Below are 144,179 nucleotides of genomic sequence, written 5' to 3'. Positions count from 1 at the left end.
CCTTTCAGCTAGGTCTAACTGCTATTAAGTTATCCATTGCAATCATTACATATTTCTCTATTTGACAGGCTTTATTTTAACTTTCCTGGTCATTTTGTACATATCTTGGTCCTCTTCATTTCTTAATACTTCTAAATATTTCTTTATGTCCATTAAACATATTTATTCTTTTCTATCTAGGCTCAAATTCTTCATTTTGTTGAGTCGGCACTCTTGATTTGGTGATTTATTTCTTTTTTCTTCAGTGTTTTTTAATTTGAGCTCATCTTTCCTGATCATTCTCTGTAAGAATTTCTTGTTTCTGAGTTTCCCTGCTTACAGTGGAGGACTGCGTTTATCATGCTTGTGACACTGATAAATGTCATCTTGTGCATTTAGTACTCACCTCTGCCCTGCCTCTCAGTTCTTTCAGGGCACATCCATTCCTTGGAAGTATGTGGGCTGGTCATAGCGTCTGGGAGAGGACTTCTTTGGACATGGCTCCTCCTTAGGGATGGAAGCCTCAAAATTCAGGGAACAAAGGGAATTAATAATTGTTAAGTGACAGATAATCATATAATTATGATAAGATCCAAACTAGATTAATTTTTAATTGCTGAGGATCAGACCCAGGGCCTTTCACATGCTTGGCAAATGCTCTACCACTTAACAACACCTCCAACCCCAAACTAGATCTTTTATAATTAATCTGTCTTCTAATCTGGAGAGGACTTATCGTTATCTCTTGTCTTGAAGAATTCTAGAACTCTACACATCTACCACTTGCTAAGTGAATCAAGTATCTAGGGAAGCCTGGAGCTAGTTAGTCTTCTTAATATACTAGACCTCTTAGACAACACCTTGTCATTTACTCACAATTTTATAGTGAATTCCAACACTAATTTAGCCTCTAAATTTATGACCTCTAGGGTCATAAATCTAGGCTTTTCCAAGACCCATGCATATTTGAATATCACATCCTCTGGCAAGATGTACCAAGTGGTCTGGCAACAATGGTTCCAACTGTGCTATACAACACAGGTTAATTTTATTCTTGTGACAGTTCCAAAAGCTGGCTGCACAGCCTTAGAGACTGTTTGCCTACAGTAATTAAATGGCTATGCACATTTCAGAGAAATTTCCTCCCTCTATTTCACAGCCCTCCTAATGTGGCTGGGTCAATCATCTTGGTTACAAAGCATCAATATTTCCATAGGACAGTTTCCATATGGTTCATCCCCATGTCAACATATCAAAACCGTATATAAGATGAAATATTTAGCCCACATGGGGAGGCATTTAAAACAAAGGCCAGCTGTTGTGTTTCTATACTTGGTGAAGAAACAGCTGGAATTGATAGAACTTTTGAACACATAGCTAAAGATGTGCTTGGAATAAGGAATGTGCTCTTGGGGGAAAAGAACCTTTGCATTCATGTACAACTGAAGTGGAAAAGAAAAAAAATCTTAAAATCCAGAGATTAACCTCAGCTACGTGACAGATGTGAAAAGTGAAAGCTTGGAGAGTTATTAATTATATGAAAGCCACGATAAACTGCAAAGTTTTAATTAAGTCTGGCACAGTGGCAGTGAGGGCCAGTACCAACCTTGTCCTAAATTTTAGGAACCAAGAATTAGCAGAGCCTCAAACAGCATCTTATTGGCCTGCATGTTAGATCTGTGTTGCCTATTGTGGCAGCACTAGCCAAATGTGGCTATCTAAATGTAAATTAACTGAAGTTAAATATAGTATAAATTCACTTCCTCAGTTTCACTCTCCACATTGTAAATGCTCAAAGGTTACATGCGGCTAGAGGATACTGTATTGGATGGCACAGATATGGAATATTTCTATGTCTACAGAAAGTTACTTTGGACAGCACTGTAGTAGATGTTCAAAAAGTACATGTTGAATAAATGAACAAATGAATATATCTGTTATGGTTCAGAAATGAGATGTTCCCCCAAAAGCTCCTGTGTGAGATAATGAAAGAAAGTTTAGGGGTAAAATTATTGGGTTATGAGAGTCTTAACCTAATCAGTGCATTAATTCACTGACAGGGATTAACCATGTGGTAACTGAAGGTAAGCAGTGTATAACTGAGGAGGTAGGTCAATGGAGGTGTGACTTTGGGGTTTATATTTTATCCCTGGTGAGTGGAGTCTCTCCCTGGTACCCGGTGCCATGTCTTGAGCTGCTTTCCTCCACCACACTTCTCCACCAGGACGTTCTGTCTCACCTTGGACCCAGAGCAATGCACTCAGCTGTCTATGGATTGAGATCTCTGGAACCATGATCACCAAATAAAATTTTTATCCTCCAATTATTCTTGTTGGGACTTTTGATTAGAGCAGGAAAAAGCTGACTAACACAATACCTAACATTCAAAAGGGCAGAAAAGGTACCACTTTTGTAAAAACTTAGATCAGTTCTCTTAAAGAAGATATATTCTTTATTTGTTGGAAAAAAAGGGGAAAAAAAGCCAGCAGTGAAGTGATAGAAGGACATTTTAAGAAGCGCGACATCACAGTTCTACTAGACATTGCTTGGGTTTCTGTGACAAATCTTCCACTCAATTTCTCAGTAAGGTCAATTTTGCTCAAGAAGACTTGTGTGGGTGGGGGTGTACTTGGGGGGACTCAGTTAAGGAGATGTTTTTCCTAGCAGGATCCACAAATTACAGGAAAGTTTCTGACATAAGGAAGAAGGTAAGGGAAGCCACAAGAGCCTATGTCTACCCTAAACAGGAAACTTAGGAACAGCTTTGAAATTCCACAGGTAGAACTGGACTCAAGCCAGTTTTGCTTCTAATTAAAGTACCTTGGTTTATATCTAGGCTCTCCTTTAATAAATATACTATATAAAGTGTTGGCAAACTATAGTCAGCAGGACAAATCTGGCTGTCCACCTGCATTTGTAAAGCCTGTAAGCTGAGAATGATTTTTTACATCTTTAAATGATTGTAAAAGAAGCTAGAGGGAGTGTTTTATGAAACATATATAATTCAAATTTCAAAGTTCATAAAAGTTTTGTTGGAACACAGCCACATCACTTATTTATGTATTGTGCTTTGCTGATTTGACACTACAATTACAGGAGTTATTATGAGTGGTTATGATAGAGACCGCAGGGCCTGAAAAGCTTAAAATGTATACACTCTGGTTCTTCATAGAAGAAATCTGTCCAACTTTATGCTATATCAGCAGCAGCGAGAGAAGGGATTTGCATCATGAAACATCAAGGCTAGGAATGGATTACACTAAGGTACAGCTGCTTCATGGGAAGCCAGAACAAAATGGAAGTTTTAATGGAAAAATGATGGAAGGAGAAGAGTATTACTTAGCAGAAATAAAACCTGTCTATCAAATGAAAATTGTTAAGGTTTCTACTGATGATAGCACGAAATTAGATAAAAACACCAAAAAAACTGTATGTACTATGACCGTCATCCATCCTTTCTGAGGATCAGTTATATCATGTGCTCCTTATATTTCATAAGATTATTTTGAAGTTCAAATGCAATTGCATATATATATATATATATATATATATATATGCATATGTATATACATATATATATATATATATATCAAAAACACATTATAAGCACTTTGTCATACAAGTATGTGGTATAATTCCTACTGATAATAAGTATGGTTAAAAATTAAACACATAATGGAGACAGATAGAATGATGAACAATATTGCACAGGGGAATTAGTAGACAAAGTGTTCTAAAACACCTAATGAGAGTGTCAGGGAGCTAAAGCCAGGGCCAGGTGACCTCCCCACAGCAAGCAAATTCCAAGTATGCCAAGCATTCAACTGAATGGGCAATGTGTACTCACATGCTGTCTCACCCCCTTCAGCTGGGGGAAAAAAAGGACAAGCTGTTTTATTGGACAACAGGCAAGTGTCCATATTTGATATAGAATAGTTCACCAACAGATGTTGCAGGTCATTTGTTCAAGAATGGTGCCTTCCATGGGAAAACTCTCTGCTAAAATCAATGGGAGAAAAGGATGGAAAGTCAAAATTACAGATCATATTCTTCAATATCTGTAATCTTCATGGATAGATAAGAAAATTAGGCTAGGTTGACGATTATGAGACAAAAGAAAAATTTTGGAAGCAAATTACAGTATCATTCAGAAAATGATACTCAGCCTAAGTAGTCAGGAAAGGGCCTATAAAGAAGAAAGTACACATGGCTGGAGTTGTAGTTCAGTGGTGGAGCGCTTGCCTCACTGGGTTTGATTCTCAACACTTCATATAAATAAATGAATAAAATAAAGTTAATTAACAATTTAAAAAAGAAGAAGAAGAAGAAGAAGAAGAAGAAGAAGAAGAAGAAGAAGAAGAAGAAGAAGAAGAAGAAGAATTGGACTGATGGGAGCAAGGAGAGGGGTGAAAAGCCATCCCTGATGGGGAATCAGACAAGCTTGGCACAGGGTAAGAAAAAGACACACTCCAAAAAAGAAGAACCCAACCAGGCGGAAGCAGATGGGTATCATGGGAAGCTGGAAATGAAGATGGATAGGGCAGGAATGGAGGTTTTGGAAGGTTTTTTCAAGGCAAGATGAAGGATATTTTTCATTTGACAATGGAGAAACTCAATGTTTATGCAAAAAGGAGATGTAAGAACTTGGTATTCATCAAGGCAATATAACACAGGGGAAAGCTATTTAAGCAGAAAGGAAACAGAAAATTATAATGATTCTACTCAGAGAAATATGAGCAGCAAGACAGAATATACCTTAGTTCTTACAAGATAGGAAGGAAATAGTTCTAATAAACACATCATATAGAACTCCTGAAGATAAAATAAAGCAAGGCTCTAAGAACAAAAGTGGAAGCTGCACCTGGTGCTATGAAATCCAGCGCATCATGGGATAACCAACTGCAGGCCGCACAGCCCGTGGCTTCATGTACACGTCAAAACTGACGAACCTCTTTGAAAAGATGAGAAGAAGCATTGGAATATACTCACTTCTAATAAAATCATCCTAATCAACTGGAGAACCACAGATATCCCTTACCCTACTGGACAAAGGATTAGAATTGAAGGAGTGAGATTCAAAAGAGGCTATTGATATGATCTGAATGCTTGTGACCCTGAAAGTGCACATGTTGAAAATTTAACTCCATGGTGAGAGTATAGGAGTGGGGACTTTGGGGGCATAATAGATCATGAAGGTGAAGCCCTCGTGAAGGGGATTGGTGCCTTTAAAAAGAGGCTCCTTGGAGCAGCTTTGCCTATTCCACTGTGTAGGGAAATGGGCCCTACAAGGCACTTGCCAGAAACCAAATCTGCCAGTGCCTTGTGATCCTGGACTTTAGGGCCTCCAGAACTGTGAGAAATAATCTCCTTTGTTATAAGACACCAGTCTGAGTTATGTTTTATAGAGGTGTAAATAGAGTAAGTTGCAAACCCTAAATGCCAGAGGAGGAGTCATTCTGAATGGAACTATGGGCAACTTTCTTGACATAGACTTTTCAGAACTTCTCTCCAAATTCCTGGAGAGGGGAGTGAGAGAAGTGTCAAGTTTCAGAGTGAAGCAGACACAATAGTTTACTGTGAAAGAAGCTGATGAATCCCCTCCCCCACACTTCTTTACTGACATAAGGAGGCATTTCTCATCTCAGTTTGGCAACAATTAGAATGAAGGAATGGCAAAAACACTGACCTCAGAGGCTGGTCAGTGACCATATCCCCACTGGTAATATTGAAAATCAGTAATCAGAGCCATGAAGCTAGAAGACAATTATAAGAGATGCTTGGAGCACAAAAATATATGAAAGTCCATGACCACCTATCCAAGATGATAAGGAGTCTAGGAACTGCCATTTCAGGAAGTTCACTAAAATGGTTAATAGCAGATATTAATGTTGTATGCTGTCTTTGAGATCCAAGAGTTTTTTCTATTCAGGTTAGTGGCCAACCCTAAAAATTTTGTTCATACAGGGCCGGGATTGTGGCTCGGTGGTAGAGCGATAGTCTCATACATGCGTGAGACCCTGGGTTCGATTCTCAGCACCACATAAAAATAAATAAGTGAAATAAATGCCTTGTGTCCAACTACAACTAAAAAATAAAATATTGAAAAAATTTGGTTCATACGATAAAGCAAAATTATCTTTTAAATAAATCAAAGAAGAAAACTGTTGTTAGTTTGCCAATATGTTTAGCATTGGGTATGCTTTTTTTTTTTTTTTTTAAGAATCATTGAGTCCCAGAGATAATCCTCTCAGGGTATGCTGCAGGGACTCCAATCCTGCCTCATTCTTTGAAATGTCAGTGGAAGTCTTTAAGACGCCACAACTCTTGCATTCTGTGTGCCTACAAAATCAGCATTATGTGGACAATGCCAAGGTCTCAAACCAGCTTGAGTAGTAGTGGCCTCTGATTGCATGGATGACTGAATATGGGGAAATGAATCCTGGGGAAATAATTCCCCAGACAGTTCTGTGCAACTGCATGCCATGGGGCTCACTTCTTGAACTAAGGTCTTTGAGCCTAAAGTGGGAATGTCTTGCTGATTCCTGAGCTGCCCCAAGACATCTTTCTTAATGTCCCAGTGCAAAGTACTTGGCTTTTAAAAGGCATTGATCTCTTTAACAAGCATACCCTCCTTGCATGTGACTTTAAACACAATCTTTCTCTGGAAAAACTGCAAGTTTTTCAAATCTTTCCGCTCTGCTTTTTGTTTTTGATTCTCACTATAAGTCTGGCTAAAGATGGCCAGTAATACCCATAGTGCCTGAATGCTGTACTGCATTGAAATGTACTCCACCAGACTAATTACCTTTAACCTCAGCCTAGTGCAAAGTCTCAGGGCATGCACGGAATGGAGACAAGTTCTTTGCCAGAATGTAACAAAAGGGCCTGTAGTCTAATTCCCAACACACTCCTAATTTCCATCTGAAACCTTATGAAAAACAGCCTTTCCTATCAGCATTCCTGTTAGTATTCTGGTCTTCTGAGCTCATTCATTAAGCTCCACTCAGCATTCTAAGAATTTTCTAGTCTGTTTCTCTAAGCTTTTCCGAATTCCTCCTGCAAGCCAATTCCAAAGACTTCTGAACCACATTGTCAGGTAAAGTCACAGCAATGACCCTACTTCTTAGAACTAATTTTCCATATTAGTCAGCATTTCATCACTGTAAGCAAAATACCTGAGAAAATTAACATAAAAGGAGGAAAAAATTATTTTTGTTCATGGTTCTCATCCATCATCATCTGGCACCATCACTTTGGGCCTGTGTCAAGGTAAACATTGTGCACTTGGAGCACGTGATGGACCAAAGCTACTCACTCCATGGTGGCTAGGAAGCAAAGAAAAACTTGCTTCTATAACAAAGTCCCTTCCCCCAAACCCATTAAGCCATAAATCCATACATGGATTAATCCACTTATGAGGTCAGTGCCCTCATGGTTGAATCACCTTCCAAAGGCCCCACCTCTGAACACTGCTGCATTGGTGACTAAGCCTTCAACACATAAGACTTTAGGGGACACTGTGGATCCAAACTAAAACACCAAGAAATAGTAGCTTAAGTTGTTTTGTGCATGTGTGTCTACACATGTCTGCATGTGTGTATGTGTGTAGTGCTGGAGATTGAACCTAGGGCCTCATGCACATTAAACACATAAGTCCACTTTGAAGTTTTCTTATGTGTGGTAATGGGATTGAACCTAGGGCCTTTTGCATACTAAGCAAGTACTCTACCACTGAGTTACATCATCAGCCCTGGTGTAAAATGCTTATTGACTTATTTTTTCATAACAAAGCTGTTTCCCTAATCATGCAAGATCCACCTATCAATTGATTATCTTCTATTTCATACTTACAGGAGCCTTCTTAATCATGCAAAAAAAAATTTTAGCAGTTATATTGTTCTCATATGAACAATAAATATATTTATGGTCAGTGTTGACAGGAACTTTCATGTAAGATAAAGATGGCTTTTGGACCATTCATTCCAAACCAGTATGACTTATTCAAATCAGGGATCACTGATGGGGCAGGTTAGTCTTCCAGGCCATCATAGCCTTGATTCAAGTAGACCTGACTACTGCTGATGGAAGACCTTGGCCCTGTTCACATGATGCTGGTTTTGTACGAATGAAGAATGCAAGAGTTGTGAGGCCTTAGAGAACTTTCACCAACATTTTAAGGCAGTATTGGAGTCCCTGCAAGCATCCTCTGAGAAGATGATGCAGACAGCCATGAAAGTGAAGTTGAAGCTTCGGTGGGGATCTCAGGAAGATTTAGTCCATGAATAGAGCCAACCCAAAAGAGAGGCAATAGGCTTCAGCTGGCAAGGCAATAGAAGCAGGGATGCTCAAGTCCTTTGGAGTGTACATTAGGCAACCAGGTGCTTAGGTGCTGAACATGGAGCTATACGATGATTGCCCTGCTGGGTTTTGGACTTGCTTTGGTCTGATCCTTCCTTTCTTTGCCTCATTCCTCCCTTTTTAGAATGGGAATATTTACTCTGTACCTTTGTATCTTGGAAGTATAAAATTATTTGTTGTTGTTTTATGTGCTCTCACAGGTAGAAGTTTGCCTTGAAGATCATAAGAGACTTTGGACTTTGAGCAATTGTGGAACCATTTACACTATGGGAACTCTCAGAAATGAACTGAATGCAGTATGCATTGTGAGAGGGACATGAGTCTTTTGGGGGCCGGAGGTGGAAAGCTATAGTTTGAATTTTAAATGTCCTCTAAGAGCTCATGTGTTGAAAGCCTGGTTGCCAGTGCAGCTGTGTTCAGAGATGGGAGTCTTTGGAAGGTGATTGGATCACAGGGGCGCTGACCCCATGATCGGATTAATCCACTTATGGATTCAAGCTTAATAGGTTTGGGGAGAGGAGTTCTTTCTTTCTTTCTTTCTTTCTTTCTTTCTTTCTTTCTTTCTTTCTTTCTTTCTTTCTTTCTTCTTTCTTTCTAAAAGCAAGCTTATTCTTTTGCTTTTCAGAAGCCATGAGTTGAGAATTTTGCTCCACCATATGCTCCCTGCCATTATGTTTTGCCTTGCCACAGGCCTAAAAGCACTGGAGTTGACAGACTATGGATTGAAATTTCTGAAACTGTGAAAAATAAGTCTTTTCTCCTTTTAAGTTGTTTATTTCAGGTATTTTGTCCAGTGATGGAAAGATGACTAAGACACTTGCTAAACAGAATTCATTTTCATTATATTCTTGTGTAAGATTTAGTGTGAATGGTGAGTAAACACGAACTTAATGTTTAAGAAGATGGTCAAAACATTTAATCTTGTTCATCAATTCACAACCACATGAGTAACTTGAATAATAGATATTGACAGCACTAAAACTGAAACATGGTTCTAGACTAATTTCTATAGAATACAGATGAACTAAATTCTATGGAGAAAGAAAGTGTGCTATGATCTACTAGCACATGACTTATTGTGTCAACAGAGAGGGAAAAATGTTTAAATATAATAAAGTATACTGGGTTGTCAGAGAAACTATATTTAAAAGCTTTTCCATTTAAAACTAAAACTTCTAGGTTAAATACTTCCTATTACACTGGAATAATTGTTTAGGAAATTAGAATTAGATTATAAGAATTCTAGAAAATGCTTCCAAAAGTAAAGATGAACTTTCAAAGACAAACATTATCTTGGAAAAATTTATATGTGCATATTTCACTGAAAATAAAACACATTTTAATGTTCAGGTATTTAAGAAGATTATTTTATCACGAGGTTCAGGTCAGTTCTTGCAGTGAATACTAATAAATTGTGAATAGCTATTCAGGTACTTTCTCCAACACCATAAATTCAACAATGGTACAATGTGAAAATAAAGGAATATATTTACTCATCTTTTGGGAACTCTATTTCCTGAATTCTAATTAGAGAGGAATGAATAAAACATTTCTTTTGTTAACCAACCTATTTGCGGTTGGGATATGGTCCAGGGAATATGTCCTCAAATGAAGAGGAAAATATATTTTGGGTAATTGTTATTCTTGATTATTAAACATCTCTCTCTTCTTAAAATTGAATTTCTCTGAGAAAAATGTTTATTTTAAAGCAGTAAGTTGGGGAAGTGAAGTAAGTATAGCAAAACTCACAGTTATGAGATAAAGATATGCTAATAGGTGAAATTTAAACTTGAACGTATTTACTATTGCCTCGAAAAAAAATGAAGAACTATCTCTTTTCAATTAACAATTGTATTGAACATAAACTATAAGTTCAGAGGCAGAAGTCAGAACGTATGCCATAGTGTGTGCCCAACAAAACTTATTTCAGGGTGGAGCGTATGGCTCTCTGTCCAACAGGTGCAGGCCACTGAGATAGCTCACAGTGCACTTGGCTTAGGGGGTCTCTGCTCACTCTGAGAGAATATGAAATTCAACAGGGATTAGAACTCTTCTTATTGGATACTAGAATAATTCCTAAAATAATAAAATTATCCCTTCTAATAGCAGAGCATCTCAAGACACACTTGCCCTGCAGCCTGGGAGTCCATGTTGTATGGCTCTGAGAAAAATATCTGCAGGCTCATTAAGTGCCATCTTTGAATGCCAGCATCACAGTTATACACCAGAATATAAAGTCTTGCTCTTTTGAAAAAACAGACTATTTTTATTTAGCTGAACTGATCAAGATCTTCTAGAGTTCAGGATGAATTCAAATTTTATGAAATTTGGAGATTATCCAAAATTAAAATACAAAATTATACTTATAAGTACTTATACTTAAAATTATACTTAAAGTACTTATGAGAAGATGTCACATCAATTATGCATTTAAAAACTAATAACAATATTACCAAATTCAAAAAAGTAACATTTCTTATCATTAAATATCTAGCACATCTCTGTAATACTGTTTCCTACATTTTTATTACATATTCTTTGATCACCTCTTTATATGAAAATTATTTTGTAATCCAAATTGTAGAAAAAATTGAATTCATTTTCTACTCTAGCATATTTGATTAAACTTTAAAAAATATTGATAGTATTGGAAATTTCCCAAATCCATTATTGGGAATGGTATGTATATTTTTAGGAAATATCTATAACATTTCTTATATATAGGTGTTATAAAATTTCAGAACATTTAAAGTTTTCTTATGCAGTAACTAATCGTAAGTATCCTGTGAATTCCATTTCGTGGGTCACTGTGTCTGGAACCACCAGACTGTGTCAGGGCAGGCTGTGTCAGGATTGCTAAGATCAATGCAATGTGTTGTGATGCATAAAATAGGTGACATCACATACACACTCACTGATCTGCTATAGATTTGTGATTCCAAACAGAAATTACAATGGATTTTATTGGAATTCTGTACAATTTCCATAAAACAAAATAGAAGTGCATATTGCTTTTATAATTATGTATGTCATTTATATCTTATATTCCGGACCAGTGAGGACTTTGTTTTTGAAAAAGCAGCAGGAAAAATCGCTCTACACACTGATTAATGAAAGGATCTTCCACAGACTAGCTTATGGCTCTGTACATTATAAACCTTAATTTTTTCTATGCCTATTTTCTTCAATGGCAGCTGCTGCTGGACAGGATTATGGTATGAGTCTACCCTTGGCCCTTTGTCATTGTACCATGGTGCCATGAATCAGTACAGTGGGCAAGGGGAAGATTCCTGGAGCTCATGCCACATCTGGCAATAAATTCCCCATATAAAACGTGACTGCAGACCACAGCAATATTTCTCAAACTTAATGTATCCTCAATTCAACCCCCCTTTGATTCATTCAATCCAATACACTGACTCAAGAGAAGTGGTGACAGGGTATGTCCAAAGGGATAATCTTACCTGGTTTTATGGATGATTTTGCACAAATATATGATCATGTGAGCACATTCTGTAGTCTTGGAAGGCAAGTGCAAGTCAGGGGCCCTGAAGCTTAATAATTATGACTAAATTCACCTCTTTCAGTTATCAATTCAACCATAGACTTCTTGATTTTTCCAGAAAGAGACTTATTATTTGATCTTTTGTCAAGCTTGAGGTAGTGAAATTGAGACTAGATATTATAACTAAATGTGAGGCGCTTCCCCCAAGGCATTCTGAGCTGATATCAATCACTTATACTAAGAATCAGTGTGGGCAACTCTGAAACAGTTAAACATCATTTTAGTCATTTGAAATAGTGTTCCAATTTGAAGGCAGTAAAGTTATATGATTACTATGTTGGAAAAAGCGTATTCTTATTTAAAATGGAAAAGGTCTTGGCACTTTATGCTGTTTCTGATCAGTTACTTCTCACCATACGTTTAGTTTTTTATGTGACAGACAAGTAAACTTCCACGGTGTTTAATCCATTGTAACTGGGCTTCGACTATTCATTGCAACTCACTGACATTAACAGAGAGGGTGGTATCAGGATTCCGTGGGGAGCTCTGCTGAGTTCTTTCCTCCTCCATCCTGCTGCACTCCAAAGCACGGAGGCCCAGAGCTCTGTGCTACTGCTAGAAGGAGGGGTAAGAGGAGGGAACACCTGGCTGATGTGGTGTTCAGTTATTTGTTGCATTTAAACAAATGACCCTAAAACTCATTATTTCTTATGGCTGGGCAGTTCTACTCCACATGATGCCATTTGAGAATTCACATGTGGCTGTGTTCAGTCTGGCTCAGCATGGGGCTGATCGTCTGACCACATGGTCTGTCATTATTGGGTAGTTGAGTTCGAGCTTCCTTATGTGGTAGCAAGAGCTCAAGAGAGTGAAAGCAAAAGCTATGCAAAACAGAAGTTTAAAATTAGTAGTGTCACTTTTACCACATTCTACTGGCCAAGGTAAGTCACCAGGCCAGGCTAGATTCACAAGAATGGGAGATGGACACCCTCTTGAGGGCGGTGTGGTCTGTGGGTTCAGGGATGGGAAAGTGCGTAGGTAATCATCTTCCGACAATCTACATATAAAGCAATGGACAGAGAAGTTAAAGGACTCCTGAAAAGACAAAAAGGTAGTGGTGGAGTGGACTCAGGTTTTCACTCTTTTGGGACCAAAACCTCACTGTCTCCGTCTGCCAGACTCCAGCCCCTCCCCATCTCTATTCAGTTGCTTGCCCCTGTAGAAAACTGAAAAGGCTGGCTTCAAAGGCAAGCCTAGACTGGGCCACCCAGGGGGAATAAACTGGGATAGCCAGGTTCTACAGTCTAGCCTTCAATGGTACAGGCCTCCAAAAGAAATTTTTCAGTACAAGCCAAGCTAATCTGATTCATTTAGAAACAACAACAACAACAACAACACACACACACACACACACACACACACACACATACACACACACACGTTGTGATAATTTGGTGATTTATTAAGTTTGAAATTAGAAACTACTACTGAGTAATCCAGAATACCTATGTTTTCTGGTCAGCACATTCTTTCTTAGATAGTCTACAGTAGATTATTTCTAGAGGTTGCTAAAGAAAAAAAGAACTAGAATAAGAACAGAGGAATTAGATTATCTTAATGAGGTCTGCTTTTCTGTAAGGCTTGAAAGAAGTGCCTGCCAAGTGGACAATCAGCTAGGGTACCAACCCACACACTAAATCAAGCCTGTTTTTGTGCAAGCTAAGAGTGATTATATATTTTTAAAGAATTATTTTAAAAAACAAAAAGGAGTATGTGATAGAGAACATATGTGGCCCACAAAGCCTAAAATATTTACTAACTGGTGTCTCTTATAGAAAAAGCATACCAAGCCCTAAGCTGAAAAATAAATGATTTGAAGGGAGATACTCTGTCTTGACTAGAACAGTGTTGATGGGCTGCCCAGAGAAGAGCACTGGTGTGGGAGCTGGGGGAGGCTTAAGAAAGTAGGATTCAACACCACGTGAATTCTATTGCACACACTATGCAGCAGGAAAGGAAGAGCGTAACTGGGAGTGATGACAGTAAGCAAAAAGTGTTAAAGAAATGAAGATCACATATGGGAGGGCTCCCTGCAGGGCCAGGAACTCAACTCAACTAATTAATAGGCAATTTAAAAATCTTTCAGATTCATTATGGTTTATTTAGAGGAAATTATTATATATATTGACTGAGTAAAAATAAATATTCCAACAAGTATAGCAATTAATCTCTCATTTTTAGTTCTAATTACTTAAAAAAAAAGAACACAAAAATAATGGGAACCAAAAGGTCATCATCATATCAAAGTTTGGTGCATTATTCTAGAATGGCCAAAGGTAGAGGAAAGACACAACTAGATACCCAAGTGTCTGTATGGGCGTGCTACTTATCAACATGGAGGCCGTCCTAGGCTTTGCCTCCTGGGTAGAACTGATGCCTGGAAGGAAGAATGCTTTTTTCCAAGATACTAAAAAAATTAAATAAGATAAATAAATAAATTATAAATAATTATAAATTATAAATAAATATAAATTATAAATAAATATAAATTATAAATAAATCCTATACAAATTATAAAAATTATAAATCATAAATATAAATAAATCATAAATAAGACAAATATTAAAAATAAATGATTAAAAGCTTGCTGTAGACCAGATAATAAGTTGAATTAAGACAGCACTTAAATTAAGAATATGTTGCAGCCCACCCAGTTTCTCATGCACTCAGAATTACACACAGGAGTGACATGCCAAGAGGAATCCTGGGGCTGGGGATGTGGCTCAAGCGGTAGCACGCTCGCCTCGCATGCGTGCGGCCCGGGTTCGATCCTCAGCACCACATACCAACAAAGATGTTGTGTCTGCCGAGAACTAAAAAAAAAATAAATATTAAAAATTCTCTCTCTCTCTCCTCTCTCACTCTCTCTAAAAAAAAAAAAAAAAAAAAAAAGAGGAATCCTAATACAGAGAGTTTCCAACATACTATGTAGTGTGACCAGCCAACTGAGAAGCTATTATTTAGGTTAGACAATAGGAAGGCTTATCCTTCCTGCTATTAATGAGACAGGGCAATACTTTAAATACTCTTAATGACCACAGTTTAAAATGGAGAATTGCCTCCCGCCCCATTACATATTTTTAACTTCTTTCTCTGATTTATTTCTGTAAAAATCCTCACAGAGCCATTAGCATCTCTGATCTCCATTTTCTCCGTCTTCACCTTTGTTTCTGGGCTCCCAATGTTGCATTGGCTCCCCTAAGATTTTATTAAAGCATCTTCCTTTTTTAATGCTTGCCTGCTTCCAGGAGAGTCCTTAACAACCAAACTGCTACTAGAATTTTCTTGCACCAACTTAAGTTTTTTTTCTTTAGTAATTTTCTAAAGGCATCGCTGGCTTTATTCCATTTCCTTTCACTATTGCTCCATTTCAGCAACCATTCTGTATTTTTTTTTTTTGGCATAAATAATTAAGGATTTCTTCCAAAACTCAGATCCCAAACCAAATCCAAAGGATGTGCCCTAGTGTTTGTTTGACATCACTTTTGTTTGAGATCCTTCTCTCTCTTAGCTTTTCAGAAAATACTTTCTATTGTTTTTCTCACTTTTGGGGGTGACACTTCTTTTCTGTTCTCCAGGTCTTCCTAAACTATCTCATAACTGTCACTATGCTAAATGATGGTAAACTTCTTGGACACTTTAATGGTTTAGATATGAGATGTCCTCCAAAAGTTCATGTATGAGACAATGCAAAAAGGTTTGGAGGTAAAATGATTAGATTATGAGAGCTGTAACTAATCCACTGATATGGATTAACTAGGTGGAAACTGTAAGTAGGTAGGGTTGGCTGGAGGAAGTAGATCACTGGGGGCATGATTTTAAGGTTTATATATTGTCCCTGGTGAGCAGCGCTCTCTCTGTTTCCTGGTTTCCATGTTCTGAGCTGCTTTCGTCTTCTGCCATGGTGTTCTGCCTCATCTCTGGCCCATAGCTATGGAGTCGGTTGACCATGGGCTGAACCTCTGAAACTGTGAGCCAAAATACTTTTCCTCTTTTGAATGATTCTTATCAGTTCTTTTGGTCACAGTGACACAAAGCTGACTAAAACAGATACACGTACTTTAAATTCTTCAATGGTTTTTGTCTATAGCAGAATTTCTCAAATACAGTTGTGACTCTGAACCACCTGAGGATCTTGTTAAAATAAGATTTCTAACTGGAGTAGCATCTAATAAGCTCCACATGATGCTGCTGGTCCTTGGACCACACTTTGAGTAGCAAAAGTTTATAATGTCTGAATCTCGTAGCATGGAATACTAGGCTAGTCCATACACCTCAATCATTCCAAACCTTTATTCTATCTCTGTACCCTCAGACATGCTACTACCTCTGACTGAGGCTCTCTCCCTCCAAGTTCCTTCCTCAGGAAATTCTTTTCTATTGATTGATCATTCATTTACTTACGATTTCATCTTTAAAAATGATCTCCTCTAACAAGAACTTTCTGGCATACTCTCCAAGACAGAATTAGTTAAAGTGACCTTCCACTATATGTTAGTGACACTTCCAATGTGGTTATCTTTCAAGTAAATCATCTAACACATATAATGCCTGATCTGTATGTATGTGTGTATATATATATATATATATATCTGTTTACCTTTGGCATGTAGCTGGGCTGTGGTTCCCTGAGGGGAACTTTTATTTCTTGCAGGTCTGGTACAAAGTATGTTTGCAGCTCCTTGTTAATCTTCATGCTCTCCTTACTAAAACCTTCTTGTCCACAAGCTTTCCAGGCAAAGGATCTGCATAGGTCTGGAGACTCAATTCAGTGGCCCTCAAGGTCTTTAAACACACTTCTCATATCTGTTGTCAGTCAGTGAAATAGGCGCCAGCTGGGGATTAGTCCATATTCAAAAGATAAAAATCAAATAAAATTTCCATAATAGCATGGAAATAGATGTTTTACAAGATCTTTGGTGTAAAATGGTTCAATAATATCACATTTGTTTCACATTTTTTAACAATTCACCTTTGGGTCTTTACCATGGAGATCTTTTTCTTCTTAATGAAAATCTCACTAAAATTTTCATGAGGCTAGTGGTGAGAGAACAAAACTATATTAAAGTCTTATGAAAAATATATTATACATCCTTCTCTAGAAATTGTCTTTTAATATTTTCATTGGATCGTCAACTACTTATCATCATTCCAGCATTATAGCTTCTTTTTTTTTTATCAGTAGAAGTGGCGAATAAAAAAAGTAGATTAAAATACATTCGGCTGTTTGACAGGAGCTGGACACAATTTCCTACACCATGAACAACCAGGAAGCAATGTTTATGTGATAGATCTACCTCCTTTCTTTTCTTTTACTTTTTTTAAAAAAAAAAGCAGAATAGATATTATTGTAGGAAGAAGGAGGATCCCTCTTAACATAGCTAAGCCATTTCCTGCCACTTTCAGCAATACAACTCAACATCTTATTAATCATATGAGCTATTTTATACATTTCTGGGCCTTTATATAAACTATTTACTCTGTTTAAAATTTCCTGTCTTACCCATCTGGCTAACTCTTCCTGATTGGTCAGAGCTAGGTCAAATGTCACTTGCCTAGACACCAGAACTGATTACTTCATTGGAGCTAGGTCGTTACTAAGTTGCCTATAATTACAATCTTGCCCTGTTATTAAATCTGACCTATCTGCATCATTACAAGCTCACCCCATTAGAGGTAGGGACTTTATATATCCTGTGCCTGGTTGACAAGGTTGGCTAATATGTTGCTGTGGTAAGCAAATAATGTCCTCTCCTCCCAAGACATCCATGTCCTAATCCTTGGCACCCAGAAATACATCTGCCTCACATCCACAAAGGTGAGTTTGCAGGTGGATTCTAAAGATGGAGTTTATCCCGGATTATTACATTGGTGGGTCCAATGTAATAATCACAAGTCTTTCCAAGAGGAAGATAGAAGTGCCTCAGTCAGAGAAGGGGATGTGAGATGTAAGTAGCAGTGCAAGTGATGTGACTTGAGCTACGGAAGGCAGGCAGTTTCCAGAAGCTGGAAAAGGCAAGAAAGTGAATTCTCTTCTGAAGCCTATTGAAAGGAGAGCATCCTACCAGCATCTTGATTGTAGCCTATGAGATCCACCTTGAACTTCTGATCTTCTGAATTCTATGATGTATTTGTGTTGTTTTTAAGCCATTGAGTTTGGTTAATTTCTTGCAGCAGCAACAGGAATCTAGTACATTGCTGAATTAATGTTATTGTACAGAATGTATGAATAGAAAGGTACCCCAGGTTCTTCTTCTATGCCCTTTATTTGCTCTATCTCCTCTCTTCCTGAGCAGCAAGGGAAGCTATAGATGAAGCCTCTGGGGCCTGACCAAGGTCTCTTTTGCACCCACAGATATTCAGCCCCAGCATTCTGATGGCCCCACAGCAGAGTGCCTCACACTTCACCAAACACAAAGTCATGCTTATTTAAATATTTTCTAATGCCCACTGATGCAAGACCCTATGGCTGGTGCTGTGAGAAATCTTACTTGGTCTATGCTTTTAGTGTTAAAATCTCTAGAATTCCTTAAGAATGAGCACTGCAATAAAGCACATTGGAGCATAATGCTTCTGGCCTCTCCCCGCCCCCCACCTAATCCCTCCCACCCCCCCACCCACCCCACCCCCGCAAGAGGATAGGCACAGACACCTCCCTCCAGAAACAGGTAACTTTCTGAAACATTGAAAAACTTCTCCTTCCCTGACCCTTCATTCTCAATTTAATTTAATTAAACATTATATACTAAACACTTTTTGAAAGGTAGGTTTCATTTTCCCAGCTATGTGTGCATGTCTTTTTGTTTGCCTTGGCTAACAGTGAAAATTTAACACAAAGCTCAGCTTCTAACTTGTACTCAGCTATTAGGCCTCTAGGTGTCGCCACCACCCAAGTCCTGACACCAAAGGGCACCTGGCTCTGTACCTATGCGGCATGTTTACTCTTTTTTTCAAAATGTTATTATCCAGTAAATGTACCTATATATATATTCATCATAGAACATGGCCATTTTCCTCTGTTCCATCCTTTTAGATCCAGTTGTCTGTGTAAAATTCAAACTAAGAAAATAAATGATGTGGCTGGTTACTTATGTTTTATTCTTTTGTTCTGTTTTGTCCATATTAGCACCAGAACATCCAGATTTTCTTTTTTTTAAAATCTGAGTATTGATTAAAAGTGCATCTAGTTCTGTGGACACAAAAAAGTTGTTTTGTTTATTCAACACTGTTTTAGTACTTTTCCTTCCATTATATTTGTTTGCGTTTTTGGAATCACTTTTAAGTCACTGTGGTCTTCAAGGCAGCAAGCAGTGAAGAACAGATGAATTAAGAATGCTGGAAATAAACTCTGAAAGCTCACTCCTCAGTCGCTAACACTTGCTCCTTTCTCATTCTCAAATTTTACAACTTACTAAGTATAAACTAAGTATGCTAGGTGGGAGAATTTAGATGGATTTATAGAAAAGTGAAAAACCTACCTCCCAATCTGACCCTTTTCTGATTTTATGAAGAGTTATTCTCAACATTGCCAAATTCAGAAGACTTGCCTCTCTTGATTTTAAAATGTGACTCTTTTTTTTGGGGGGGGGTGGTAAAAGTTGTTGGCTCATTTTTCCTTTTTATGCTAGAATTGCCTCTTTTGTTCTTGTGTCCTTATTTATTCCATGGTATTGATAACTACTTCTGCAATTCTACCTGCCATTCCCTCCCAATGATTCTTCTTGTTACTGACTTTGTACTTGCTGCATTTTACATATGATAGTTGCTATAGGTCACATTTCATAACCAAGGCTAAGACTTAAAAGTTGAATAACTGGAAGAATATTCTGTTTAACAATATTTTCTCTCACTCTCTCCCTCTCCCTCTTTGAGATTTAGTAGAGATAAATATTGAGACAAATGTCCACTTATATATATGTACACATATATACACATATGTGCACACACATCAGAAAATGAGAGCTTTCTCAATCTTACTTTTAATATTTATGCAGTCATTCTCCAACAGCTTTAAATATAGCCACAGTTTTTGTTAGGCAAAGAATTTCACCTATAAGCAAGGTTATTGTAAGACAAGAGAACATGGCTGTTTTTATCATCCACCCACTTGCTCTACTCAAGAAAAACACTGAACAGCAGTTAGCTCATATTAAGGACTATAACTAGTAACTGCTAAACTATCAGACTTCTGTCAGGCTTCTATAAGCAGTTTGTATTGATATTTGACATTAGAGCTAAAATTAATAAGTAGCCCAACAAGGGCAGGATTTCTTCTCAATCAGTGAAATAATCCAAAGGTGAGTAAATTGACTGTGCTAGTTCAGGGTTTAGAAAAATGTGCATGCACATAAAACAATATCAATCAAACTGAAAAAGTGGATAGTTACACAATAAGATGAAAACAAATATCTGGTTTGGGTCTGTTTTCACTGTAAGTCAGTAGTGACCCTTCCATTTGGAGAAATTAGTTAACTAATACTTTGGCAAAACAATAAATAGTCTCAGATCTCCCTATTTGTCCCTTGTTTGCATATTAATGCTTGAAAAATTCTGGGCTTATGGGATGAGAATAATTGACATCTGGAACTAACACCACTGTTAGTCTCTGACTTGGAGACATCTGTAAAATCCATTCCACAGACTGAGAATTAAAAGACTCCAAGAGGCATCCAGGGCCATCTCCTCACCAACACAGCATCTTTTCTACAGGTGGTCTTGACCACACCACACTGATGTCAAGACTGCGTGACAAGCTCCTAGTATGACAAAGCCACACTGGAAGTTACTTTCATATTCCTAACAAGGTCTAGAATGGTACTGGTACTCTATCATCTATTCCTGACTTGGCAAACACAAGCCCCCAAGGTATTGATGAGAAAAATCAAAACAAAAAATAGGCGCTGCAGGGTTCAAGTGTGAAGGCAAGAGCTGCACTGATAAGGAATGGCATGTTCTTCCGGGACCAGCCTTCTTTTGAAGCCAGTTATTTTTCCAATAAGACAAATGTTTCTTTGACTTCAGTCTTGTTCAAAGTTAATAAATGGTATAGAGCAAGATCCCCTATCTACCACTAAGTGCTAGCGTCCCTGGACTGAGTCTGGGCATGCACACTATTGGATTTAGCTGGATCTGGCACCTACCCAATAGTCAGTCCTCTGCTTTGTTTTCTATGCCAGGTAATATCTTTCAGGGTGAATGAATGGGTCATATGTTGCAGAGAATTTTCTCAATTTCCCATTTGCCACAGGAAAAAATTTAAAAGAGAGCCAATAGCTATGTCCTTTATAGAATGATCAGGCACTTCATATTTATTATTTTTGAATTACAGAGGGATTACGGGGCTGGGCTAAGAACACTGTTTTAAAAGTAGGTTAGTACATTATCACTGAATAACTGATCACAGGAGGAGTCATGTTTATAAATTGTAAAAAAGACTTCAGCGCTGTGCTTTTTCCTTGAAATTAAATTTCAACAGGCTTATGAAACTGGGTTGAGAAAAAGTAAGGAAGACTAGAAGATTTGTAATCTGACTTTGTGTCTTCCTGGAACATCTGTGTTTGTGACAAGACACTCATCAGCTTAGTCACTGAGTCACTTGCTTCCCATAGCAAGCCTCTGGATACTTGGTAGCAAGGCATCAGTATTGCCTGTAGTGGAAATCTTTGCTTAAATTACCTATGCTTTACGAAATGCTGACAATCCTTTTACTCTTAATGAATGAGACTAATTCCAGATGAGAAGTCTCTAAGACAATCCTTTTACAGAATCTTTTATGACACTTGCTAGTCATCAACTTATGGCATCTTCGTTCCAAATCTACTCTTCAAGCATGGCTCTGTGGTAGTGGGCAGAGTGCTCTTCCACAGTGAGCACGATGTTTACTTTCTCAGAAGTGTGTTGGAGGGATACCAGAAGAGGAAGGAGTTCCTCTGAAGGTTCTGACTGCTGCACAGTGGGACAGTGGTGTGAGTAGCTCTGCTCAGCTCAAGGTCCTTAAGGATCTTGCAGCCTTGGCCTGGCCTTGATGATAATCTCCCACAGTCCTTGCAACATGGACACGTGTGCTCCAGACCTGTCTGCACTACAACCCCTCCCTGAGCACAAGTGCTTGGCCACCGACTATGGCTCACCTATCCCTGCCTGTGCTCAGAGAACCTCCCTCCATCCAGGGGACTGCAACTATGACTTCTCCAAGGAGGTCTGAAGGACAGCTTCCCTTCAAGTCTGTCCTTCTTTGGGCATCCTCCTTCAATCAGAGTTTAGCAGTTCCTTATGTTTGACTTCCCTGTTTAAATCCCTATGTGATGTTTATTTCCTGATTGGTCTTAAACATGTCTGAAACAACATGTTTTAAACTTACTAACTGGTAATTGTCAGCAGGAAAGAAGGTATACGGAATCAAAGTTCTAATGATACAATTAGAAAAACCTGGGGGGCTGGGGATATAACTCAGTTGGTAGAGTGCTTGCCTCCCATGCACAAGGCCCTGGGTTCAATCCCCAGCATTGCCCCCCCCCCAAAAAAAAAAAAGAAAAGAAAAAACTAGACTTTTCAGTACCTGGCCACATGTTTAAACATCAAATAGACTGTTGAACACATATAACAAACCATGTATTTCATTTGACTACAGAGTCAGCTTTTATGACAAGTTTATTGTATAACAGTAAAAAGAGGACATACAAGGAATTGCTCTCTTAGGACAAAGTGTCCAAACCAAATAAAATGAAATAAACTGCCCACCAAAAATTATTTTCTGAAATAATAAACAATAAACATTCACACAGTTGAGTTACAAATACCACACTTTCTTCAGAGATATTAGGTAAATACAAATACAATACTTTGTATCAAAAAAATTCTCATAGTAAGACTATGAGGCAAGAGAGAACAAATCAGTTTTTTATAATAATATATTTGGATTTAACTAGTGACTGGCAATTATGCCCTTACTCAAACAGCAAGGGGTTTATTTCCGACTCCCTTCAGATATTCACCAAGTAAAAGACACAAGACAGGTACAAATTACCATGCAATGCTAATTCAATCACTAAAAAAGTAGAATATAAATTATACTATACTGAAAATACTACCCGATAAAGGGTCATTTATTTGCATAAGCATGATCAATAAACAGTTTTCAGCAATGGGGAGAATAATGGAGAAAACTGATCTCCACCAACACCTAAAATCCATGTTTGGTTAAAATGGCACACTCAAAAACAGCTAGCTATCTCTGGAACTAGACACTTCCCACCCCCTGTTCATTTTGCTTGCATCCGATTCCAACAAGATCTCTGTCTATCCTCAATGAAGAAATAACCATTTACATGTTTGGGGTTCTGGTAAAGCTGCCCATAGAGAACTGGTTCACTCTGGAGTGCCTTCCCTAGGAGACAGCCAGGTGCCCTCAAGGAGTCATGATTTGGAAGGGATTTCTTGTGTTATATAGAAGCTATCTCCCAGTCTGAATGCTGTACTCACTTTAGCTGTGAAATACAATTGCTAAAATTCTGTTTGCAGAGCCACCTTATAATGGCTAGAAAATATGTCTGAATTCCATTCTTCATTTTTTATTGGAATATCCCAGTATAATAATAAATATTTATTAGGCATGCAAAATGATATGCAGTAAGGGAAGCTGCAGCAGAGTCATCCTTTTGATTCCCAGTTTTGGAGAGGGGTGTGTGTGAAAAGACTGTTGTCATCATTTCTGTTACACTTACTATTTAGTTAGGACATGGCTTGGAGCACATCATTTAAGTGGTTTACCACAAAGACAAGAAGAGAGGGAGGAAAGGTTAGGACTGGGCTAAGGTAACAGTCAGTGCTGAATTGCTGGTTATTGATCTCAGTCCTTGAGCCAAGCTGTGGGCCCTCCAAGACCCTAAATCTGTTTTCATACCTAGTGATGTATTAGTACATGATATGCACTAGATTGGCAAGGATAAAAATGAGAGAACTTAAATGGGATAATACCAAAAAACTAAATCAAATTAGCATGAAGACTATTTGTCTGCATTTATCTTGGACAAGTTATTCAATACCATCCCCAAAAGCTTAATCCTTCATAGGTGTGGTAATTCATTAGAATAACTAATAATGAAGCCTAAAGCAACAGCATTACTAGCTACACAAAACACAGTGGTTGGCATCTCTTGGATTTCAAGGGCTATATTTCAATCACTCTCTTTATTTCAGGGAAAAATTCCAAACAAAATCATACCAGAAAAAAGAAAAAAAAATCCTCCCCTTAATGAATATTGCCACTTATTTTAATTACAAAAATACAGGTCCCCTCCTCCAAAAAATATTTTTTTCTAATAGCATAGCCCAAAAGAAAAATGTTAAAAACTTGGGCAGAGAAAGAAATAATATTTCTTTAATACTATTCTGTTTTAATACTTGGCAATGAGACCAGAAAGAAACTTTTTCAAGACAGATTATCCATATATTCTTATGAGCTCAAATGAGTTTAGATACAGAGAAATCTAGGACTAAATCCTATTAATATTCATCACTGTTCTGCTGATTAAAGATGATATCTGTGTGGTTCATTAAATTCCCTTTTCACAAAAAAGAAGAAAAATACAAAAAATAACACTGTGACTTAGTGCAGATATAATCCAATTCAACAGGAAGCATCAGCTTTATGAAATGGCAGAGTAACAAGAGACTGGACAGAGAGATGTCACATGTTATGATGACCCATAACATAACTGTCAACTGTTATTCCAGGAAAAAAACAACAACAAAAAAATCTACAAAACACAATACAAATTTTAAAAAAATATATCACTTTTTCTTTTGCCAAAAAATGCTTCAAGCTAGAGGGGCTAAAAGCAAAATGAGAAAAGCCTTTATCTTGACAGCATTGTTAGAAAATTATGTACCCAAAGATATCCACACATCCTTTCACTATTACAAATGGAGACATTTTGCCAAAACCTAAAAAACATTTTTTAGACATTTTATTTCTCTATTGTCATTTGGGGTAAAAAGGTTGGTATAGAACAGTGCAGTCCTGGAGAAATCCAATGAAAGCCATATATGTAAATTAAAAGCTTCTAGCGACTACCTTTTATTTTTTTTATTTTTTTTAAAGAGAGAGTGAGAGAGGAGAGAGAGTGAGAGAGAGAGAATTTTTTTTTAATATTTATTTTTTAGTTCTCGGCAGACACAACATCTTTGTTGGTATGTGGTGCTGAGGATCGAACCCGGGCCGCACGCATGCCAGGCGAGCGCGCTACCGCTTGAGCCACATCCCCAGCCCCTAGTGACTACCTTTTAAAAGAGGAAAAAGGTAAAACTTATCTTTAACATTTAACTAAATATATTCAAGAATTATCATTTCAATATGTATCAATATAAAACTAATGTGTTATTTTATTCTTTCATATTGTCTACAAAACCTGAAATACATTTATACTCAATGTGTCACAAATTCAACTAGGCATATTTTTTAAATTTGTTCTTTTTAGATATACATGACAGTAGAATGTATTTTGGCACATTATACATACATGGAGTATAAGTTCCCATTCTTGTGGTTGTGCATGATGTGGAGTTACACTGGTCACGTATTCATGTGAACATAGGAAAGTTACGTCCAATTCATTCTACTGTCTTTCCTATTCTCATTCCCCATCCCTTTCTTTCATTCCCCTTTGTCTAATCCATTGAACTTCTATTTTTCCCTCCCCTGTCCCTTATTATGTGTTAGCATTGGCTTTTGGTTTTCTGGGATTGGCTTATTTCACTTAGAATAATAGCCTCCAGCTCCACCCATTTACCTGCAAATATCATAATTTCATTCTTCTTTATGGCTGAGTAATATTCTGTGTTTGGTTTTTGTGTGTGTGTGTATGTATGTGTGTGTGTGTGTATATGTGTGTGTGTGTGTATATATATATATATATACACACACATAGACACATAGACAGAGACTTTCCAAACAGCTTTTTAGTATATATATATATATATATCACATTTTCTTAATCCATTAATCTGTTGAAGGGCACCTAGATTGGTCCCATAGGTTAGCTGTTGCAAATTGAGCTGCTATAAACATTGATGTCTCCACACCACATCAGTATAATATGCTGATTTTAAGTCCTTTGGAAATATGCCAAGTGGGATAACTGGGTCAAATGGTGGTTCCATTCCAAGTTTTCTGAGGAATCTCCATACTACTTTCCAGAGTGGTTGCACCAATCTGTATCCCACCAGCAATGTATGTCTGTACCTTTTCCCCCACATCCTCACCAATATTTAATGTTACTTGTATTCTTGATATTTGCCATTCTGACTGGAGTGAAATGAAATCTCAGTGTAGTTTTAATTTGCATTTCTGTAATTGCTAGAGAAATGTTAAACAATTTCCCATATATTTGTTGACCAATTGTATTTCTTCTGTGAAGTACAACTAAGCACATTTTTAGTGCTTGACAGCTTATGTGATTTGTTGGTACCATACTGGACAGCACTGGTCTGTATTCTAGAACTTTCATTTCTGTAACATAGTATAGACAGAGACTTTCCAAACAGCTTTTTAGTGAAAACTTTGGTTATAGTGAATTTTATTATTACAGGGCCCCAAATGATATATCTTACAACACTATAGTACTATTATATAAAAAGGTCTAATGTTCTATTCATTATAAAAATACTAAGTTTTCAGTTCATACATTTTCAAATTCCAGTATCCTTAGGCTATTAAATATATCCCAAGTTAGCAGGTACCTTAGAAGGTAAGACTGCACTCAAGTCTTTTGTTCCTGTCTGCCAATCAGTCCCTGTACATGTGAACATGCTGCCAGCACAGTACATAGGGTTATATTCAGCATGACATTGATCCATCTTACTCAGCTTAAATCTTCACTGATAATAAGCAGAGGTTCAATACAGTCTCCTATGACTTAGAGTAATAATTTTAATGTTTTTAAGTATAACATCATTGTGACTTATTGCTACAGGCACATTACATTTTGACAAACTAAGGAAACAAGTATATACAAACATCAAGTCTATATAAAGATTTCCTTTTGGTAAAGTCCTGTATCAGAAAAACTAAACCATAACATTAATCATGTTAATTTCCTGCCAAATAACTGGAGCTAATAAGCTTTAAAATAGCTTTAGAGAAAGAACCCTCCTAGAGCAGAGAAAAGTACCCAAAGTATATTTCTTGGCTGACATGCTGACACACTGAAAATCAATATGCAAGAAGCATATAATATATGCACTCAACTTTATTTTCTGCAAATAGAATATAGATTCACATGCTTTTCATATTTCTGGAAATTGCTTCAGAAGATTTTTCTATTTTTAATCTGTTTGTCTTCCCTTTAATGTTTAAATCACGGCTGGAGGTACAGCTCAGTAGTAGAATGTTTGCCTAGAATATGCAAGGTCCGGCATCACAAATAAAAACAAAAAGATAAATCAGTATTGACCAATAAAAGCAAAGTATAAAGAAAAATTTAAAATTAATAGCAAAAATACAACTGAAGAAGAAATAAAGGTAAAAGACATTAACAGGGATTTCTTCGAAGAAGAAATAGAAATTTCTATATTAAACACATTCAAATTAGTAATAGGAAAAAATATGCCGAGTGAGACCACAATGAGATACCATTTTATGATACCCAACTTGGCAAAAATTTGACTATTCCAAATGTAGGCCAGGATCTACAATCCTGGAAATTCTGGCATTCTGGTGGGAACATTAAATTGGTACCATTACTTTGAAAAGCAATTTGACCTTATCAATTACAGCTGATGATGTGTTTTTATTGTACAATCCAGCAATTCTATTCAAGGTATATTGTCCACTCTTAGGTATGTGCACCACAAATCACAAACAAAAGAATGTTCATAGCAACATTTCCTTTTCTATTTATATTTATATGGGATATTTTCATACAATGCAATATTTAGTAGTAAAAACTCCTATTGCAATAAATGTAAAAAGGAAATGACAGAAGATATATCCAGCTTAATTCCATTTATTATTCTTTAAGGATACATACATGAAAACAAAATGATAAAGAACAGGAAGGCTGTGATCAGCATGAAAGCAGGACAGGGCTCCTTTTATCGGACAAGGAGGAGGATAGGTTGGGGGAACAACACACAGTGCTTCACAAAAAGGCAGTAAGGTAGGTGGCAGGCACACAAGGATTTGTTTATTATTATGCTTTATCTTTAATATATATTATATGTGTATGTAGGTGTCTATGTGTATTCCACTACAAGTATGAAATTTTGAAAGTTGAAATGGTTTTAAAAAAGAAAAAGATTACATGTAATTTTTCAGATGAACCACAGATTGGAGTGCTAAGAACTTACTCAACTCTATCATTTACCACTGGACATAACTGCTGCTTTTATTTCTGCTTCATCTTTGAGGGTGGAGACTACTGTCCTGCTTGGATAGGATCCATCACATTTTAAGGGCTCAATATATGCTGATAGAAAGGACAGCCAATCATGCATTTCTAGAAGTAGGAAAACTTTGCAGATCTGAGACACAAGGCGGCAGTGGTCATTTTGCTTATTTGGTTTCATGATTTAGCACATTTCTGCAAATTTACAGCTTGTTCCCTTTGATCCCTCCCTCCATCCTCCCTCTATCCTGGTGTTCTAGGGTTTGACATAGTTTAGTGATAAAAGCAACCTCAGCTACTGCCTTCAGCAAAGTTTTCTTCTGCTTTCAGAGGTGATTGGCTGCCTCAAAGGGACCCTGACAGAATAAGCAGTGGTTAACCTGTCCTTGTATTCTGCAGCCAACAGGGGACCATATCCATCAACTGTGGCTTCAGTTGAGACCACAAAGGGAACTGAACCAAGGCAGTGGCTGAATGATTAACTCTGTCCTTGGTCACTATCACTGGCCACTGTATGAGATGACTCTGTGTTCCCCTCCCAACACAGGCAGGACCACCTGCATGGTTCCTCAAATGATCACATGATATATCTGCATTGTTTCTTTTTTTACAACCAAATCTGCAGCTTTCATGCACAGGTTTGTGGAGAGGAGTAAAAACAAATCTTCCCAACTAAACAGAAAGGATTCAGCCAAACCCAGAACTAAAATTAGAAAATGTGATAAATGGGAGGAAACAAAACTCCGTCTTAGAACACTTGTTTTCTGGAATTCATTTTTCTTTAATGCTGAGTATAAATATCAATGCCTTAAGAGACAAACACATACAAACTGATATCTAAAAAACAACAATTATATAGATTGAAGTGGATCCCGACACTTAAGAAGAGCTGTTAAATGAAAAGCATTTCTAGGAAAAAGCAAAGTCCCACAATAAAATCAGACAAATGAAACAAAACAGAAAGAAACTTTGGTACCTTTCCATAACAAAAAGATGAAAATAAGTTCAGTTCATTATTAAATTCATGTGCTACAAAAACATCTATGCATAAGTGTTGAATTAATGAATAAAACAGAAAAAATCTCAAATATATTAGAGTCTGAGGGCAAGATACCTTCCTTTTCTCTTCTTTGATTTTAATAAAACATCAGAATTTGGAAAAACAAGTTATTTCCCCAAGTAAATTTTCTTCTGGTCTGCATACACCTTGCAAGATGGTACTCTATATTTTATATAATTTTAAAATGGCATATTTGATTTTTAGCAACCTAAGAAACCTATTATAGGAAACTAAAATTCTGTCTTGAAATATCCTTGTTATTACATCTATGCCTGCAAATCCACTTCTTTCCTGGGTTTTAAAGACTGGGATTATCAAAATCAAAGGCAGCTAGTTAAAGGAATTAAGAACACCATTACTTTATGCTTGGAATTCAGCTGGTAGGAGTACGATTAAGGACACTATATTCTCTGTAAACAGGGTGGTCCTCGAGGGCAATACTTCAGTACTCTGTGGAGCCTGGATACTGTGATAGATTCCATACACTGTGCTTCTAGTCTATCCTAGCAAGGGCCCTGCCACCTGAGGGTGTTCTCTTGTACTTTTTTATAGCCCCCTCCCAAAATCATAGTAAGATGGTTTGTATTTGTTAGTAGTTTAGCACTATGTTTAATATAATCATACTAAGCATATTATAGTTAATTTGAAAGTTATCAGACAAATTTGGGTGGCTTTCTCTGGTTAGCAATCATGGTATTGACACTACAATCTTAGAATTTGCAAAGCCTCAACCTTATTAAGTTGGTTCTCAGCACTCACTTGTAAGAGCAGACTAAATGTAAACTGAATAATTACAACATGACAACTTTAAAAATTGCTGTATCTTAAAAAGAAATTACACCACTGGATGGTGTAATCCCAGTGTCTCCAGAGGCTGAGGCAGGAGGATGGAAAGTTTGAAGCTTGCCTGAGCAATTTAGTAAGACTTCGTCTCAAAATAAAGAGAGATAGAGATAGAGATAGAGATAGAGATAGAGATAGAGAGAGAGAGAGAGAGAGAAAGAGAGAGAGAGAGATGCAGCTGAGTGGTAAAAGCACCCCTGGGTTCATACAAAAAAAACAAAACAAAAAAACTTATAAGTCTTAGCAGAAGATTCACATACTAACATACTCAAATACAATATCCAGTTATAAATAAACATTCCTGGATAGTCCCTGGGATATATCAAATGGAATATGACCTGGATCTTGTTTAATATCAACTAACCAGTAATACCCATGATTTGACAACAGCTTTCCTTGGAGAGAAAACTGCAGATCATATATTTTCCAGTCAAGAAGATCTCTGTCATGCTTTCCGTCTGACTGTAGTCCTGAACTGCAAATATCAGGCTGGGATTTCAGCTTCAGCATTCAAAAAGTGCTTTACAATAGTCCACATTTATCAAGGTATGGGGACAGGGTATGTGATGCTTTAATTCATTTGCTCTTTCAATTTCTTACACATATCCTTCTCAGTATCATAATAAAAGGTCTAGTATTAGGATGCTAGGAATAATTGAATATTTTGATCATCCCTCTTAGAGTTTATCATATTCAAGGCTGTTCCATGTTTGGCAATTCAAAACCCTTAAAAATATAAGAATATGGAAAAGACACCTCTGCCCTAATAAAGTAACATATTCAGTGTTTATCAGTGTCCACTTCAATGGGAGCAGATCTGCTTGCCAAATACAATTCAGAGTTACTCTTTAGACAGCCCCCTTCTCATATATGTTGCTCTGAAAACTCACTTGTGCTTATATATGAAGTAAGAATGTGTATCGATTTTACTCTGAAAAGTATAAGACTGTGGCTAGATGAGAAAAATAGTAGAACAATGAAAAGTAACATAAGAAAAAAATTAATTCTATAGTAATATTGGTATCTTTTAATATGCATCATCAAGGGTCCACAAAATATATCTAACTGAGATCTTCCTTTCTCGAAAAAATATAATCCTTTCACAAAATAGAATAAGCAGCTGTTGGGGAGCTTAATTTAAAAAATATATGTGCACTTATGTATATATAAATTGCTAAAGCTGAAATGCCTTCAGATACGAATCAGACAATTTCCCTATAAACTGACTATCTAATTAGTGCACCTCTTAAAATGTATCTTTCAAGCAGTCTTGTGCATTTAGGTGAAACTTTCCCCTTGCAATAGTAATTATCTTCATCCCTGTAACTTGGTTGTGATCATGCAATATTGCAACAGTAATTTCTGGAAACATCTGTAGGAGCTTAGAGGATTTGTGAGGGTTAAGAGTTTCCATTACAAAAAGGAATCTAGAACATCTGACATTTTCAACAGGTGTTATTACAAAGCACTGGAGCAGTGATGTTTATGATTCTGTAGCAAAAATCTTCAATGCCCTTTTGTCAATCAGCATTGCTTTTTTCTTTTTTATTCAAAGATTCTAATAAGCCTGGCAGACTAATTTCAAGGATGCAATCCAAGCAGCTTAAAGAGAAGTAGGTTTATGCAATACTGGCATCTACTATATCCTAGGGCAGACCCAACATTTTCTCTCTAATGGTGCCACCCACTTGTCTATCAGTTATTAAGGAAGCACACCCGTAACAGAAGACAGTACTTTCAGGTGAGTGAGGCAACTGCAGGCAAATTGGGAAGAAAAAATCCACCACAGTCCTGATTTGGTTTAAAGCAATCATGCAATCCCCATTATACCCACATCTTCCAAAAACACCCTTTTCGTGGCAAGTAAAGTTACTGATGCATGTGGCTTTTGTCACAGTGATGCATTAGGTAAGCAGGTGTGCGCCGAGTACCAATGGGTGCTCCAAAATGCATCTCCGTCACCTTCCACTTTGCCTCACTAAGGTTCTGCCTGTTAAAAAAAAAACAAACAAAAACACCAGTTACAGCACTGCATTACATTGACAAGAAAATTTGCTCTTGGCAGTATTTTTTTTTTAAATGTCAAGAACAGAGATGTTGGAAATACATTACCCCCAAGTGATTGTTAAGAGCAAATCCTGGGTTTCGGGATCAGAGCCCAGATTTAAATCACATTCATCTGATCTGCCAAATATAAAAAGTAGAAAGCAACATCCCACTGAGTCTCCTCTTAAAGGTACCGTTCTACTAGCTCATGGATGGGTGAGCATTATCTCACCCAGGGGGCTTGCAGAGGCACTGGTTTATGCTGACCCTATGTGAAGAACAGCATTGGTATGGCCATAACTGCTAGTAAATAGTCGCTGCTCCAATCACCCAAGTGCCCCTCCACTCCTCTCCAGCCATGATCCAACTGCTAAACAGCTGTCACCTGGCACAGGAGGCCTCCATAGCCTCCAACTCTGGCAGCATTTCCCTTCTGTTAAGTATTCTAAATATCACCCCTGAATGGCAAAGATCAGGAAGGAAAAACTTCTATAACAGGCTCTGATTAGTCTATTAAAATAACAAACTTGATGAGTTTCAACATAAAATTATTAGCAAGAAGGCCTCCTTTTCTTGTGCTTATGTAAGTACCATGGTGGGCCAGCCCCTGCTGGCTCCAGCCACTCATAGGGGAAAGTGTTCCCTTTTCCTGAGTTTCTACACCTCCCAACTTCAAGAAAAGCATAAAAATCTGTATTTTAAATATTAGCAACTTATGTGATTACATGACCAATGTAATTCTACATCATATACAACCAGAAGGATGAGAATTTATACTCCACATATGTATAATATGTCAAAACACATTCTACTATTGCGTATAACAAATAAGAACAAATTAAAAAATTAAATAAATATTAGCAACCCATTTACTTTTGACTTTCAAAAATTCTGCACTGAACAGATAACATATCCACAGCTAACGTGGCCTGCAAGACACCATTTGGTGATTTCCAGGCTTCCTCTGCTCCGTTTACTTCTGGGAGCAGCTTACTTGGAATCTACACTGCACCTGTGCCTGTGGGGCGCATGAATGCTCTTTTCCCATTTGTGGAGCAATTATAGATGCTAACGGCATCCTTATGTTTCCTGGATGGCTTTCCTATCTTATCTTTCATGTGTGCAATACTGCATCGGGAGTAGGAAAGGAGATACGAAAAGGGGGGTTCATCTTTTGGTACATCAAATCTGTGAACACGCTGTCAAAGCCTTAATCTGTAGACCATATAATGGATTATTACCAAAGTGAATAATAAGTCACTAAAATGGGGAGAAAAGGCTAAATTTTTCCTATAGTTTCCCTTCTCTCATATAAAGATGTAGTCTAAGCTGCTCTTAACCTCTAAGCCCCTGAATATTTGTGAGAGCAAGCAACACAGACACTGCACTATAGACATCTGCTCTGATCCCAAGTGCTCCTGCCCTGGTAGTTCTCATTCATGGAACTGAAGATGGCTGGCTGAATGGGTGGGGCTGCCCAAGGCCCTTAGTGCTTTTGAACTTGGTCCACTCAAATCAAGTCAGCTGCAATAGCACCAAGATCAACATTAACATTGTGGCCACAAGCCATGTGAGAATGTGTATTTTATAGATAATAGATTTCTTAAGAAGTTCTAGACAGAATAAATTTTGTTTTCTACTTTGGGGACATGGTGCCAGTGATGGGCATGGAACCCAGGTCTTCATGCAGGCTAGGCAAGCACTCTACCACTGAGTTACACCCCCAGGCCTAAACGGCTTAAAGAATTAAAAAGTCAGACTGCAGAGTGTCTAAGGAACCTACATCTTTGGGGAAAATGAGAACAAAGATGGCAAGTACACAGTGTTTTTTAAAAGGCTTTTACATAGACCATGGTATCCCCTGGGTTTATACATTCATTAGATTTTCCCTACCCCAGTTTTTCTAGTTCTTTGAAGATAAATCTATACTGTTTAATATGTTTGGATGAAACATGTTATAAAAATACTCTAATTTTTTAACAAGTATTCAAATGTTACATCTTCATAAAAATAGTTTTTAAGAACCTGTAAATACTTTATGTGTGGGTTTTGCCTCTACTTAAAACTCGTACATGGAAACCACCCACAACCATCTGTTGACTTGCGGATGTTAAAACAAAGCAAGATTTCACATTGGCTATGCACTGCAGGTACTGGTGTATAATTTACATTATTGATGTCTCTGCCTTCCTCCCACAGGTGTTCCAGAAATCGTAGAGATCCTGGGTAGTCTCAAAAGACCTATTACTTATAGACAATAAAACTCCCAGTAATGTACTTCCATTTCAATTGTGTGAAAAACACACATACACACACAATTTAGAATTCAGTCTCTATTGTAAATATAGTCAAAACCTCAGCTACTATATATATATATATATATATATATATATATATATATATATATATATATATAAAGATTGCAAGGAAACACACAAAAATGTCAATGTGAATAGCTTGGTTTTTATGGTGAATAGTGATTTTGGTGAATAGTGATTTTTATGTTCTACTTTATACTTTCTTCATATTTTTCCAAATTTTCTAAATGAGTCTAGGTTATTTTTATAATAAGAAATAAGTACTATTTATAAAAGTCAAATAATCAAAATATTATCTGACTTAATACCTTTTTAATCTTGAAAGTAATGTGTTAAATACATATTAATTAAGCTATGAAAAAAATTAAAATTTTTAGGTCTAAATATGATACAACCTGGGTCCTTTAGGTTTTCCAAAAGACATATGGCTTAATAAAGGGGCTTTAAAAATATTTTGACTGGCTTAGGAATTGCAGTATTTTTTCCAAGGCTGACCACTTATCATAGAACACCCTTCCTTCAATGTAAAAAAGCTAAATGTGCAAAAGAATTTTCAAATATGGCCTTGATTGTGCTATCACAAAAATTTTAAAGTACAGTTGTCCCTAGGTATCTGTGAGGGATTGGTTTTAAGATCCCACCCCCTTGAATCTGCAGATACTCAAGTTCCTTAGAGAAAATATCTGCATATAATGTAGGCACACCTACCTATATACTTCAGATCAGCCTTAGATTACTTATAATACCTAACATGAGGTAAACAGGTGTTATACTGTGTTACTTAGGAAATAATGACAAGAAGAAATAACTGTACATGTTCAGTGCAGAGGCAGTTTTCTTTTCAAATATTCTTTTTGGGGTCAGGGTACCAGGGATTGAACTCAGGGACATTCGACCACTGACCTACATCCCTAGCGCTATTTTGTATTTTTATTTAGAGACAGGGTCTCACTGAGTTGCTTAGCACCTTGCTTTTGGTGAGGCTGGGTTTGAACTCACGAGCCTCCTGAGCCGCTGGGACTATAGGCTGTGCCAGCACATCGGCTTATATTCTTGACCCGTGTTTTAATCCACCAATACAGAGAGTGAACTGTGATAAAAATTGCAATTTAAAATGGAAAGCAGCTACTACTTTTTGCTACCTTAAGTCTTCTTGGAAGAATGAGGTCTAAATTATAAGTAAATCAATGTCCTAATTTATGGCAATGACTGACAATGGAAACAGAAAAACCTAGGCATCTTTGTGTGTCTTAATACTAGATAGTCTATAATTATGAATAGAGACTAACTGTGCATCTCTTTAACACTTTCAACCTCTATCCCTAAGAACAATTCAAGAAAGATGAATTTTAAAGCAAAAAGGAGAAAAAAATAACCTACCTTTGATGCCAATCGTGGTTTCAGGCCTAAGAATGAAAAGACAGTGTTGCTTTCCTTCGATTCAAAAAAACTGTCATAATCCTAGAAAAAAGAAGAGGAAAGTAAAATCAATAAACAAACAAACAAAAAAACCAGTATGGTTGGTGCTTCTGACAAATTCTTTTTTTTTTTTTTTTTTGTATCAGGGATGGAAACCAGGGGTGCTAAGCCACTGGGCCACGTCCCCATACCTTTTAAATATTTTATTTAGAGACAGGGTTTTGCTGAGTTGCCGAGGCTGGCTTTGAACTCTGGATTCTCCAGTCTTAGCCTCCCAAGTCGCTGAGATTACACCCCCAGCTGACAAATCCTTTATGGAAGTAAAAAAATGTATCATTGCTCTGTCCAGGCCAAAGAATGGCACATAGCTACTAGATTTAATCTGTTAGGGCCTAAAAATTTTCCTTGAGTATGATGATCAATGTAACAAGTTTTTAATCCAAAACCTGTGACAGGATTAAAATGTAAAACGTTTGACAACAGAAATGAAATAGGGACACATACCTCACGAAAATAGGAAGACCTCATGTGCCAAAGTAACACCTGTCTGTGTGAGTCACACTGACCTAAGGTTTTACTCTAGGCTTCAACATGGAAGGCTGCCTCCCAATTTCACTCTTGACATTTTGCTATCTATGGCTTAAAAAAAAAATCAGTAGGTAAACATAAAGCCACAAAGGTCTCCATGTATCAATGCCAGTGTTTCTATTCTGCTTTTGAAGTTTTCCTCATTCTTTGAGACTATGTCTTCAGAGAGAATAAAAAGATCAAATAAAGACTAAAAGAAACTATATTCTCTCTAACATTTATCTTTGCTTCAGACACAGAATCATTTTTCTCTTGCTACTTTCACAAGAGAAGCCAGGGAGAAATTCTAGTCAGTGTGTGAATTCTTTCCAAAGTTTACGTGTATCATACTACCTAGTTTCTAAGTTGATGTAAATCACTTTTAAAAATGGCAAATTTTTCCTAAGGATAAATTCTGTCAGTAGACAATGATTAGAATCGTTTGCAGGCCTTCCTTTTTTTTCTAGGGGCCTTAAAATCATTACATCATTTATTCTTCACCACAGTCCATGAGATTAGAGACTGGCTCCAAGAGAAGCAATATATTGCCCAAGTTTGACCACCAAGTGGGAGAGCTGAGATTTGGGGCCTTGTTTAACTAGTGCTGAAATTCACACTCTTTCTTTCATCCTGCCCAACAAGAAACCAGGCACGGGGTCCCCTGTATGCTGCTCTCACTGAGCCCTAAGGAATCCACTGCTGAGCTGGGCCAATGGCATTATAAGTACTTTTGAAATTAGTCTAGAAATCTAAATGAGTCAGTAACTTGTACAGTAGAGGTTTGCTTCTTGAAAAGCATGCCTCTTTTGAACTGCATGGGTTTTCTCTCGTCCAGTGAGGGGGTCCATGGAATAGGGTGGAGGAGAGTGTGGCTGTGGAGTTGCTATTTAAGACCTCCAGAGACCGAGCAGAAAGCAGGTCTGATTTTATTGTGCAGTTACCATGTATATATACTCAGGCAGTTGCTAAGCAGATTATAGGCATCCAACAATACAATTTTTGGCCAATTGTCCTTGCAGCAACCAATCAAGGGGCAGGACGTGGAGCAAACACAGGGACTATAACACATGGCCTCACACCCAGGGCATGCCATGTACTCCATGCACCTGTCCCCACAGAACTGTTTGGCTCTGTGGACAGATTCTCTTGTCCAAAATCTTTATCAACCAATCTCATGATTTTGAAGTTAAGTAATTTTAATTCATGGTCATCTGAGCTTTAGGCTTTGCACTGGTTGCTCTGTCATTTAGGATCAGCCCTAAAGAGAAGACTGTGTTGACAAACCAAGAAGAAGAAACATCTGAAAAGAAAGGCTCAGCATTTAAGTTGAAATATAAAGATGTAGAATTAGCACAGAACGTGTTGGGACAGGGTCATCCAGGGCAGGGGAAAGCACAGTAAAGGGCAAGGTTGACTGGGATCCACATGTGCTGGACTTTGTAAAACAGAAAAAAAAAGTTTTAGTTTAAGTATTAAAGGAAATAATGTAAGGGTTTTAAGCAAGGGAGCACACTGATTCACCTACCTTTAAGAAAATACCTAAGTACCTATACGAAGAATGCTCAGAGAGGGGGCAGCAAGAAGGAAACCAGAGAGAAAATTGAAGAGAGCACCATGGTAATTCAGGTAAGAGATGTCAGTGACAGCTTGGAGCAGAATGATGGCCACGTATATGGTGACCTAGACAGGCCAGAGAACTATTTCAGAAGCAGAATTGATATTTGGTTGTGGATCAGATGTGAAGATTTGGAAGAAGTAAGAATAAAGGGGTTCTGAGCTTTCTGACTTGATAGAAAAAGATTTGAGAAAAGATTTAAGGGAAAGCTGGAGTTCAACATGTTAAGTTTCAGAAATTATACTATAAAACACTCAAGTAAAGAAAATAATGAGGCAGTAGAAGGTTGCTTTGGATACAAAATATTTCATGGAATTTGTAAGAACATTTGTAATTTTCTTTTTCTTTTCTTTTTTTTTAAAAAGAGAGAGAGAGAATTTTAATATTTATTTTTTTTATTTTTTAGTTTTCAGCAGACATAACATCTTTGTTGGTATGTGGTGCTGAGGATCAAACCCGGGCCGCACTCATGCCAGGCGAGCGTGCTACTGCTTGAGCCACATCCCCAGCCCCAGAACATTTGTAATTTTCTAAGATAAAATATGATTATAATGATAGCAAGTTCGGTGTATAATGAAGACAAAATTCCATAAACTAAAAATGTTACATTATTGTCACAAAGCCATTTTCAAAAAGCTTAGTGACATTTCACTGATCTAGGTTCAAGAAATAATACTGTTCCATACACATTCTCTTTAACAATTTTTTTGCTTAGAGTTGTATCCAAATGCTTAGAGTAAGATATGATAAGAGGAGGAAGACAGTTAAATTATGGACTATATTTATTCTATCCTTTTAGATATCCACTATATAAATTCAGTGTGCTTGTTCTTCTTTATAGCCTATTCTGTTTCTCTTGGGTCTAAATTCTTTTCCTAGGAAATCCATTCTAATTAAATGTTCTAGATCTGAACTCTCCCTTGAGGTCAAGTTCTACATGAGCAAAAAACTATTATAGACTCTTAAAACAAGTCTAAACCATAATTCATGATCTTCCACTCCACAATAAGGACCTCTCATAAAATGGCACCTTATTATCTCACTGGTCATATAATGTGGACTAAAATCTTTGATATGGTGTAAAAGGCCCTATATAGTCTGGTTCTGCCTAACTCATCAGTTTTGAGGAGAAGACCACTGCACCAACAATTATCTGCTTCACAAATCCCATTTCTGGGAAACTGGGTTGGGTATATGCTCATGTATCAGCATCTATGGTTTTAATGCCCATCAATGTACCATGTGAGTTATACAATTTTATCATTTCACCTCCTCAGACTTTCTTCCCAGCTGTGTCAGATACTATAGAGGCCCTCGGACTCCAGATTTTATTGGTAACCTGATAGATAATTCCAGACTTCTCAGAAATAATGCAGCATCCAGTAGAGCTGCTCTTTAGTGCTGAGGGCCATTACCAAGTAGGAATGACGCATGGATTTCCTTGCCAGCGTACCCCATGTTAAATTTGCTGTGACCTTGCATGTGTGTTTGAGAAAGATGACCCTACTCAAGGACGAGGGTGGATCCAGGATTAGGGTGTATCCTGCAGTTTGAGGAAGTATAGTATCCCGGTCCTTGGGTTTAGGGCGTTCCCAGTTTAAGACCTTGGGTTTTAGGGAAGTTCCATGTTGAGGATTATTGCTGCTGGAAATAGGGCGTTCCTGCTACCTGAGCTCCCGTTGAGCTCTCGTGAGATTCAGAGAGCATTTTGGGAAAAAAGACTCGTGTAGTAGGTGAATTGGGTGGCAGCAGAACTGGGATTGCCCCAGAACGTGTGTGGAGGCCGGTGTGAGTTCGGGAATAAAGAATTGCTGTTTGAATCTACAGAGCTGTGTGGTGGCTCGTGATTCTGTGCCCAGCCAAGACTGCGGCACTTTAGTGGACTGTAAGGTGTAGCCAAATGCAAAATCCAGCATAGATATTCTTGTTTCTAGGGATATCAATTTGAAAATTTGTTCCTCTCCTGTTTGACTGAATAGATAAGATCAAGGGCCAGTAGATATCAAAATTCTGTTTCTGCCCTTGAGTTTAATAGGCTTCTCTTTCTTCTATTTAACTAAAAATCTCTGATGTCAGTGTGAAATTCAGCAATATAACAAAATGAGAAACGATGACTCAATCTCTATAAATGTAGTGTGATTTTACTTTCAAAGACTGTGGCAATAACATGAAAATATTGTATATATAAATGAATAAAAGGCAAGTTGCAATGAGACAATAATTATACTTCAGGTTTCAGTGTTTATATTTAAAATATCAAAATGATCACAATTCTCCAAATCACAAAACGGGAAATCAGGTAAACTCGCATATAAGTTTCAAACACATAAAAACAACATCTAAAAATATGTACATATATGCAAATAGAGAAAATATGTAACATGATCAACAAACCATTTATCCACACTAAACTGCTCTTATTTTTCATCACTAGCAAGTCAGATATTTAAAAATCTAAAAATGACATTTCTAATTTATAAAAATAAAATTTTCTCTTAAACAGTATTTGTCATAAAAATTGTAAATCTTATTGTTACTTTATGAACTTTTAACTTAATACCATATCACTAAGGCTGGGGGGCTTCTTGCCTGAATACTGAATTGGATCCACTGAAAGTTTAGAAAATTTCATTTAAGGTATGAAAGTAACAAGTACAAAATTTGCTAATTAGCTTTAAAAAAAAATAATTCATAGAAAATTATTTTTAAAAATCAAACAGACTAGTACATAACATATATTGGGTTACTAACACAATCTGTGTCAAAAGAACAGATGAGTTGTTTGTTAATAAATGACCAATGTGTCATGCATTAGGTAATATCATGCTAGTAATATAGTTTGAGTAAATCCTATTTTTACTCTATTGTTTACCAGTTTTTTAAAATAGCATGAAAATTTAACTTTCTAACATTCAAAGCTTTTGAGTGTTTTGATAAATCCTAAAGTGTGCAAGAAATTAAATTATTTCCTTTGTCATACTAGGGCAAAGAATAGATGATTGATAATTTAAAATCTAAAGCCTCTTAATAGTTAATGCCTTCTTTCAGAATTAAATTGTATGATGTGAAATCCTTTAGGAAGAACACAGTCTTAGGAATTTAAATATCACTTGCTATTACATTATAATATGAATATAGTATTCTTATATTATGGCCTTGGGCTATAATACTTTCTAATAAAAAAATTCTACTTTGTAATCAAATTGTTTCACTTGTCAAGCTGATATATATTTTTAAATATTAGAGTTTCTACTACAAAGGTTAAAAGCATTAGAGTTTAAAAACTCACATAAGGTTTCTAAATAGACTTGCTGAATTTCATACAAAGGCACTTTCCCTGAAGTGTTTGTAAATATGTGTCTGCAGATTGCAATTTTCAGGACAATCAACTAACTATAGGATCTAAAAATCAGTTAAGAATGACTTTGCAGAAGGATACACACACATTACATGCAATATCAGAGCAGCCAGTTTCAGAAGCCAGTGTATTTTCATTACATTTAAGACAAAGGATGAAAACTATTTCTAATGCTAATTGCTTAGAAAAATAAAAAATTTTGAACTGTATAGATAATAGCATAACTCAGCATTCCTATTCACTATGGTTAACATTTATTTAAAAGCTATAATTTTAAGAAGGAAAAAAGCAAGCTGAAGAGCTGTTTTAAAAAAACCAAAAAAAAAAAAAAAAAAAGAAAGAAAAAAGAAGAGTCTCCCCTCACCTATACTTGTTTAGGTTCAAGTGAAAACCAATGTGTGAGACATTTTGAAGCTCAAGATAAAATCTACAACAGGTAGGGTTAACAATAGTCTCATTCTTCCACAAGCTCACATAAGGACATTATCTGCACACCCCAATTAGACCATTATGGACTAAGCAAGCATTTGAGACAAAGATCTTAAAGTTCTTTGCCCTTTCAGTGTTCCCTAAGAGAACAGTTAGGAAAGCCCACAGCAGTCATTCTGAAAAGCTGTATTGCTTCCCACGGCTCAATGACAATTAAGTGACAGAACCATAATATTTCTACATGCCAGGGGCACAAGCAAACAGGAGGCTGCAGGGAACAAAAACAACATGGGGCCAACAAGGAAATGGTGACAGCAATCAGTATACATGAGTCAAAAGGAAATCTGGCCTACCCAAAAGAAAATTTAAAGAGAATTTTTTTTAAGACTATAACAGAGTTGCTACCATGGCTGCTGCTGCTGTTTTAAAATGGGGAGAGAGACTCCTTCTGCTTGAATTCTTTCAGGCCTAAAAAATAGCCTCTGAGCAAATTTCTTGATTTAGTGAATAAGGATCTTTAATGATATACTCTATGCTATGAAATCTTGACGTAGAAAGAAAAAGTAGTTGGCAGTTCCAGTCCTAGTACAATGGGTGAGATGTAGTTATCTAACAAGGCTTCATTCAGCAATTTCTATGCCAAACACCAAAATAAGCACAAGCTCAAAGCTGAGGCTTTCAAATTCTTAATTCATGTTTAACACTGGTGACCACAATGGTGCAAGATGGCAGGTAAGCACATGCATCCATTTCTTCTCTTATCCGAGTGCTACTGAAGTTGGAGGGATCCAGCAATATGATTTTCTTCTCTTTGTGGGTGTGTGTGGTGCTGGATTGAACCCAGAGCCTTGTGCATGCAAAGCAAGCACTCTACCAACTGAGCTATATCCCCAACCCTCCAGCAATACAATTTTAAGAAATGCCTAGAATATATAATGCAAATACAACTGGAATGGTAGAGTAAACAGGAAAGGAAACCATGGTTCAATGACAATTAAGTGACAGAACCAAAACAACAGAAAAGCAATCCTTCCCAAGGAACTCCCACAGAAACTGCATGTCCGAGACAATGACTACAATGATCTGGAGACTGTGATGGGCAAACACTAAAGCACAAAGAAGTGTGTGTATTATGGCAGAGGCAATCTTTTGCATCTTGTAGTCAGAGCTCTCAAGAAGTGCTCTCAGGACAAAACTGTGAACTGCTGAGCAAACTCTTGAGTCTGTGGTCAGTCTGGGCTCCAAATCAGGCACAGAAAGCAATGGAACGGAGGTGTGTCTTGGAAGAACAGCATCCTCCACTGCCTTTGTAACGCTCTCTTTCATTAGCATTGGAGGGGTTCATCCTGTTTCTCTGTTGCCACCCAGCCTTATACACAGTCTTAGTCCTCCTACCACAGGGAAAAGACATGTGCAAGTCTGGGGAGAAGTCACGCCAGCTTCTAAGAAAGACAAAGGCCAGAAACCAGAAGTAATGCTGGAGAACATAGAGATAGCTCAGAGAACACAAGAAACCAAGAAAAATGCTGCTAACCAATGTTCTTGGAGTAATTAAAGAAAATACTACAACAACAAACAAGAACAAGCCAATATTTTTAAAGGAATAATAAGACAACAGCAACAAAAGGGCTTCTGGAAATGAAATTTGATTGCTAAAAAAATTGATAAATACATTAAATAATAGAATGATACAGGACTAAAAACCAAGCTAGTGATCTAGAAAATAAAATTTGAGAATGCCTCTTAGAATGCATAGCATCAAGATCAAGAGAAGGAAATTATTAAACAGGTGAAGAGCACTGCTGGTATGAAGGGCCAAAGGTCCCCAAAACAATAAATCCCGCAGGGGAAGAAGAAAGACAACGGAAGAGAGGAGAAAGTCAAACAAACAGAACTTTTCCAAAGTGAAATAAATTTCCAGATTGAAACTTCCAATAGTGCAGAATAAATTTAAAAAATCACATTCCAGAACTCAAACACACACATGCTAAAAATCTTCCAGAGAGAGAAATCAAACAATTTACCTCTAAAAATCTGATCCAGCAGACATGAAGTCTTCCAGTCAATACCATGAATACAGAATAAGAAGTAATGCTTCCTCAGGGAACATGATTTTAATTCTAGAACTTTAGACCCAACAACATGATCCATTAAGAATGAGAATCAAATGAAGATCTTTTAAAAAAATCAGAAAGCTTACCAGGTAGAAATGCCAAGTTAACAAAGTGTTTTTTTTCAGAAGGTAGTCCAAGCAAACAAAAAGCCACAAGAAAAGGTATCTTTTCATGTCTTTCCAGACAAGTGTGTGCTGGAGGAGTAAACTGCTGAACTCTGTGAAGGGAATCCTTTGGATACTGGTGTTTGTGCCCTTCTCCTCTAAGCCCGGGACTGAATAGGTTGTATACCCTCTGTGGCTGCTCACACTACTGAACAAGTCTGTAGGAAGCAGTATTTACAGAATTACACCAATATAAGATATTTATGTAAATAATTATCACAATTACAGAAGAGAGAAGAAATAAACATCAATACTATGTATATATGTGCACTTGATCAAAATGAGAGAGAAATGACAGAAGCTACCTCCCTTTATGTATCAAAGAAAAGCGTAAACACTGTGCTAATTTTAAGATCAAGGAATAGAGACATTAATAAATGAATCACAGAAGGAAAGTAACTTAGAACACAACAAGGCAGGATTTAAATGAAGAGGGTCCATTTTGGGAAAATGGAAGGGATCACCTATAAAGAAGGCAAAGGAAGCCCGCTTTTGATTCCTGCCTTTCTGAAAACAGCCTTTCTGAACTGACATTGGTATCAACATGTCCTTACTGTTTTAACTGTTTTGCTCTTGATTCATTATCTTTAATTATATAAGACTAAGAAAAAAAAAAAGAAAACTGCTAACAGAAAGAAATCCAACAGTTTGAATATTAGTTCAGATGTACTAAACATGCACCTGGGGTGGCCTCAGAGTGTCTGGATGGAAAGCTTCCAATATTCACAGCACAAGTCATCATTTTTATGAAAGTCACGTCCCAGGGATTCATCACTGTAGAATATCGAGGCAAACATCTCGGTAAGGTGAAAATGGAAGATTAAACATTTATAGACAGAAGAATAAAAATTATAGTTATATGAAAGAGATAGAACTGCAAAGAATATCTAACTCAACTATCATGCTTCTGGGCATACAGCTGATCAGTAATCAGCGACAAAGAATTTTTGTCACCTGTTCCCCACTACTTGAGTTTCCCCTTCCTAGTATCTGAGATGATGCCACATAAAAATATTTACAGATGATAGAGAAGATTCTCCTTGATTAAATAACTGATCTTTTAGACAGAAGGGCTTAGAGTACAGATTTCCAATTTCAGAAAAAAAGATTTCCTAAGAAAATTCTATCTGTAGAATAGATGAGCTTTTAATAGAGGTGGTTTCCCAAACAAAAAGATTTCATTGTATTCACTGGATTTGCTTTTGACAAATTTGGCTTATTTTATTTAGCATGATATTATCCAGTTCCATCCATTTACCAGCAAATGCAATATTTTGATTCTTCTTTCAGTCTGAGTAATATTCAACCATATATATATATATATATATATATATATATATATATATATATATATATATATATATCACATTTTCTTTGTCCATTCATCTATTGAAGGACATCTAGGTGGTTCCATAGTTTAGCTAGTGTGAATTGAGCTGCTATAAATATTGATGTGGCTGTGTCACTGTAGTATCCTGATTTTCAGTCCTTTGGGTATGAACTGAGCAATGGGATAGCTGGGTAAAATGGTGCTTCCATTCCAAGTTTTCTGAGATCTCCATACTGCTTTCCATAATGGTTGCGCCAATTTGCAGTCCCACCAGCAACATATTAGCATACCTTTTCCACCCACATCCTTGCCAACATTTATTGTTGTTTGTATTTTTGATAATTGCCATTCTTACTGGAGTGAGTTGAAATCCTAGAATAGTTTTGATTTGCATTTTTCTAATTGTTAGAGTTGTTAGTATTTTTTCATATGTTTTTTGACCATCTGTATTTCTTCTTCTTTTTTTTTTTATTGATTATTTATCGCATTACATAGTTCATGATATATCATCTTTCATACATTACACTCAAATTGTGCTTTGAACTCCCATTTTCACCCCAAATACAGATTGCAGAATCACAACTGTTACATATTCGCATTTTTACATAATGGCATATTTGACCTTTATTAATAAAATGGAATGCTGCAGAGAATGTGTTTTCTAAAATAGCTTTCAATTTACTAACGGACTTCAAATCACCCACAGCAAAGGCTCAGTCCTTCATGAGCAGAACCAAACAGAAGGTCTGATCTTTGTTAAGTATGTCCCATGTTCCTAGCATTTTGAGTACCAGTTCTAAGGTAAGAAGGTCACAGAACATGCTGAAGGTAAATGGGCACAAGGAGCTTGGGGACCAACTGAAGGCAAAGATGTCAAGAACATTTTATGAGATAAAAGTCAATAGCAGTAAAAAGTCTACACCTGCTGGTAATGGGGGAGGAGGAGTAATAAGCAAAGTCCCAGTTAATTAGCAGTGTAATAACAAGTACATCTGTTGAGTTTTGAGAGAGAAATAGGTCAGAATTATTGGGATTGGTACTCTGGATGTATGAAGTGAAAAACAAAAGGGGTGTGGGGGATTTTAGGGCTCTACTCTAAGTATCATGTGGATGATGCACCATTAATTTTTCAATAATATCTATATTGTACAGCATAGCCTCCTGGGGATGAGGATGAAAATTTAGGACTTCAGGGTTTTTCCCAGCCTACTAACTCTTAAAATAGAATTCTGTTAGCACATAATTACTAAAGACAAGCTATGAAACAGGTAAAAATTTCTTCCCCTCATTATGTTCTATTCTACTCCACTGTCAGAAGATATACTTAACTGCCATGAGAGGACTTGGGAAACTGCCAATTCAGTGTTTCTCAAATGTGACCAATGAAGAACTCTGGGAGCCTGAGGGAAATGTGAATGGATCAAGCTGAGTAGGGGTGAACTACAGAAGGTATATCGTGAGCGCTGAATAGTGTTAACATTTTTTAAAGGGTTGGAAAACAAAATAAAACAACCAGACAAAAATCAAAATGAAATAAGACCATAATATGCAGAAAATTACGTGGCTCTCAAAACCTAAAATATTTATTGATTGCCTGATCCCTGATCTAGAGGACTGGAAGATAATTCTGAAGCAGTCCCTGTAAATGTGAAATTCCTGTGAAGCTTTGCTTAATCTTAAAAGTTCATGAAAATGGGATATCCTGCCCTATAAATTGTGTTTATTTTGCTATGCAAAAAATATGTTTTACAATGTGCTCAATCACCAAGTCAAATGGATGTTTTGGGAAGACAGACTTTATTCTCTTGGGCATCTCTGGACAACAAGGAACTTGACTTTGGTTATGCCATCAATGCGTACAATAATCATCTAGTTTTAAATTTTCTTACTTACATTTCATCAAATGTCTTTTTCTTGATCTTGAAGCCAGATTCTAGAACTAATAACAATAACTCCACTCATCGGTAACCATATGTCACAAATCATTGCTGTTGACTGACTGAGACTTTGAGGGCAAGAAGGATCGAATAGCCCAGCTGGGTGTGTTGGTATATGCCTGTATTCCCAGTGACTCAGAAGGCTGAGGCAGGAGGATCCAAGTATTAGGCCAGCCTCAGCAACTTAGTAAGGCCCTGTCTTGAACGATAAAGAACTGAGAATGGAATGGAATAGCCTAAAACGAGAATGTGTTTTCTAAAATAGCTTTCAATTTACTGTACTTCAGAACAGCTTTTTAGTAATGGACTGTCATTTCAAGTGACTGGAAACAAACTAACTAGCTCACCATAGGGGAATGAGTAGGTTAATTATAATAATCCACCCAAAGGAACTTCTAAAAAATAAGTTTATAAGGACATAGGAACTGTTTTTGTTAAAGAATAAAGCAAGGCACAAAATGACATATGTTCAACAGTGTGATTTTTAAAGTTGAAGACTATTTTAAGAAAAGAGAAAGTACATAGAACAGAGATTTGCAGTCTTATTTGAAAGGTAAAACTGACTGCTGCCCCTTCTTTTCCATTCTCATTTTTCAAATTATCTCTATTTGAATATTAATTTTAGTGCTGAAAAAGTGAGAAACACCAACAATAATAATGCTAGATAACCAATTACTTCAATGTGTAAACCTTTTAAATATCTGTTTCCAACCACTTCTTGTAAGACCTTGGTTGAAGATCATTTCTCATGTTTACATTTGGGGATTTAAAAATTCACACACATACACACACACACACACACACACACACACAAAACACACACAGAGAATAGCATAAAGACTTTTCAAAATTAAATCTCATGTCCAAATCACAAATTTGTAAAACATAATTATAGGAATAGGTTGTTCATAATTCAAAAATAAGTTGCCAAATATACTTAAAATATATGATCCCAAGACAATCTTCTCCAAAGTCTCACATAAACACTGTACCTGGGACAACTGCAGATAGACACACTTCAGTATGCTTGGGGTGAGGTCCTAAGCTTCTGCCAATGGTTTGTAGAGGCTAGCACGTCTCCTTGTCTCTCTTCATGGGAGAGGTAAAGGAATGACATAAAAACCTACTGCTGGTCGTCATTCACTCTTTCTGCTCCTCCTGAAAATTAGTTTAACCCTTCTCTAGCCTACTTTCAAGCCTCAATTCAGGTAGCATGTGGTAAGGCAGGCATAGTTAGCCCCAAACCGCTATTTAAATACAACTAGCCAACAGCTTTATTATCCTCCAACTTGGTTTACATCCCATGATTAGCCACAAATTTAACATTCTGAATTCATTTAAATACCACTTAAGAGTGTAAAAAAAAAGTACTGGCAATAATTTTTAAATATTCTTAAAAGATGCCTAATGGAAATGGTCAAAGGTTATCTTTCTATAAAATTGTCCATTTGTCTTTCAGATAAACTGTCCTTTCTCATTATAAGACAGGATTTTACAAAACGAACTCTAACTACATCTAAACCCGCTCTATTTCCCTTCACCTTTGCCCTATGTCTGACTGAGCACTGGCATCCTCAGCTAAACCTACACTGACCTGTCTATCTGTACAGCCACCGCTTTTTCCTCCTTGATGGTTAATCCATGAATCAGTGTTTCCCAGCCAGATCAAACTTGACTGGATTTCCATTTCTAAGTACCACCTTTAAAAAAAAAAAAGAAGAAAGAAAGAAAGAATTAAAACACAAATTCAGCAAAGCTATGGGACACAAAGAAGACAAGGCAAAAACAACCCCTCAGCTGACCAAAGCTGCACACCACTTCATCCCAGCATCCAGTGCCAGCATCCTGGCACTGCCACCATACCCAGGAGAAAGGCTGAAGAGGAGGCTAAAGAGATAAAGCCAAGGTGAAGGATGAATCACAGAGAAGATCTGCAAGGTTGTCTGATGAACCTGCTCCTCCAAAGCCAGAGCCCAAGCCTCAAAGTGCCCCTGCAAGAAGGGAGAGACCGTACCTAACAGGAAAAAGGAGAAATCCGACACTGACAAGGATGTGAAGAACCCTGAGGAAATGAAGATGCCCAAACTGGCCAGGCATAGAAGGCTGAAGGTGCTACAGATGCCAAGGGAAGTGTTTTATAACTGTGTATGTAATAGTTTCAATATTAGGTATCCCCAAAAGCTCATGTGTGAGACAATGCACAGTTTAGAGGTGAAATGTTTGTATTATGAGAGCCTTGACACAATCAGTGAATTATTCCCCTGATGGGATGAACTGGCTGGTGACTGCAGGCAGTCAGGTGTGATTGGAGGAGGCAGGTTCCTGGGGGAGTACCTCTGGGGTATATATTTCATTCCTGGGGAGTGGAGTCAGTGTGTCTCCCCCACCCCCTTTCTCTCCTTCCCTTATGGTGTCCTGAGTTGCTTTCCACCCACTCTTCTGCTATGACGTTCCCTCCTTATCTGGAGCTCTGAGGAATGGAGTCAGCTTTCTATGGACTGAGACCTCTGAAACTGTGAGCTCCTAAATAAACTTTTCCTCCTCTGAAATTGTTAGGTCTTTTCACAGCAGTGAAAAGGATGACTAAAACAGTGTATATCTGGTGACTGTATGGTTTGAAATACTATTTTTTATCAAGTTTTATAAAAATGAAGATTTTTTTTAAGATATGTTGTTAGCACACAGAACACTTCATTGTTGTTTTGGGGGATAGGAGCATATATCAGCAGTAGAATATCTCCAAAGCTGGACTGCTGTCGGGGAAACACCTTTCCCTGCTCTTTTTGAGAGACTTCCTCTTGGCTCCCAGAAGGAGGGATTAACTGATGGCACACACAGCCACCTTAGGACAAAAGTCCTGTGGTGTAGAAAAATTAAATTCATCTTTATGTCCTCCTGTCCATCTCTGCCATGGGCATAGACTTAACTCTCCTAAACCCCGAGACCTGTTAAGATCTGACTCCCAACAATAGGTTTTATAATATGTCAAGGAATCTGGAGATAGTGTCCCTCAAAAGAGGAGCAGTTACTTTTCTCAACTGTGGATCTTTAGACTGATCATTCTGACATTTTCATTTCATTTCCTGAAAGTCAGGGTTGGCTCATGAAAAGCTGTTAAACATGTTAAATGTGAAATGTCAATTGTGTCTCTAAACCTGCCCTACTCAGAGCATCACATGAAGACTTCATTGGGTTTATAGTGGCTTTCTGATTTTGGTAGTCTACCCAAAAAGGGAGTTTGGAAGTTGTAGTACTGTCAGCTCATGTCCTGCCTGAAATACATGATTGTTTATGAAAACTGTTTTTAATAAAGCTGAATACAGTGTGGCTTGGGAGAAAAAAGCTACAGGACACAAAATGAACTAAAAACATTAATTGTGTTTCTATACATTAATAGTGAATGACTAGAAAAGGAAATTTTAAAAAATTATTTATAATAACATCAAAAGAATAAATCATTTAGGAATAAACCTAATTAGATTTATATACCAAAAACTACAAATCATGCTAAAAGAAATTAAGGAAGACATAATAAATGGATACCCACGTTAATGGACTGAAAAACTTAATGCTTTGGAGGGTTTTTGTTTGTTTATTTGCATTTGAGATGTCATCTCGCTATGACAGCCCAGACTGGTTTCCAACTCATGAGCTCAAGTGATCCTCCCACATCAGCCTCCCAAATAACTGTGAATATAGCCATCACACCCAATGAAGCATTCAACACTGTTAAAATGTCAATAGCACCCATAGCAATCTACTGATTTGATGTAATCCCTATTAAAATCCCAAGAGCATTTATTTGCAGAAATGAAACAAAGTCCTGAAATTCTTATAGACTGTCAAGGAACTCCAAATGGCCAAACATCTGGAAAAAGTACAAAGTTGAAGAACTCATACTTCCTTCCTGACATTGAAATATATTACACTGCTTCGTAATCAAAATAGTGTGATATTGACAAAAAGACAAAAAATATAAACTAATAGTATAGAGAGGCTCAAAAAAAAACCTTTGTGTATATGGTCTAATGATAGACAAGCATGCCGAGACCACTCAATGGGAAAAGGACAAGTTTCTTAAATGATATTGGAAAACTGGATATTCGCACACAAAAGAATGAAACTGGACTCAAAATGTGTTAAAGACCTAAACCTATGACCTGAAACTTCAAAACTTTTAGAAGACAACACATGGGAAAAGCTTATCATGGATTTGGCATATGACAACAAAAGCACAGGCAACAAAAGCAAAAATAGATAAATGGAGTATATCAAACTTGAAAAAACTTTTGTTCATCAAAGGATACAGTCAACAAAGTAAAAACACAAGAACAGGAGAAAATATCTGCAAGTCAAATACCTGAAAAGGGATTACTATCTAATGAGAATATAAAAAAGAATCACTATAGCCTAGCAACAAAAAAGTCAAATAACTGGACTAAAATAAGGGAACAGGACTTGAAAAGAGATTTTCCCACAGATAAAATCTAAATGACTGCCAAGCACAGTTATGCACACCTGTAATTCCAGCTTGGGAGGCTGAGGGAGAGGATCACTGGTTCAAAGCCAGCCTCAGCAAAAGCAAGGTGCTAAGCAACTCATTGAGATCCTGTCTCTAAATAAAATACAAAATAGGGCTGGGGATGTGGTTCAGTGGTCGAGTGTCCCTGAGTTCAATCCCTGGGACCAAAATAAATAAATAAATAAATATGACTAACAAACATATTAAAAAGATATTCAATATCACTAATCATCAGAGATATGCAAATAAAAAACACAATGAGATACCATTTCACACACAATAGACTACCACAAGAACTTAACCAAACAAAGCAGAAAATATCAGGTGTGAGTGAGGATGGAGAAGTTGGAACTTCAGTGCACTGCTGGTGAGACTATAAAATATTGCAAGAGCCATGGAAAATGGTTTGGCTGTTCCTTAAAAAATTAAAAGTAGAACTACCCGTATGACCTAGGAACCCTGCTCTGACATATAGATCAAACGGAATTTAAAATCTGCACACCCATGTTCATAGCAGCACTATTCACAACAGCCAGGAGGTGGAAGCAACCCAAATGACTACTGATGGATGAATGGATGAAACAGTACACAGCCTTAAAAGGAAGTCTTGTCAAAGCCATGACATGGATAAACCTTGAGAATATCATGCTAAGTGAAAGAAGACAGTCATGAAGAGTCAAACACTGTGGAATTCCACTTATATGAATGAGGTATCTAGAGTAGTCAAATTCTTAGAAATAGAAAGGATGGTGGTGGCCAGGGGCTGGGAAGGATGCTGAGGGGAGTTGTTTAATGGATACAGAGTTTCAATTCTGTAAGATAAAAAGTTCTGGGGGTTTGTTTCACACCCATGTGAATTAAATTTAATACTACTGAACTGTACATTTAAAATGGCTAAGATTTTTACGATACATGTTTTTTACTACAATAAAGGTTTCTAATAATAAAAAAAAGAAAAATATATTTAAAAATCCAAATCATTTGCTTGCTAAACAGAAAGGAAAAAAAGGGATAAAAGGAGAATAAATATTTTCCCTTGGTATATATGGATTTCATTTCTAGTACATTCCACACATGCCAGTTCTATAGAAAGAAAAAAGAATTAAAACCTTGAACATGACGACCCAAGCTTTCTAAAATCTAAACCACACACTAAAACTCATCAGAAAGCCTAGGGGTTGGGACGTTTATCTTTAGAACCCATCTCCAGATTTACAGAGAAAAATCCTGCTCACAGCAGAACATTCCTGGGAATCAGCAATAACAACATGGTGGTGCCAGTTCGGGTTCTTGAATGCAAATGAACTAGAAAGGTCACTGGCAACTTAAGGGGAAAGGAATCCATGGAGGCATAGTGAGGAGAGGACAGAACCCACATTAAAGCTGGAGAACCAGTTTAGGAAACAGGAAGGATTTGTTGTTTTGAGTAGCCAAGAACAAACTCGGGCCACACCCAATTTCAGCTGTGTAAGGTCACCAGACACAGCAATGGCCTGGCCCCATCACCCCTGGATACTCACTGCCACAAACAGATTCCTACTGAACCTGTTTGTTCATCTTCCTCTCAGTGTTCAAAATCTGGGTAAGAAGAACTGAGAGTCAGCCAGGGAACTTCCATTCAGCTTAAATTCCTCCCAACAGAAAGGATATTCTAATGCTAAATGTGAGAGGGAAGTCCACTGACCACATTGGCCACCCTTACTCCATGTACCGTATGCTTAGTTAATTCAGTATGAAATAAAGTAATAAATTCCTGGTCAATTCAGGGTATAGAAGAATGGGCAGACTCTCTGGATCCTGTCACTTGGGATGTGATAGGTTTCTAGAGGTTAACCAACCACATGAGACCACTCATAAACCATCCTTGGGTAAAGCAAGGTGCACAGGAGCAGGTGGATAAATGAGGTCTCGTGCTGGTTGCCCTCTAATGCTTTGTCAGGGTCATATTTACTTGATGTGGATAAAAGCAGACATTGTCTTCAACAGGCCTGCCAGAACAGAGTATGATGACAGGACACACTCCAGCAGTTGCTGTCGTCACTACCCTGGGAGCAAAACCACTGGAGCAGAGAAGATGCCATTTATCTTGCACAGTTTAATCAATATGATAACCTCTAGCCGGCTCCCAGGCAGTCTACCTGAAACAACCTCCCCAGACTCCACAGGGAAAGACACAGAGAGATTCAGAAGTCATAAAGAACTAAAAATAAGGAGAATGAAGTTAACATGACTTCACAACATTATACTCTTTTATTCATTCAATACATTCCCCTGTTCAAGGGGCTCTGAAGACTTTGCTTTTAATGATAGAGCAAGGATGTCAAGGCCTCCTTTCTCTCAAACAGTCAACATAACAAAAGATTTAAAAAACAGAAACTTCATTATTTGGATAAAGTTGGAGACATCTACAGCCCTGAACCATGACATACATGGGCAGTGGGTGGACATAAAAAATGGCTAGGAATACAAATCATGTCTTGATAACAACCTTGAGTGTTAATAGCCTAAACTCACCAATCAAAAGACATAGGCTAGCTGATTGGGTCAAAAAATAAGACCCAACAATATGCTGCCTCCGAGAGACTCATCTCATAGAAAAAGACATTCACAGATTGAAGGTGAAGGGTTGGGAAAAATCATACCACTCACATGGACTGCAGAAACAAGCAAGGATTTCCATCCTCATATCAAATAAAGTAGACTTCAAACTAAAGTCAATCAAAAAGGATAAAGAAGGATACTACATACTGCTCAAGGGAATCATACACCAACAAGACTTAACAATTATAAATATATATCCCCCAAACAATGGAGCATCTATGCTCATCAAACAATCTCCTCGCAAGTTCAAGAGTCAAACTGACCACAACACAACAATTCTGGATGACTTTAACACACCTCTTTCACCACTGGATAGATCTTCCAAATAAAAGCTGAACAAAGAAACTATAGAACTCAATAAGACATATAGAATATTTCATCCTTCAACAAGTGAATACACTTTCTTCTCAGCAGCACATGGATCCTTCTCTAAAATAGACCATATATTATGCCACAAAGCAAATCTTCACAAATAAAAAAGGAGTAGAGATACTACCCTGCATTTTATCAGATCACAATGGAATGAAATTAGAAATCAACAATAAAATAAAAAGTAAAAACTATCCCAACACCTGGAGACTAAATAATTTGCTACTGAATGAACACTGGGTTGCAAAAGACAAGGAGGAGACTAAAAAAATTCTTAGAGGTAAATGAGAACATTGACACAACATATTGAAATCTCTGGGACATTATGAAGGCAGTACTAAGAGGAAAGTACACTGCATGGAGTTCATTCCTTAAAAGAAGAAAAAGTCAACAAAGAAATGACATAACACTACATCTCAAAGCCCTAGAAAAAGAAGAACAAATCAAAAAGCAGTAGGACACAGGAAACAATTAAAATCAGAGCTGAAATCAATGAAATTGAAACAAAAAAATCAATTGAAAAAATTGACAAAACAAAAAGTTCTTCGAAAAATAAATAAAATTGACAAACCCTTAGCCATGCTAACAAAGAGAAGCAGAGGGAAAACTCAAATCACTAACATATGGGATGAAAAAGGAAATATCACATCAGACACTACAGAAATACATAAGATAATTAGAAATTATTTTGAAAACTTGTATTCTAATAAAATAGAGAATATGGAAGGCATTGACATTTCTAGAGGCATATGAGTTGTCCAAATTGAATCAGGATGATATACACATTTGAACAGATCAATTTCAAGCAAGAAAATAGAAGATGCCATCAGAAGCCTACCAACGAAGAAAAGCTCAGGACCAGATGGATACACAGCTGAGTTCTACAAGGCCTATAAAGAAGAACTAATACCTACATTTTACAAATTATTTTGTGAAATAGAAAAAGAGGGAGCACTTGCAAACTCATTCTATGAGGCCAATATCACCCTGATTCCAAAACCAGGCAAAAACACATAAAAGAAAGAAAACTTCAGACCAATATCTCTAATGAACATAGATGCAAAAATTTCTCAATAAAATTCTGGCAATTGAATACAAAAACATATAAAAAAGATAGTGCACCACAATCAAGTGGGGTTCATCCCAGGAATACAAGGTTGGTTCAACACATGAAAATCAATAAATGTAATTCATCAAATCAATATACTTAAAGATAAGAATCAAATGATCATCTTAATTGACGCAGAAAAAGCATTTGACAAAATACAATACCCATACATTTTCAAAACACTTGAAAAACTAGGGATAACAGAAATGTATCTCAACATTATAAAAGATATCTATGCTAAGCCCCAGGCCAACATCATTCTAAAAGAGAAAAATCGAAAGCATTCCCTCTAAAAACTGGAACAAGACAGGGATGTCCTCTTTCACCATTTCTATTTAACATAGTTCTTGAAACACTCACTGGCCAGAGCAATTAGACAGATGAAAGAAATTAAAGGGATACGAATAGATAAAGAAGAACTCAAATTATTTGCTATACCTAGAAGACCCAAAAAATTCCACCAGAAAACTTCGAGAACTAGTAAATAAGTTCACCAAAGTAGCAAGATACAAAATCAACACTCACAAATCAAAGGCAGTTCTGTATATCAGTAACAAATCCTCTGAAAAGGAAATGAGGAAAACTACCCCATTTACAATAGCCTCAAATTAAAAAAAAAAATACTTGGGAATCAACCTAACAAAAAAGGTGAAAGACATCTGCAATGAAAACTACAGAATGTTAAATAAAGAAATTAAAGAAAGCTCTCCCTTGTTCTTGGATAGGCAGAATTAATATTGTCAAAATGACCATACCACCAAAAGCAGTATACAGATTTAATGCAATCCTAATTAAAATCTCAATGACATTACTCATAGAAGTAGAAAAAGCAATCATGAAATTCATCTGGAAAAATAAGAGATCCAGAATAGCTAAAGCAATCCTTAGCAGGAAGAGTGAAGCAGGTGGCATCACTATACCAGACCTTACACTATACTACAGAGCAATAGTAACAAAAACAGCATGGTATTGGCACCAAAATAGACTGGTAGATCAGTGGACAGAATAAAGGACACAGAGACTAACCCACAAAACTACAGTTATCTTATATTAGACAAAGATGCCAAAAACACACATTAGAGAAAAGACAGTCTCTGCAACAAATGGTGCTGGGAAATCTAGAAATCCATATTCAACAAAATGAAATTAAGTCTCTATCCCTCACCATGCACAAAACTCAACTCAAAGTGGATCAAAGCCCAGGAATTAAACCAGAGACACTGCGCCTATCAGAAGAAAAAATAAACCCAAATCTCTATCATGTCAGATTAGGCCCCAACTTCATTAATAAGACTCCTATAGCACAAGAATTAAAATCAAGAATCAATAAATGGATGGATTCAAACTAAAAAGCTACTTCGTGGCAAAAGAAACAATCTGTGCGGTGAATAGAGAGGCTACATCTTAGGAACAAATTTTTACCACTCACACATCAGATAGAGCACTAATCTCCAGGGTATATAAAGAACTCAAAAGCTAAACATACACATGCACACACACACACACAAAAAAATAAAAATAAAAAAATAAATGAGCCAAATAACTGAAATGCAAATCAAAACTACTCTGCGATTTCATATTATTCTAGTAAGAATGGCAGCTATTAAGAACATAGACATGGGCTGGGGATGTGGCTCAAGCAGTAGTGCGCTCTCCTGGCATGCGTGAGGCCCAGGTTCGATCCTCAGCACCACATAAAAATAAAGATGTTGTGTCTGATGAAAAACTAAAAAATAAATATTTTTTAAAAAAAAGAATACAGACAACAATAAATGTTGGTGAGGATGTGGGGAGAAAGGCACACTCATATATTGCTGATGGGACTGCAAATTAGTGCAGCCAATATGGAAAGCAGTATGGAGATTCCTTGGAAATCTGGGAATGGAACCACCATTTGACCCAGGTATCCCTTTCCTCGGTCTATACCCAAACGACTTAAAACAGCATACTACAAGGAAACAGCCACATCAATGTTTATAGCAGCACAATTCACAATAGCTAAACTGTGGAACCAACCTAGATGCCCTTCAATAGATGAATGGCTAAAAAAAATGTGACACATACACAATGGAATATTACTCAGCAATAAAAGAGAATAAAATCATGGCATTTGCAGGTAAATGGATAAAGTTACAGAAATAATGCTAAGTGAAGTTAGCCAATCCCAAAAAACCAAATGCTGAATGTTTTCTTTGATATAAAGAGGCTGATTCATAGTGGGATAAGGAGAAGGAGCATGGGAGGAATAGACGAACTCTAGATAGGGCAGAGGGGTAGGAGGGGAAGAAAGGGGGCATGGAGTTATAATTGATGATGGAATGTGATGATCATTATTATCCAAAGTACATGTATGAAGACACGAATTGATGTGAATACCAGAGATATGAAAAATTGTGCTCTATATGTGTAATAAGAACTGTAATGCATTCTGCTGTCATATATAAATAAAAAAAGTATTAGTTGTTAAAAAAATAAAATAAAGTAAAAAAAAATAAAAATAAACAAATGAGTGAAAGGAAGACCAGTAGAGGAAAGAGAATAGTGGGAGGGAGGAGGGAAAGGAAAGAAGAGGCACTGAGGACTGAAATGGAGTAAATTAAAACTATACATGTATGATTTTGTCAAAATGAACCCAACTATTATGTATAACGTAATGCACTAATAAAAGAAAAAAAAGACTAAAAAACAAGGGGGGCAGGGAATGACATAAAAACTAAATGAAAGAATTAAGAGTTAAAGAAGGAGCAAAAAAATCAAAGAGGGAGATAATAGGGAAAAACAGATTAGAAAATTATATGAAAAATCTAACGCCTAAATTAAAAGGCACTCAAGACATAGGCAACAGGGAAAAACTAGGAAGAAGTGTTTCAGAGAAAACAATACAAGAACATATTTAATAATACAATCATACAATTTCTTGATTATAAAGGCACAATGAGCAGTCACCACAATGAATGCAAAATAGTGTACACAACAGTAATTTACCAAAAAATTTTGAGTACATACCTGAATAAGAGACCTTAAAACTTTACATGGAAGAGACTAACACAAACAACATATAAATAAAGATCAAGGAAAACAGCATTAGACATTTCACTTGCAGCTCTGGAAAGCAGATGATAATGAAGCAACAGCATTTAAATTCTTTCAACCTAGAATTCTACACTCAGAAAGTACCCCCACACTACAAAAGGCACAGAGGTATTTTCGTACCTGTCCTAGGGAGAAAAAATTGCTGGATTTTTGTTTTAAGCTTTCTAGCGCTACTTGATTTTTAGTTTTATTTTCAACTGTTTCCTCACTTTGGTCTACAAGCATAATAGTACGCTCTATTCTCTGCAGTCATGCATGAATAGTACACACCTTGGTTATAATACACTTCACCCAGTAAAATATGTGATATTAAAAAACCCACAAAATAATAACCTTTACTTTCATATTATAATGTATTATAAGAAGGACTTTAGAAACAGTGACAAGACATCCTTGGAGGTAAGACAGATACTACTTTCCTTTGCTTAAAGATGAGAAACAGGCTTAAAAAGATAAGTAAATTTCCAAAGGTATCTTGGCCAATGTAAGGCAGTACCAGGACCAGTTATGCCTAGTCCACATTCAGGATTCTCCTCACACATCTACAGCTAAGAAAGCTGTGCAGTCTATTCATGGCTTTACTTTCCAACTTCTTATTCTGTGTGAGCCCTGGGGAAAGGCAACTGCTCCCTCTGAAGTCACTAAAGCACACTAGCATCCCTTACTCCACCCTAAAGACAACCCCGCTATTTATGGTCTCAAGTACCTCAGCACTGCAGCTCCTTCTCCTTCTCCTTCTCCAGGCTTCATCAAAAGAACTATGGTCGCAAAATAAACACTGACCTATGTACTTAAAGCTACAGCAAAAGGCAAATCCTAACCTACTCGTTAGAAAGAAGTTCACCAAATGTTTTTTTTAACAAAAGGACTAAGAAGGTAGGTAGATAATTAGACAAAATTATCTTCACCTTCTTAAATGGTACTTATAGCAGAAAGACACCTAATAGGTTTTAGAAGTTCATAGGAATCCCTCTGGTTCATAATCATAAAAAATGGAACTTTGAGTTATAATCAGTTTTCAGTAGTTATTTATACCACAGAGGGATAAAGATTCAAAAATAATTCCCTCTTCTACTCTGCCCCACCAAATGTATTAATTGAAAGATAAGCTTCATTTAGAACGTAACAAGTACACATACACACATTTTCCCTTCCCATCCCCTCTTTCAAAGCAGAGAGAAACAGGAAGACAGACACAGACTCACACCCAAGACACCACACAACCACTCACATGCACACACTGAATGTGATGCTGGATTCATATGCCCTCCAGCTTTCCCTCATTGGATTATGGCCCTGAGTGAAGAGGTCACAGTCTTCACTGTATTAAAAAAAAAAAAAAAAAAAAAAAAAAACAGCTACACTCTAGCTGATGTGCTATGAGTAAGAAAATGAAATGGTGTGGTAACAGTCCAGCCACTTACTCCACAGTAATGGTCGCCATTAAATATCTGAGGTGGCAGCGGGTTGCCCTGAGCAGGCTTCTTCTCTGGGGGGATGTTTTTGTACATCCATTGCCTCTGTTCTTCTGACATTGTGATATCCACCTCCTCAAACTCTATCTTGTTGGCTTCCAGAAATCTAACCACATCCTGCTGCTTCTTCTTTATCTAGAGAGAAGACAAACAAAAGAAGAGAAATGCTCATCTGAAACAATAAATATATTTCCAAACTGAAACATGATAATGAGATTCGATTTCTCATTGTCAGAGGTAACCGATGCAAAAAAGAGGTGGTTGACAGAGGTGTCCTGCACTGTCTGCACGCTGGACATCCAATGCAGGACTACGCAGGTCCTGCCGTAGAGACTTCTCTACCTGGACTTCCCAGAACGCTTCCCAGGCTCCATCAGATTGCCCAGAAGGAACAGACGTGAGGGGAGAGAGTGACAGCTCTCCACTGACCATGACCTCTTCCCACCTGACCCCCACCCCACAAGTAGTTGACATTTACAGTCACTAAAGCTCCTGCTGCCCCAAACCATTTGAAAACCGTGGGTACCACATCTGAGAAGCCAATATTTCGTTGATTGATGAGAGCAGCATTTCTATTCCCCTCAGCAGCCTCTTTCAGACATTTCACAGCTATAACCACTGCCATGAGAGAATCCATTCATCAGTTCACAAGAGGAAAATGTTCTCCGCTTCCAAGGTGAGAGGAAACCAGGAGCATCATCTTCCTGTGAACCCTCTCATTCCTCTTATCCTTCACTTTTCCTTCTTTGGTCACTAGGGGTCAGGTGTGCTCCTGAGGAGCTGTGGACACATCTACAGATATGCCAAATGTTAATCCACCTTCTAAAGAAGCTAAGGATCTGTATTAGCTAACACAGATGGAATGACAATATTCAGCGTCTTAAACAGGCATGTAAAACATAATAAAACAAGATTGCCTTTTCTAAGTGATTATGAAGAATCTGAGTAAAGAACAAACTTAAAGATGAAGAAAATTTTACAAGACCAGGGCAAAGAACCATTTTGAGAGATCAAGCAGTTAGAAAGACCTCTCATCAGAGAAAATAAAATGCTCACAAAATAAGCTCTTACACACAGTTATCTCCATCCTACCCAAATACCCCCACAAAAATGTGTTATATGCTATGTGCAAAGAGCATTTGTTCACTGGGTTGAAGTTCCTGAATGATTAACAAGATGGTGTAGTTAGTACGGACACAAATAAATTGCTGGAAAAATAGGTCAACTTCAAGTTTAGTGATATTGTAAGATGAGAGAATTATATCACAATTATAAATACAAACTTATAAAAGTGATCTGAATTTCTTGAATACAGACTTTTCTCATTTCTGAAAAGTTTACTTTTTCGCCTCACTGATACACAGTTTCAAAAATGCGGTTATATTATTTGAAACTTCAACTGGCTTAAAAGCATCATTTATTCCTGCTTAATTTCCTCTTAAAAGCCTACTAGATAGATTTTATTGTTCCTGTTATATAGATGAGGAAACTTAAGTCAAAGTGGTTACTTATTCTGATCTACAACTAGAGCATATTCTTGTGAAAACAATCATGTCATTTTCCTGCTTAAAATATTTCTAAAGGTTCCCCACTACCCCTGGATATATAAATTCTATGTTAACTCAGTTTTTCATCACTGTGACTAAAACACCCAACAAGAATAACTTGGAAGAGGAAAGACTTATTTTGGCTCATGATTTCATATGTGTCAGTCCACAATTGACTGGCTTCATTGCTTTGGGCCTGAGTGAGGCAGAATGTCATGGGGGAAGGGCATGGTGGAAGAAAGGTACTCAATTATGGAACCAGAAGCAGAAAGAAAGAGGAAGGAAACAGAGACAAGACAGTGCCAAGGGCATTCCTCCAGTGACCTACTTCCTCCAATCATGCCCACCTGCCTGTAGTTTTCACCAAATCACCTAGTCTGTTCAGCTACCAAAGGATTAATCCATTGATGAGGTCAGAGCCCTGACCCAAAGCCCCACCCCTGAACACTGCAGCATTGGGGACCAGGCCTTCAACAGAGCTTCCAGGAGACATTCCAGATCCAAACCATAACAATGCCTTCTTAGCATACTATGATATCCGATATCCTTTGTGATCCAGTTTGTTTATAAAACAAGTTATTTGAATTTGTTCAGGAAATCATAAAACAAACAGTGACCTATAATGCTATTACTAGGCAACCACTGTCAAAATTTAGAGAAATGAACTTAAACTTTCTGCTCCTGAGAGCTCCATAACTCCAACACATTTTAAATATTTATGATAGTAATAAAAAAATCAAGATACATAATAAAACCATGGTTTTCCAAATAAAGTATATACAGATAACATTGTCTTTACCCCAAACTGTGGCCACTTTAAAACTCATATATTCTCATTACTAGGATACAGAAAAGACAAAACGGCTTCCTTACTTCCCTACCCCACCCTATACACACTGATACAAACTTGGCACACACCAGACACATCTGTTGATGCAATCCCTGTGGTACAACTGATCTTTCCTTTCACAGGATCACACCTGGTAAAACAGACTGTGTCTTGCTCCTTTCATTCAACGACATATCATAAATACTTTCTCTAGACACTGACATTTTTTAAAAGCGTTAATTTTAATATCTGCCTGAAAATCCCATCATGTACATATACAGCTAACTACTACTCTATTGTTGGATATTTAGTATACTTGTAACTTATATAGTGGACATCTTATTCTATTCGAGCTGTTATAATGAAATACCAGACTGTGTGGCATATAAACAAATTTATTCCTCACAGTTATGGAGGCTTAGAGATCCAAGATCACGATGCTCCAGAATTGAAGTCTGGTGAGGGCCCATTTCTTGGTTCTCAGATGGAAGCTTTCTGCCATGTCCTCATGTGGTGGAAAGAACAAGTTACTTTTCTGGAGCCTAATCCCCTTCCAACAGCACACCTCCTAATGTCATTGCACTGGAGCTTAGGTTTAAACACATGAATTCCGTGGAGAACAGCCAGGAGGGGAGTGGTCTATGGCACAGAGATGCTATGTTTCCTATAAACCAAGTGCTCAGGTTGTGACAAGAGGCCCAATCTCAAGCCTTTTGTTAGCCACTGATCCCCATGATTCCTGACTCTTTCATGAAAAGCTAAATGAGTAAAAAGAAGAAATGAAGACTTGGGCTATAGCTCAGTAGCAAGCACTTCCCTATCATGTATGAAGCACTGAGTTTAATCCTTAGCACCGCATAAAAATAAATAAAATAAAGGCACACTGTCCATCTACAAAAAAAAAATTAAAAAAATAAGAAGAAATGGAAGAAAAAAGAAAAAAACTAAGACCCATATAAAGTAGTTAATACTATAGCAAATCACCCACTATACAAACTGGAAAAAATTTAACCCAGAGAAGGAAGTTTCCCAATGGATGTTTGTGGCCTTAGCATCAGGAAAGAATATGAGTCACACCATTACCAGTTGTTTTTAAGATCTACAGAGGTGACTGTGGCCTAAAACACTGGGGTCCAAGCTTTCCAGGCAGAGATGGTTTGTTTAGAGCTCATGGCCTTCAGGGTGGATTGCAGATGACAAAAAAGCTTCCCATGTAGCAATAGGAAGCCACCAAGGGTACCTCATGTGCTGGGCATGATCCCAGAGTCCAAATAACAATACCATGCACAATCACTTCCTTCACACAATGAGGTTTATTCTCTCCATGTTTCAGCTTTTCTGAAATGTAATGCAACTTACAATCAATATTTTAAAAACCTACTGAGCAAATGAAGGAGTAGTAAATTGTGGGACAACAATCTCTGACTCACCTGTGTCAACTTATCCATGGGTGGAAGGTACCTATAACTCCCATGTTTGTTTTTATTTAAATACACTTATTAGCCAAGGCCGACAGTTGCTATTTACCGAGTAACCAGTTTCCCTTTCTTAATAAAAGAAGTTTGCTTTGTTAGGAGAGCAATGTGTTCAGTTACAAAAACCTGTTTACACAAATGCTACTGTAGGTAGAAGTGATTCCATGATATAGTTTTGGCCAAGTAGATGTAAGGCAAACTGTCCTTGGGAAGACTCCACTTCATGAATTAAAAGACAAAGTCTCCTTTTGCCCTCAGCCTTCTCTTTCCTTGTTTGTGGGAAAAAAAAAAATGGAGAAAATTTAGAGTACATTTACAACGATTTATGTTTATGTTTTTCAAAGGTTCTTGAAGGTCATGAAGGAAATTAACAAAAAAGGGTCAGAGAAGTAGGAAGACACAGTACCTGGAGGTACAGAAACTATTTCACAAGGTGAAAACAAATGCCAAGATTAAGCAGGAAGCAGGAATCACAGCTGCCACCCCAGTCTTCTCTTGCACAGCCTACTCTAAACTTTTCTATATCAGACAAACAAACCCCTAACAAGGTAAGCCACTCTTTATTCAGCTTCCTATAGTTTGCACCCAAGTGTAATACCACCTGATAAAATTCTCAACTGCTGCTTCAAATATCTTTAGAAATACTGTGTTATCAGGAAGATTTCTAAATAAAAGCTATTACCACACAGTAGAGCCTGGAAACAAAAACTGCAAGGCATAAATTAAAAATAAGTGAGTGACAGCAAAAGAAACAATCAGTGGGGTGAATAGAGAGCCTACAGAATGGGAGCAAATCTTTACGTCAAGCACATCAGAGAACTAATCTCCAGGATATATAAAGCACTCAAAAAACTTTTTTTTTAAAACACGTTTCTGCCATGCGACCAGTGCTGGCTTCATAAAAGAAGGTTCGATGCATAAAAAATTGCTAGTGAGTTTTAAAATTAAAGAGACAGACCCTCATTTACCTTTATTTCCCACCTAATGCGGTGGCGAAGTTTACAGAACAGGCTAGCAAGAGAGAGAGAGCAGGCCAGGGAGTGAGCTTTTATTGGGGAACAAAAAATTCAAGGAAACATCCCATCCAATGAAGGTTAAGGGGGGCAGCATCCCAAGGTCAGGGCCAGCGATTGGGTCTTCGGGTCAGTGGCCAGGCATGCCCTCGTACCTGGGACAGGGTGGGGAAGGCTCTGACACCGCTGAGTCTACGCGCCTCTCACCCAGCCAGGGAGATAACTCAAATCACGTGCAAGGATGGCCTCCCACACGTTTGGTCAAGATTTTATTTGAAAGCTTAATGAGGAAATACATGATATGCAAAAACTAGTTCAAATGTGTTGATGTTAAATAAAGAAGAATGAAAAAAATAATGTAATAATCAAGGTAATAATAATGATAACAATAATCAAGGGTAAGAATACAGGTACTAAGTGGTACAAGACCAGGAGAAGCACTCAAAAAACTTAACACAGAAAAAACAAATAACCCAATCAATAAATGAGCCAAGGAACTGATCAGACACTTCTCAGAAGAGGATATTAATCAGTCAACAAACATGAAAAAGTGTTCAACATCTCTAGCAATTAGAGAAATGCTAGAGTAAGAACGGCAGCTATCAAGAATACAAAGAACAATAAATGTTGGTGAGGATGTGGGGGAAAAGGCACACTCATACATTCCTGGTGGGACTGCAAATTGGTGCAGCCAATGTGGAAAGCATTGGAGATTCCTTGGAAAGCTGAGAATGGAACCACCATTTGACCTTCCTAGGTTTATACCACTCCTAGGTTTATACCCAAAAGACTTAAAAGCAGCATACTACAGGGGCACAGCCATATCAATGTTTATAGCAGCACAATTTACAATAGCTAAATTGTGGAACCAACCCAGATGCCCTTCAGTAGACCAGTAGATGAATGGATAGGGAAACTTTGGCATATATACACAAAGGAATATTACTCAGCATTAAAAGAGAGTAAAATCATGGCGTTTGCAGGTAAATGGATGGAGTTGGAGAATATAATGCTAAATGAAGTAAGCCAATCCCAAAAAACCAAATGCCAAATGTTTTCTTTGATATGAGAATGCTGACTCATAATGGTGATGGTGGGGAAGCATGGGAGGAATGGAGGAACTTTCAGATAGGGGAGAGGGGTGGGAGGGGAAGTTAGGGGGAAAGACGATAGGACTGAAGATGGAATGAGTTAGACACTATTACCCTAAGTACATGTATGAAGACACGAATGATGTGAAAATACTTTGTGTACAATCAGTGACTTGAAAAATTATGCTCTATATGTGTAATATGAAATGCATTACATTCTGCCATCATGTATAACAAATTAGAATAAATAAATAATAAAGAAAAAAAGTTGAGTAAATATTTGTAACTGGATCAATTGATGAATTTTCACTACTTTCTTCATAAAGCAGCAACCAGGGTATTGGACCTAAAACAGGAAGATATCTACAAAAGGAAGAAAGTTGCATTCACTTTATCAATATACACCATTACATACCATACACAGCAACTGAAGGGAAGAAATACTGCCAAATCTCTTGGGTTAGACTGGAGGCAGGCAAAATATCACTATTTTTATATGGCCTGCAGCTGAAAATGACCTGTACATATTTAGATGATTGGAAAAAAATCAAAATAATATTTCATGACATATAAAATTATATGAATACAAATTTCAGTGCCACAATAAAGCTATGTGGAAACAAATCAACACTCATTCATTTTACATATTGTCTATGGCTTAATTTGCCCTACAATGGCAGGGATGGGTAATTGCAATAGAGAAAGTGTGGTCCCCAAAGTCTAAACTAATTACTAAATACCCTGTGCAGGAAAAGCTCATCCACCTGTTGGGTTGGATTTCAGATCTTCATTCTTAATTTACGGTGCAAAGTTCACTTTCTCAGTGAGCCTTCCCCTGCCCACCAGATTTTACATTTTAACCAGCCACTGCAGAACTTCACCCTTTCAATGTTTTTTCACCATAGCATTTAGCATGTAACATGCACATGTTTGTTTGTCCACCTCCCCCTACTAGAATATAAACTACCCGAGGGCAAGGGTTTTCTGATTTGCCTACTGCTGTATCACCAGTGGTGGCTGGCACACAACAGACACTGAATACACACTTGTTAATAAATACACAAAATGTTTGCACGTACTTGAAGGGCAGGAAGACACTCGAGTCAGTACTTTTTCCTTGGGTCTCAGACAACCCTCACTCTAATCACTTTGCTGATGCTTTATTGTCTCCATTTATTAAAATTTTATCTACTTATCTATTTCCCTTTTTTCCTTTCCCTCTTCCTCCACAATGCCCGTTCTGTAAACACAGGGACTGGCGCACTCAGGTGGTCTTCAATAAACATTAACTGAATGGATGATTAAAGAATTATCACTTCAGCCAGAAACATCAGAGATTTCTAGGTAAAATTAAAGAAAAGCTATTCAAACTCACTTGCTAATTTAATTCAGGAATAAATGTTACAGGTTTAGTGCCGCAGTCTTGGCTGGGCACAGAATCACGAGCCAATCAAGCAGGAACAAAACTTTATTTTGAAAAAGCCGCTAACACTCTCAGCGCCAGCAAGTCAAAAACCGGTCCTCCCACGAGGGTGTCCGACCGGAACCGCGCGCCGACCGGAACCCCCCGTCTCCTCCCACCTCCTCCGGAATTCCCTCCTACTATCCTTCCCCAACCAATGGGAACTCTCCAGCAGTCCCGTAAAGTCCCGTAACTTGAGTCCGGTAGCAGGCCAAGGTGAACAGCGGGAGTCCAGTTTGCATATGAATGTAAATTTTAACATAATCATCTCAGTGGCTAGCTGGCGTCACTTTACAACCAAAGGTGCCATACATCGTATATATGCTTGTGGCTCCTAGCATCTGCCCCCTTCTGTTTAATTAAGCAACAAGCAATGTGGCTAGGGACCGTGCCTGGTAGGTTGTCCAATTTAACATATGGTTCTTACCCGTCATGGGAGAACTGACCTTTAGGTGTCAGCTTCCTGTCTTAGGTTGAATCCACTGTAATCAGAGCAACCCGTCGCTGACTACCGGTCCAGCATTCAGCCATGCTTGTGGATAGGCCTATGCACCAGTGGGGGGGTGAGGTTCTTGCCTCACCTCTGTTGGCCCCCAAATTTAGCCTTGGTGCCAGTGGGGGGGTGAGGTTCTTTGCCTCACCTCTGTTGGCCCCCAAATTTAGACCATCACTAGTAGAAGGGAGGAGGATACAGAAATGCCACGACACCAAGCCAATTGACGGCTCCTTTGGAAAAATTGCGTCACTGGTGACACCATCAGCAAAGATATGCCAGTATTACCACAATAAACATGGGGTGAGCTGGCAAGGAAATTGCATCACTGGTGACACCATCAGCAAAAATATGCCAGCAGTACCACAATTCGGTGCACCAGATGATATTTCACAATGTATGCAACTGATATATAGTCCAGGCAAGTTCTGCAAGCAGTTCAAATTGGAGGAGTCTATCAATATGTCCATATCCTCCCAAAGTAAATCAAGTCCTTGATAGCATTACTTGTTGAGTTATATTCATTGATGCATCAGTTTATACAGTTTACTGTGATAGCTATCATAGAAGCTGTAGTTTGGTTTTATCTCAGTCTTCACTGGAATTGGGATGGAGATGGAAATTCTGGCAATGATGGTAAAGAGACATTATCCTGAACAGAATTATTAAATATAATAAAAAGAAAAGGTGAAAGTAAACAAACAGATCTGTTAAACTCCTTTAAAAACAATCCTTAACAGCCGTTTACCAAATTTAAATTAGTAAACAAACAGATCTGTTAACCATCTTTAACAACAATCATAAACAGCTGTTCACCTAATTTAAATTAAACCATATAAATCACGTGAATAAAGAAAAAATTCGGATCCATTTTTTCATGAGCGCTCCTCATATAAGAAATATGGACATACACACATACAGACATACAACACAAAACAGAAGTGTGCACACAACATACAACACATAAGACAATAGTAAATAAAGGCCTTGTAACTATACTTAGGTGAAATCTCCATTGCAATGTTTAAAAACTCCACAGTCAAAAAAAAAAAAAAAAAAAAAAAAATAAATAAATAAATAAATAAATAAAAAATAAAACACAGTCAAAAAATAAAACTGATCAGAAAAACATTAACCTAGGTTTGTATGAGCTCAAAAATAAAATAGAACTTTATGATGTGGAAAAATGCAATAATAAAATAGATACTGAAAAAAAAAACCTTGGTTAATCACTGTCGCAGATGTAAGAATAGCCAAGCTGGAGCTCTGGATGTCAGCTGTTATGGATTTGAGTCAAATCATCTTCTTTTTCTGTAGAAATTGTTTTAGTTAATCTCTCTGGAATCCAAATCGGTTGCTGTTCATCCTGTGGGAAAACACAGATAGTGCCCCGATTCCAGACTATCACTGGATCCGGGCCTTTCCATTGTCCTGTTAGAATATCTTTCCAAAGTACCTTAGGCTTATGTACATTTTTGGGGTACAAATGTCTTTCCGCAGCACTAAGTCCCGATGAATCTAAATTTAAAAAGTTTAGAGTAAAAAGGGTTATTTTAAGTTTATCTTTGGGGGATATATACCCCTTTCTAATTCCCTCCTTTTGTTTTAATAAGTACATTTTAATAGTTTGATGAGCTCTTTCAACTATGCCTTGTCCTTGTGGATTGTATGGAATTCCTGTTATGTGAGTAATACCAAATGATGAGCAAAATTGTTTAAAAGAGGAGGAAGTATAACCAGGACTGTTGTCCGTTTTTAACTGTTTTGGAACGCCCACAGTGGCAAAATTTTGTAAGCAATGAGCTATAACATCTTTAGTTTTTTCTCCGGCATGAAGGGAGCCCATCAAAAATCCGGAAGAGGTATCAACTGTAACATGTAAATATTTTAATTTTCCAAATTCTGGCAAGTGTGTGACGTCCATCTGCCAAATATGGTTAGGTATTAGTCCTCTAGGATTGACTCCAAGATTAACTTGTGGTAAAAATGTCACACAATTTTGACATTGTTTTATTATATGTCTGGCCTGTTCTTTAGTTATTTTAAAACGCTTTTGTAAAGTATTAGCATTGACATGGAACCTTTTATGAAAATTTATAGCTTCTTCTATTGTGGAGAAAATATGTATGTCATGTGTAGATTTATCTGCTAGTTCATTGCCCATACTAAGGGCTCCAGGCAATCCTGTATGTGCCTTGATATGACCTATGAAGAATGGATCTTTTCGGTCCCAGATTAGACTTTGTATAGCGGAAAACAAAGAGAAAACAGTAGAGGAAGGGGAAATCCTACCAGCATCTTCAAGGGAATTAATAGCATTAACTACATACTGACTATCAGAAAATAAATTAAATACAGAATCTTTAAACATCATAAAAGCTTGTAATACTGCATTAAGCTCTACCTTTTGAGCTGATTGTTTGGGTACTAAAAATGTAAAAGTTTGATCAGGAGTAACTACTGCTGCTGTACCATTGTTTGACCCATCAGTGAATATATTTGGAGCATTTATGATAGGGGTTTTTCTTGTCATTTTTGGAAAAACTACAGGATGCTTAGACCAAAAAGACAACAAAGGATTAGATGGTAAGTGATTATCAAATGAAACACTAGTTTTACACAGGATTATTGCCCAAGTATTTAACTCATTAGCTAACTCATCAATTTGATCCATAGTATATGGAGTAATAATTTTATTGGGAGAAATCCCAAACACTCCCTTAGCTGCTTTTATTCCTTTGAGTATTAATTGTCCTACAGCCTCAGGATATCTAGTAAGAATAGTGTTAGGGGAATAAGATAAATGTATCCACAATAATGGACCTTCTTGCCAAAATACTCCTGTAGGAATATTTTTTGTTGGTAGTACAATAAATAATAAAGGCAAACTTATATCAATTCTATCCAAATGCATATTTTCCATATATGTTTCAATGATTTTTAATACTTTTCTTGCTTCAGGCGTTAACATGCGGGGTGAATTTGGATCTGATGGACCTTTTAGAATATCAAATAAAGGTCCTAACTCTCCTGTTGGTATGCCTAGATAAGGCCTTATCCAATTTATGTCTCCCAATAACTTTTGAAAGTCATTAAGTGATTTGAGTTGATCTACTCGTATTTGAATTTTTGGTGGACGGACCATGGTTGAGGATAATAGAACTCCTAAATAATTAATTGGAAGATTTAATTGTACTTTATCTATTGCTATCTCTAGATTATAATTTTTCAATAAATTTGTAAGTGTGGCATAACATTCTAGTAATGTGTTTTTATCTTTATGTGCCAGTAACACATCATCCATATAGTGAAATATTTGTAGTTCAGGATTTTGGTTTCTAAGTGGTTGGATTGCTTTATTAACATAAATTTGACACATAGTTGGGCTGTTAGCCATCCCTTGAGGGAGTACTTTCCATTCATATCTCTGATCAGGACCTTCATGATTCAGTGCAGGGATAGTAAATGCAAAATGTGGACTATCCTCGGGATGAATTGGAATTGAAAAGAAACAATCTTTAATATCTATAACTAAAACATGCCAGGTTTTTGGTAAAGCAGACAATTGAGGAATCCCTGATTGAGCAGGTCCCATAATAACCATCTCATTATTAATGGCTCTTAAATCTTGTAATAATCTCCATTTACCAGATTTCTTTTTAATGACAAAAATGGGAGTATTATAGGGGGATACGGAAGGTTGTATATGTCCTTCCGTTAACTGTTGTCTGACCAAGTCATGGGCTACTTGTATCTTTTCTTTAGTCAAGGGCCACTGAGGAACCCACACTGGTCTTTCTGATTTCCAAGTAATTTTGATTGTCTCAGTGGCCCTTTCTGAAAACCCAATTCATGTCTATTTATTTCTTGATCTATTTGAATAGGTGCTGTCATACCTTGTTCTTGTTCTCTTAATCTTTTTTCTTTCCTAAAGCCTTGTTTAGCCCTAGTAGTGGGCGCGTTAGGATTGATGTTATTTGTTAATGTCAATCCTAATTGATCTAGGACATCTCGTCTCCATAAATTTACAGGAAGATGATCCAATACATAGGGCTGTATAGTTCCTTCACATCCTTCAGGATCCCTCCAATCTAATACCATAGCACTTCTATGGGGATTTGTTGCCACTCCTAGGCCTCGAAGCGTTTGAGTGGCTTGTTGTAATGGCCAATGTTTTGGCCATTCTTGACGAGATATGATGCTGAGGTCAGCTCCTGTGTCCAGCAGCCCATTAAAGTCATGTCCTTGAATTTTTAATTTTAGCATTGGGCGAGAATCTAAATTTAAAGACAGCATAGCCCAATCTACACCTGTGGAGCCTAATCCCTTGGAACCTCTTTCTACATTACAACTGGAAAATTTATCATGCAGGCTGGGTATTATTAATAACTGTGCTATTCTATCTCCTGGTGAAATTACTGATATACCTCTTGGAGAACTAGCTATAATTTTTATTTCACCTTCATAATCGGGATCAATTACCCCAGGACTTATCATAAGTCCTTTTAGTGTAGAAGAACTGCGTCCCAATAATAAGCCTACTGTTCCCTGGGGAAGAGGTCCTTTTACTCCTGTGGGAATGATTTGAATTCCCATCTCTGGGGTTAGTACTGCTCTGGCAGAGGCGCAGATGTCCAGCCCTGCGCTCCCTCTAGTTTGTCTGATGAGGGATTTAATGGATAATGCGTCCTGGGCACTACCTTGATGGGGCTGTTGGGTTCCTCCATTGCCCCATATATTTGTGGTTTGGGGCCCCGGGGCATTGGGCCCTCTAGTCCGTTTTTTGGCAATGGAGCTTGATACCTTTCTCCACGATATCGTGGGTAAACACTTGGTCCTTGTCCGTTTTTTGATAACGGAATACCCTCTATGGTGGTTTGAGAACGGCATTCATTAGCCCAATGTCTCCCTCTACGGCATCGTGGGCAAATACCTGGTATTCTATTCCTTTGATATCCAGCTTTGTTAAACCCTCCTCTTATGGGGCAACTCCTTTTAAAATGTCCTGTTTGATTACAATTATAGCATGTTCTTGGCCTGGCATCTAAAGCCTGTTGTACTGCTGCTAAGACTTGCCCCTGTTCATTAATGTCTCTACATAATTTAATATATGTGTTTAAATCCTCATGTCTCCATGGTCTAATGACCTCTCTGCAGCAACGATTTGCTTGGTCATAAGCCAGTTGTTTTATAAATGGCATTACCTGTTCTGTATTTCCAAATATCCTAGAGGCTGACTGAATAAGTCTATCTACAAATTCAGCATAAGGTTCATTAGTTCCTTGTATTACCTTAGATAATTGACCTTGTAAGTCTCCATGCCCCTGTAAAGTTTTCCATGCCCTAACTGCATCTACAGCAATTTGTGCGTACACACCAGGGTCATATTCAATTTGTTGTCTTTGACCCTCATAAGGTCCCTTCCCCAAAAGCATGTCCATATTTCTTTGAGGGTACCCAGCTTCTGCATTTCGCTTAGCTGTCTCCATGCAAAATTCCTCATTGGCAACCTTCCATAACAAATATTGTCCTCCGTTTAGCACAGATCGACACATGTTAGCCCAATCTGCTGGTGTCATGTCCAAGTTGGTAACAGATTCAACCATGCTTATTGTGAAGGGAGCTTGCGGCCCATAGGTCGTTACAGCCTCCTTTAATTGCTTTATTGTTTTGAAATCTAAAGCACGGTGAATTCGTTGCCCTCCTGCCTGCTCAAGTACAGGGCATGCTAATCTTTGGGGTCCTGCCTCAGAATTCCGTCCATCAACTACGGTAGTTGAGGGCCGCTCAGCGGTAGATGGAGCTGTTGGCTGAGTTACGCCCTCTGGTGATAGAACGGAGTTGGTAGCAACCTCCTGTTGTAATTCTCCACCTGATGGCTGCTTGTCCTCTAAGCTTGCTTTCTTTAAATTCTCCTCTGTCTGACTAGCTTGAGAGACCTTCTCTTTTGCTTGACCTAGCGTTTTTTCTACCATAGTCTGGACCTCTAACAATTTACTTAACAGTTTTTCGGTTTGTTTTTTATTGGATTCTAATCTACTATAACCTAACCCAATAAGGTAGGATAAAACAAAGCCGAAGCAGAATGAAACAAAGACGGAGCAGACAATGGTTGTATCAATTTTCTCTTTCTCAGGGCTGAATAACTTCAAACCTTGAGCCAACCATTTTTTCCAGTTCGCCTGAGAAAATTCTAGGGCTAGGGAGCTCGAAATGAAAACAAAATAAATCAAAACAAGAACACATTGTTTTCTGAGAAGGTCATCCATCCTGTCGCCTTCCCTCAGGGGCGAGCAATTTACTCACCTCTAAGCTTCAGGCGTTCCCCGCACGGGCCGCCAAATGCCGCAGTCTTGGCTGGGCACAGAATCACGAGCCAATCAAGCAGGAACAAAACTTTATTTTGAAAAAGCCGCTAACACTCTCAGCGCCAGCAAGTCAAAAACCGGTCCTCCCACGAGGGTGTCCGACCGGAACCGCGCGCCGACCGGAACCCCCCGTCTCCTCCCACCTCCTCCGGAATTCCCTCCTACTATCCTTCCCCAACCAATGGGAACTCTCCAGCAGTCCCGTAAAGTCCCGTAACTTGAGTCCGGTAGCAGGCCAAGGTGAACAGCGGGAGTCCAGTTTGCATATGAATGTAAATTTTAACATAATCATCTCAGTGGCTAGCTGGCGTCACTTTACAACCAAAGGTGCCATACATCGTATATATGCTTGTGGCTCCTAGCAGTTTAGTCTAACAGAAAAGTGGATCAAACACCAGTGTTTCTCAATCCTTAATTTAAAAAGTATGTTCTAGGATTCTATCTCTAAATGGAAATAACCAAAATAATTCAGAAGAATCTCTAGATCCTGAATGTTTTTAAACACTTTGCTTCTAGCTTTGACAAGGTATGAAGAAAGTTTAATTCTATTAGTTAATTTTTAAAATTGCAAGAACATAATGTGCTGCTTTACTCAAATGATTTTAAATTGTTAATACATTGCAACTGGATGGCAACTGAGAATTAAGCAAAAATGTTGGTATTTCCCTGATTCTGCCTCCAATTGCTATCATAGGGTTCTAACATCCTGAACCATTTTCCCCAAATACATCCAGGAGCTCTGAAACAAGCTCCTTAGATGTGCTTCAAGCTGTCTTCCCAGCCATAACACAGATAAACCTTTACCCTTTCTACTCTAGGATCTACAGAGGGCCCTAATGCCTGCACCCAAGCCTTCATGAACCACAGCCATAGGCCCCCTGGCAGCTGTCCAGGCTGTGCTGCAGTGTTTGCTGACAAAACATGGACACTTAGCGACCCATGGAAATCTTAGTAAAGACGCTGTAGCTTTCACTGGCAACCTTCTGGCCCCAAGAGTCCCAAGGGAGTCGATCAGAAGACAAGCTAAATAAATTGCATTGCAATTGACTCAGACTTATCCCCTACTCTGTGACAATAACCTCTAAGTAAACTTGCATGCCTTTACTCCCTCTTGTAGGTTTAGACCTTTCCCAGGAGGTTGCCAGTTAACTTATATAATTAGGAAGACCCTGGAAATTTCTTCCAGAGGCTTCCAGACATGTCTCATCATGTTTAAATTCTGAGTGTGCACAGCTGATTCAGCAGCACCCTGGGACCTTTGGAAGCAATGGTAGATGAGGAGGCATAAACAATTTGAGTAAGATGGTTTTATTTTTCAAAAAATTGAGATTGAATATGAACAACTGTGGGAAAATAAGTTTAATTATAGACAAATGAGGCACAAAGGACAAAGAGGAGAACTGAAAGAAAGAAAAAGAACCCATGTACTTTAGAGATAAGACTGTTTAGGTTTTAATCAGGGTCCTGTCATTTGGGTTGTCTTAGAGAAATTACTTAGCTTCTTTATAAGCCTCAGTTTCCAAATCCATGAAATGAAACCAGTAGCTTTCTTTTTTCAATAGGTCTAGTGGAGAATTAAATAAGAGCTAAGCAGTAAAAGACACTTGCTCAACTGTTCATTCAAACATATCAGCTTTTCCCTCTTTGCCCTAGATGTAGCTTTCTGCAAAAAGTATAAAATGGTATCTAAATATTTTCAAAGGCAATAGGTTTTATTTCACCTACTTTCATACTTCAAACCCACAGCTTCCTTTTTTTTTTTTTTTTAATGACATGAGGTAGACGTAAGCTGGTCAGGGCTTTTTATGTATCTCAAATGGAAAAAAGTCAAAAGGCAGGAAGAGGAAAGAAAAGAGTGAAAGAGAGATGTTCTTAAAACTTGACAAAATTAGCAAAGAAGAGGCTAGACTGGACTAGAGGAGGCAGAGGGCCCCAAGACAACTCCTCCTTTCAACTAAAAAGGGAGGATGGGACCAAGGCTCTTTTCCCTGTCAAAGACCCCAGGAAATTTTCAGCAATTGAGCAGGTAACTCAGAGATATGTGATTTCATGGAAAATTCTTTAAATAACACTTGACTCTTAGACGCACTAGGCATTACCTTGTCATAAAGGGATACTGTGTGAACCAGCTACACCACTCCTTATTATCTACCCTGAAGAACTGAACTCATCATATTACAGTGATACATGCATCCCATGTTTATACTAGCACAATTCCCAATAGCATAGCCAAAATATGGAACCAGTCTGAGTGTCCATCAATGGATAAATGAATGAAAAAAAAATGTACTATATACACAGTGAAGGTTTATTCAGCCATAAATAAAAATGAAATTATGGCATTTGAAGGAAAACAGATGGAACTAGAGAGACCATCATGATAAAAAAATAAGTCAAATGCAGAAGGCAAAAGGTGGTATATTTTATCTCATATGTGAAACCTAGAGAGGAAAAATGGAAGATGGGTGGGGGTGGATCTCATGAAAATCAAAGGGAGATCAGTAGATGAAAGGGACCAAGGGGTGAAGCATGGGAAAGGAGGGAGGAGTGATGGGGGGTGATATTGGCCAAACTATATTTTAAATTGTGAGCATGTACAAATATGTAACAATAAATCCCACCAATATGTACAACTATAACGTACCAATAAAATAAAATGTGGGAAAAAATAAAGAGGATACACATGGCATGAAGTACTATGGCAGACACTGTACAAGTTACTCCAAAGCCACTCCCTCCGTCTCCTGTGGGGGCTGAAAAAACTAAAGTTCTAATTTCCCTACCACCCATATAGCTGACACAGCCACATGACACAGATTGGGGCCAGAGAGGTGTGCCTAAATCAGCTTTGCCCTCCTGGTGCAGCAGACAGATTAAGATGCATGGGCCTTTGGCCCTGTCCCTCCTGGTCTCCTTGCTTGGAATCCAGGTGTGAGAGCTAGAGATGGGGGTGGCAGGGGAGCCTTTTACCCTTGAGGGAACAGGCATCAGGTAAAGGACAAAAGAATCCCAGTAATGCAGGCCCCAATGAAGTTCAGCCTCCAGATTTCCCAGGAGACACCATGACACCACTGTTTAAGCTGGAGTTGGTCAGATTCTCTGTTCCCTGCACACATGCCTAATTGAGCCACTCACCAATGTTTCATTGTTGGGGAAGACAGCAGAGGCATAGAATAAGCCCTAACAAGCATCAGCTGTCAGCATTCCAACAATGCTTAAAAATGAGATTACACGTGCCTCTGGTTTCTATTTCAGTTTATCTTACTAGAAAGAAAATACCAGGTTACTAAGTCAAAGATGACAAAGAGGCTGTCTTGCAAGAAATTGAAGCTTGGATTTTAGAGAATCAGAATGTAAGAAAGACGGATTGTAAGATACAGGGCAATTTTTGAAAGAATCATTATTGTATGTTTCAAATTAAAACGATACAATTTTAATGATGCACAGACTGTGTTTTTCCCATCTGTGTATCATTAGCACAGTTCTTAATACTTGGTAGACACTTGTTTTTCTATTAAACAAATAATTAATGAGCTTGAAAAATAATCTTAACATGTTTTTCTTTTTAACCAGTCAACTTTTTTGGTCATGCTTTCTTGAACAACTTGCACTGATTTCTTTTCGTCATGTTTATAATGCTAAATCATCATTCTAATTTGAGAAGTTTTAATTTAAAAACATCTCATCATCCTAAAGTATTTATTTTTCATACTACCTCCCAAGTACTTGGCATTTAGAAATATACCTTACAGAGTTTCCATAATAACAGGTGTATTTGAGGTAAAAGAAGTTTCAGTTGAATTACAAATATTTTCTGTTTCTATAATCTTCATATTTATCATAGTCCATGCAAATAAACTCTATTAAGTACTTAACATTACTATATTAAAACATAATGTTGACATTGGAAATTCAAGTATGTTTTAAAGATTTTTTTCTTTCATATAAAAAACAAGTGTTCCAAATTTGCTGATTTTTTTCATAAAATAATGAATGGTTTTCAGGATAAGCTAACTAGCAGTTATTAAAACCACACAGATACCAGGTGTGATGGCACACATCTGTAATCCCAGCAACTCAGGAGGCTAAGACAAGAGGATCACAAGTTCAAGGATAGCATAGGCAACTCGGCAAGACTCTGTCTCAAAAAATAAAAAGGGCTGTGGATGTAGCTCAGTGGCAGAGCTAAAGTTAAAGGTGCTGAGTTCAATCTTCAGCACCTTTAAGAAATTCTGATACTGTTATTTTGTTACTGAAAACAATGCTATCAACTATAAAAACTATCACTAAAAAAACCTAGACAGATTTTTTCTAGTTTCCTAAAAGTCTTTTGAATGAAAGCATCAATGAGTTTTTTAAATATAAAAATGTACCATCTTTCACTTGATTTTCTGGAATAACAGATGGATATTTGATAATACAGTGTGATTTTAAGTATCAAAATTTTAACAACCTTTACATGACTAGAGTGGAATCAGAAAATGATTTCTATTGTTCTTTAATTCTAATAATATTCATCTGTCATTTGCATCTACGTGTTTTGTAAATTATCTTTTTCAGCAATGACAACTGTTAAAAGCAAATTTTCAAATTATAATATTCATCATTAGCTCACATTGTTCTCACTAAAAAAAAGTGGTGAGGAAAAAAGAAACACTTTATCATTAAAAAATAAAACTAAAGATAATGTTATCTGTATCTCATCATTTAATTGCTATTTTGTGCACATTTTATAATGTACATAGTTCATTAGTATAGTAATATGCACTGAATTTATTTAAAAATACAGTTTATAAATTACTGTTTTGTAAAACCAGCAAAAACAGAAGAAAAAAAACTCATATATTTTCTGAAAGTGTGGCTTGTGCCCCCATATTCTTTGCTTAGAAACATTCTAGCACATCTATGATGAGAAAAGAAAATGTCAAACTAAAATGAAGTACAAGAAAATTAACTAAAATGTCAGGGTAAATAGAAGTATGTTATGTAGATGTATACTAAGTATAATATTTAGAGAAGTATACTTTAAATCCCCAGTACCACTAGGATGGATGGATGGATGGATGGATAGATAGATAGATAGATAGATAGAGGTAAAATATGACTGCTAATACATGAGACATGGTAATAACCTACAGGCAAAAAGGACAGGAATGTAGTGCATACTGACACACCCGAATTAGGCAAAATGAAGACATAAACCCTCAAAAAATCCTTCAGAATCTGTTTTCTCTTCATACTAATAATTTTACCCTTGGTGATATCATATACTCCCACAACTTCAGCTGTCACCTCTATGAGGAAGGACCTATCTAAAATCTGCATCTTGAAACTGGCCTCTTTCACAAAGGCCAACACCACAGCTCTAATGCCTTTCTGAAAATTTATGTTTAAATGTCCCATCACCACCTCAACTTCACTGGTAAAAGAGAACACCAAAAAACCCTTGTTGTCACACATCAACCCATCCATCTGTCTCTTTCTCCTCACCCTTCTGTTTCTATTATCAATAACACCACCACTTTGTTGGCCACTCAGCATGACAACAGAACTGCCTACAAGTGCAAAACTTAACACAGCTACAAAAATAAACCACGCTGATGAAACACCATACACTCACCATGTCAGTTTGGCAGCAGTAACACAGGGATGGTGTAGAAAAGGTAGGGAGGTTAGTCCAAACAGGGAAAGCATGTTGCTGAGGTCTATGAGGCACACGGCTGGTCTATGAACAGGTGGCTCTGTGGTCTAACACAATGTGGCCTAATCCTCATCCATTAGCTTTTGGTTACATTTTAGTCATGAGATTAAATAGTCCTAAACAGTCACAAAATGATGTATGTTTGTCTTGCTGGGCAAGTTACTTATTCTTTCAAAGCCTTAATCTACTCATCTGTGAAATATAGGCAGTAATTCAGCTTAAAGAAATGGCAATGAGAACTAAATAGCTTGTACAGTTCGCAGTGGAGTGCCCAGCATGTCAAAAGAATTCACCAGACATTCCTTATTATTTTTAGTTTTTATTCTAAGGCCACAAACCTCCTGAGCTATTCTATTCTTCAGCAAATGGAATCCTTTGCTAGACACTGGTGACATCAGTACAACTCTTCTCCTTTGTTGGATGGATGGATGGATGGATGGATGGATGGATGAATAGATAAATAGATATCTCCTCCATTCATCTACTGACTCATTCATTTCATCATTACACAGAAGTATTCTAGAAAGTTCCTGGTACTGGTCAAGGCATGAGGCAGGTATATAACTGCCTCTACCTATTTTTAAATTCACAAAGAATGAGGAGCAATTATTGCTTTAGTACCTTGTAATCTGGATTGTGAAAAGAATTGACTAAGGTATTTGGACAATACTAGTTCCAACCAGAAAATACAGGTGAGGGCTGGGGTTATAGCTCAGTGGTAGAGCTCTTGCCTAGCATGTGTGAGGCACCACTTCGATTCTTAGCACCACATATAAATAAAATAAAGGTACATTGACAACTAAAAAAATACAAGTGATATTTTCGTTGATGACAGATGTGCCAGTTTTGGTTGCTATGACAAAATACCTAAGGAAATCAACTTAAAGGAGAAAAGATTTATTTGGGCACATGGTTTCAGAAGTTTCAGTCCCTGGTCTCTTATTCTTTTCTCTGGGCCTATGGTGAGGCAGAAAATCACAGCAAGGAGCATGTAGCAGGACACAGCTGCTCCATATTGCAACAGCTCAAAAGCAGAGATGGGTAGGAGGAGCCGGGGACAAGATTTACCCCTTAAGGCAAGCTCCCAGTGACCTACTTCCTCCACCTAGGCCCCACCTTCTGAAGTTTTCACCACTTCTCAATAGCGCTACCAGCTGGGGACCAAGCCTTCATAAATGAGTCTTTTGGGACATTCCAGAATCAAATCATGAGAAGAAGTATTCAGCGATTAGCAGGACAATGGTAACTTCTTGATCTATTAAAAAATATTCCTTAAACTCAAAAACAGCAGAACATAAACTGTTGCCTATACATTTCAGTTATGAAATTAATGAAGTGATTGGATTTAATTACATATTAACTTCTTGAGTTTAATCTATAATTCTGAAAGAAAACCAGGAAAGATGTTTCAGGTCCCCAGGGGACCCTACTGGAGACATTTGTTAATTCCCCTTTACATGGATGAAGCCCCTTGTTCTCCCTCTTCCACCGTCTCATTTCTCTTTTCCTCTGTGCAGCAGAGATGAGAGAATTAAAAGGTGCAGTCTTGAGAACACATATGAATGCATAGTGCCTTTTTGTTCCTAGGTTTGGCTAGTGTGGACAGGCTAGTTGAATTCTATTCTGCTAATGACAGGTATTCTGCAAGGTGGTTAGATATATACATAAGGAGCCCCTTTTTTAGTTGTCAATGTACCTTTATTTTATTTATATGTGGTGCTAAGAATCGAAGTGGTGCCTCACACATGCTAGGCAAGAGCTCTACCACTGAGCTATAACCCCAGCCCTCACCTGTATTTTCTGGTTGGAACTAGTATTGTCCAAATACCTTAGTCAATTCTTTTCACAATCCAGATTACAAGGTACTAAAGCAATAATTGCTCCTCATTCTTTGTGAATTTAAAAATAGGTAGAAAAATACTAAGTTAAAATTTTAAAAGATCAACAAATCTATGTAATCTGTTACCTCAAATTTAATAATTTTTTTGAAATTATAATAAAATGTTTAATTCCAAGTACTGAATCATGAAAACTAAAACCAGCGTCTTCCACAGCCCTCTCCCTAATTCTTCCACCACCAGCTAAAACAGCCATATTCTCTTCCAGTTTCCTAGTGACCCCAAGCTATCCTTTCTCCTTGGCTCTTTCCTTTAGCAGCCAAATCCTGGAAATTCTACTATCCCTCATAGCTTGCCTACTATTCCCTAGTTCACAGCCCCCATCTGGCTGCTATCTTCACCTCCAGAAATTTACTGTCCTACCACTTTCATCTAAAAGTAGACAAGAGTGCTCTTCTTGAACACAGGTCATGGCCTTTCAGAATTCTACAATTTCTTATTGGTTCTTGCTTTAAAAAGAAAAAGTTCCACAGTCTCCTGGTCCTATATTACCAGGCCTCTCACCAGCCACCCTAGACTCTATCTCACCTTCAGAATCCTGGAATCTTAACAGGCACTCTTTTTAGAAATGGCTACAACCTTCAATCTCTTGTCCTCTTTCCTCAAAACATTCCATCTTTTCTCTCTGAATCATGCAAATGCACCTTGCTTGGAAAGACTTCTACACACAACCTATGTCTAAACACTTTGATGATACCATTATTTTCTACCTTCTCAGACATTTATATTCTTAATTTTGTACAGTTACTAGAGGCTGAGTGTGTGCACACACATTGCTATTTACACTACTTATGGTTCCAGATGTAGTGTGTCTTCTCAAGAGTATCCATGTTCAAAGGTCATCCAGTATATTTTCCCTGGGGTTGTCTGAAAGAACAGATTCTAGAGAGAGGAATGAGTAACCAAGAGTTCAGCATAGGACAGAAAAATCAGAAGACCTTAGTGGTGACACCACCACCCACTCTCCTGCCCAACCTAGAAACTTGGATCTCACCTTGGTTCTCCCTGGTGTCACACATACACACCCACACACATATGGCTTTTCTGCATTCAAAGCTTTCCCATCCACATTTCTCCATCTTTACTGCTACTGGTTAATGCCATATCAACATCTTCCCTCAAGGGCTTCCTATAGCTTCCTTTAGTTAGATTCCCCCAAATTATTTTTTATTGAAAAGTTAAATGAATTGTTTTTAAAACATCAACTGGATGATTTCACAGCTCTGTTTAAAAACCTTTCAATAACTTCCCAACATCCTTAAGACAAAGGACCAGCAATGATAAGAATAACCCAGCTCTCCAGCTTCACATCCCCCTCATTCCAGCCACTCCGAAGCAGTATCTCTTGACCCTGCAAGTAAGCCTGGGTTTCACCTGGAGGCCTTATTCAAATACAGGTAACAGAAGAGTACCCCCTAGAATTTCTGATGCAGTAAGATTAAGGTGGAACTCAAGAAGTTGCATTTTATACACACACACACCACATTTATTTATTTATTTATTTATTTATTTATTTTTAGTTGTAGTTGGACACAATACCTTTATTTCACTTATTTATTTTTATATGGTACTGAGGATCAAACCCAGGGTCTCGCACATGTGAGGCAAGCACTCTTCTGCTGAGCCACAACCCCAGCCCTGCATTTTATATTTTTAAATAATGGAACATTATTTGGCCATAAAAATGAATGAAATACTGAGACATGCTGCAACATGGACGAACCCTGAAAACATAATACTAAGTGAAAGAGGCCAGCCACAAAGGACCACATATTGTAAGATTCCATTGATATGAGATGTCCAGAATAAGATGTCTAGACAAGTGTCCACTAGGGCTGAAGAGAGAAGGTGGAAGGACTAGGGGCAGCTGGCTAAGGGTAGTTTTTGAGATTTCTTTGTAGGGTAACAAAAATGTTCTCAAAAAATGGTTGAAAAACAGGGTAATGTTCTAAACTCTAAATGTATTGAAAGTCAGTGAATTACATACTTTAAAAGGGTGAAGTGTGTGGTATGTTAATTGTATCTCAATAAAGCTGAGGGCTTTTTCAATATTTTTGTAGTTATTGATAGACCTTTATTTTATTTATTTATACACGATGCTGAGAATCAAACCCAGTGCCTCACACATGCCAGGCAAGTGCACCACCACTGAGCCACAGCCCCAGCCCTCAATAAAGTTGTTTTTAAAAGTACATATTTGCATTTCTTATAAGTTCCGGGGTAATTCATAGATTTAAGAGCTACTGCTCTAAGATTAACATTACCCAGGTCTCCCCTCATTTGCTCAATTGTTCTGTTCTTCCTGCATCAGATGTAAAGCAGTCAACAGTCCATGAAATCCCTTCCCAGTGCATCCGCCCTCGCTTAGGTAACTCAATCTGTTTTCTTATGACCTCAGTCTTACAAGCCCATCTCAAGTAAATCTTCCCTGACAAAAGCACCCAGGTTAGGTAAGGTCTTTCCTTTGTATACATTTTCACTGTGCTCTTAATTATTTCTTGTAACACTAATTACACTTTTAATGAATTGTAGGTCTAATTGTAGGTCTAATTCATTTCACCTCTGACTTAGTGGATCTAACTGACTAATGAACAAGTTGGAGAAATGACAGCAGGCCACGTTAGGGGTTCCTCATCAGTGTTTGTCCAGAAAAGGAAACACAGAACAGAAACGAAAATAGAAATTTTAAAACAACAACAAAGATTCTCAGTCCTGTGCCACAATATACACACTGTCAAACAAAACTGCACATAAATTCCATCCACTTATTCACTGGAAAGACCTGGGGAATTTACTTGATTTTTAGTAAAACTATATCGCTGTGTGATCATATCACAGCAAGTATTCTTACCTTTTAAAGGTAAATTTCTTCCCCACTGAGTACCCTAACTTTTCACAAAGTGAATAAAATATGAATTTTAAGCCACAGAACTTCATATCAACCATGTTTAAAATAAGTAGCAGTTGAAATTTTCTTTTTTTTTTAATCTTAAAGATCAGTGAAAACATTATTTCTTGTTTCATACATTGTGCTAAGTTTAAAGTTCTCCCTCTCTGCTCACCTACACCCTGACAAGGAGACCCTGCAACTCCTCAAACTAGAGTCTATTTCTCCACCCCTTGAATCTGGATTGGTCCTGTGACTTTCTTTGGGCAGTGGTGTATTCACCAGTCTCATGTAAGCAGAGTCCTGAAAATCACTTAGGGCTTCTTGCACTCTTTCTGCTGTAAGGACTGGGAGAACACCAACAAGTGAAGAAGCCTGAGCGAGCCAGCTGGACAATAAAGCATACATGGCTCAGTCACCCCTGTCCAATAGTCACACCTCCCTCCCCAACTTGCAGCTGCTACCCCTGGAATGCTTTCCAAATCTTTTCTTGACTTCATGTCTATTCTTTCTTAAGTTCCTCTTAATTGTTCTGTTGCATATGCCATCTCTATGCCATCTCTTTCCCAACAGGACCCAAATAATATACCATTCCTGGTTATTCTATATATCGATGAATATCTTGAAATTTCGTTTATATATCATTTGATTGGCCTAAAACCTTCCAGAGCTCTCTAAATACAGAATGAAGTTCTCACTCTAAGCCTGGCATTTGAGTTATCACAACTCAGTTCCAACCAATTTCTCCATCTAATCTCCTCCCACTCCTCCCTTCCCTATACTCACTTCCTCACTACAGTGACTGTGCCCCAGAAATCTTCACTGATTGTCTCCAGTCACCTTGCCTCAAATGTCCTCTTGCCTTCTTAATATTTAAGTGCTGCTCTCCCTACAAAACTCAACTTAGAGCCTACCTCTCACATAATACCGCCCCAGTCCAGAATATTCTTCACTTACTTCCTCTCAACTACCAAAGAATATGCTACCTTGGATTCATTCTGCTACTGTCTAAGAGCTACTGGGTCTTATCTAGATAAGTAATTTTAAATTCTGGAAGGAGGTAATATATGCTATGTCTCTTTAATTCTAAGGTAATTTGCACAGTACCTCTGTAGATGATGAAATTGCAGAAACAGTGGATGTGAAGTTGCCACTGCCTAGACCATGCTCCTGAAACCAGTCATTCATCCCACAGCCATTTAATGACCTAACAACCTAATTATTTGACAAGATAAAACAACAGATGCAGAGAGGTTAGTAAAGTAATGTACCACAAATAATTCAGTATGTAAGTATTAGGTGTCAAAACTGGAACACAGATCTTCTAAGAAGCAATCCAACATCTACTTCCCCTTTCTGATGAATGGTCTGAATTTCATACATTTCATGACAAATGGGGGAAAAAGCCTAAAGCTCTATATATTACTTAGAGCAATTAGTTTTGAGACAGTAGGAAGGAAGAATATTCAAAAATTAAGCACTTTAAGAAATAACACATGGCATCATGAGCCAGAGTTGCAAAAAAAAAAAAAAAAAAAAGTAGGAATGGGGGGAAAATGACAAAAGCACATCAGATTGAAATAATCGGACACATAATATAAAATATTATGCTTGATGTGGTCAAAGAAATCCAACCCATATTCATGCCTAAGCAAAATATTCATGGGTTGGTAGTATCAAGAAACCAACAGATTCAGTGCCAACAGATTCAATGCTTCAATGCAATCCTTAACAAAATACCAATGACATTCTTCATGGAACTAGGAAAAACGACCATAAAATTTGTATGGAACCAAAAACCAAACAAACAATAGCCAAACCAGAAAGCATTATACTATCTGACTTCAAAATATACTACAAAAAATTAGTCATCAAAACAGCATGGTTTTAGTAAAGAAACAGACACACAGACCAATAGAAAAGAATAAAGTCTGAGGCATTTACAGCCAAATGATCCTCAAAACAGGTGCTAAGAGCATGCACTGAAGAAAGTTCAGTCTCTTCAATAAATGGTGCTGGGGAAACTTAACACTCATGTAAGGTATAAAACTATATTTCTCACTGTTTACAAAAATCAATTCCAAATGGATTAAAGACTTGAATTAGTGAAACTATACAACTACTAGAAGAAAATGTAGGGGAAATGCTTCAGGATATTGAAATGGGCAGGTTATTTTAGAAAAGTCCCCCAAAGCACAGAAAACAAAAGTAAAAATAGTCAAATGGGATTACAAACTTAAAAAATTACTACAAATCAAACTAAGAAACTTCTACACAGCAAATGAAATAATCAGCAAAGGGGCAACCCACAGAATGGGAAAAAATATTTTCGAACTACACATCTGACGGGGTTAATATCTACAAAATACAAAGAACTCAAACAATTCTAAAGCCAAAAAAAAAAAAAAACCCACAAATAAACTGATTTTAAAATGGGCAGTAAACCTTAAAAGATATTTCTCAAAAGAAGATATATAAATGGTCACCGGATAAATGAAAAAAAATGTTCAAAAATCACTGGGAAAATCCAAATCAAAACCACAACAAGATAGATATCATTCACTCCAGTTAGAATAGCTATTTTCAAAATGAAAAGATAATAAGTGCTAATAAAGATGTGTAAAAATGGTAATGCTTAAATAATAAGGTGGTAATGTAAATTAGTACAATCATTATAAAAAAAAGATTGGAGTTCCTCAAGACAATTACAAATAGAATGACCATATGATCCAGGAATGCCACTACGGGGTACCTATCCAAAGGAAATTAAATCAGTATGTCAAAGAGACATCTGATCTGCACCCCCATGTTTACTGTAGCACTATATTCATAATAGTAAGAAATGGTAACAATCCAAGTATCTATCAATTGATAAATGAATAAGGAAAATGTGGTACATATATACAATAAAATACTATTCAACCATAAGAAAATAGAAATCCTATTCTTTGCCACAACACGGTTGGAGCTAGAGGTCATTATGTTAAGTTGATAACCCATGCACAGAAAGACCACACAATCTCACTTGTATATGCAGTCTAAAAGAGTTGGTCACACAGAAGTTTAGAGTAGGAACATGGTTACCAGAGGCTAGGGAGATCAGTGAGGAGGGAAAAATGGAGAAAGGTTGATCAATGGAGCTATAGTTGGACGGGAAGAATAAGTCTGGTGGTATATTACACAGTGATGATTACAGATGATGATAATGTACTATGTGTTTCAAAAAAGCTAAAAGATTCTAACTGTTTCACCACATGTAAAGAATAAACACTTGAGGAGACAGGTTTATCCTGAATATATCACAGTGTATACATGTACTGAAACATTACATGGTACTCCATAAATATGTATTATTTTTATGCGTCAATTAATGAAATTTTGCTGGGTGCAATGGCGCACAGCTATATCCCAGTGGCTCAGGAGGCTGAGGCAGGAGGATTTCGAGTTCAAAGCCAGCCTAAGCAAAAGCAAAGTGCTAAGCAATTCAGTGAGATTCTGTCTCTAAATGAAATACAAAATAGGGCTGGGGACACGGCTCAGTAGTCAGGTGCCCCTGAGTTCAATCCCTGGTACCCAGTAAATAAATAAATAAATAAATAAATAAATAAATAAATAAATAAATAGATAGATAGATATGAATATATTTTAAAATAACAATAATAAAGTCCCTATTAACCATATAATTTGGGTGATCTTTTACTGTTTCTATTAATAATATTTTTCTCTTGATTATGAGCCATATATTCTTGCTTCTTCTATCTAGAAAGATTTTACTGAATACTAAATACTGAAGAAAATATCACATAGAGCTTGAAGTCACTATCATCTTAAGGTGTTTTATGTTTCCCTTTTAAATACCACTGAATCTAGGTATTACCTAATATAATATGTATATCTGGGTTTGTTTCTGAAGTATTCATCCTACATATTTATATACACATCCATTTGACTTCCAGTACAAAACACAGCTATCTTTCTCTGCAGAGTATTGTATTTTGTTTCATCAGACAATTAATTTAGTGAAGGATATGTCTTGGGAAAAAGAATGAACGAACGAGTGAAAGAAAGGAAGAAAGGAAGGTAGGAAGGTAGGTAGGTGACAGACAGAGTCTCAGCAAACTCAAGCTCCCTAAAGATTCTAAAGAAGATGTGCACAGGCCCATGGCTACAGGCTTCCCAGTCTCACACCAGTGGTCACCATCCACCTACACCACTACAGAAACAATGCCAAGGACACAGACCATTTCCTACTCTAAAAGGAAGCAAATGAACCAAAATACAATATCCTTTATTTATTTTTATTTAAGGGACAGCTATAAGAAACACCAAATAATCACAAAAAGTACTTTGTGTGAAAGATATTAAAAAGTGTTTACAATCTCAAGAGGCAAGTACATAATTTGACACATGAGGTCCTAAATGCATTAAATGACAGCATCAAATGGGCCATTATCAAGTCAGGATTATGGCCCAAGGTTAAGTGAATAGAAAATGCTTCTAAATAGAAATAATCAGGTGACTAGAAGACTAAAACCACAGAAACAGGCTAATTGACAATAACATACCCTACTAAAAGTCACTCCCATCTCCACAACAGCTACTGCTGGCACCTTCCTTACTCCTAGGTCCTTTCTCCTCTGCTTGGAGGTTTTCCAGACATTTATTCATCCTAAAAATATTTATATACCAGGTCCAAGATGTGTCGAACACTTAGATCTCAGAAACCACTCTGACCTCATGCTCCATCTGGACCATAACTAGCCTATCTTATTTCCCTACTGTGCACCTGACATTCAGGCTCATCACAGCCTCTCTCAGTCTCAGTGACAAAAGACCAGTTTGGTGATGTTTTTGTTTAAATATTCCAAAGATATTTTTATAAAACAAGAAAAAGAATCTCTAGAAATACAAAATAACAAAGATACATAAAATAAAAGTCTTTTGCAGTTGATAGACATAAAATTACTCTGTACAGTTGCCTTAAGAGTTTCCAAGTGATTATCCACAATTGTCATACATAGTTTCATCCATGGTCCACACTTCAGTAGCACTCCTCTAGATATTCTTCTGGGTCTTTACTTGAATGGTTCTTCTCAACTAATATAACCTCCACATCACCCACCCTTCCTATCCAAGTTCTATTTATTCTCCAGGACTCAGACTGTACTCAACTATACCCCAGGAAGCAGTTCCAGGGTTTCTCAATTGGAGGTGACTTTGCACACTGTAATCCCAGCAACCTGGGAGGCTGAGGCAGGAGGATCACAAGTTCAAGGCCACCTAGGAAACTTAGCAAGATCTAGTCTCAATATGAAAAAAAGTAATAATAAAAAAAAGTGGTAGATTGTCCCTGAGTTCAAGGTTCTGTATCCTCCCCCACCCCGCCACACACACACACAATATTGCTAACCACTGCCCTTAAGGATCATATCCTTCACCAAACTCCTATTTACATAGACACACACACACACACACACACACACACACACACACACCTCCATGGTCATGGGAACCTAGCATTTAATGACAACTTTGCACTATTTACTAACGATTGTGGGCAAGTATAGTGGTGTACACCTATAATCCCAGCTATTTGGGAGGCTGAGGCAGGAGGCTCACTAATTCAAGACCAGCCTGGGCAACTTCGCATAAATAAATAAATAAATAAATAAATAAATAAATAAATAAATAGAAGCAGAAATGTGGTTTAATGGTAGATAAAGTCCCCCTGCATTTAATCCATAGTATCAAAAAATTTAAAAAATTAAAATAATAGTCACATAAGTCTGTGCCTCATTCCCCAACTTAGCCATAAATTCCTCTGGAAAATGAAAACAACATGAGCATCCCATTGGAACCCCTATGGGTCTTAGTAGTAGTGTGGCTTTGGAGAAGCTGCTCATCACATACCGGCAGATGATTATGTCCTTTCCCACCTGTGTGATGCAATGTAACTAGTTTCTCCATCAACAGATGTATTAACAAACTACTTTTAGTCTACGCTTTTTTAAAAACTTGCATCACTTGGTAATGTGAGACCATAATAAAACTTTAGCAGAAACATGAAATGAAAGATGTGGGTGTTGAATTTTATTGTTTTTACATTTTCTGTAAAGATTACATGTTTATTTCCTAAGAAAAAAGTCAGTCAAGCATAAAATATGAATTTACGATGCCACTATTTGGCAAGATTTTCTCTCAAAATTATACACAACTCCTCATGTATGTGCTTCCTGTTAATTAGAGGATACTTTGTAGAAAAGCTGTTCCAGCAAAACTTGCTATAATAGTCAAAATCCCTGCAGTAAGGAGGAAATCCTGCTGAGTACAGTATTTTCCATGGATACAAATTACAGGACGTCAGCCAAAGGCAGTGTTTTTATCAATGTCCAGAGGTGGTGCTCACAACACTGTGTTTAGGAATATGTTGTTGCCATTTCTGTATCAGTCAGACCTCAACTGTATGAAAAGTGACTCCAGAGATGCTTTAACAACTACTGTTTACATTTGAAAAACAATTTGGAGGACAGCAGATCATTTTGAATTATACTTTATTTAATGTGTAATTATATAACTTATTATATATACATTTCCAAAGTAGGCATAAGATGACACAACTTAGACAAAGTTTGAAAGCTCTTATCTGCCTTCTGTGGCCCTGCCTCCTGTCTTGGGTTCACCACATTACCAGCTCCTTCCTCCTTGAATTACTCTGCAATGCCAGTGTGTCCTGTCCATGAAAATTACAACTGTCTTAACTTCAGCTGGACACTCCGTGCTGTTTCCATCCTTACCAAATGTAGCTGGAAGGCTTTGTGTCTTTCTCAAATCTCTATGGACACTTGCCCTTCTTGCAGATGACCCTAACACTTGCATTCCAGATAAGAATCTGCTACTTAAAGAGTGTTTCCAAATTCTGGTCTCTACCTCAAATTCCTCTGTATCTTTAGCCATATCGTTCTCCATTTCACCCTGATCCAAAAGAAAAAGTGGAGAAATTAAAACTAACAAAGGAAAAAGAAAGGATGAATAAGAGCCAGCAGAATGAAAAAACAAAATCTCTTCAAAAGGTAGAGACCACTCTCTTAACAAGCCATTTATAAGAACTGTGACATGCTAAATGCTGCCCTAGGAAATACAGGTAACAAATTAGGCCTCTAATTTGATGCTGTGTATAGTCATAGGGCATGCCAACAAGTGACTTCAATATGAAACTGGCTCTAAGAGAGGTCAGCCTGTAGAGCCAGGCCAGCGAGAGATAGGTACCCTGCAGAGAAGGTGATGGGGGACAGACAGCAAGCCTGCAGCAGATGTGCAAGCAAAGAACAGAAAGCACAGCACCAGAAATGTCAAGAGAAGGAGCACAGAGTGAACAGCTCCAAGGATGGGGAGAATGTGGGAGGTATTTTACAAAAGGTGGAAAGAGAGAGAATGGAAGGCGAAAAAGGAGTTGCAACATAGGGGGCAAAGTTAGGAGCAAAGAAGTACCTTGTCCTAGAACCAGAAACGGAGGCTTTCTATACAGTTGAAGCTCACATCTTTAAACACAAATTTATTGTTACATTTTATTTTAAACCATTTTTAATTTAGAAATCTTTCTAAAATGTGCCCCATTTGTTCTGTATTGTTAAGCACAGTGCTTCAAACCCACACAGGCCAAACCTGATTTAATCTGTTCTGGACCAAGAATCATCATGACACTCCATGTTTGCACTTTGATGTGGTGTACTGACATTCTCAGAGCCCATTTAAGTGTAAATGTCTGCTGTTTTAGTTTACACCAACAGAGCCCCAAACTGGAGTTCTTCAGATCTGCCTTCACAAGGCAGTTGTCACTTCTGTGCTCTTCCCACCCTGACTCCCTCCCTGGGGCTTTGAGGACACCTTCTTCCTGAAAAGTCCCTACTCTGAAGGATGTACTCTGAATATATAATCACTCACCCTGCTTCATTCCATGGGGGGTTCTAGGAGTCTGATATCTAAACAGAAGTAATAATACAATAAAATTATCCTCACAACATAAATTCTTTATGCCACTAGGTTTAAAGAAGTTGTAAAACAAATCATATCCCTCAAAGCCTAGACATTTTTCAAAGACGACTTCTATCTATAAACTCCATTCCTGTTCCTATTTTGATTTGTTTTTTATTTGTGATATGGAAACTACAGAAACAGTATTTCTCTTGCAATCATTCAATAAAATATTACATGCCAAGTATTGTAATAGGAAACTTGGGAGAATATAAAGATTAATGGAACAGCTCCTAACCTTGAAGAACTCAGAACTCACACAACCAAGGGTGGAAAGTACCCAGGCCTTTTTCACTCTCCAAACACAGTGCTCTTCCTCTACCAGGAAGCCATCCCAAAGGCTGTCCTGGAGTGGTAGAGGAAGAGCATTGTGTTTGGAGAGTGAAAAAGAAGGGAAGTGAAAGGGGAACATTTCATGGGGAAATGACCCTGGACTGGGTTTTGAAGGGAGCAGGGACTGTGATTAGTTGTGATACAGGGTGAACACAGACAAAGCAAAGAAATGGGCATCAGAGAAGACACAGAGGAGTGGGGGAAACAGGTGCATTTACAGAGCAGCCTAAGGAAGAGACTGAAAAGGTTGCAAAGGCAGACCAGAAGCAGATCAGAGGGCCCACACTGCCAGGCCCACAGTGAGGCCTGGAAGCCATAAGCTCTGTAGGGTCAATGAGGTTTTTCCAACCTTGTTTGACGCTAACACAGAGACGAATCTTGTTAACAGGATGATGATGTCTTCTTTTTTTTCTTTTTACGGAAAAGGAATTTAAAACATAAATTATTAATCATCTCATCCTTGTTAATTATCTCCTAGAACCAAGCTCAGTATTTAAAAAAATCAGTGTGAAACTAACCATAGAGTACCCATTTGTCTTGCTCTCAAACTACTAAAATATACACAAATGAAAAAAGGAGTCTCAAGTCTAAAAAAAAGGGCAGCACGAATAAACAAACCAAATTTATTCCACAGACCAAAAAAAAAAAAAAAAAAAGCAAAAAGCCATGGAAAATACCTGTTCCAGTTCACAAGCTCATACAAAACATTTTGAAAACAAAGAAGTCTTTTTTGTTTCCCACTGGAGCCTTTTATTGAAGTGAAATCTTGTTCAAGAGAAGTTATTTTTCTATTTAAGCTATGTATATGACTTTTTCTGCTCTCACCTCAAACAAATAAATCTGCCCTTGTGACAAACCTACAGGTACATCCTATCCTGTAAGTACAATTTGGGGAGTACATCCCATATGGCCCTATGTCATCATCCATTTATCTTTTCTCCTCATCCAATTATGAGTTGTTGGTGGGGGAAAGATCATACAAAATACCCACTCTGTATCCTGAACATGGCTGAACACTGGATATTAGAAGGTACTCATAGATACATAGAAACTGATTAACTGAATTAATTTTCAAAACATGTGATTAATATCTGTGTGTGGAATGGAAGAAAAAATTTAAACTTCAGAGCTACATGAGATCTGTTTTAAAAGCAATAATAATCATAACCAGGTTTTAAAAACAATATTAATATCATTGGTCATTACAGAAATGCAAATCAGAATCACACTGAAATGCCAATACATGTCCACTAACATGACTATCCTCAAAAACACAGACAAAAACAAGGGCTGGCAAGGATGTCATACATTGCTAATGCAAGTGTAAAATAGAATGGCCACTTTGGAAGACAATTTGGCAGTTTCTCAAAGCCATAAAACACAGACTTAGCATATGAACCACCAATTCTACTCCTAGATAAGGAAAGTGAAAACATATTTTCATACAAAACTATGTACAAATGTTCATAGTAGCATTATTCACAATGGTCAAAAAGTGGAAACAACCCAAATTATTCATCATCAATGGACAAATAAAATGTGGTATATTCATACACTAGCATATTAGTCATAACAAGAATGAAATGTCAATACATTCCACAAAATGAGTGAACCTTGAAAACATACTAAGTGAAAGAAGCCAGACATAAAGGGTCTCAATTGTCTGATTTCATTTATATGAAATATCCTGAATAGGCGAATCCATGGAGTCAAATCAAGAGATCTCCAGACATCTCAGTCGGATATCCAGATCATGTTTGTATGAGAGACAAGTATCCTTTAGCATTTAAAATATATTTGCTCAAAATTTTCAAAATCCTGCATTCATTCACTAAAGAGAGGTTTTTAGACTCTACAACCAGATTGTAACTTCTATTCTACACTCACCTTAATAAACAATGTCAGTTTGGGGTCTTCCTCAGTCTACATTCTGTCTAACTCAGGATCTATTATCTGATTATAAGAGCAATTTTTTTTCTTAATTCAATCTTAATAGCTCATTTAAAATTAAAAAGTCACAAAAAATGGAGAATGATTGCTGTATTACATTTAAATGACACTCATAATAATAACGGCTATCATTATCGTCAAGCTTCGATGACTCTACAAATAGGAGTTATGACATCCAGAGAAGTGAAAGGACTTGTTCAGCCTCCTTGCTCATTAGAATAGCAGAACCACAATTCAAACCCAGGTCTTTCTGCTACCAAAGTCCACATTCTTTCCATGTATCGCCTCACCTGTACCACACAAATTTCTTATCTCCCAGGTTTTTGAGGCTTCTGAGAGTAAATTGCATGTAAAGAATCTGATCTTAAAAAGAGAAATGGTTTACAATAAACAAAACATAAGAATCCTGGAACAATTAAACTAGGCAGATGAAGTTTATAAACAGCAGTTTAATTACCATTCCTGTATGCTTCCTGCCTTCGTGTATGTGTGTGTGTGTGTGTTTGTGTGTGTGTGTGTGTAATGACCAATAATATTAATATTGGTTCTAAAAACTAGTTATGAATATTGTTGTTTTTAAAACTGCTTCTTTCCCTTTACCCTTGGAGGCTATCTGCACTCTGCCAGGCCCTCCAGTCACCAACAGTCTGGACTCTGGCCTTCCACTTTCTACTCTCTCTGTCTTGCATTGAATTCCCACCTTAGACTGCAACATACTGATAAACTCCTTCCACCCCCAAAAGTACTTGTTTTTCAGAGTAGAAAATAGGGAATGATCAGCCCGTGAAGATCAGCTCTTTGTCTCAGGAACCTAAGATCTAACATGGAAAGGATAAGGACACAAATCTCCCCCACCACCACTTGTCCCAGCAGATGGCACCTTGTCCCAAACGTCCCAGTGTAGTACATACTTCTGCCTCAACCTAATCTCTGGGTTTCAGCCCCCCAGCCAATCTTTCCATTCCCAAATTGCCTTCCTATCCTCTCATCCCATCCATTCACATCAAGTCAGTTCTACCCAAATTTATCACAAACAAAAGGAGAATCACATTTTAAGCACAGCAAACTTTTTATTTCAGGACACACAACAAAACATTAAACAGTCTCTTGGGAGCACCGCCCATTCTCATTTTCTTCTAATCTCTGATTTCTTTCTCTGAGACATGGATGATAGGAAGAGGTTGGCAATGGACCTCTTGGGATCTGTGATAAGGCAAGTTATCTGAAGGTTTGGTTTCCTACTCTGCAGAAAAGAAATGAATGACTACTATATTTAGTTACTTTAAGGAATATAAATAACAAACATAGAGTCCCCTAGTATTTCCTCTATAGTGAAATGTTAGCTTTCCATTTTATTTTTTTTTTTAAAGAGAGAGTGAGAGAGGAGAGAGAGAGAGAGAGAGAGAATTTTTAATATTTATTTTTTAGTTCTCAGCGGACACAACATCTTTGTTGGTATGTGGTGCTGAGGATTGAACCCGGGCCGCACACATGCCAGGCGAGCGCGCTACCGCTTGAGCCACATCCCCAGCCCCAGCTTTCCATTTTAAATCACATTGCTTTTGGCTTTTCCCAGTTTCTGCAGGAGCAAAGCCATTGTTTTCACCTGCCTGAAGGACACTGCCTACAATTACCAGCTCAACAGCCCAGTAGGACTCCTGGAACTGCTCCTTTGGAAATTCTGCCCTATCCCCATTTTTTAGCATGAGCTCACACACTGTCTTTCTAGCCTATCTGTTGGATTAGTGCAACCCAAGATCTCACGGGTCTCTGGTCAGGGTCTCTTCTTCCAAACAATGTGGTATAAGGGGAAAAGCACAGGACACAAAATTAGAAGGCAAAATAAAACCTAGGATCCAACACTGAGTAGAACGATCCTGGCATTAAACTTATGCACCTATACCTCAATATTCTCACCTGTAAAATGTGTATAACTGCAGGGCAATTTAAGGGTTAAATAACCAATAAGAAAATCTTACCACCTGGCTCAGTACAGGTAAAGAATAATTATTAACCTGCCCTTTCAATGCTCCAAGTGTCAACACAATGAGTCTACATATTCCAGGTATCTTTCTCCTTTTCCTGTCTCCACCACGTTTTCCCACAAACCCCCTTACCTCTTTAACCAGGTACCTGCTCATAGCCAGATGTGAATGTGCCTACCCTTCATTCCATAAGCAGTCAAAATTCGGTGTTTAATTTCACCATGAGGATTCTGGGAAGTACCACTCATCTTCATTAAATATAAAAAATCCTGGTCCTTTTCTGCTATCCCACATCCCCAATTTGAAGTGTGCGCAAAGAGCAAATGTTTGCAAAGGATATCATCCATCAATTCCACTTAGTATCTCATATTCCTCTTAGCTGTTACTCAGGGACTCTAAATATTCTATATTCATTACATGAATTTACAAGACAGAGTCCAAATGCACTGTTTACAACAGGGATAGCATGTGTGTGGTATAAGATCTGATCCTGCTTCCTCTGGGTGCCAGAGCAGGCACCAACCATCAATCACATCATTTCCCTCCTGATCTCAGACAAAACTCCAAGACCTCCTCCCAGACCACAAGCAACCACGGCCCATCAGTCAAAGCTAACATTTGGGAAAAAATCTAATTGCCAAGTTTGGAAAACTTTAAATCAAGCCAGACCTCTAAAACCAGGTATGACGCTGGGCATGGTGGCACATGTCTGTAATCCCAGCAGCTCAGGAGGGTGGGGCAGGAGGATCATGAGTTCAAAGTCAGCCTCAGCAAAAAAAACAAGGCACTAAGCAACTCAGTAAGACCCTGTCTCTAAATAAAATACAAAATAGGGCTGGGGATGTGGCTTAGTGGTTGAGTGTCCCTGAGTTCAATCCCCAGTACCCCAAAAATACAGAAATAAATAAAATAAAACCAGGTATAACATAAAGCAAGACTTTACTGTGACCATCTGTACAGTAGTAAGAACATTGCAGGTAATAAATAAATATGATCTTGAGGGCTTATACACAGCATACTGTGATCTGTAAATGGTATGTTTGGGGGATGGCATGCTTAAGTTGTAATTTCTTATTAATTCAAGTTTAAGTAGAAAACACGTTACACTTAAAATTTACTAAAACTCTCCTAAAATTACACTAGATTGTATCCTCAGCTTAACAAGTACTATGTACTATACATAATGTTTTGGATGATTAAAGCTCTTACACAGTTCCAAGGCCTTAATTTTTTTTTTTTACTGCTATTACTGCTACTACTAAAGACAGTGATGATGACATAACAGGAATAATAGGTGACATAACTGAGTACTCACTGTGCACCTGGCACTCTGCTGAATGCCTACCTGGCCTCATTCATTCACTCCAGTCTCACAGCAATCCTATGTATAAGGTGTATTCCAATCCCATTTTCCCAAAGTGGCTGGTTACTTGCCTAAGATCATGCCCTTCATCAGTGTCAGAGCCAGGATGTCAACTCACCTCTACCTTCGTTATGAAGTGCACTGCCCTCCAATAACATCTGTCTCATAGATGGGACACAAGTAGGAGTGTGGCTCAGTGGCTGAGTCTCCCTAAGTTCAATCCCCAATATCCCCCAAATAAATAAATAAATAAATAAATTGAATAAAACCAGGTATAACATATAGCAAAACTATGACCATCTGCATAGTAGTTAGCACATTGCAGGTAACAGAATAGAAACTTTCTCCAGAATCAAATAAATCAGCAAATACTCAACCTAAACACCTATTCTGGCTAGTAAGTAGTTTATTCATCATAAAAGGGAAGTGTAATTCAAAGTTCCTGTCAATTGAGGGTATAGGCCAATTGGAGGTGGCCAATTCCCATTTTAATCTCCATAAGGAAACATAATAATTAAAGCAGAGAACCAGTGAACTCCAATCCACACAGGAATGTCATGAATGAGGAAGGCCACACTCCCACTCCTTGTGCAACCCACAGAAGAAAAACAAACTAAATCAAAAGTTATGCTGGTTGTTGTTGCTTTGGGCTTTTTGTTTTGCTTTGTTGTTTTCAGTATCAGACTGGTATGCAGCAATAGCTGCTGACTTCTATACTGCATTCACCAAATACCACTGAACTGACCTGTCAAGCAAGTTACCTAATTGGTCTCTGAGTCTCCGCCCTACACTCCTATAGCCACTAGATCCAGATTTGGGCTATTATCCAGAGAAATGGAAAACACATCCTGAAATAATTAGAACCCTCTGCCTTCAGTCACAGCCAATATTCCACTTCTGCTTCGGAAGCTCTGCTGGCAGGAGATTCACAAAAGTCCACAACAAAGCAGACACACCCTGATGTACACCTCCTCCTCTTCCAGGAAACCCACCCCTGTTTGGTTCTGCCAGATACTGAGCCAGTTCCAATCAGATTCCCTCAGGAATACGTTCTCAATGCTGCTAAAGGGAAACAGAGGGACCAACCAAATTGTAACAGAGTCTTCAGGGAGCTGCACAAGCCTCAAAATACCTAGGTTTGTAGGTAGGTGGAGCCCCATGGACCTACACATTGGTAGGCAGGTCCAACTTTCGGTCCTACAGCAAATCTGTCATGCATCCAGAAAGAAACACTCAATTAATGCTTTTCCTAAGTTGATTTCTTTTAGAGTTTTGGAGGAACCCCAATCAAATATATAAGAGGTAACAATACTAATCCTGCAAATTACCACAGTCCAGTTCCTGAGTAATTAGCCTGTGCTGGCAGATAAAACCAGATAAGGCTATTAAAAGAGGGAGACAAAGAGAGGCTGCACTGCCTTAAACTAGCCTGTCAGTTTCTAGCTGTTTGGAATTCCAACCCCCAAACTCCTTCCTTCCTCCCTCACAGGCACCCCAACCCCCCACCAAAAGAAGTAGGTAATGGTACATGTTGGTCACTGTCTAAAACAACCCTAAACAGAAAGGCTTAAGGACATGTTACACTACAACTACAAAGAGACCCAAAAGTGAAGATTGTACACAATCAGGAATAGAAAACATTTCTTATAAGTTAATTTGTCTTTTCACAGATCTATTAGTCCATTTTCCATGCTATAACGAAATATCTGAGGCTGGGTAATATGTAAGGAAAAGGTTTATTTAACACATAGGTTTGAAGGTTGAAAGCCCAACACCAGGCAGCCCTCTGAGTTCAGCCTCTAGTGAGGGCCCCTCGGTTTTGTCACATCATGACTGATAGCTTAATGGCAGAAGCACACATGAGAGAGAGATAATACATGGTAAGACAGAAAGCCAGACAGCAGGGAGAAGTCAAGCTTGCCCTTTTATTTATTAATTTATTCGTTTATGTATGTGTTTATTTTGGTGCTAAGGATTGAATCTAGGGGTGCTTTATCACTGATCCATATCCATAGCCTTTCTTATTTTTTATTTTGAGACAAGATCTTACTAAGTCTTGTGGCCTGAATCGCTGAGGTTGGCCTTAAACTTGTCAGCTCCTGACTTAGCCTCCTGAGTAACTGGGATTACATGGATGTGCCACCAAGCCTAGTTGGCTCTTTTATAATAACCCCTCTCTCAGAAGCTAACAGGTCTGAAGGCAGCTTTCCCAGTGAGTCAACCACTCCCACAAGCCCCATCTCTTAAAGGTTCCACCACCTCCTGACATCAACACACTGGGAACCAACCTTCCAACACATGAGCCTTTGGGAAACAAAACCACATCCAGACCATTGCAACAGAAAAAAAGAAAATTTTCATTAAATTTCTAATTCGAAAAGCTCAGGTACTGTTTTATACTCTGGAAAAACAGTGTAATATAAAATTAATCAAAGAAAAATAATGAATATGGAATGTGATTGAAATCAGAACCTTAAAGTTTCTAACTATGCAGCTATAATAATACCCAATAAAGCAGTTCTTGCTGAAGGGCTGCTGAAGTCTGAAAGGTTCTCCTTCTGAGTTTACAGCTTGTAGGCTAACTTTTTAAATAACTGATATTTAACATGGGAGCTTAGAAGACCAGAATGCAAACAGTAAAGACTGTGTTCATATTTCTTGATCTCATTTTTTAAAATCTATATTTTGAAATAAAGTACTGTTATGCTTTGAATATAAGGTGCCCCCCAAAAGCTCCTGTGATAATGCAGGAATATTCAGATAAAATGATTGGATCATAAGAGCTAAAACCTAATCAGTCCACCCTAGTTTGAATGGGCTGACTGAGTGGTAAGTGTAGGCAGCGGGGCATGAGTAGAGAAGGTATGCCCTCAACGGTTTATCTCTCCTGAGACCCCTTTCCCCTCCCCTCTCTCTGTTCTGAGGCCACCATGAATGGAGAAGCTTTCCTCCACCATGCCCTTCCACCACTGATTTCCTGCCTCACCTAGGGTCTAGAGCAATAGACTCAGCAATGGAAAGCTAACTCAGAGATTGATACCAAGAAGAGGGGTCACTGCTGTGACTAACCTAAACATGTTGTTCAGATGCCTTTAGAAATGGTCTGTGGGAAGAGTTCGGAAAAGTTTGCAGATGCTTGTTTAGGGAAGCCTCAAAAGGCTGTAAGCAGAGCTTAACGAGTGATTCTTATGGAGTTCAGAAGACCAGAATGCAAACAGTAAAGACTGTGTTCATGAAATTTCAGAAGGGAACAATGATTCTACTGGGAATTGGATTAGAAGCCACTCATTCTATATTCTGGCAAAGAACTTTCCTATATTTTGCCCATCTCCTAAAGTTTTCAATGAGGCTGAATTTAAAGGTGATGGATTAATTAATCTGGTGGGAGGAAATATCAAGGCAGCACAGTGGTCAGTGATATGAGTATTGCTATTAGCTTTATCCAGGTGTACTGTGAGAATTGGGAGCAAAAAGAAAAGCTGAATAATTTTCAAAATTTGCTGTTTGGCCAGAAAAGTGCATGTAAAACTGGGCCAAGGAAGGTATGACTGTTGAAGAAATTACAGTCACTAAAGAGATGCTCAGTATTTTGCAGAAACTAAAGGAAAGGTGGCTTAAGGGCATCTCAGGAATTTGCAAGACCATACTCATTACAAGCTCAAGAATCTAGGAAGGAAAATTCCTTTCAGAAGAATTTCAAAATCCCTTTTACACAGGGAGGCCTAGGAAGTTGTTTTATAGTACTCAGCTACCCAGGCACTCAGAAGCCACTGCAGCAATGGTTTCTGGGTGTCTAGCTTTTCAGCAAACTGATGACAGACCTTGGCATCATTCACATGGTGCTGGTTCTGCAGGAATGCAGGATGCTGAAGTTAAGGGGTCATGAAGGGTTCCATAGAGATTTCAAAGGAAGGCTGAGGAGGCCAGGCAAAGTGTAGCAGGGTCAAAATCCCTACAGGCAGCCCATGAGAGGGTGAGCAACCCTTGAGGGGGTAATGCGTGAAGCTATACAGGTGAAGCCAAAGCTGAAATAGAGAGATTAAGAGATGCCAGTAATGTAGACTATGCCAAGAAAAGCTGTTGGCTGCATAGAGAATCAGGTTAAGAGTAAAGTCAATGGGATAGGACTGCCCAAGCCATTTGGAAGTCACATCTCACTACCATGTGCCCCCAGATGCCAGAGGTGGAGCTCTAAAACTGTTTGCCCAGCTGAGTTGTAGTCCTGCTTTGGTGCCAATCATTCTTTCTATGTCCCCATTCCTCCCTTTTGGAAAGGAAATATTTACTCTGTGCCACTGTATATTGTGTACATGCAACTTGCTTTTGATTTTTACAGGAGCTCACAGTCATAAGTTTGCCCTGAATCTCAGAGAAGACTTTGGACTTGGACTTTGGGGCAATGGTGGAATGGTTGACACCATGGAATCTTTAAGATGGATTTAATGCTTTGTACACCATAAGGTGGACTTGATCTTTCAGGGGGTGGGGGCAGATTGTTATGATTTGGATAAGAGTTTCCCCTGGCCCCTCCTCGTTAATGCAGAAATATTCAGAGCTGAGATGATTAGGTTATGAGAACTATAACAGGATCAGTCCATCCTAGTTTGAATGGACTAACTGGGTGGTTTCTATAGGTACAGGTAGGTGGGGCATGGGAGGAGGAAGTGGGTCACTGGGGCCAAGCCCTGGAAATGTTCATCCTCCCTGTATTACATTCCCTCCTCCCTCCTCCCTCTCCCTCCCTCCCTCCCTCTCTCTCTCTCTCTCTCTCTCTCTCTCTCTCTCTCTCTCCTTCTTGGCCACCATGAATGAAGAGCACTCTTCCACCACACCCTCTACCATGATGTTCTGTCTTACCTTGGACCTAGATCAATGAAGTTCAGTAACCATGGACTAAATGCCTGAAATTGTGAGGCAAAATAGACTTTCCCTTCTCTAAGTTGTGCTTGTCAGGTATTTTGGTCACAGCAAAGAAAAGCTGAATAACACAAGTACTTTTCACAGATGTAATGATCAGAAAATCATGCCAATTTTTATTTTAAAGAGTGAAACATTCATTATAAATCTAGACTTTCTGTCACTCATTTCTAACTTGACTAAGAAAAATACAATTCCTTTCAGAACTTTTTATAAATCAAAAATTTTTTATAAATTAAAATTTAGGGAAAACCTAAAGTAAAATATTCTTTAGTAGGTAGCTCACAGTGCTTCTTACTGGAACTGTTGTGTCTTTCACAATAGCTGTTCTCCTTTTCTATTTTATTAAAAAATAATAATAAATTGAATAACAGAAAAGAAAAAGATTCATGTATTACATTCCTGTCTGCAATATGGAAACCACCTTCTGCTTTGCATTATAAAAACTTGTCAAAATTTAGTTTCCCCAAATGGATTTAAATGCTTATTTAACATATCCAAATACAATTGGATAAAAGACCCCAATGTCATAAAGTAATCCAGGCCTCTATATTCATAAGTTATTACAGAATTTAATAATTTATAAATTATATTTATAAGTATTGTAGGATTTTCATTATTGTAAAATGGAAAAAACATTCAACTTGTGAAATATTAAAATATACTAGAAAAACTGAAGTCAGGTATTCCCTTTTGAAATTTCCCTTGCTATAAAAAGAGCTTTTACGTAGACTACAATTCTATATAACTTAATATGCAACTGCTGACTTGAAGATTAAGGAAATTTGCCAGAGATGCAGCTCAGTGGTAGAACACTTGCCTAGAATGTAGGAGGCCCTGGGTTCAATCCCTGCCTCCACACACAAAACATACAAACAAACAACAACAAAAAGAAAAGAAAAGAAAAGAAATTTGCCTATAGTCTTTTAGTCTTTTCAGGGGGAAATTCCATTAGTCTTTTTACTTCAACCTTCATATTGCATGCTACTGTGTGTTTAATAAATTCCCCAAAAAGATGTTAAAGTACTAATTCCAAAAACCTGTAAATGTGACCTTATATGGATCTTTGCAGATTAAGAAGAGATCATTAGGGTAGGCTCTACTTCAATATGACTGTGTCCTCTTAAAAGGGGAAACATGGATACAGGGCAGACACAGACATGCACACAGGAAAATCCATTAACATAAAGGCAGATATCAGGGTGATATATCTACAAGTCAATGATGCAAAAGATTGCCAGCCAATCACCAGACGCTACGAGACAAACATGGAACAGATTCTGCCTCCCAGCACCCAGAAGGAAGCAATCTTGCCAACTCCTTTATCTTGGACTTCTATCTTTGAAAATGGTGAGACATATTTCTGTTTTTTAAGCACCATAGTTTTGGGTGCTTTGTTGATGGTGGCCCTAGGAAACAAAAACAAGCCTTCTCAGCCTGACCTTCTATTACAACCATATCCTTGTCTTTGGCCCCTAACTTGTCCCTGCCTCTCCTGATCACTACTTGAATAAATCTCATTTTAATCTCACTCCACTCTTCTCTCCTGATGCCCTTCAGCACTATTTCTGGTCAGGAGGTACCACTGGCACTTTAGGTGAGGTAGTTCTCTGTGTGGGACTGTCCTACACTTTGCAGGCTATCAGGCATTCCTGATGCTCTCATTCCCCCAGGATGGGACCAAGACCAGTAGACCACTACTACTCCAGAAGCTTTGGAGTCAGTTGCCTGCCAGGATTTGACTCAGGGGCCCTGCCCTCTTCATCTGTAAAACCTCAACAAATAACTACCTTGTCATATGACAGTGACATGACATTAATCCAACAAATTAAAGATCTAAAAGAACCTAGACATATTCTCACTGGTTCATTAAAGCATTAGAATAACTTAGAAAATAACACTTGTCTATTCTACACGATCATATTCTGACTTTAACTGCTTCAGAACTCTTTTCTAAGGCTTCCTTACACAATGCAGCTTCACTGAATACACTCCATAGGGATGCAACAGCTTGACTGGTACATGATAATTATATGTTTAAAATAATAATCAATCATGCAAAGTAGTGGGTATACATTGTTCAGTTGAAAAAGCAAGACAACTATAAGCATAGTTTCTGTGTGTTCCCCCATTGTACCCACCTTCACTTGAAAATAGTGTCACAGACCTGGATACCCCTCGACAAAGCTCCATATTTTTCAATTTTGCTTCCAATTTCTTTGTCTCTTTTGCTCTCTGTGATTGTTAGCTCTATAAGACCCAGGGATATACTGCTGTCTAGCTCATTTCACCCTCCCCCATCAAAATATCTCTCAAGCCAGAATCAGTCCTTCATCCCTCTTGATTAAGTATTTTGCATGCTAAATCTCTGAGCTTCAGAGAGACAGGCACTGATTTGTGCCATGTCTGTTTTCCTGACCAACCTGATACCTAGCATCTAATATCACCTAACACAGAGCCTGCTACTCAGTTTTCAATGTTTGCTTGACAAACATATGATTTAATCAATACAGGCCTGGAGGATGCAGCTCAGTGGTAGTGGACTTGCATGTGTAAGGCCGTGGTTTCAATCTCTAACATGTGGGTAAAGTAAGAGTGTTAACACGTGAACAAAAGCATGGATAAGTGAACTCATGAATGAATGCATTCAAGAATCGGGAATCTGGTTTCCAGTTACATCTTAGCCCTACAATGACCAGCATAAATGATCTCAGGACAAGCCACTTAAGCTCTATGCCCAAATTTCCTTTTCTATAAAATTAAGTAGCTGGACTTCACTAGAAAATCACTTCCGGTTTCCCTCTAAATCTAACTCAGCCCAGAGACTTTAATCAAGGATAAAATTCTTTATTTGCTTTTTGAGAAATTTTAGTCAAGGCAAGCAGGAAGGTAAAGACTTCTGAAATCACATGGGGTGGGTGGTGTGGTTGCTCCCTGCCAGAGAGCACCTTGTTCCCTGAGGGACAAAAGGCTCCAGGACACAGATAAGAATAGATACTTTAAACATCTCTGAGATGCTGAGCACTGTAGAATTTGTTATCATGGGCTTCTCTCAGGAAGTTGAATCTATCTTGTCCTCAAAAGTGGGACCTCTGCTGCCCATCCGTCCCTCCCCCCAAAGCTCCTCCCTTTCTAGCCTGAGCAAGATGGGCACATGAACTGTTTCCAAGGCTCCAAATCTAACTCAGTTCCTCTTCCTGCCATCTGCATAAGGCTCCCACATGCATATTTTACAATTTCGGGCATATTTCCTCCTTATCTGACAGCCTGCAATGCAGCACTCTATATGATTTTATCTCTGGTAAGAATGTTCCTGAAGGAGGGGCCTGTTTGGGGACTGTACTTTATTACTGCTGGTTTCACCTTTCCCATCTCATTTCCCCCACCTGGTCTGTGAATTCCTTCAGGACAGAAACCATACCCTCTATTCTCTGGTTCCCCCAAAGACCAAGGACAGAACTGGGCAGGCTACAAATATTTAGAAAATACAGTTGAATAAATACATGCATGAACTAATTAACTGATTTTAATGTTTTTAAGTGAAAAAGCCACATTAATGTATTTCCTGGACAAAGTTACCAATGCTTCCCCTTTGGGGTATATATTTAGAATAAATTAAATTTTAAAATGACAATTCTATGATTATACTAGTTTCTTAGAATGGAAATAAAATATCCCTTCATTATAACAATGAATGACAGCAACATTATCAGTTGTATAATAAGAGATTTCTGATTTGGGGGTATCCATGACATAATAATTTCACATTATTTTCAATTCCTATTAAAAACAGACTTGACCTTGAGCCAGGGAAGATGACAGGGCAATCCCCCCTCCTATATTGTAGGAGTTATTCCAACTGTTGAAGTTTCTGAACTCAGAGGAATCAGAACAAGAAAAGAAGATTTTTCTCTAAATAGTTTATTTAAGCATATTGCTAACTGCAGCAAAGTATCTTTTTGGAAATCCCTGGGACTTAGCTAAGTCTAATTCTAGTCACATTCCTTCCTTATAGTTTAATAAACTTCAACTAAAACCAAACTGACTTGGGAATCAAATTATTTGTTCTCTCATGCACTTGCTGGTCACACTCGAGTACTGAATAAAACCCTAACAGCAAGCTCAACTCTGCTAGAATGAAAAAAGCTTTTCCAGGAAAGCTTAGACTCTCCAGCCCAGGAGCTGACCTAAACATTTTCATTATTTCTAAGAAATCATTTTTTTTATATGAGCATAAACTTTACATCACCAAAAGTATCTGTATTACAGAAAAACTATGTACTGATATGGGAGACAGTATTATAATTGGGGAGACTCGACGAATGAGGATAGTCTAAAACATGAAAAACTTGGGTCTTCACATGGCAGACCATTAAAATGAATAATTAGTGTTTGTGGGCTATGTGATAACCTTCAGATCCAATGCAACCATTCCAGAACATATGCTATCAGGCAGTACAGTGATGGGACCTGAGACAACAATGAAACACCCAAGGAAAAGAATAAACTCACTTTGAAGCTAATAGGTATATTGTTCAAGTAAAAGAAGCTCTTATAAAGCGTCTGTCGCATTTACTCAACTGAGGAAGTCAAAGCATTTGAAACCTAGAGTACAACCCTGAGTTATTCTTCAAAATCCTTCATTTTACAGAAGAAAAACTCAGGCAGAGAAGGAGTACCTAATCCAAACTTACATTATTAGCCAATGTATGCATTAAAACTTAAGTTTCTTAATTTTGGTTCCATATACAAACATATAACATTAATTTTAAAAATTAAAAAGCATACAAAAAGCAGGCATTAGCATCTGTTCATGGGATTGATGACAGAGGGAAGCAGGGTTCTAGAACTACTGACAGAATAAACCAAATAAGTACCTGGACTTCGCCTTGGGCTTACCGGAGGTAGGCTAGGCTCAATACTATAAGGCATTCTATCCATAAGCAATAAAGTGCCATTGGAACAATTATCAAAGCAGGCAAGTTTGTGGTGAAATTAAAAGCATCTTTAGTAAGAAGTACAGGTTTCCAAACACATGAAGTGCAGCTTCAATGGGGAAAATTTATAAAAGGCAGGTATGACTAAGCAACCACAAATAATTAGAAACACCAGAAACTGTCAGGAGTTTGAGAACCAGAACATGCCTGCACAGAAAGATAAAATGGGGTTTCCCACATATTGTTCCTAGTTCAAATAGGGATCTTCATACTATGTAGATTTATTTTTAAATAAAAAGTTTTAGTAATTTATAAGGATATTCAAATGATATCTTATTCTACCTTCTATTCCACCCAAATACAAATTTTGAGACAATCAGGTTGAGCTACTAGGCAGGCAAACTTTAAACAATTAATATTGCACTTCCTGATGCATCTGATTATGTATTGCAGGATTCTTTTGAACCTATAGCTTAACTCTTAGCTAGGGAAACCAAATCTCAATAAACGTATAAAATACATGTGCTATATGTCTTAGTGGGATGTCAACTACACTACTGAAATTTTCCTTAAAGTTTGACATCTTTGGTTATTAACTTTTTCTTAAAATTAAAAAAGAGATGTGGGGGGGGGCAAATACTTAAAGAAACACATCATCCACCAAACAGCATCTAAAAGTAATTACAGACCACAATTTATAGATCCCCAAGATGAACCTTCCCACACATTATGAGGGGAAAGAACACACGCACACGCACACACATTTCCGTAAAAATATTTATTGCATCCTGGGCAAAAAGTGATCAAACAACCCTAGCACAACAGGACAAACCTGGTTTACTGTTCTCTTTGCTCAGATATAAAAGTAAAGAAAGGTTCTTGGTTGCAGGTAAGAGGGTGAAGAGCAATTCTCATTTAAACTTGTCTCACTTGGGAGTCAGATTAGCAAACCAAAGTAGCCCAGAAAAGCTCCAGTACAAAATAAACGCAGACTGAACGTCCCAAATCCGGAAGGACAAAACTAAGGGAAGGGGGACCTACAAAGCTCTAGAACCACCCCCTTCCCAAAAATTCCGAGTCGCACTACAGGAGCAGGGGGCTCCCCTCGGACTCCATTTTCTCACCGCCTCGTCTCCTTCTCCAGGCAGCGCAGGGTGGGCTTGTGGGTGAGCCCGGGGTCCCCCACCCACCTTACTTCCCCACCTTTTTCATTGTTGTCCAAGTGTGATGGATCACCTGCCGGGTGCCGGCTCCGCAGGCGGTCGCGCCAGGACGCGCCGGGGCGCGCGCAGCACACCTACCACGGAATCCCCGCCCAGCGCCCCGCGACCCCAGCCCGCCGCGGTCCCAGCCGCACTCACCGCCACGAAGCCCGAGGAAGAAGCGATGAACACGCGGACGACCATCCTCTCGCCGCGCGCGGGACGGACCCTGTGCGCCAAAGGGCCCCGGGCTGAACTGACGCTGAGGCTAAAGCCGGCTTAAGCTGCCTCCACCGTGGGCAAAGGCGCTGCCGTCGAGGAAGATCGCCGGGATCTGGCTCCCTCCCGCTGGTCCGCAGATGAAAGCCCAGCGCCGCCCGGCCGCAGGCTGAGGGGTGGAGGGAGGCGGGAGTGGCTGCGGGGCGTGATGGGAGTTGTAGTTTCCGTCTCTCCCCAGTGTGTCTGGTGGACCGCAGCTTTCAGCCCCCTCCTCCAGTGCCTGGATCCCCTAGGCGTGCAGGTGGCTGGAGTGGGCACAGCAGGCCGGGGAAAACAGTGATTTGGGTGGCAAGGAGCCCAGTGATACAAGGAAAAGGCAAACTAGGCAAAATGGCTTGGTTCAAAGTCCGAGCTTAGGTTCTGTATTGTGGTTTACTGGTTTTAGAGCATCCCCACCCAGGATCTCCTACGAACATGATCGCGCCAAGGAGACCCACAGGATTAGTCTCAGCGACCTGAGTTTGACAGGATGGGGCGGGCCAGGTTCTCAAGATGTGGGGTGTGTGTGTGTGTGTGTGTGTGTGTGTGTGTGTGTGTGTTGGGGGGTGGGGGCTGGGCTTGCCTGTTTATCCAGCATCTCTGGAGGTGGTAGAGAGGCAATTCTTTTAGGTAAATGAGAGGTTTTCTTTTTTTCTGCAGACGCTGAAAATTAGAAACCCAGATGAGAGTATAACCGATATTTTATTTTTCTTAGCAAAACTGTAATTGTAGTAGAAAAAATAAATACCAAGCGAAATTAGAATCCTTCTATCAACATTGGGAATCAGGACCCCGCCCGCCTCACCCCCTATTCTACACAATAACTCTGCTTCTGTGCACCTAATATTTAGAGTTGAGCCAAATCTGAGCCTTTTTCAAAACTGCTGCACATTCCTGCGCAGTCTCCCCGGAGGCTGCCATTAAATAGAAAGCTTTTAGGTAGTTGTTAGTAGTTTAGGAATACTTCTTTAGCAAGTGTTTTCTGTTTGACAAAAGCTCCAAGCTTCTCACAGTTTGGTGGAAATGAATCCGTTTTCCCGCAATACTGTATTTACTTTCTTTGTTTCAGCAGGGGACTTTAGCAGAGTTCTGGGAACAAAGTTAATTAATAGGTCTAGAAAAAAGAAATTAGAAGATGAGATCTCTTGGTAAATTGCTTGTATAAATCATTCTGGTGTATTTTCTAGAGCAATTTTGAATATTAATTTCTAACTTTTCCTATTGCTTATCTTAAGTAAGCCATTCCTGTGGTATTCCTTTTTTATTAGTATAGTAAAAGAATATACAATTCTGGTGGAATTTCATTTCTTCTTAGAGTTCAAAAACTTTAAATTTTGCTGTAGCTTGTGTGTGTGTGTGTATTTAATTTTGCAAATATATTTTAATTTTGCTACTTTAAATGTGGACATATATGTTTATAATATATAATATAATTCTCATAAAATTAATACCATATTTCCTGTGTAAATGCAAGTCTTTACAAAAATCAACATTTTCTTCATTTTGGATTGTTTAGTTGTGAGGATATAAGCTCAATAAATTTAACTCAGAGCCTATTCTATGAGAGGTACCAGAATGGAAAAAGTTAAGTCATTTCTTGGGTCAGCAGAGCACCTATTTTCTGTGAAACAAAAAGATGGGTACAAAAATAGCAACAGAAGGAGGCACACTGTACTAATAGAATGTTGTGTCCCTGACCTTTTGTAAAAGGGACTTTAAAGATGAATAAAATGTCAGCTTGCAGATATAAAAGATACAAGGTAGTATTCAGTGTATAGGGAAAACAGGAAAGAGCTGGTATCACTTCAGAAAAGTCATGAGGAGGCTTGCAGGAGAAAAAGTTCAAAAAGTAAATTTGAATGGATACAACAAAGGATTCTTAACTGGCTTACCAACCCAGCTCCTTTCACTTTTCTGGGATCTGTTTCTCAGCTCTGATCCTAGAGTGATAGAGGTAGAACTTCAACACAACACCACCACCAAAGAGTGTTCATACACCTTTTCATACAAAAAGAGCCAGCCCTCTGGCCATAGCTGATTGGTTTGAGAGTAAGTGCCTGAATCAAGCAAGGTCAGGCCACATCCCTATCCTAAGAATTTGGATCTGGGACTGGAAAAGTAAGAAAACTTGAATTTATGACCTAGAAGCTCAAAGCTTTCAGAAGCTGTGCTAGTCAGCTTTCCCTTGTTGTTGACAAATATCAGGTATAAATAACTTAAAAGAAGAAATGTTTATTTTGGCTAATGGTTTCAGAAATTTCGGACCATGGCCAGTTGGCTTCATTGTTTTGGGACGGGTGGTGAGGTAGATCATGACTGCATGAGTATATAGCAAAGGAAACTGCTCACCAAATAGCATCCAGGAAGCAAAGAGAGAAAGAGAGGAGGAGCCCAGGTCAACATCCCCTTCAAAGGCATGTCCTTAGTGACCTCAAACCTAACTTCCATTAAACCCCCATCTCCTAAAAGTTTCACCATGTCCCAGTAGTGCCACAGGCTGATGGCCAAGCCTTTAAAGCATGAGTCTTTGGAGGACATTTAATATTCAAACCATTAATAGAAACCATGTTCTAACAAGAGAACCAGAGAAGGCAAAGAAGCTAGTCTTTCAGAAGAGTACAATAAAGCAGCCATCTGGTGGGTGACAGAAATTTCAGAGTCCTGACAGTGCTTTAATCTAGGGCAGCCTTAAACTACAACCTATGTGTTGAATTTGGACGACTATTTGTTTTGTAATTCAAATTCTATTGGAACACATTCCTTTTCATATTATCTATAGCAGAGCAACAGAGACCATATGATCTGCAAAATTTGAAGTCTTTACTATTTGGTCTCTTACAGAAAAAGTTTGCCAATTCCTGTTTCTGGTTTAACCTGTTCCTATAACCCTGCTATTGAGGGCAGTGTAATATCCTTGCATCCATGGTATGTTTCTAGTTTTATTAAAGCCACCACAAACAAAAATACAAAGAAAAGTGCCCTGAGAATTTTGCATTTAATTTGTAAGCATTCCAAGGATCTGCAGTTGAAGAATATTACTCTGGTAATAAATGATTTTTCCCATCCTTATTTAAACAGTTAATCTCAACAGTTCTATGCACAGTGAAGTGTGTTAGCAGTCCAGGAATCAGGCAAGTACAGAGGTTCTCTGGAGTTAGTAAACAAAGTAGAAGAGTGATTGAGGGTTGAAAAAAAACCAGGGATATTAAGCTACAAGTTCAATACCAAAACCAAGGTATCATACCATGGAGCAGTTTGGATACCAATCAGATGAGTAAAGACTTTAGATAGAGTAGGCAGCTAAAACTTGAAGACAGAGCTCAGAAAACTGATTAGATCATTAGGCTTTAGAAAAGTTGCTAGGACTTGTCCCATGTACAAGTCATGATAGACTATCTGGCAAAACTGTTTGAAGTGAGTGTCCTTAAATTTTTGTGTGTGCAGTGGAAAACTAGGGACTTTTAGCAGTCTAATGAAGTCCATGGACCCTTTCTCAAAAATATTTTTGTTTCCAGTACTGCATAGAAAATAAAAAGGATTGCAAAGAAAACTAATTACATTGCAAAACAGTTATCAAAAGAGTAAGTACATTTTGAGGGGGCTGAGGTTGTGGCTCAGTGGTAGAACACTTGCCTGGCATGTGTGAGGCAATGGATTTAATCCTCAGGACCACATAAAAATAAAATAAAGGTATTGTGCCCATCTATCAATTAAAAAAATAGTAAATACATTTTTGATATGCTATATTAGTATTATTGCATAAAGGTCTAGTATAACTAGCTACCCTGATTCTGAAGTAGTAATGGGAAAAACAAAATTTTGCAATATTTACAATTAGAAAACAAAACTACCTATGACTTCTATTAGTAATTAAATCAGAAGTATTGTTCTTGCTGTGGTTTATTGCCTATATTCATAATTGAAGGAACTGGTAAAACTATTGGAACTAGACCCACTCAGGATTAAAGGAGGAGAGCATTTTGGTTAGCATTTAGTAAAAATATAAAGATGTAATTTTTTTTCTCATTCAAGTTCATGAACCCTTTTAATTTCTTCCAGGAATCTCTAGATTTGGGTGGGAGGAAGTCCAAGAAGAACCCAGGTTAAGAAATCATGGAGTCTGTATCCAAATCTGTAGAAGTCTATGATTTCATATAAGAAGTATGAATAGAAAGAAACAAGAATTGAAAGGAAAACAAGGAATAAAAAGCATGAAGGAACCATCAGAACTGTACAAAATGAGAAAGTATACAGTAGCACAGAACCCAAGAGTTTAAAGTTTCAGAAAGTAGACAACAGCTAAGGAATAGCTTAATAGCTAAAGGACACAAAGTAAGGAATAGCTAACAGCTAAAGGAAATTCCCAGTCCATTTGGTCACAGATGTTTAGACATCTGTGTACTTGTCCCAGATGACCTTGTGCAGCTTGAAAATAATTTATGATATACATATATATGACCAGGCGGAGTTTCCAGTGGGAGAACTGATGACTAAGGTAGTTGGTAGTAGGAATATAAAGGTGGATGCTGTGGCAGGGTGAGGACAGGATGAGGAGCTTTGAACAAGTTGGGGCAATGAGGGAGCTAAAGTGGAAGGACAACACAGGTCTGTGGAAAAAGGAGAATGGAGCCTCTGTGCAGTGAGAAGCAGAGACTCTAACTGGGAGGCCAGTGCGGTATTCTTCTAGTCTCAGCTTCCACGCATCCAAGTCTGCTACAGTTCCTGCTTTTGAGTTGCTGTTCCATAAGCCCCTCTCCTCCTTTAATCTTAAACTAGTTCTAAGTGGGTCTCTTTTCCTGGAAGCTATAAAAATCCTGAACCAAATACCATGGAAAGCACAGATAGTAAATTATGCTCCTTTAGGGGTCAGGCAGGTGGCATAAACAAAGGAGGTGAGGAAGGGACACATCATAAGAGGTGGGCACTATGAGGTCTAGAGCAAACAGGATGGCACGTCTCCTTCAGATTTTTGTCAAAATATTTGATTTTTTTCAGTCTTGATTTTCAAATACTGATCCCTCTAAACCAACACCAACTGCAGGTCCTGTGGGGCCCTGTGGTTCTCCAGGTTTCTCCCTCCAAGGTCAAGCACTGAGCCCAGGGTTTGTCACCCATTAAATCCACAAGAAGTACTAGATGTTATTATGGTGATGGTTTCTTATCATCATTGACCTTTATGAGAACACTTCCAGCAGACAGGTAGAAGCAGAAGCCAAATGGCAGTGGCTTGAAGACAAAGAGCCAATGAGAGAGCAAAGGCAATGTCTCCCATTGGGAAGTTGAGCAATGATGAGAGGGGATGAGAACAAAGGCAGAAGCTAGGAAGCTAAATGTCCTTCATTTAGGTCTATCTACGGATTAAATAAAGAGTTCTTCTATAAACAGTCTGGAGTCTTGACTGTCCTGATTTTATTTTTAGAATGGAATTGAATCTGATTAATATTCTGCTTCATCAGGGAAGCCCTATTCTTAACAGCACTTAAACCAATACTGTCTAGCTTCTGAAGGATTTGACTCTTTAAGGAACTTCACAGACATCACATCATGCCTGTCACAATCTCTGCCTTGCTCCGAGTGGCTGCTCCTCTGAGAGCAGAGTCAGTAGTTTTGATTGTTATTGAATGATAGATTTGTGGATGAGAAAGGATAGGTCAGAAAGGTTAAGGAATAGTCCAGAGACAAACCTAGAAAAATGTCACAGCTGTATGACCTCAGGCAATTTACTCAACTTGCCAATACTTCCCCTTCTTCATTTTTAAGGAGCTTAATTAAGATGATGTATGTAGTTGTGTTTCTTTTTTTTTTTAATATGGTTCTTGTTGCTTAGGATGACCTTGAACTCATGAGCTCAAATGATCCTGACTCAGCTTCCCATGTAGCTGGGACTACAGGCATGTGTCACAATATGCAGCTCAATAGTTGTTACTAATCATCCAGAATAAAACAGGAAAAAGCTTGCATCTGCATAAAGCATATAAGTCCTAAAAATATTTGTTTCATGTCTGTGATTTTAACTTTCTAAGTAACTGGGATCTGTTTTGTATAAGCCTCTTTGTACAGTGCCATGTTCCATTAAAGTACTTAGCAAAATCTTTTTGATGTTAATGAAGTTTAGAGTTCATGCTTAAGATAAAAGGGATATTAGCCAAATGGAACAGCAATAAAGTTAAATAATGCAGCTTGAATTTCATAAAAAGAGAATTCATTCACTGCTTTATGTTGCTTAGACAGATTCTATTCTTAATCTAATAAAATGAAGGCAAATCGTAAAGTAAGGAATTACATGCAAAACCAACATTTCAGGACGTAGTCTTGAAATAGTGCATATTCTTCCCAACCAATAGGGGTTCTCAATCCTCTTTGACAGGAAAAAAAAAAATCTTTCTTTTCCCCAATAAACTTATTCCCACTGGAAACTGTAGGAATTCCAGCAACCATGAAAAAGCCATGAGACAGGATGTGAATGGTACTAGGCACCATCTTGGAGCTGCAACAGGAGGGCCTAGATCTGCTGGCTGGGTGACCACAGGAAAAATTAATGCCCCGTGTTAGTTCATTTCTTGTAGCTATATTCATTCAATTGGCATCAGATGCTGTATCAGTTGCTGGGGATTCAATAGTTTATCAAACACAGTCTCTTCCTTCATGGAGATTACGGCCTAATGGGGAAGATGGAAGTTGAATGTATTATTATAAGTGTTTACAGTGCTTAAAGAAAAAAAAAATAGATAATTGGTTTCGGGGTTTTATTTTTGCTTTTGAATTATGTAGGACTCTAAGAGTCAATATACTTATACGACATTTTAGGACATATTCTTGAATCATTGCAACAAATTTAAGATTCAAAATTGATGATTGCTTGACTGGATCTAGGCAATATAAGTTATAGGAATGTCTAATGCTCTATTGTTTATTAGTTGGCTGCTTTGTTAACAACTACCATGTTATGATAAACATGAAATTTGCATTTAGGTTATTGTTGAATTCAGAAACTACTTTGATTCCTCATAAATATAAGGCTAATGAGTTTTTAGAATTCATTATAATTTCTCATTATGCTAGAAATAAAGGCCATTTAGAATAATTGCAGTAAAATATAAGAACATGTTTATAGATAGACACAATTAAAGAAAATGGAAAAGTCAGATTAAACAAAATAAAGTGTTACTATTGTTGAAGCAATATATTTAACATTGTTTTCTCTGTGATTTTCAAAGGCCTACTGAATGGAAATGGTGTTTTTAGTGCTTTTTAACACGGTGAGTTATAAGATTTTTGAAAAGAACAAGGAGGTCTTTACCTTTAAATTTCTCAACTCTTTCCTAAAAGTAAAATCAAAAGGATGAAAAAAGAAATAGAGCAACTTAACCCCAGGTTATCATTTCTTTCCCTCTATTCTTTTCATCCACTTCTCTCTGCTACACGCACGGGCAACTTAAATTGCAGATATCACTGCACTCTGTTCAGCACTGTCTACACCACACTGGAGCATCTTTCATGAGGGAAGCATGTATGAATTAAGTGAAATTCCATTTAATAGCGATGCCAGAGAGCTAAGTCTTTCCTGTGAATGCAACTTTGCTATGCTCGGGATCCCTGATCTGACCTAGATATCACTAAGTTTATGACAAAATGAAGCATTCAGTAATGGAATTTAATCCTTCCTGTGTTAACTGCTCCCGGTTGTAAATCAGACATATTTTAAAAGTTCATTAAATTTTTCTTGCCCCAAGAACAACAGTTAAATACCTTATCACTTTAATCACAGTTTATGTTTGCTTGGAACACATAATATTTTAAAAGCCCATTTGGCTCAATTCAACTCATTTGTTGAATATCCATCCACATCCTACCAGTAACATATCCAACCCCCTCTTTTCAGCAATTTGCATTTCTTTACATTTTATAACTGTTAAGAAGTCATCTTTCAAAAGCAAAAGTGTTGAAGCCTATGACTTTGATAACTTCAATAGGGGGGATACTATGCAATTTTAATTCCACACCAGAAGTATTTATCAATATCCTATTATGCATTAGACCCTGTACTAAGATGTGGGAGGTGCAAAGATTAGTAAAACAGAGGGTGCATGTTGTGGATGAAGTGAAAAGGTTTTCTCACAAACTGAAGAGCTGGGTAGAAGCACAAGGATCAGTGAGTGAATGACTGTGTGAAAACCATGAGGAATGACATGGAATGTGGGTCTTTCCAAAGAATTCTTTGTAGTATGATCAAAAATTTACTTGCAATATGTATCATTATCCTTCCTGTCTTAGATAGTAAAACAGAAAAGTAAAGTTTAGATAATTAAAATGTCACCATTTTCTATTTTCCTATTATTCGCTACATTTTGCCTTTGTTGCTTTGTTAAGAATAACAACTATGTATGCGGAATCAAGGCTGGACAGTGGGAAGCACTGGATGGAATTCTTAGTACCTAATAACAATCTATCAATCTAAAAAAAAAAAAAAAAGGCTTCCTATTTCCAAAATCCACATCTGTTCCATGTCAGTTGATCAATATGCAGCTGCAACTTGGGCCAAACCTGACAAATTCCTAGCAGCAACAGTTACATTTGATGATTTCAGTTAACAAGATGTATACAGGGATGTGAATTCACGTTTATCTTAGTAGACCCAATAATATCCTCAAAGCCCAGGAGACTTTCCACTTTACATTCTGCCCTCTTCATCATAGTGGCATTCTTCTTGGATTTGCTGCCTCATGTTTACAAGGTGGCTGCCAAGTATGGCATCTTTGTACCATAATCCCAATTAGGAAGAAAATAAGAGTACACGCAGAAAATATGCTTTCCTCTTATCAGAGAGGAAAAGCTTTTCCAGAAGCCTGTCAGCTCACTGTTCAGAATTGGGTCACATGGCCACCTGCAAGAAATGCTGGGAAAATACATAATGGGAAGGGGAGTAGGAGACCGAGATGGGTTTACATCCAATATCATACATTCCTTGGGTTTGTGTTGAGAGGTGGGCATATTACCAACCCAAACTACTGGGGTTCTGCCAACAAGAAAGACAATAGAGTCTGAGTGGTAATGAATAGTGACTATCTTAGTCAATTACTTAACAAATGTCTTCAACACTTTGGGCTGCTATAACAAAATGCCATAGATTGAGTGGCTTATAAAAAACAGACATGTATTTCTCCTAGTTGTGCAGGTTGAAAGTCCCAAATCAAGGCATCAGCAGATTCAGTGTCTGGTGAGGGCCCACCTCCTGATTCATAGATGTTGGCTTCTTCCCATTTCCTCATTATCTCATTATGGAGATAATGACTAAAACCTTTCCAAGGTTTCTTTGATAACAACAGTAATTCTATTCATGTCTATTATGATTTATATATGAGGTATCCTCCAAAAGCTCAAATGTAAAACAATGTAAGAAAGTTTAGAGGTGAACCGATTGGGTTATGGGAGCCTGAACCGAATCAGTAGGTTAATCCATTCATCATGTTTATGTAGATTAACTGGATGGTAACTGTAGGTAGGTAGGGTGTGCATAGAGGAGGTGGGTCTCTGGGAGGGGTGCTTTGGGGGCTTTTGTTTTGTCCTTGTTGAGTGGACCTGTCTCTGCTTCCTGATTATCATGTCCTGAGCTGCTTCCTTCCATTACACTTTGGGCCCAGAGCGGTGGAGTCAGACATCTATGGACTGAGACCTCTGAAACCCTGAGCACCAAATAAACATTTCCTCTCTAAAATTGTTTTTGTCAGGTCTTATGGTCACAGATGAAAAAAAAAACTGACTAAAATAATGACGGTCATACCTTTATGACCTGGTCATCTCTTGAAATACCCAGACTCCCGCTACCATCACATTGGGCTTCAAAATGTATTTGGGGGAGACACTCAGACATCAGACCATAGCATCATCTGTGCCTCAGTTTCATTATAAGGAAAATTGAGATAATGACTAAAATTAATTTCTAGTCTTGGGGTGAGAATGAAATGACATAACTAATGCAAGTGCTTGGATAAGCTCCTGGTACACAGTATACACTATTCTATTAGCTACAATTAAAAGAGGCACTCTTAGCTACTATTTAAAAGAGGTACTAGCTGGGCACAGTGGTGCACACCTGTAATCCCAGCAGCTAGGGAGGCTGAGACAGGAGGATCCCAAGTTCAAAGCCATCATCAGCAACAGTGAGGCACTAAGCAACTCAGTGAGACCCCTGTCTCTAAATAAAGTACAAAATAGAGCTGGGGAATGTGGCTCAGTGGTTGAGTGCCCTTGAGTTCAATTCCCAGTACCCTGTGCCCACCCCCAAAAGAGGTACTATATTTTCCTAAGTGCTTGACTTACAACCAGATTCCTCAGATTCTCTGGATGGCACCTCTGCAGATGACAGAATTGGAAAACATGCCTTCTAGCTCCCAGCAGCGAGTGCTTCCTACCAGACCTAGGTCTGTGACATAGAACAAACCCTTTCTACTCTTCCCTGTACTGTGACTCATTTCTCTTTTCCCCTTTCCTCTCATTTGCTTCTTCATTTTCTTTTTTTCTAATTTTTATAGTTATAGATGGACAGAATGCCTTTATTTTAATTTTACATGGTGCCAAGCATAGAACATAGTGCCTTGCACATGCTAGGCAAGTGTGTAGCCAGGGAGCTGCAGCTCCAGCCCCACTTCATCTTCTTTTATCGTTCTCTTTCAGAACACCTTCCCCCTTTCTTTCAGGCCAGGAAATTATCATGACTACACCCTGTTCTTGATTTTAAAGCTTAAAAAGATTTTCTCCCTCACACAGGACTCTTCTGATTTCTACGAAATGTTATTGTTCAAGAACTCATAGGTTGACAACTTGGTTAATTTATTCTGCATGTATTACAACATATGTAATTTTTAATCTAGGCAATAGTCATTGTTCATTGGTTGTCTGATGAACGCACTCATGAATGTTTTCTTTTTGGCACACCCACTCAAGAGGAAAGAAGATCAACTTAGAGAAAGGCAAGACAAACAAAAATAGCTTTACATTTAACCAAGTTAGTTTGTCCATAATTTTTTTAAAGATTAGGGTAGAAATGGGAGACACAACCTACAAAATGAGCTTCAAAAATAGGTTTTCAAAAGAAAGAACATTTGTTTATCTATTTAAAAAAAGGTAGAACCACTTTTCTTTTAGCAGAAATAGGGTTCATTTTATATTGGAGTCTCTTCCCTTAGTGCAGAAACCAGGATAAAAATCTGTCTTGCTCTAGAAGACCCAAAAGGGTCTACAAAGAAACTACTAGAACTAATAAATGAATTCAGCAAAGTGGCAGGATATAAAATCAACACGCATAAATCAAAGGCATTTCTGTATATCAGCGACAAAACTTCTGAAACGGAAATGAGGAAAAACACTCCATTCACAATATCCTCAAAAAAAACAAAATACTTGGGAATCAACCTAACAAAAGAGGTGAAATATCTATACAATGAAAACTACAGAACCCTAAAGAGAGAAGTAGATGAAGATCTTAGAAGATGGAAAAATATACCCTGTTCATGGATAGGCAGAACTAACATCATCAAAATGGAGATATTACCAAAAGTTCTCTATAGGTTTAATGCAATGCCAATCAAAATCCCAACGGCATTTCTTGTAGAAATTGATAAAGCAATCATGAAATTCATATGGAAAAATAAAAGACCCAGAATAGCAAAAGCAATTCTAAACAGGAAGTGTGAATCAGGTGGTATAGCGATACCAGATTTCAAACTATATTACAGAGCAATAGTGACAAAAACAGCATGGTACTGGTACCAAAACAGGCGGGTGGACCAATGGTTTAGAATAGAGGATACAGAGACTAATCCACAAAGTTACAACTATCTTATATTTGATAAAGGGGCTAAAAGCATGCAATGGAGGAAGGATAGCATCTTCAACAAATGGTGTTGGGAAAACTGGAAATCCATATGCAACAAAATGAAACTGAATCCCTTTCTCTCGCCATGCACAAAAGTTAACTCAAAATGGATCAAGGAGCTTGATATCAAACCAGAGACTCTGCGTCTGATAGAAGAAAAAGTTGGCTCTGATCTACAGATTGTGGGGTTGGGCTCCAAATTCCTTAATAGGACACCCATAGCACAAGAGTTAACAACAAGAATCAACAAATGGGACTTAATTAAACTTAAAAGTTTTTTCTCAGCAAAAGAAACAATAAGAGAGGTAAATAGGGAGCCTACATCCTGGGAACAAATTTTTACTCCTCACACTTCAGATAGAGCCCTAATATCCAGAGTATACAAAGAACTCAAAAAATTAAACAATAAGATAACAAATAACCCAATCAACAAATGGGCCAAGGACCTGAACAGACACTTCTCAGAGGAGGATATACAATCAATCAACAAGTACATGAAAAAATGCTCACCATCTCTAGCAGTCAGAGAAATGCAAATCAAAACCACCCTAAGATACCATTTCACTCCAGTAAGATTGGCAGCCACTATGAAGTCAAACAACAACAAGTGCTGGCGAGGATGTGGAGAAAAGGGTACACTTGTACATTGCTGGTGGGACTGCAAATTGGTGTGGCCAATTTGGAAAGCAGTTTGGAGATTCCTGGGAAAGCTGGGAATGGAACCACCATTTGACCCTGCTATTGCCCTTCTCAGACTATTCCCTGAAGACCTTAAAAGAGCATGCTACAGGGATACTGCCACATCGATGTTCATAGCAGCACAATTCACAATTGCTAGACTGTGGAATCAACCCAGATGCCCCTCAATAGATGAATGGATAAAAAAAAAAATGTGGCATCTATACACAATGGAGTATTATGCAGCAATAAAAAATGACAAAATCATAGAATTTGCAGGGAAATGGACGGCACTAGAGCAGATTATGCTTAGTGAAGCTAGCCAATCCCTAAAAAACAAATACCAAATGTCTTCTTTGATATAATGAGAGCAAATATGAACAGAGCAGGGAGGAAGAGTAGGAAGAAAAGAGTAACATTAATCAGTGACATGAGATGGGAGGGAAAGGGAGAGAAGAGGAAAATTGCATGGAAATAAAGGGAGACCCTCATTGCTATACAAAATTACATATAAGAGGTTGTGAGGGGAATGGGAAAATAAACAAGGAGAGAAATGAATTACAGTAGATGGGGTAGAGAGAGAAGATGTGAGGGAAGGGGAGGGGGGATAGTAGGGGATAGGAAAGGTAGCAGAATACAACAATTACTAATAGGGCATTATGTAAAATTGTGGATGTGTAACCGACGTGATTCTGCAATCTGCATTTGGGGTAAAATTGGGGGTTCATAACCCACTTCAATCTAATGTATGAAGTATGATATGTCAAGAGCTTTGTAATGTTGTGAACAACCAATTTAAAAAAAAAGAATTGAAAAAAAATCTGTCTTGCTACTTTTGGTAAATTTCTGTTTCTTTTTGACACTATTCTACAGCAGGTTCATAAGTTTGATAAAATGCTTACTTACAGGAAAAGCAGGCTGTGTGAAGACTAAGTTCTCAACCTAACTTGTGTCCATACCTCTGTGCAGTGCGCATGTTGCTATGTCAATACATATGATGAGTGAATTATTTGCAAAGGCTGCCAAAACAAAATGCTATAGACTGACTGACTTACACAGCAGAAATTTATATTGTAGTAGTTCTGGAGGCTAAAATTCCATGGTGTAGGTGTTAGCGGGTTTTATTTCTTCTGACACCTCTCTCCCTAGTTCGTAATTTAGGTTTTCTTGTGTTCTCACTTCGTATTTTGCTGCCATACTTCACTGCTGTCTCTTCTGTGTGTCCAAATCTCTTCATCTTTTAGAGACATCAGTTGGCACCCCATTCTGAGGTACTGAAGCCTTCAACATATGAATTTTCGGAAGACACAATTCAAACCATACGTTAGTTAGCTTTATATTGATGTGGTAATAATATGTGACAAGAGCAACTCAGGAGAAAAGATTTGCTTTGGCTCACAGTTTCAGAGGAATCAGTTCATGGTCACCCAGCTCCAAGGTAGAAATATCATGGTGGAAGGGCATTCAGAGAAAATCTCAGCGCATAGAAGACAGGGAAGCAGAGAGAGCACAGAGGGGCCAAGGGAAGATACAGCCCAAGGGATGTCTCCTGGGACTATCTCCTATAGTCCTGTGCATTTGCTTACAGTTACCAGCCAGTAGACCATTCAGTTATCAGGGGATTAATCCAGCAAATGGGTCAGAGATCTAATCATTGCCTAAAATCCTACCTCTCAGTCTTGCTGCATTGGGCATCATGCTTTCAAAACATGAGTTTTTCAGGGGACATTCTAGATTCAAATAATAACCACCCATAACAGTGAGTGTCTAAGATAAACAGCTGCAAATTGTATTAGTCCATTTTCTGTTATGACAATGAAATACCCAAGGCCATGTAACTTTATAAAGAAAAGAGGTGTATTAACTCACAGATCAGGAAATTTCAGGATATGGCACCAGCATTAGCTCATCTCCAGTGAAGGCAGATGGCACTGAAGTGGCAGGAGCAAGAGTCCTTTCTAAGGACATGCCCATAATAACCTGAGGGCCTCCCACTAGTCTCCAACACTGTGTGTGTGTGTGTATGTGTGTGTGTGTGTGTGTGTGTGTGTGTGTTGGTGGTTGTTGGTGGTGTGGTGCTAGGGATTGAATCCATGGCCTCAACACTCAACCACTGAGCTAAATGACCAGCCCAGTCTCCAGCTTTTAGAGGCCCATGACCTCAACACTACCACCTTGAGAATCAAGCCTCTAACACCTCTGTCCTTGGGAGTCAAACACACCCAAACTACAACACAGACACAGGTACTATGGTTACTATGGTATGTAGTGTTTAATAGCATGGACTCTGGAATTTGGCTGTCTTTATTTCCTTGCTTGTTATCATTTGCAAATACTCTGTTTACAAGCAGTATGATCTTAGAAAAGTTATAGAATCTCATCAAATGCTAATCTTTTTACCTGTAATAAAACAATAAAACTTTATTAACCAATTATAAAAAAGAGGCAGCACCAAACCTCTAGAAGTACTGAATGGAAGAAAGAAAACCAGGGCATGTATATGCTATGAGCTTTGGAGATGAGCAGGGGAAAAGCACAGAGAACTCATTTATGTATATTTAAGCTATTGTGAGAAAACGGAAACGTTTGTTTTTGCAAATGGAAGTTTCAGCTTCCTTGTGCAATAAAATCTTTCTTTGCTTTCCATTAAAATCAATGGTGTGACTTCTGAAAGTTAATAAGTCCTGTAGTCCTTCTTCTTTTTCTTACATTAGCCCAAGAGGGAAATGTTTCCCACTTATGGGAAGTGGGAAGAGATCCAAAAGTTAAAACCAGACTACATTGAAGCCATACCTCTCTCCTCCTTTACTCCTGCCCTGTGTCCCATCTGAAGGTGAAAAAGCCCAGAGTGAATAGCAGCAGAGGTGTGTTCCTAATTTCCCTCCTGTCCTCCAAGGGCAAGTGGAGTTGACTGGATGAATCCTCTAGGAGTCGGTCGTACCTGACATTTCCTCCCTCTGCACATCTGGAAAGCCCTAGCAGGAGTCAACACCTTAAATGCTTATGAGGACCAGCAGGGTACGCATGAGGGCAAAAGGGGCCATGAGTAAAATGATATAAGCTAAACTGCTTGTTTCCAAGACTAAATAGTAACAACAGTATAGGATTGTAGACTGAAGTAGGTAGTAACGAAAAAGAACAAGGAATGTACATATGTACTATTATGTAGATTCTGCATAACTGTTGGGGAGGGAAAAAGCAAGGAACTGAAAATGAATATTATGTATTATCTTTTGTATAAGAAGGGGGAGTACAGAGATACAATAAAATATCAAAATGAAGATAAAAATAATAGGTTATTTAGAGGGATCCGGAGGTGGGAAGGAAGTGATGTAAAGTGGAGACAATATGGATGAATATAGTCAATTTTTCTGACTATATTTTTCATAATTTTGAATTTGAGCTACATAATGGCTCAAATATGTCTTACTTTTTCAAATATAAAATTTAATTAGAAAGGCAAACTACATATAAAATCAGGCTGAACCGAATTGCCCTGCATATCACACAAACAACATAATATACATAGAATATAATTCTGTCAAATGCCTTGGAACACAGACTCTTAACTATTCATCCTTAATGAAATATATTCTAAGAACAAAAAGGAAATGCAAAGAAATCAATAATTTCCTGTTATTTTAAATCTACTTCAGATATATTATAGACCATGGCAAAAGTAAATATGTTAATGTTATTAGAACCTGAAATTTTCTATTTAAGAGGAAAGAGACACAAATACCAAAATTTTAAAGTTTAAAAAAAAATCCCATAATATTAAATTTTATTTAGAAATTTCAATACAAATTCACATGTTTTTGTGGTTTGTTGTTTTGCTTTTGTTTCTTTTTTCAGTGCTGGGGATTGATCCCAAAGTCTAGTGTGTGCTAGATAAGCACTCTGCCACAGAACTACACCTCAGTCCCTGAACTCATGATTTAAATAAATATATTTGCTAGCACTGGCCTCTGAAAGAGCTTACAGGCAATGACATGCCAATGCTAATGAGCTCACTGAGTGCATTGATCTCATTTTTTAAACACTAATCTCCAATACAAGGACCCAGGGTTCCTTGGAGAAATGGCTGTTTCTGAGTTTGGTACAGGAAAAGCCCAAAGTGAACCCAGTTATTTTCTTCTACCCCCGAACTGAGAAGTGGCCAACAGAATGATGGGAACATGCCAAAAGGACACAAAGGAACCAGCCAGCTTGAAGGAGCTCCATTTGACCAATTTTGGAGTAACCTGAAAAACCAAAAGAAATGGCTGCAACTAATTATAAAAATTAAGTCAGTAAAAATTGACAGTCCTCTTATGAACTCTCTTATGAGTTCACAGAAAGAAAACTATTTTGTCCTTGCAATTGATGTGACAACTCCTTATTCTGCAAATTAGCAATTAAAGAGAAAAAAATTATTTCTCCTACCTTTTTAGAAACATCCCTACCAATATGTTCAATATAACTTCAATCCAGCCTTTAGAGTCAACTTTCCATTCACAGGAAAAATTTGGGGGGTGGGAAGAGTGAGCTAACACCCTGAGGAAAAATCAGACAAATCTAGAATGTAGGTTAATTCACAAACTTTGGCCTTGCCTTTTCTAAAGGTCAATGTTTAAACAAAACAAACAAGCCAAAGATTGAGAGATTGTTCTTGTTTAACCTGATTGAGGGACTGTTCTTGTTTAACTTGCTTAACCAAATACAATGGGTGAAACTTGTTTGAATCTTTATTCAAAAACAAAAGCTATGAAAGACCTTTTGGAGACAAAGAAATTTGAATCTGAACAGAATATTAAACGGGTTATCAATTTTCTTGTGTGTAATAATAGTATAAGAGTTATGTAAGAAATGGCCTTACTCTTAGGAGATGCAGAGTGAAATATTTAGGGGTGAAGTTTCAAGATGTCCTTTCTCCTTAACTCAAAAAAATGCAGTTAGATAGATAGACATGCAGGCAGACAGACACATGGATACAGAAGAATCAAATATGATTAAATGTTCATAATTATTGAATCAAAGTAATATTTTTCATCATTGAAAATTGGGTGGAAATTTTTATATGAATTACATATAGTAGGAGATAATATTGGGTGTCTAGTAAATAGTTAACCCCATGCATTTTTTTTGTTGCTTTCCCGAATCACTGAGCAGAGCTTCCCAAAGTGATAAGGGCAGCTCATGGGGGTGGAAGAACCCTGAGGATCACCCTGTCTAACCTCTGGATGTCTCCATAAGGAGGGTGAGTTCTGATTCCTGAACACAGTGTCTGGTGCAATCTCAGGCCTAGTCTCCTGAAGCTTTGTCATTTTTCCCAATTAGAGAATGAGCTCTGGAATCAGAAAGAAATGAATGCAAAGCCTCCCTGCGTGGTCTCGGGCCAGACACTGAGATGTACGTTCCTCATCAGTAAACAAAAATAATAAGCGGCGTCTAACATCATTATTCTAAGGGCAAAGTGAGAAAAAAAAAAGTGTAAGAAGGGCTTAGAACAGAAATGCCCCAGAGCCAAGAATCCAAGTCAATGCTGGCTTCTATTCCCACCCTCCTGTTATTTTTCTGCTTCTGCTTTTCTTGCAGTCACCTTTCTGCATTTGCCTCACTTGAGTATCATGAGAAATGCCATGTGCAGAATTATAATGCAAATGGGCTCCTGCTTCTCCTTGTGGGTGTTCTTGCCCTGCCATCTGATGTGAGCCATGCTGTGCCATTCTGCTGAGACAACGTCATCAACAGCTGTTCAGGGCCTTGCTGCCTTCCAAACATGACAGAAGAAGGTGGTTTCACCCACGTTATTACAAAATAAAACACGGATGAAATCAGGGATGGTTTAAAAACAAATTATTTTAAACAAACACAAAATATTAGGAAAACGTATAAACCCAGAAATCACTGGACATGTTGTTTGTTGTGTGCTACAACTCATACACAGGAAAAGTCAAAGGCTTCTAAGGTAAAAAATAATTACAGTAATTTGTGAAATGTTTAATATGTATCATGTACCAATCTAGATATTTTATAAGTATAATCACACTTAATCCTGATAGCAGCTCTTTGGAGAAGATATTTCCCTTTTACAGATGAGAACACTGAGGATCAGAGAGACTTGTCTAGAAAGTGATTGATCTAATAAAGTGCAGAACCATAGTTGCATCTGGATCCCACTGGTAACATTCACGGGCTATAGAGTTACCCTGCCCAGAAGACGCTCCAAAGAGGTCACCAAGATGGCCAGTGTGGCTAAGGGTCCAGCTGCATGCTGATGTTTTTTCAGAACATCATCCTGGAAGTACAGTCCAGATGTAAATTCATGGCATAATCCAACCCCACTTGCTGCTTGGCTGAAAGCAAACTCCATTTCAACCCCATGCTCTCACTCCAAGAGGATGTGATCCTTGCTGCATGTTTCACAAAACTAAAGCAACCATGAGGTTTGTAGCCTCCTGAGATGTAGGATCATCCCCAACCAATCCAAGAGTGCCTGAGTGCTGGTATCCAGGCATTGTCCACTGCAAATGTTTGCAGTGAGTTTTCTGGCTGCCTCTGCCTATTGTCCCCTGTACAAGCCATCTCTGCAGACCCAGAAATGCTTACCTGGAAGAGAATGCCTTGCCTGGGAATAAACTCTCATGCCACTTTGGATCACTTCTGTAGTTCTTTCTATTCCTACTCCCTAATCAGAAAGTGCCTTTCAGTCCTCTTCTTCACCATGTGCCTGGTTGCTTGCTGTCTGTCCTGGGTTGCAATTCCAGTCCTTTCTAAAACTATCCTCTTCCTCTTTGTGGCCTCTGGCTTCTGCCACTCACAAATATATACATTGTTCCCATCAACAGATGTGACCCAGCATGTATGACTCAGTATGAGATTGAATACGAGGCTTTTCTGCACAAATTTTCCAGGTATACCCTTGTAATCTGCTCTAATACCTTCCCAGAACTAGTTGGTAAGTAAATGAGTGGTTACTATGTGAAAAGCTCTACTGTAGGTTCAGGGAGAGATGCTTAAATGCTGACAGAGGATAAAATTAACAGGTAGTTCCAGTGTGAAGCTCAATGCAAATGCTGTAATAATGATACCAAGCAAATGCCCTCTGGGGTGCTCAGCTCTCTTGCTAGTCCCACATATACATTTTACAATCCAGCCAGGCCAAATCATTTGCTATACCCATAATGTTCTCTACCTCCAACTTTTTATTCTTTCAACATGGATCACTTTTCAACCTGTTAGCTTCAGCTGATAAATCCTATGTTACCTTTCAAGACTCATGGCAAGAATCATCTCCTCCAAGATATGTCCTCTAATGGTCTCCCATAGCAAAATGTGTCTTCCCTTATAATTGATGGTATGGGGTGGTGGTTATAAGCATGGCTTCTGGAGCCAGATTGTCTGGCTATGAATCCTGGCCCTACCACCTTCCAGATAAATAATATCTACCTATTTTTTTTAAATTATTTTATTGTTGGTTGTTCAAAACATTACATAGTTCTTAATATACCATATTTCACAGATTGATTCAAGTGGGTTATGAACTCCCATTTTTACCCCGTATACAGATTGCTGTGTCACATCAGTTACATTTCCATTGATTTACAAATTGCCTTTCTAGTGACTGATGTATTCTGCTGTCTATCCCATTCTCCACTGTCCCCCCTCCCCTCCCCTCCCCTCCCCTCCCCTTCTCTCTCTCCATCCCCTCTACTATAAATCGTTTCTTCCACTTATATAATTTTTCTCCTACTCCTCCTTTCCTCTTATATGTAATTGTGTATAACCCTGAGGCTCACCTTCCAATTCCATGCAATTTCCCTTAACTCTCACTTTCCCTCCCGCCTATCATCCCTGTTTAATGTTAATCTTCTTCTCCAGCTCTTCGTCTCTACCCTGTCCTTGGTTACTCCCCTTATATCAAAGAAGACATTTGACATTTGTTTTTTAGGGATTGGCTAGCTTCACTTAGCATAATCTGCTCTAATGCCATCCATTTCCCTCCAAATTCTATGATTTTGTCATTTCTTATTGCAGAGTAATACTCCATTGTGTATAAATGCCACATTTTTTTTAATCCATTCATCTATTGAAGGGCTTCTAGGTTGGTTCCACAATCTTGATATCGTGAATTGTGCTGCTATGAACATTGATATAGCAGTGTCCCTGTAGCATGCTCTTGTTAGGTCTTTAGGGAATAGACCGAGAAGGGGAATAGCTGGGTCAAATGGTGGTTCCATTCCCAGCTTTCCAAGAAATCTCCATACCGCTTTCCAAATTGGCTGCACCAATTTGCAGTCCCACCAGCAATGTATAAGTGTACCCTTTTCCCCACATCCTCACCAGCACTTGTTGTTGTTTGACTTCATAATGGCTGCCAATCTTACTGGAGTGAGATGGTATCTTAGGGTGGTTTTGATTTGCATTTCTCTGACTGCTAGCGATGTTGAGCATTTTTTCATGTACTTGTTGATTGATTGTATGTCCTCCTCTGAGAAGTGTCTGTTCAGGTCCTTGGCCCATTTGTTGATTGGGTTATTTGTTATCTTATTATCTAATTTTTTGAGTTCTTTGTATACTCTGGATATTAGGGCTCTATCTGAAGTGTGTGGGGTAAAGATTTGTTCCCAGGATGTAGGCTCCCTGTTTATCTCTCTTATTGTTTCTTTTGTTGAGAGAAAACTTTTTAGTTTGAGTAAGTCCCATTTGTTGATTCTGGTTGTTAACTCTTGCGCTAAGGGTGTCCTATTGAGGAATTTGGAGCCTGACCCCACAGTATGTAGATCATAGCCGACTTTTTCTTCTATCAGACACCGTGTCTCTGATTTAATATCGAGCTCCTTGATCCATTTTGAGTTAACTTTTGTGCATGGCGAGAGAAAGGGATTCAGTTTCATTTTGATGCAAATGGATTTCCAGTTTTCCCAGCACCATTTGTTGAAGATGCTATCCTTCCTCCATTGCATGCTTTTAGCCCCTTTATCAAATATAAGATAGTTGTAGTTTTGCGGATTGGTTACTGTGTCTTCTATTCTGTACCATTGGTCCACTCGCCTGTTTTGGTACCAGTACCATGCTGTTTTTGTTACTATTGCTCTGTAGTATAGTTTGAAGTCTGGTATTGCTATACCGCCTGATTCACACTTCCTGCTTAGCATTGTTTTTGCTATTCTGGGTCTTTTATTATTCCATATGAATTTCCTGATTGTTTTATCTATTTCTACAAGAAATGCTGTTGGGATTTTGATTGGGATAGCATTGAACTTATAGAGAACTTTTGGTAATATCGCCATTTTGATGATGTTAGTTCTGCCTATCCATGAACAGGGTATATTTTTCCATCTTCTGAGGTCTTCTTCTATGTCTCTTTTTAGGGTTCTGTAGTTTTCATTGTATAGGTCTTTCACCTCTTTTGTTAGGTTGATTCCCAGGTATTTTATTTTTGGGGGGGATATTGTGAATGGAGTAGTTGTCCTCATTTCCGTTTCAGAGGATTTGTCGCTGATATACAGGAATGCATTTGATTTATGCGTGTTGATTTTATATCCCGCCACTTTGCTGAATTCATTTATTAACTCTAATAGTTTCTTTGTAGACCCTTTTGGGTCTGTTAGGTATAGAATCATATCGTCTGCAAATAGTGATAATTTAAGTTCTTCTTTTCCTATTTTTATGCCTTTAATTTCTTTCGTCTGTCTAATTGCTCTGGCCAGTGTTTCGAGGACTATGTTGAACAGAAGTGGTGAGAGAGGGCATCCCTGTCTTGTACCAGATCTTAGAGGGAATGCCTTTAATTTTTCTCCATTCAGAATGATGCTGGCTTGTGGCTTATCATAGATTGCTTTAACAATGTTGAGGTATGATCCTGTTATCCCTAATTTTTCTAGAGTTTTGAACATAAAGGGATGCTGTACTTTGTCGAATACCTTTTCTGCATCTATCAAGATGATCATATGGTTCTTATTTTTAAGTCTATTGATGTGGTGAATAACATTTATTGATTTCCGTATATTGAACCAGCCTTGCATCCCAGGGATGAATCCTACTTGATCATGGTGTATAATTTTTTTGATACGATTTTGAATCCGATTCGCCAGGATTTTATTGAGGATTTTTGCATCTAGGTTCATTAGAGATATTGGTCTGTAGTTTTCTTTCTTTGAAGTGTCTCTGTCTGGTTTAGGTATCAGGGTGATGTTGGCCTCGTAGAATGTCTTTGGAAGTTCTCCCTCTTTTTCTATTTCCTGGAATAGCTTGAAAAGTATTGGTGTTAGTTCCTCTTTAAAGGTTTTGTAAAACTCTGCTGTATACCCGTCCTGTCCTGGGGTTTTCTTAGTTGGTAGTCTTTTGATGGTTTCTTCTATTTCCTCTATTGTTATTGGTCTGTTTAGGCTGTCTATATCTTCCTGACTCAATCTGGGCAGATCATATGACTTAAGAAATTTATCGATGCCTTCACTATCTTCTATTTTATTGGAGTATAAGGATTCAAAGTAATTTCTGATTATCTTCTGTATTTCTGAAGTGTCTGTTGTGATATTGCCTTTTTCATCCCGTATGCTAGTAATTTGGGTTCTCTCTCTTCTTCTCTTCGTTAGCATGGCTAAGGGTCTGTCGATTTTATTTATTTTTTCAAAGAACCAACTTTTGGTTTTGTCAATTTTTTTAATTGTTTCTTTTGTTTCGATTTCATTAATTTCAGCTCTGATTTTAATTATTTCTTGCCTTCTACTTCTTTTGCTGTTATTTTGCTCTTCTTTTTCTAGGATTTTGAGATGATATATGAGATTGTTTATTTGTTGGTTTTTTCTTTTTTTAAGGAATGCGCTCCAAGCAATGAATTTTCCTCTTAAAACTGCTTTCAATGTGTCCCATAGATTCCGATATGTTGTGTCAGTGTTTTCATTTATTTCTAAGAATTTTTTAATTTCCTCCTTGATGTCTTCTATGACCCATTGATCATTCAGTAACCTATTGTTCATTCTCCACGTGATGCATGATTTTTCCTTCCTTCTTTTATCGTTGATTTTCAGTTTCATTCCATTATGATCAGATAAGATGCATGGTATTATTTCTACTCCTTTATATTGTCTAAGAGTTGTCCTGTGACATAATATATGATCTATTTTTGTGAAGGATACATGTGCTGCTGAGAAAAAAGTGTAACTACTTGATGTTGGGTGGTATATTCTATATATGTCAATTAAGTCTAGGTTGTTAATTGTGTTGTTGAGTTCTATAGTTTCCTTATTCAGCTTTTGTTTGGAAGATCTGTCCAGTGGTGAGAGAGGTGTGTTGAAGTCTCCCATGATTATTGTATGGTGGTCTATTAGACTCTTGTACTTGAGAAGAGTTTGCTTGATGAACGTAGCTGCACCATTGTTTGGGGCATATATATTTATGATTGTTATGTCTTGTTGGTGTATGGTTCCCTTGAGCAGTATGCAGTGTTCCTCTTTATCCTTTTTGATTAACTTTGGCTTGAAATCTATTTTATTTGATATGAGTATGGACACTCCTGCTTGTTTCCGCAGTCCATATGAGTGGAATGATTTTTCCCAGCCTTTCACCTTCAGTCTATGTATATCTTTTCCTATCAAATGCGTCTCCTGTAGGCAACATATTGTTGGATCTTGTTTTGTGATCCATTCGACTAGCCTGTGTCTCTTAATTGGTGAGTTTAAGCCATTAACATTTAGGGTTATTATTGAGATTTGGTTTGTTCCTCCAGTCATATTTGTTTATTTATGTTACTAAACCTGAGCAGTTTTCCTCTTTGATTACTTTCCCCCCTTTACTGTCCTACCTCCCACTGATGGTTTTCAATGTTATTTTCAGTTTCCTCTTCCTGTAATGTTTTGCCAAGGATTTTTTGAAGAGATGGTTTTCTAGCTGCGAATTCTTTTAACTTTTGTTTATCCTGAAAGGTTTTAATTTCATCTTCCATCCTGAAGCTTAATTTTGCCGGATACACGATTCTTGGTTGGAGCCCATTTTCTTTCAGTGTTTGAAAAATGTTATTCCAGGATCTTCTAGCTTTCGGAGTCTGTGTTGAGAGATCAGCTGTTATCCTGATTGGTTTGCCCCTAAATGTAATCTGCTTTCTTTCTCTTGTAGCTTTTAAAATTCTCTCCTTATTCTGTATGTTGGGCATCTTCATTATAATGTGTCTAGGTGTGGATCTCTTATGATTTTGCACTTTTGGCGTCCTGTAGGCTTCTAGGATATGGGATTCTGTTTCATTCTTCAAGTCTGGGAAGTTTTCTCGTATTATTTCATTGAATAGATTGTTCATTCCTCTGGTTTGGAGCTCTGTGCCCTCCTGTATCCCAATGACTCTTAAGTTTGGTCTTTTAATGTTATCCCATATTTCTTGAATGTTCTGCTCATGGTTTCTTAGCAGTCTTGCTGAAATGTCTATGTTCTTTTCAAGTTGAAATACTTTGTCTTCATTGTCTGATGTTCTATCTTCTAAGTGATCTATTCTGCTGGTAGTATTGTCAATTGAGGTTTTAAGTTGGTTTATTGGTTCCTGCATTTCTAGGATTTCTATTTGTTTGTTTTTTATTACTTCTAACTCCCTGTGAAATTGATCTTTTACTTCCTGGATTTGTTTCTGTAGTTCCTTGTCAATGTGATCTTTCATTGTCTGATTTTGCTGTCTCATGTCTTCCTTGAGAGTCCAGATCATCTGAAGCATGTATATCCTGAACTCTTTATCTGACATTCCATCTGTTGCAGCTATTACCTCTTCTAGAGTTGAGTTGACCTGCATTGCTTGTGGTCCTTTCTTTCCTTGTCTTTTCATGTTGCTTGCGTTTCTTTCTGCTTGGTGAAACTGTTTTGTTTTTGAAATTTTTCCCCCTGTTTATTTATGTTGCTCTTGTATATTTGGGATATCTCTCTTGTAGGGCGGGTAGTGGCTGTGATCCTCCTCTAATGAGGGTGATCTATCCACTACGCTGGTTGGTCATAGGTCTGCCCGCCCTGCGGGCACGGGTGGCTGCTCTACTCTGACCCCACTCCAATTGCGGTGACGTTCCTACCACGTCCTCGGATCGTTGGTCCTGATCCGGATGTGGGCGGCAGCTCTGCTCCACCCCTACTCCAATTGATGTGACGTGTCTACCACGCTGGTCAGCCTCCAAGCCTGTTCCGCCGGTGGGTCTCAGATCTGCCCACCCTGCGGGCCTGGGCGGCAGTTCTGCTCAACCCCCACTCCCAGTGGGGGTACCTAACTGCCTCTCCAACGGGTCTCTGGGCTCCTTCCAGACGCTGGCGGCGGCTCTGTTCAACCCCCACTCCAACCAGTGTGACGTGACTGCCTCGATGCTACTCGTCCACCACACTGGCCGGCTGCCGAGCCTGTCCTGCCAGTGGGACACAGGACTGCCTACCTTGCAGGGTCAGACGGCAGCTCTTCATGGCCTCCACTCCAAGTGGGTTGACTTGGCTACCCTGCCGTCGGGTCGCTGGTCCTGTTCCAGGCATGGGCGGCTACTCTCCTCGGCCCCAGCTGCAGTTGGGGTGTCGCGATACCACACCGGCGGGACCCTTAGCCTGCTCTGGGTACAGGAGGCAGCTCCACTCTGCCCCCCAGGCCCCCGCAGCACCCAGCAGGACCTGGACCAAGAAGCAGTCCCTGTAGGATCCCCAACCCTGAGCCAGAGCCGCTTCGGGAGCCAGGAGCCGGTCTCTCCGATCCCCGCCACGTTCTGCTAGGAGCAGGCTCCTCAGGGCAACCGCTGCGGGTTCCCCAATCCCAGGCCAAGGCAGCCCCGGGAGCCCAAGCCTGGCCGCACCAGACTCTCCCTGCTCGGTGCCCAAGCCTGGCTGCACCAGAGTCTCCCTGCTCGGTGCACGCTCCGCTGGGAGCAGAGTCTAAGACGCACTTCCTGCGGGCTCCCCAGCTCCGGGCCAAAACTGTTCCAGGAGACAGAGTCCCGCTGCCCCTCGTCGCAAGTTTCACTTGTGTCTGGCCTCAGCTCGCGGTCCCCGCAGGCTCCGCGGCCCTGGGCTCAAGCAGCCACGAGAGCCAGAACCCAGCCTCTCCGATCCCTGCCACACTCTGCTCGGAGCAGGCTCCACAGAGGTACCCCAGCCTCAGGCCCAGGCAGCCCCAGGAGCCCGAGCCTGGCAGCTCCAACCTCTCCCAGCTCAGTGTACGCTCCGCCAGGGGCAGGGTCAAAGACGCAGTCGCCGCGGGTTCCCTAGCCCCGGGCCAAAACTGTTCCGGGAGTTAGAGCCACGCCGCCCCTCAGCGCACAATCCACTTGTAACTGGCCTCCGCCCGGAGTCCCCGAAGGATCTCCCGCCCTGGGCCAAAGCAACCCGGGGAACTAGAATCTGGCCGCTCAAAGCCCGGCGCCCGCCTTGCCAGGGGTGAGGCCTGAAGAGTATTCTCCTCAGAGTTTCCAGTCCCGAGCCTGAGCGATCTGTCTGCGAGACGCAGGCAAATACCAGCCTGGAATCACCTGTTCTGTAGTTGAATGAGCTGAGATCAGTAGAAAACAGGGATGATTGCATCAGCTCTCCATGATGGCGGCTGCTGTCCTCCTCCGTGTTCCGACCGGTGTCAGGAATCGAACTGGACCGGTTCTCTCCTCTATTTCAAAGCTGGAACTCAGCACTCAGCGCGGCCAGTGTGTCACTGGCAGGAGCCTGCAGAATCCGCTTCGCTGTAATCCCGCTCTGGTACCTCGCGGCTAATTAACTCGGGCGCGTCCCAGACTCCATCCACGGGGCGGTCCGCCGACCAGGTACTGCTTCCCTCCGTGCGGAGAAATCGCCCTCAACCAAGCCCCTGCAGCCGAATCCCGCGTGCTGGAATTCTGTCCTCTAGATTCTGGAGCACCTCAATTTCACTGGGGATTCCCACCAAGGTAGCCTTCAGCCATTTCACCTCGTGTTTCTCCCGCACAGTGGCGCAGCGTACTGGTGTGCTGCACTCCCTTCGCCGCCATCTTCTCGCACCTCCATATCTACCTATTAAGAGGACTGAGTTCATATGCATAAAACATATGGAAGAGTGCCTTGCTATAGAAAACATCAAACAGTAATTTTGACTTCTGTTACTACTACTACCATTAGTGCTACCAGTTGTAGAATAGCATATGTCACTGTGGATTACAATTCTTTACTTGTCTATCTCATTACTAGGATCTTCCTGAGCACAAAAAACATTATAAACACTGTGCATTATAAACTTAGTATCCTCTTTTCCAAGTGCATTTTCTAGCAAATAGTAATAAACAGAAGTGGGAGGTAGGTAAAGTAAAATGAACAAATATGAGCAGTTTCACAGGATAAGACCTGAGAACAGTTTCAGAGCTGGTGTGACCTAAGACCTAAGATCTTTTTTTTTTCCCTTTGGTAGTGGGGATTGAACTCAGAGGCACTTAACCACAGAACCATATACCCAGCCCTTTCTGTGTATGTTATTTAAAGACAGGGTCTCGCTAAGTTGCTTTGGGCCTTACTAAATTGCTGAGGCTGGCTTTGAAATCACAATCTTCCTGCTTCAGCCTCCTGAACTGCTGAGATTACAGGCATGTGCCACTGGGCCTGGCCTAGGGCATGATCTTATTTTTGGTGATGAAGGTAGAATGGAGGTCATCAGAATAAGTCACAGACCTATGAAACCTGATATTAGAGGGATCATCCAAGTGGGTGTTTAAATCCACAAGATTGTACCAGGAAATGCAGGGATGTCTTGGGAAAACAGAAAGACCAGGAATAAGGTCTTTTCATCAAATGGGGGTTTATATGCTAGGGTTGGAAGACGTTGTTATAAAAGGGGAATGTATGACATTGAGAAAGGGAGAGATGGCCTCTCCCCTGCTCTCCACCTCCATTACATCCTCACTGCTCTGGCCGCCAGAGAGTTGAGCACATAAACTCTGTCAGTAAGTTCCTCCTTGGCTCCCAAAGATTGTACAGTATTTGTATGTGTGAGCTGTGTGTGTCAGTATATAGAATTTTGTGTTTGGGCTCTATGACCTCACTGTCCTTCATTCTCTTGTCTTCACCTCTCTCCACTGCATCCTATTTCCTCCTTGCCTTGAAATTTATGGTTTTCTCAGTTTTTATGGCTTTACTCAAACTTCATCAAGCCAGTTAACAGCCTCTCTTCAAACTTGACTGAACTGTCACTCTAGAAAGTCTTCCAGGATCACAAAACTTGATTTACGTACTCTCCTCGGTGGTCCCTTAAGAGCCCATGGTGACTGTGTGACAGTGTATCTCACATTATATTATATATAATATATATTATATATATGATATATGGTATATATTATTGGACTGTGACCTCCTTGAAAAGTTGGGACCAATCATTTTTGTATCTCCAACATCATTCCTCTCAAACATTAGTTTTGTCAAATGGATGAATGAAGATTTATGGAAGTCCCCGGGGTTCTTCTACCTTCCAATGCCAGGGCTGGAGGATGAACAATCACTGCTGGTCATGCTTTGATTAAATAAGAACCATGGCGGCAAGCCTGCAGAGTAGCTGGTTAGGCTTCATCAAATATTAAGTGTTAGAGTCTGTAAACAAGTCAGGATGGCGCCTGGCATTTTGCCAGAGGGAGTGGTTTGTGAGGTGGCGCCAGCGAGCCATTAAGTGTGGAGATTTCTTATTGGTTGACTGCTGTATCTAGTTTATGTTAATTAAGATTAGCTGTGTGGAATGTATAAATACCCCTCCGGTCCTACAATAAACGGCTCCTACTCCTGCTGTATCAATCTACACAAGTTGCTCGTCACCGCCCCCCCCACCCCAGACTACAGTAATTAAGTATTCCAAAATGAAACATCTAATGGTTTATCTATGAATTCACTAGTTAAATGGTGCATGAGAGCCAATGAAATGAGAACCTGAGTTCCATCCTTGTTCCCTGTCACTAATTTCTCCATAACTATTTTCTGTATGATCCTGGATAAGTCATTTCATCTTGATCTGTAATTCAAAGAGTGATTTTTTTTAAACTTTAAGTCATGATCCTTTAGTGGATCAAAACAATTTAATGGGCCAAAACAAACATTAAAATATAAAGTACAGTAAACAATAAGTGATAATATGACAGATATTAGATGTTAGAACATGTATATATGGGGTCTCATGCGTAAATCTATTTCTTACTGTGGATCATCATGAGAAAAGATTAAAAGCACTTGTCTTTAGATTTCTTCCAGCTCTAAAATTCAAGATATATAGCATATTTTCAACTTTTCCTTGCAACTTTGAGGATAGAAATGAACATAAAAATTTCATTTTTAAGGAAGAATTACTTGTGCCAACCATCAGCAACTTCAGATTCTGCTGATGAAGCAGTTATTCCACACTGCTTCAATTCAATAAATTGTTCATGACAGTGCAATGACAGGTACCATACTTCCAGAATGACACAGTATCTGGCTCAATATTTTATGCTGGGGATACAGAAAGAATCCCTTTATGTCCTTCAGTGTCAACTTTTCTGTTTGGCTGTATATTGAACATAGCATATCTACCAAAGGAAGAGAAGGAGGAGGAAAAAGGGGGTGGGGGAAAAAGAAGAAAAGAGAAGAGGGAGGAGAAAGAGGAGGAGAAGTTACTATTTCCTTCTCCTAAATCATACTACAACATGTAATTTTTCCCTCCTTGATGTACAAAATTCTATCACTGCCAACCCAACGATGTGTGTTAAACTTTAACCTGCCTTAAGATCCTGATAATTATAAAATAATAATGCAACATACAAAGATGTCCTAAATGAAGTGTTAGAGCCTAGGATTTTGTTAAGATCCTGAGTTTGGTACTCAGGGGAATCACAAATTCAAATTCCAGTTCTTGTGGTCCAGTCTGGCCATCTTCCCATGAGTGTTTTTGAATGCCACTCATAAGTCTGCTTTTCCTTTTCTCACACAAACCAGTTCCAAAGACTTACGGACCACATGGTCAGGTGAGTCATAGCAACAACCCCACTTCTCAATACCAATTTCTGTGTTAGTCAGCTTTTTGATGCTATGACTGAAATACCTGAAGAGAACAACGTAGAAGAGGAAAGAAAACTTCCACCTCATGGTTTCAGAGGTTCAGTCCATGGTTAGCCAACTCCATTGCTCTAGGCCGAAGATGGGACAGAATATCAGGGAAACAGTAGAGGAAGCCTGATTACCTTATGGTGGCTGAGAGAGAGAAAGAGATTGGTGCCAGCAGATTTGGTTCAGGTGTGGGCCCACTTCCTGGATTGCAGCCTTCCCACACTTCCTTCTGCTATGGAATGTTATGTTATTTCCCATGATGTTATGGTTTGGATTGAGGTGTCCCCTAAAAGCTCCTTTGTTAATTCAGGAACATTCAGGGGTGAAATGAGTAGGCTTCTAGAGCTGTAACCTAATCAGTCCATCCTAATTTAAATGGACTAACTGGATGATAACCATAGGCAGGTGGGGTGTGGCTGGGGGAGGCGGGTCCCTCCCTTGTTTCTCTCTCTCTCTCTCTCCCCCCCCCTCCCACCATGAGGTAATCAGGTTTCCTCTACTGTTTCCTTGATATTCTGTCCCATCTGCAGCCTAGAGCAGTGGAGTTGGCTGACTATGAATTGAACCTCCGAAACCATGAGGTCAACCTTTTCCTCTTCTATGCTGTTCTCTTCAGGTATTTCAGTCATGGCGACAAAAATCTGACTAACACAGAAATTGGTACTGAGAAGTGGGGTTGTTGCTATGACTCACCTGACCATGTGGTTCATAAGTCTTTGGAACTGGTTTGTGGAGGTGCTTGGAAAAGTTTGGGGATTCAAGCTGGAGAAGCCTTAGAATGCTATAAGCAGAACTTCATGGACAATTCTGGTGGAAGCTCAAAAGACTAGAATGAGGATAGGAATGAAGACAGAAAAAAAAATGTGCTCACAAGATTTCAGAGGGGAATGAAAAATTTTGGGGAGATTGGACTAGAGGCCATTCATGTCATATTTTGTCAAAGAACTTCTACATTTTGCCCATTGGTAGACCCAACCTGATCTTTTCTTAAAATTGGGAGCCATCTTGCCACAAAGCCATGAAAAGCTAATTTCTGCTTTACTATAAATTACTGCAAATTCTGAACCTGCTTGGAATGCCTGCCCATGCCTTGAACTCACCCATGCCTGGTGCTCTGACCAGATAGCAGTCCTCTCTGAAACTTTAGTGACACCTCATAAATATTGGCCTTCCCTGGCCAGACAACGACCCTCTCTGAGGCTCTAATGGTCCTCATAAATTCTGATCTTGGGGCCAGAAGAAAAAAAAAATGTAAACTACCGTTAGTGTGATGCTTGTCAGAGTTCTGTTATCTGTAACCCCCCTTTGTGTAACTTTCTGGGCTATAAAGCTGGGCTGCAGGAAAGCTGGGGCTGCTGTCTTGTTCCCGTGATTTTGGGAGGGAGAGGCAGCCCGGCCAGTGGAAATAATAAGCTTGCTTTAATTTGATTTTAATTGGAGTCAGTGGTCTTTTCTTGCGTCCTGGTCTAACACCCATGTCCTGAGACTTTAGTGGAAGACAAATTTAAAGATGATGGATTAATTAATCCGTTTGAGAAAACTTCCAGGCAACACAATATTCAGATAGTGGCACAGATTTTGCCAGAAGTTTTTAACCAGTACTAGGAGAAATGAGAACATATAGCAGAGCCAGAAGATTCTAAAAACTTGCAGTTTGGCCCTTTTTGGAATGGAAATGTTTATTTTGTGCCACTGTATATTGGATATATGTAACTTGCTTTTGATTTTTACAGGGGTTCATAACTAAGAGTTTGTCTTGAGTTTCAAAGAGACTTGGATCTTGAACTTTTGGGCAGTGCTGGGAAGTTAAATCTAGGGAGATGCACTTAGTGTATTTTGCCTTGTGAGATGAACATGAATTTAGGCAGTACTGGGGCAGAATATAATGGTTTGGATATGAGGTGTTCTCCCAATATCCTGTGTTAATGCAGAACTACTCAGAGGTGAAATTATTAGGATATGAGAGCTATCATCTAACCAATCCATCCTAGTGTGAATGAACTAACTGGGTGGTAAAGGTAGGCAGGTGGAGGGCTGGGGATGTGGCTCAAGCGGTAGCGCGCTCGCCTGGCATGCGTGCGGCCCGGGTTTGATCCTCAGCACCACATACCAACAAAGATGTTGTGTCCGCCGAGAACTAAAAAATAAATATTGGAGAATTCTCTCTCTCTCTCCTCTCTCACTCTCTCTTTAAAAAAAAAAAAGAATATAATCTCTTCTGCCAAAAGTATAGACTCATCTCTCTCTCTCTTTAGAAAAAAAAAAAAAGGTAGGCAGGTGGAGGTTATGGCTGAAGGGAGGGGGATTTGGATTCATTTTCTCTGTGACCCCTTCTCCTTCTCCCCTCCCCACCCCTCTCTTCCTCCTCCTCTTCTTCTCTTCTCCCCTCCTCTGTCTTCCTCTTGTTCTCTCTCTCTCTCTCTCTCTCTCTCTCTCTCTCTCTCTCTCTCTCTCTCTCTCTCTCTCTCTCCTTCCCAGCCACCATTAGATGAGTAGCTTTTTTCTTCTCTGCCCTTCAGACAAGATGCTCCACCTTGCCTTGGGCCCACAGCAATGGATCCAGCCAACCATAGGCTAAACCCCTGAAACTGTGAACTTAAAATGAACTTTTCCTAATCTAAGTTGTTCTTGCCAGGTCTTTTGGTCAGAGCATTGAAAGCTGACTAACACAGATGATCTCCCAGTGTGTGTGTACAAGGAGAGAGTACTCACGTCTTACTCTCTTATAAGGTGCTTATTCCACCATGAGGATCTCACACCTCACACTTATTTTAAGTATAATTATTTCCCAAAGGACTTCCCCCTAATACCATTCATTGGGATTAGGGCTTCAACATATGAACATAAATATTCAGTCTCTAATACTGTGGGAACCTCACAATAGGAGAGTTTTTGGTCCCGAATCTGCCATCTGTCACCCAAGCTGGGCACTCAGGACCTGGATGTGTAGTCTTTAGGAGTCCTCTGAAGTCATGTCCTTGAAGCTTGACACCCTCCTCAGAGCAGGGCCCTCTAGTCCTGTACAGAAGCCAGCAGAGCTGGATTTTCAGTGTATTTTCTCCCCCTGAGTAGACAACTGGGAAAATCTCTTTTCTAATCCAAAGGGAGGCCTTTTCTCCCTCCTACATCCCCCAGAACTCTGCCTGGTCTTCTTTCAGAGGGTTAGGATTTTGGAAAACAAAGGCAGAATGACCTATAGATCTTTTGCTTCCCATCTTGTCCTGT

General features: G+C 38.5%; 1 protein-coding gene across 1 annotated transcript; it reads right to left on the bottom strand.

The window, feature by feature from the left end:
• Positions 1 to 25,899: 25,899 nt before the first annotated feature.
• SH3BGRL2 (SH3 domain binding glutamate rich protein like 2) lies at positions 25,900 to 110,516 on the bottom strand. Its single transcript, XM_081295269.1, has 4 exons — positions 110,297 to 110,516; positions 60,605 to 60,790; positions 35,935 to 36,015; positions 25,900 to 32,180 (listed from the first exon to the last, which is right to left on the bottom strand). Exons 1-4 carry the CDS (start codon positions 110,339 to 110,341, stop codon positions 32,169 to 32,171), a joined length of 324 nt encoding a protein of 107 aa, XP_081151395.1. The 5' UTR covers positions 110,342 to 110,516; the 3' UTR covers positions 25,900 to 32,168.
• Between the last annotated feature and the right edge of the window lie 33,663 nt (positions 110,517 to 144,179).

The sequence above is a fragment of the Spermophilus citellus genome, assembly GCF_964194105.1.
Source record: "Spermophilus citellus genome assembly, chromosome: 5".
Lineage (NCBI taxonomy): Eukaryota > Metazoa > Chordata > Mammalia > Rodentia > Sciuridae > Spermophilus > Spermophilus citellus.
Note: the sequence above shows the minus strand (reverse complement) of the source record. Positions and strands in the feature narration are given on the sequence as shown.

Coding starts and splice junctions, on each gene's coding strand:
- SH3BGRL2 (XM_081295269.1), bottom strand. CDS start 110,341: ATGGTCGTCCGCGTGTTCATCGCTTCTTCCTCGGGCTTCGTGGCG. Junction 60,791..110,296: donor CTTCCTCGGGCTTCGTGGCG/GTGAGTGCGGCT, acceptor TCTTCTCTCTAG/ATAAAGAAGAAGCAGCAGGA. Junction 36,016..60,604: donor ATGGCGACCATTACTGTGGA/GTAAGTGGCTGG, acceptor TCTTTTTTCTAG/GATTATGACAGTTTTTTTGA.